This window comes from Alligator mississippiensis, chromosome 3 (assembly GCF_030867095.1).
Source record: "Alligator mississippiensis isolate rAllMis1 chromosome 3, rAllMis1, whole genome shotgun sequence".
Lineage (NCBI taxonomy): Eukaryota > Metazoa > Chordata > Crocodylia > Alligatoridae > Alligator > Alligator mississippiensis.
The window spans coordinates 56290270-56434448 of record NC_081826.1 but is presented as its reverse complement, the minus strand read 5'-3'; the positions used below and the strand labels follow the sequence as shown (position 1 = coordinate 56434448).

General features: G+C 43.3%; 1 protein-coding gene and 1 long non-coding RNA gene across 8 annotated transcripts; one reads left to right on the top strand and one right to left on the bottom strand.

Annotated features, from left to right (window-relative positions):
* Positions 1 to 15666: 15666 nt before the first annotated feature.
* Positions 15667 to 33035, bottom strand: PEX2 (peroxisomal biogenesis factor 2). 3 transcript variants are annotated; one of them, XM_059723962.1, is made up of 3 exons: positions 32720 to 33035; positions 27041 to 27163; positions 15667 to 17854 (listed from the first exon to the last, which is right to left on the bottom strand). In XM_059723962.1, exon 3 carries the CDS (start codon positions 17835 to 17837, stop codon positions 16920 to 16922), a length of 918 nt encoding a protein of 305 aa, XP_059579945.1. In that variant the 5' UTR covers positions 17838 to 17854; positions 27041 to 27163; positions 32720 to 33035; the 3' UTR covers positions 15667 to 16919. The 3 variants fall into 3 exon arrangements, with proteins under 3 accessions (XP_059579945.1, XP_059579944.1, XP_006270878.1); XM_059723961.1 differs by lacking the exon at positions 27041 to 27163 and adding an exon at positions 20522 to 21516; XM_006270816.4 differs by lacking the exon at positions 27041 to 27163 and having other exon boundaries at positions 32720 to 33034.
* A 19406-nt stretch (positions 33036 to 52441) lies between these two features.
* On the top strand, positions 52442 to 143458 carry LOC106738322 (uncharacterized). Of its 5 annotated transcripts, XR_002093884.2 has the most exons (9): positions 52442 to 52533; positions 55825 to 55940; positions 57020 to 57167; positions 78963 to 79011; positions 117245 to 117313; positions 135250 to 135325; positions 137259 to 137392; positions 139117 to 139291; positions 139880 to 143458. It is a non-coding gene; the product is annotated as an uncharacterized LOC106738322 (long non-coding RNA). The 5 variants fall into 5 exon arrangements; XR_009460702.1 differs by lacking the exon at positions 139880 to 143458 and having other exon boundaries at positions 137263 to 137392; positions 139117 to 139735; XR_009460700.1 differs by lacking the exon at positions 139880 to 143458 and having other exon boundaries at positions 139117 to 139735.
* Positions 143459 to 144179: the final 721 nt, after the last annotated feature.

The window sequence follows — 144179 nt, the reverse complement described above, 5'->3', positions numbered from 1 at the left end:
TTTAGACATGCATGTGTTCTTCTAGATATCTTTTGATTGTATGTAAACATAATTGTTTTTAGAAGCATTGCTGTGCTGAATTGATGAAATGAAATTTCTGGCCTCACATCTATTAACGATTTACTGACTCAAAATTAGATTGGGGGTGGGGAATCTTCCTGAAATGCAAGTAGTCATTGGGCATGTCTACACATGTATTTGATCCGGCCTAAGTTTACTTGGGTGTAAGCTACTCTGGAGTAAGTGCTTTCAGGCAGGTGTCTACAAATGTAGGGATTAAGAAGCAGATTTGGTGTTCTTTGTACCAAGTTTCCTGCAGCCCTGCAATGGACCCCTGCTTCCACTGAGGGAAACTCTAGGCTACAGGTGCAGCTGCCAGGGAAGTGGCTGGCCAGAGGGCAGATAGCAGAGCTGGCTTTTAAAGATGGCTATCTGCTCTCTGGCCAGCCACTTCCCTGCCAAGGAGCAGTGTGCCTAGTGCAGAGGCAGCATGCAGCAGCTCTCTCCTTGTCCACTCTGCTTTCCTCTGCTATAGCTGCCCAGGCCCCTGCCCCTGGCAGCTATGACCAGCACCCCATGCTCCTGCTGGCTACCATGTTGGTTCTGCTGGCCCCCCAGCACAGTGACCATCTTCCTGGTTACCAACTGCCATCCCAGGCCCTCCAGCGGCAGTGGGTTCAGCTCCTGCTGGCAGGGACACCAATGAGGTGCCGCCTCTGGGCCTCCTGGGCCAGCCAGGACTGGTGGCAGCATGTCATCCAGCACACCTGGGATGATGAGCAGTGGCTGGAGGCCTTCTGCATGTCCTAGGCAACCTTCTTCAACCTTATGGACTGGCTCTGGCCCCCATCTGGAGTGGCAGGATGCCGGCATGTGGCTACCCCTCCCCACGGACATCTGCCTGGCCCTTGCCCTGCTCAAGCTGGCCACACCTGCCAACCTGTGGTAAGTCAGCCAGCTGTTTGGCCTTGGCAAGGCTACCACTAGGAAGACCATCCTAGAGGTGTGTGGTGCCCTCTGGGGGACACTGTGCTCTGTGTGCATAACCCCCTGGCAGTGGTGGTGGGGTTCTGTGCCTTAGGAAACCCCTCAGTGCACTGGGGCCCTGGATGGCACCCACATTCCTTTCACCTGCCTGCCCCATGAGGATCAGCCCTACTACAGTCACAGGGGCTTTAATTGGGTGGTGATCCAGGCTGTTGTGCACCACCGGGGGCCTTTACACACACGAGCAGCAGCTGGGCAGTCAATGCCCATGATGCCGTCATATTCTGGAACTCCAGACTGCTGGGCCTGGTAGAGTGGCCACTTTGCCCTGGGGGTGCCAGATCTGTAGCTGGGCACCATGGCCATCCTGCCCCTCTTCATCGGGGACCCTGCCTGCCCACTCCTGCCCTGGCTCATGCAGCCCTACACTGGCCACCTGGACCCATGCCAGGCCCACTTCAACCACTGCCTGGGCTGGACCCGCACCCTGGTGGAGTGCTCCCTTGGCCACCTCAAGGGCCACTGGCATGCTCTAATCACCTGCCTTGACCCACCTGGGTTATTGTTGCAGCCTGCATGTTGCAGCCTAACTACTGTGAGGCCTGGGGGGAGCTGTTCTGTGAGGCCTGGCTGGAGGAGGAATGGTGTGCAGAGGAAGCCTAGTAGTGGGAGCTCAGCAGTGGCAGAGGTGGGTCCCCTCTGGTGAGACCCGAGGAGAGCCGCACACCTGCCAGCAGGTGCCCTGGCATGGAGTCAGGGTGAGCAGTGGTGTTGGGCCTGGGCAGGTGGGGGGAGCACTGGTGGTGTGCAGGCTTCTGGGTGGCACTGGACCCAGGGTAGGGGCCAGGCCAGGGGCTTCTGGTGAGTGGTTGTGGTGGAGGACCTTCTCCCAGGCCCAGCCAGGGGCTTGCTGTGGGGTGGCGGGCAGCATGCAGCACAAATGTGACTGCCAAGGCCAGAACACTATCCAACACCTGATGGTTATAGTCTGTGGCCTGTGTTGTTCAGCCCAGGATTGCATTCTGCTCCTACAGCACCTGCAGCTACTTGTGCTCCAAGGCCAGGAGCTTGGCCCAGAACTCCTGGTCTAACAAATCCCATGCCTCCTCATGCCGGTCCCTTGCCTCCTTGTGGGTGTTGTTCTTTGCTGCCAGGCTCGTGAGCCCTCCAGCCAGTCCCACAATGTCACCACCAGGTGCCCCAGGAGGAGGGTCCTGTCCTGGGTCCTCCTCTAGTGGACCTGGTACATCTGTAGGGCTGTGAGTGACTGCTGTGGGTGACAGTGGGTGACAACTGTGGGTGACAGTGAGCCTGAGCCTTCATCCCAGCTACCAGGGGCAGCCTCTCCTCCTCATACCCTGTTTACTGTGTGTTTCAAGATCCATTTTCCACCACTGTGGGTACATACAGAGCCATGAGACAGAAGGTGTTTGTGAGAATTTCTGAGATAAGATACTTGCTACCAGGGGCCCGTGTACTACCCAGTCTTAGTTTGGGGGTTGGGTGTGCATGGGTGCCCAGGGACCATGGTAAGTCAGGCGGGCAGGCCCGGACCCAGGTGGCCACCAGCCAAGCCATTCACCCAAGCTCACTCCTCATGGGCTGGCAGGCCACTGGGTGCTGGCCACAGGCAGCCTGCCTCTCCTGGCCCATTCCCTGGCAGCACCTGCTACTGCAGCTCCAGACCCTTCTCCCTCCCTCTCCTCCTGCAGGCCAGCCACTCCCCTGTGTTGCCACCCATCCCATGGTGCCTGGGCTCAAGAGGCATGGAGCTCCTGGACACCTGGGACAAGGAGATGCCCATGTCCCTTCTCTCTCCACCGGTGGCCTTTCTGGGGAGGCACCCCAGGGCCAGCTCCCTGGCATGCCAATACTGCACCCTGAACATGTCCCTGCTCTGCTTGTCACAGGTGGCATCTGAGGAGTTGTTTGTGTGGGCCAAGGAGTGCCTGTCCCATTACACCCTGCTGCTGCTGATCGCCATGGTGTTCTGGACACACCTGTGCACCTGGTACAGGACCCTGAGCTATGATGGCATGGGGGGCAGGCTTAGACTGCCCCACAACCCACTGCCACCTGTAGGGCTACCTGTGGCTGTGCTACATGTACTTGCCCCTGCAGCCAAGGAGGACATTGTTGTTGGCATTGCTGCATTCCTTGGCATGCGAGAGGCCCATGCCTGCCTAGCTGTTGGGGCACAGGCTGCTCAATAAAGTTTGGCACTGTCTCCTGCCTCCCTGTATACTGGGGGGCAGGACCCAATAATGGGGGAATGTGGGCTGCTGGGTGGGGAGGAGAAGCAAGGGGCAGGGGCAAGGAGGGCCCTTCCCCCAGTGCAGGCCTTACCATGTAGCCAGGGCGGATGTGACTGGTGGCTGTGCTTGGATCTGGCACCCTGCAGTACCTTGCTGGCCTGGACAGTGTTTTCTTTGCAGCTGCACAGCAGTGTGGTGCCAGGCAACAGTGCTGGGGTGCTAGCAGGAAGGCACAGCTGGGCTGTGGCCTGCCCAGCGGGACATGGGCCTGGAGTGCCCTCAGGCTCCCTGTGTGCCCCAGGCCTCAAAATGTCTTCAGGCTTTTGAAGCCTGAAGACAGGAGCTGCCATAGAGGAAGCCCAGCCCTGGGGCAGCAGAAGGTCCTAGCCCGCTGCCCTGCTGGCTGGCCTGAGGCCAGCCCCTTAGTGGGTGGGCAGATGAGTTGCATCTACACGTGTGGTACTGTGCAGTAACTAATCTTGCTTAAGTTTGCTACTTGCATTTGCGAGTAGCAAACTTAAGCGGGGTTAAGTGTTTTTACTGTGTGGTAAGTGTATGCACATGCAGCCACATGTGCTTACTGCACAATAAACTATGCTAATGCACAGTAGCATATCGTGTAAATGCACCCATTGCATACGTAGGTCAAGGCTACTCTTTTAAATTAGGGTACATTTTCTCTGAGAAATAATACATTTAGAAGTTACTAAGTGACTTGGTAATAAGGATATGTTTGTCCTGTTTAACATATGAAGCTAGTATATAGAGCGATTCCCTTGTTCAAATCATGGTGGTTGGTTTATTGAAAATAGAAGATTTAGGTCAATTCAAAGTAGTTTTAATTCCAGGTAGAATTGTAAATATTGTTTTGGTATTTCAGCAGTTACTCTTTAAAAGATTTAGCTAGATCTGTATCTGTGAAAAGTCTGTGGTGTCACCAGTTGGAGGAGTTCTCATTGGCCAGATGTTGGGTTGCTATATCATTTCCTGTCTTGTCCAGGTGTCTTTTAGTTTGTGGGAAGGAATTTTTTTAGAAAACTTCTTTTTATTCAGTAGTGATGGGCAGACTGTTGAACAGTCTCCTTTTCAAAATGCTGATGTGGACCTATAAGAATAAATCCATATCTCTTAAGCAGGGCAGAGGTAGTCAACAGGACGAGTTGTGTTTTATAAATCATCTTTTCATACTACATAACAAATGAAGGAAAATCTCTTGTGGTTTCATATGCATATTTGCCCACCATCCTTGGGCTTTGTTTTCCTGATCCCGAAGTCTATAAATTGCATTATGCAAAATGTCTTGGGGAGCAGGGGATGGGTATCCTACTTATGCTTTCAGGGCAAGATCCTTACCTCATATAAGCTGTTGTAGAACAACTGAAGTCAATGAAGTATAAACATTTCTACCAAGGAGATTCTGGCCCTCAGGATTTCAGTGTTTTAACACAGCTTCCTATGGTCCTCAAGGCAGATCATGTTAGTTAAAACTGAATTTTTTTTAACCACCACGGATTGTAGCTTCTTTTCCAGCAACTTTTTATTTCTGTGCTGCTCTTTATTTCTGTTCCCTTTGAACTGTTGCTTACATAAAATCTTTTCCTAGTACTTAGTGCTTTTACATCAGTCCATTGCATAACAATGCAAAGTCATTTTAGCCATCTGTCAACCAACAGTTTGCAATTGTTTTCAACAACAGAAAAATGAAATATCTGTATCAGGCTTCATCTTCTGTACTCATACCTTTTTTTATTCTTTTTTACTCTTATTTGACTTATGAGCTGGAATCAATTCATTTAAGCTCAGCTGTGTATCTATGAACTCCTAATCAAGCAGTTAACTAGTCTGTGCAACCGTTCAGATTTTACAGTGCATGTGGGTTGGTTTTACCTTGAAGATTTTCAATTCACATTGACTTTTCAACATAAAAATTAAATGTTTCACCTGGACTTTGATAGAACATAGATGCTTTCAATGCCTTTATTCATTATCAGTTAAGTATGTTCATTAATCAACATTTCCTATTTAAAATAAAAATGTATTATTCTGACACTTTTGATTATGGTGTCCTAGCAACTTTCTCAAATTAGCCTTTTTCATTTTAATGGATCTATGTCCAGGAAGCTTTAGGTAGCTTTAATTCTCTGTACAACTTAATCCTTTCCTCCATGTGGTATCACTTTAATTTCTTATTAAAGGATTTAGTATCTGTGATTGCAATAGTTTAAGTATAAAATATAAAAATCCATATATAAATGTAAACTATATCACAAAAAGGAAAAAAAAGTAAGTTATTTTTCAACAAGTTCAACAGGAACCTGCAGTTAACAGGCTGGTTGTTTTTCAGTATAAAAACTCCAGTGAGGCATAAAAAATGCTTCTGTTTGCTGTATCAGAGCTTCAGACTTATAATCCAATGACATATATAACATTATTATTAATTTTAAAATCCATATTTTATGGGGGTTGTTATCACAGTGTCAGCTACTCTTTTTCTACACATCTGGGCCTGATTCTCTCTTCATTTTACACTGGGATAAATTAAGAATGTCTCCACTGGAGTAAATTGAGTTTATGCCAGCATAAAATGAGTGGGAGAAGAGAATCAGACCCAGAAATTGCATAACGTTCAGTATTGATCCTAGCCATATGCTTTATTGCTTGTATTATTTCTGGGGTTGCAGTGGGGGCAGGAAGTATGTCACTGAGATCCTCAGAGAGTAGGTTGAGGTTTAAGCTTGCAATCCAGCTACATTTCCTCTGCATATTTTTCTCACTCAGAGGAGTGCAGTATTTGATAAAAACTGAAGAACTCTTCTGCAGTTTCTTTTAACTTTTCCCTTGTGCCTCAGAAAAACACTGGTTACAATTCTTCTATTCCTTTGCTGCTTTAAATTGTGCTATAGTTGCCCACCAGCTTTGTTACACTGCTAATAACATAGTACTTTACATAATCCAGCCTTTTTTTCAGTTTCTCCATTTATCAGACTCCATAGAGTTAGGATTTTTCTGGACAGTACCCATTTGAGATTTTACTATAACTTCCTTTAAAACATCTCTCTTGAATTATTTCCTTGTTTCTTTTATTCTTAATTATGTACACAATATCCTTCTTCTGTACTACAATTGTTTGTGTTTTGCATTTGCACAGTTTTGATAAAATGAACCAAAGTCTCCGACTCAGAAAACATCCATGGTTCTGACCTTGAACATTCATGGAGATGCATCAATTTCAGTAGTCCAGTAGCACACATTTATGGTGCTATATCAATGTATTTACAAAATAATGACTAATAAAGTGACATTTTATTTCTGTATATTTGTTAGAGTCATGAAAGCTGCAATATAATCAGGCATTCAAATTCTGCCTGATCTTTGCTAGGCAGTGGAGGATATTGTCCCATTAGGTCTGTCCTGGTATGTGCAGAAGGAAAACAATCACAGATGTACACATATTTTCTTTAACTTGTGGAAGCCTATCTCCTTAAGGCTTAGTGTTGGAAGTAGGACCAAGGACCACTTCTTCTCTGAACCATAATTTCTTGCTGACCAAAAAGATTTTGCTTGGAAATTTGGATGAGTCAAATACTGCTTGAAACAATATCAACACTTCTGCCAGGCTTCCTTCTTATTTTTTATGGGAGCAGGTAAAGTGGGAGTTTGACTGGGGAACAGTGTTCCCTCTAACTGTGAGGTGTGTGTGGCTGCGCAGGCGTGCCTTGCAGTGTGGCACAAATGTGCCTGCACGGCCACACACGCCACACAGTTTAGAGGGAACGCTGCTGTGGAAAAGAGGAATTAAAGGAGTAAAGAAACAGAAAATACTTCTAGAGCACTGAGAGATCCTTTCATTACCAAATATAAAGATCAGGGAATTGGGGGTCGAATCCTGTAAAGCCAGTGCCTAACTTTTACTGGGGGAAATACTTGACAGAAGTCCTAGCTCCAGTGAAGTCAATAGCAAACTCATACTGCTTTTAATATACTAGTATTTAACTGGTTTCCTAGGCCCACTGTTATGCTCCCTACCATGGACAGTATAGCCATTAGTAATTAAAGAGTGATTAATGCATGAATAACAACAGTGTGATTCTTGGAAATAACAGAACCTGTCGCACAGATGCATGCTATGACAGGTATCATCTTATTATTACAAACTCTGTTATGAATGTGTTAAGGATTACAAATCTCCTTCAGGATTAACACTTTTTTTCTATAAACCGTATACAATCTTTTTGTTATCAATCAATGTGCAATGTAGCATTAAATAATAAATTAGTATCATAGAAAATTAGGGTTGGAAGGGACCTCAGGAGATCATCTAGTCCAACCCCCTGCTCAAAGCAGGACCATACCCAACTAGATCATCCCAGCCACGGCTTTGTCTAGCTGGGTCTTAAAAACCTCCATGGATGGAGAGTCCACAACCTCTCTGGGTAACCTGTTCCAGTGTCTTACCACCCTCCTAGTGAGAAAGTTCTAATATCCAACCTAAACTTCCCCTGCTGCAACTTGAGACCATTGCTCCTTGCTCTATCATCTGCCACTATGGAGAACAATCTAGCTCCATTCTTTTTGGAACTACCCTTCAGGTAGCTAAAGGTTGCTATTAAATCCCTGCTCAGCCTTCTCCAGACTAAATAAACCTAGTTTCCTTAGCCTAGCCTCATAAGTCACGTGCCCCAGCCCCCTAACTGCCCTCCTCTGAACTTGGTTCAATTTGTCCACCTTCTTTCTGTAGTGGGGGGCTCAAAACTGGACACAGTGCTTAGACCACTCCAGATGTGGTCTCACCAATGCCAAAGAGGGGAAGAATCACTTCCCTCAATCTCCTGGCAATGCTCCCACTAATGCAGCCCAGTATGCTATTAGCCTTCTTCACAACAAGGACATGTTGTTGATTTATATTCAGCTTATTGTCCACTGGAACCCCCAGGTTCTTTTCTGCAGAGCTGCTGCTTAGCCAGTCAGTCCCCAGCCTGTACCAGCGCATGGGATTGTTCTGTCCTCAGTGCAGAACTTTGCATGTCTCCTTATTGAACCTCATGAGATTTCTTTTGGTCCAATCTTTCAATTTATTAAGCTCTCTCTGAATCTTAGCCCTACCCTCCAGCATATCTACTACTCCACCTGGCTTTATGTCATCTGCAGACTTGCTGAGGGTGCATTTATGCCATCTTCCAGGTCATTGATGAAAATATTGAACAAAAACTGGCCCCAGGACAGACCCATGGGGCACTCCACTTGATACTAGCTGCCAAGTAGACAGTGAGCCATTGACTACTACCCTTTGAACCGAATGATCTGGTCAGGGTTTCTATCCACGTTACAGTCAGTTCATCCAACCCATAGTTTCTTAGCTTGCTTGCAAGAATGTTGTGGGACATCATATCAAAAGCCTTGCTAATATGAAAGATACTATATTAAATGGAGCTCCACTATCCTATAAAGTCACGCAAGAGCTTCTTTTCTCAGCTGCATCCAAGTTGTTGCTTACAAAACTTCAGTATCTCAGGATAAATTAGGACAGATTTGTACCTTCTAGACTGGCTTCTGCCTGACTTCAGACTAACACAGCTTGCTCTCTCTAGATCAGGGTTGTCCAGCTTCTAAACATCTGGGGGCCATCCCCTCTAGCAATACTTGCAGGTGCCATATGGCCCTGCAACTGCACTGTGGACTGGCTGAAACTCCTTCCCTCCCTCCACCACACTCTGCAGCCTCCTGTGACCAGGCATCCCTACTGTTGTACCGTGCACCAGGGTGCCCCTCTGCTGCACTGGGCAGCCCTCCCATTGCTGCAGCCTATGCCATACCTTACTGCAGCCTGGATACCCCCCCTGCTGATCCCCATGCCTTCCCATTACACTGTGCTCCAGGGTGCCCCAACTCTATCTCTTAGCTGCACCACGTCCCACTTCTGCTGCCTCCCATGCCTGTCTGCTGCACTGTGCATCCCTTCTGTAGTGGGCAAACTAAGTTATGCTAAGGCTCTTGGCCCTAGTTTAGGCCGTCCCAAAACTAAGCAATTAAATAGTACAGAGTGCTGTATAAGGCAGTGGGAAAAGTCAGTACTGTGATTGGTATGGTGGGTATGGTGGGCTAACCAAGTACAGTAGTTTCCCTAAAAGGAAAGGAAACCAAAATCAGCATTGGAGAACCTTATCTAAAAAGATGAGGTAAGGAACTTGAGGATTGGACAATTTGAGGTGAAAGTGGTGGACAAACAAATGAACAGCTGTGCATTTTGTGTTGCCACTCTGGGCAGAAGGGAGCAACCTTGGAATTCTTGTTCAAATGGAATTCCAGAAACTAACATCCCACACATCCAGCAGAGGATCTGAGGCTGGTATCACCTAAGGTCGCTGTTGTAACATCTGAAGGAACCACTTGCCAGGTTGTATTGCAGGGAGGAAGCTTGTAATAAAGATTAGGGATTACTATTAAAGTTCACTTGATACCAAATTGGATGAGGGGCTGTGTCTATCCTTGGGGGTCTCTGGTAAAAGGAATCCTAGTGGCAACACCTTCCACTGCACTGTGTGCTCTCCCACTACTGTCCCGTTTCTGCTCCTCATACCCCCCCACGCTCCACTGCACTGGATGCTCAGGCACCTTTAGCTTCCCAGCTGTGAGCTCCCCTGCTGTACCATGAATCCTGGACTGCAGGCTCCCTTGGCACTGAAGGCTGCACTATGCTGCACCACCCCAACCTTTGGGGCAAGGGCAGGAAGCCAGAGAGAGGGGGAACCTGGAGCCCCCAGCTGCAGTCACAGTAATGGTGGAAGTAGCAGCGAGTGATAACCCGAAGGACCATAATTTAACCCCTCAGTAGGCTGCATCCAGCCCATGGGCTGCCAATTGGACAGCCCTGCTCTGTATCATATAAGGTAGCTTTGGGTAAGTGACTTTTTTATCCTTCAGTTTTTTCTGTCTTGGAAGCATATTGTATTATGTCAGTAGTATTTGTTTGGTACAAAACTAAATCAAAATTAATTAAAGACTATTATCCTCTGAGAGAATGATAACAAGCAGGTGATAACTATTGGGTAGATTTTTATTTTGACTTTCCCCCCCTACTATTACCACATTGGTTGCATTACAAACTGCCTAATTGTAGGACTATGGAACTATGTGGGACATGTTACTTTTTCTGTAGTTAGTGAATCCTGCTGGACTTTTCTTTCCCGCAAGTTATTCACTGGCATACTTGCTATGTGATTAGCATCATGGGTAAGTTGATAGCCTGTACAGGAAAGGAAAGAATGGCAAGCTGATTACTTTATGGTTATTTCACAAAACTGATGAGACAGCAAATGATATTCAATCCGATTAAAAAGACTAAGCATCACTTTTTTCCTCCCTTAAAAAAAAAATCCTTACATTCCTTGCATTGGGATTGGGTGATATGATTCTACAATTCAGGGAAATTGGAAATTACAGAACATCTGCAACGAAATTGGTTTTCTGTGGAAAACTGATGAATCACTTACTGCCAATGACTGGAAGGAAAAGTACTTGTTTATGCCCTTATGTAATGAATTTTTATGAGGTGAAGTTTGCTGTTTATAAAAAATACACTTTAAGCTGCCTCAGATGTAAAATAATGGAATTCAGATTTCAGAGCAATGTGTTACTGCAAAGACAGTTGCTAGTAGACTATCATCTACTTACAAAATGCCGAAACAGGACTATTACTTCTGTAATGGAATTAAAAAAAATATCCTCCTAGATTCTTATAAGAAATTTGTTATTAACAGGGTCAAAATCCACATTGCCACCTCCACTTACCTATAAGCAGAAACAGGTAATTAACTGTGTTAGTCTGAAGTCAGGCAGAAGTTATGGTAGAGGTGCACCTTATAGATTAACTTAATCAAAGATGCATAAGCTTTCATGAGTCACAGCTCACTTCATTTGATGCTCTGAAAGGATACAAAGAGCAGACTATCAAATGGAATTAGTAATTTAAATACAAAAGAGAAAAGCCAGAGGGCAGTGTTGAGAGAAGTGGAAGAGGCTGGAGAGAACAAGAAGTAATAAACCAATAAATGCTAATCCAGGTATTGGGATAGGAATCCATACACTGTGTTTAGACCATACTTTACACAATCCAGTCTGCAGATGTTTTCTTTTTCTGTAATTTTGCACTCAAGTTGATTAAAAAATCCCCATACTTTAAGAACAGCTACACTTAGGTCAGTGATGGAAAGTCCAGGAAGGTTGAAGTCTTTCCTCACAGACGTTTGTATATTTCTGGGCTTGACATCAGCTTGGTGTCCATTCATTTTGTCATGGAGGGATCACCTGTCTGTCCAATGTACACAGCAGAAGGGCACTGTGAGCAGGTGATAGCATGGATGACACTGGTGAAGGGGCAAGAGAATGAACCTTGGATGTTATAATCAATGTTATTTAGTTCAGTGATGACATGGTTTGTGCTGATGAGGGAGCACAGATGGCATCTGGCTCCATTGCAAGGCCTTGTGTCTTAGTGAGAATAGGAGTTAGGTAGCCCGTTGCTGTTATCTTTCTTCACTTGCCTGTGTTCAAATACAAAAAATATTTTTGTATTGTCTTTCAGAACCCGCCAAATTTTCCTCTGTACTAAAAATGAAGCGGAAATAAATGGTAGAACTAAAATTATACTTGTAAGCAAGTCTTCAGAAACAAACTGAAGGCAATGGTTCTTTGCAATCACAGGTATCCAAGAACATGTTCTTTAGCATGTTCCTGTTACCTCATACCAGTTGGCTACATTTGTGTGCTAGATACGATTGAAATTTAAGACTTTTAGTTTTATTTAGAATTATCTAGCTTGACTACATAAATGACACTGCTGAATACATTATTCCATGGATAGTTAAAGAAAAAATGCATTTGTTTTGAAGGCAACAGTTTATCTTATTGACTGAAGTTAATTGATATTTTGTTTAGTTTTTGCCTGGAGAGAGGCATCATTAAACTGACCTTCTGAATCTGAAAAACTGGTTTGATTATCTTCAAGTCTGCTATGGGGATTAGATTGTGGTTATGGATTACTCAATCTAGTTTTGAGAAGTTATATGAATCTCATGAGAAAGCAATTAAAGAAGTATAAATAGGGGATATGAGGTGGTACTGAGATTCTGTAAGGAAATGAGGGCAGGTGAAAGTGCTACAGATGCACTGTTCTCAAATTCTGGAATTTTCTTTCTGCAGTGTGGATAGCAATTACTAGATAGAAGTGAATCTTTATCACCGAATACTGGAATTTATCATGACAAATGGGACGAAGAAGACAATAGATATTATTAATTTTACTTGAACATTGGCAATAAAGGTTACGTCATTCTTTTAGATTGCTAACTTGACAAAGCCTCCTTTAAATAAAAGTGAACCTTTTTGATAATCAATAATAGGAAATATTTGAGAAAGCAAGTGTTAAATCTATTTCTGTGAAAAGTATTTAAAAATAGATACCGTAGATCCCTCAAACTCTGTCTGACAGGAGGAACCTCTATTCCTCGGTCTCAAATAATAAATTCAGTATGTTTGCTGGGAATCATACTGGGGATAAGATCATCTGGTGCCTTTACCTCAGCTCTGAAGTCTCCAGATTGAGCTGAAACACATGAGGATGTCAAGAGAAATTTGTGCAGATAGCTAAAGGCTAACATTGAAGAGTTGTTTAAGCCTTCATAATTATTCATTCAAAAGGCACAAAACTGACTACTACCCAGGGCAAACACATTTTTCAAATCTGGATTTTAGATACATGGCTTTAGACTACTTTCTGTGGGTCTGGAGACCTACCAGAGACGCTGTTTGATAAGGTGAATTTAGAAGTCTATAGATGAGTTAGTCAATACTTTGGAAAACAAACAAGGTGACCATCTTGCTAAAAGTGACCTATTTACAACTGTAAACTGAATTTCCTATGTAGTGTAATACTAATGGCATTTAAAAAAGAATGACAATATCAGGTATCAAATAATCTTATGGACAAGTTGCTATTGACAGCTTAATATGTGACCTTCAACAGAAAATTTAAATAATAATTGTGTCCTATAGAAAAAATATTCCTCAGAACTTGCTAGTGGTGAGAAGTGTTTTTACTTTGTTCATTTTTATACTTTCACTTTCATACAACTGCTGGAGGAAAAACACTATTAAAAGACCATTCCATCTTTTGAGCCTAGTGGTTAAGGTACTTGCCACTGTGTCTAGGTCACTCTGAATCCTAGCCCTGCTCTCCAGCATATCTAATGATACCCCCAGCTTGGTGTCATCTGCAAACTTGCTGAGGGTGCACGCTATGCCATCTTTCAGGTTATTGATATAGATCTTGAACAAAACCAGCCTCAGGACCAACCCCTGGGGCGCTCTACTTGATATCAGCTGTCAACTAGACACCGAGCCATTATTACTCTCTGAGCCCAATGTTCCATTCGGTTTTCTATCCACCTTACAGTCCGTTCATCCAACCCATAGTTCTTTAGCTTGCTTGCAAGGATGTTGTGGGAGATAATCTCAGAAGTCTTGCTAAAATCAAGGTATACCAAATCCACTGGTCTCCCCACATCCACAGAGTCAGTCATCTTATCGTAGAAGGCAATTAGGTTGGTCAGGGATGACTTGCCTTTGGTGAATCCATGCTGACTGTTCCTAGTCACCTTCTTCTCCTCCAAGTGCTTAGAAATGGATTCCTTCTTGTGCTGGATATCCAGTGGGCCAGCTGCTAGGAGGACAGGAGAGTACTCTGGGCCATGACTTAATGGCTGAACCACTTGGCTTGGAAGTGGGCGATGCATGTTCCAAACCCTCTAGGTGAGAGAACCTGAGGTCCCAAATCGCTCACTTTCTGGGCAAATGCCCTATCCAGCAGGTGGGAGAGCCCTCTTCCGTCATCAAATTATTGCTAGTTGTGATTTTTTCGACAGCTAAAGTTTTGGGACTTGCATGCTTTTATGCATATGCCTGGGCGATCTTTATTCTACACCAAAGCCTAAATAACCAAGGGCAGCTTTCTGGGCATCCTTAGGATGAGAGTACAAGGTGCACGTAGCTATGCAAATAAACAGAATTTTAATTGTGTAAATGCCAAACATTTCATTTGCAAAGCTATGTAGGTGCCACTTAGGTACAAAAATGTAAAATTGGATTTAGCACTTTATGTCCACATTCCTTTAAACTTCTTTAACTCTGCCCAAGCTTCTCTCAGCCATCACTCTCTCAATCATGGGAGTCTCATTTTAGTATTATGGGGCCTTTATACACACCACAAAATTGGCCTTTAAAGCATCTTAAATGCCCTTTTGCACTGCTTTAATGACGCTGCTGTTTACACTGTCAGCAGCGTATTGTGCTTTAAATGACTTTGGGATGTAGCAAAATAAAATGCCTCCAAGGTGTTTTAGTTTGCTACCTAACAAAGTGCAACAGCCATGGAGGGAAGCACTGGGTCCCATGCAAGCCAGGGGATGCGCAGGCAGCCTGGAGGCAGCCCATGCAGGCAGGCTCCACTGAAGGAAAAAGTGGCAAGCCTGTTTTTTTTTTTCTTTCCCCTCCCTCCCCGGAGCCTGCCTGCCTGAGCTGTGTGGGGGCCTGGTGCTTCCCTCCGGAGCTGCAGGGAGGGGGAGGAAGGGGGGGACATGGTGCTTCCCTCCATGGCTGCAGTGCCCCCCGGGACTGCCCGGGCCGGGCGCTTGCAGGCAGGTGCCACCGCTGCTATGGAGGGAAGCACTGGCTCCCCTGCAGCTCAGAGACAACTTGGCCCGCCAGCAGCTTGTCCCTCTCTCCTCCCCCACTGCTGCTGGAGGGGTAGGTAGGGACTGGGCCCGACTCTTGTGTACATACCACGGGGGTTTACTTTGGTTTAATTCTCCCTAAATTGAAATGGTGTTTTTAAAAACCCACAACTTCAATTTAAGGAGAATTAAACCGAAGCAAACCCCCGTGGTGTAGACAAGCAGCTAATGAGAGATAAATAAATTTTGTCCAGGCTATTTGGATATTCCTAACACTACTATCTACTGTTCAGCTCAGATTGGCCCTACTGTCTTTTAATTCTACTATGCTGCTACTCCTAGTCTTTTTTTCCTTTTACCAATGGGATTACATATTGTGGTTACCTAGAAATAGCAAAAATCAGGTCTGTATAATGCAGGAGGTCCCATCTATTCCAAGAAGTTAATCCATTTAGGCCGTGTTTTTATTTTCACATTTGTTGATCCAATGAAGAGATGCAATCATATATCTTATTGCACATTGGTGTGTCTGAAGCAAGCAAAACTGCAATTAGGTAAAAAGGCTGGTAACTCCCAAACATAAGTAAAAAGTCAAGAGTTCTGATTTTGTATCTTTCATAGGTTCTAGGTATTGATCAGTTCCGCAGATACACTGGTTAATTTGGGAAGAAGAACATTCCAATAGTAGTTGAACAACAGAAAACTAAACAAAGCTTTTAATTTATTTAGTCCTCTTTTTATAAGTAACATTGAACAGGGGCTTGAACATTTAGATTATGGTACATGTCATCAGATCTTTTATTTGAGCTTTTAGATGAGAATATAATGCTTAGAGTGGCATTTTACTCAGACTATAAGTAAACCTAAAAAAGCAGCTATCCTTTGGTTATCTCTGAGTCTTTTTATTGGCAAATCTTTCATATCATAATAAATACATTTTTGAATTGTTAATGCTGCAATGCACCAGAACAATTAAGATCCTATTTAAAAAATAATAATGTATATGTATTATCTTAACAATGCGAAGAAGTAGCCAAGTACTGAAGTTTTAGACCTAGAATGTTAATTTAATGACAAATGCTTTCTGGATACTTTGGATGAAATTCTGGCTGTATCAATGGGAGTTTTGACCCCAACAGAGGTGAAATTTCACTTAACTATATAGTTTAAAACAAATCAGTAATTGTGGAGAAAAAAAATTCTGATTAGCTATCATTTTGTTTGATGGTCTTTAAAGCTGCACTAAAACTGATGATATCTATAGTGTTGTGGCACAATGAAGAAAATTAATAAGAGAAACTCATGCTTAGCTCTGTAGTATATGATGCTATACATAAGTACATAAAACCAACAAAAGCACCCCAAAACTTATAACAGGTGAAGTGGCATTCATTTAATATCCTGAAATGGCATATCCAGAGAAATTAAACAGTCATTGGGATAAGATTTACTGCTGTGCATATTTTAAAGTGACTGAACAACACTGGATTAACAGTGCACACTTGCAAAAAAAAAAAAAAAGTCTGAATGACACTGAATGACATACTTGCAAGCTTGGTTACAATAGATTGAATGTGAACAGGTTTTTGCTACTATTTCCTGCTTTACAGCTCTCCATTTTCTTCCGGCGATGTGGTGAATCTGTTGCATGAATTATAACATCTGAAAGTTTTCTATAATGATTATGTAAGGCAGCTGATTAAAATGATTAACTATGTAGATAACTACAAATAATATATTCCCACTGACCTCTGATATTGGAATATTTGTTAAATTACGATTTATCATTTGTACATCTAAATTAATAGCAATAAGGACTTTAATCTATTGTAAATAAAACAGGAAAAGTTCTGCTGTAAACAAACAATTAAAAAAGATCAACTTAACAGTGGTTCTGAGTATTCTGCACTTTAGAATAAAGTGCGCACTTCATGTGCAGTGCAGAAAAACTCTAGAGGGAGTGTACTTCTGTCATTTCAATTTTATATTTCAGTGGCTGAAGATTGTGTACCTCCATACCACACTTGGGACAGGTAAAATACATGTCAAATAAATAGTTGCTTTTAATACAATAGTAGCAGAAAACATGTGGACAGCCTATGGTGTGAGGCATAGTAGGCCATTCTCCACATAGAGAACATTCCTTGCAGTAGTTTACTAAAGTGTTTTCGCTATTGGAAAGGCCTGCAATAGGTAAACACCAAGAAGAAATTCTGACTTTCAGGTTCTGCATGTTAATAAGAGGCAGGAGATAGATTAGAAATTCAGCAAAGCCATGCCATAAAAGTTCTCTGTTCATGTACTCAAATCCTATTTGGCGAACATTCTGAGGCCGACAAAAAACTGATCTAATTTTTAAAATACGTTCTGTCAGTGTTGCAAATTTTCCATTCTGAAGAAAGACCAGAAAGTTTAGTAGTCCACCAATTTTTAGAAGTCCAGCAACAAAATTAATAAAATGTTTGGTTTTGCAGAAAGACTCCAGGTGACGATTGCTGAATAAATCATAGCATCTTTCTTCCAACCACCTTCCACCAACACTGCAAATAAGATACCATAATTTCTGGTGTTTGCTCAATGGCTGGTATTTCTCTGTCTGAGACAAGTCATTTTTATACCGAATATTCAGAATAGTCTGTCCCACAGTTGCATTCTTAGAATAGATGGTGAATCTCCACAGGAAAAGCCATAAAAATGCTTTTACTTCTGGTTCAAAATGTGCCAGCACCCCTGGTTTAAATCCATGAAAACAGTTGGTAAACTGAGACCAAACCAATTGCTCCAGGGCTTTGTTTAGTTCAAGAGCATCCAGCTGACTTACTCTGAGCACAGGATTCACACTCTCAGCATTACTGTCACTAGCAGCCATGTCTTCGCCACTGTTTTCTACGAAGAAATTCAAATAAGTTATTCTGAAATTTAACATTTCCTATTGTTTATACATGTCTTTAATGAAGTTCATACAAAATTGTGAAATACCAACATTAAACAAATAACAGGGCCTTCTCTACAGGCAACATTAGCATGGCATTATGCACTGCAACCAGCACTATTTAAGACATGTTACATTAAAACGTAACTTTCATCTTTAAACTGAGCTATTTTTCCAGATTTAACACATTCATTTGGCCGTACAGAAGGCTTACAGTCTCTTTCAGCTATTTACATTCTCTCTCAAAGACTTAACATTTTACTGTGAAAGTGAACACATTTCCTGACTCTAAAAGATTGACTGAGTATTAAAATTAGGAGGAGTATCAGGAACAGGAATTGTAAAACTATAAAGTATCTTATGGAACGTAATGGGGCAAATGAGTACAGTAAGTAAAATCTTAAGGGAGGGTAGCAAAGAGAAACCTTGATGTACCCACCCATCTCAACCTGATAATGAAAAATATATTTTAGGAGATATGAAAACTACACATATGGAAAAAAAAAAGGCTGAAAACAAATTGGGAATGACAGTGCCTTAAAGACAGTGATATGTTCTGTTTATAAAAGATTCTAAATGAGATCAAATAAATATTCAGTGCTTGAACTTAAGTTATCTTACAATACATCACTGAAGCCTGCATGTATTTTCTAATCTCTTTTGACAGGTGCAGAGTTTTGCTACCAGCTGTATAACAAATTTTCTGGCAAGATGATTAATGTATAATAGTAACATCAACTAATGCATACTCTTCTTGCCTGAGTTTTACAATGAGAGATTTGCTTGGTCAATATAAGATCATGTCATACCACTTGAAAAGGAAAAACAAAAAAAAGTAGTAGTATGCAGTGCAAAATCAAAACAATTCTGCATACAAGCCATGGCATAACTTCTCAGATAATGAACGAGTCCACTGGGGATGCCTGATTACTGTTTTTTTTTAAACATATATTAAATTGGGGTATTAGCCAGCCTTGTTTGTTGTTAAGTGTACAGGCTTTGGATTCTGAGCTGGATTACTGGCAAATCAGACCAACATGAATTTATAGTTTCTGGGCGTAGTATGTTTTACCTACTAAATCAGTCAGGTAGGGAAAGAATAAGACTCTCTAGAGCAGTGCTTCCCAACCTTTTCCTCAGCATGACCTCATTTATGGCCCCATTTCCTCAGCATGATCCCATTTCCTCAGTATGGCCTCTCACTCCCAACCTGCAGCCCTCCCCCACCCCTGCAACCCCATCCACTGATGGTGTGACCCCATGTGAGATGATGACCCACAGTTTGAGAACTGCTGCACTTCCTAGCAAAAGCAAGGAATGAAATTTACCAATACTACGATGTTCTGCTTTAAGTCTGTACTTGTCAGAGGGGAAAGCTAAAATAATACTGGGTCTTTATTAAGTGTACAGGTTCCCCTTTTAGTCAGATGGCCCTGTACAGGAAGAATGGGTGACAGATGAATGCATGGTGAAAAAAAGCCGATAAACCGGTAACACTACCAAAAATTTTAAATCCTATTCATATCTGCAATTAAAGCTCAATGTATAACAATTTCAGAGCAGCATTTGTAACTTACATATCAGAAGAGTTAGTACTATTTGCAATAAACATTTTGCAGAGGCAAGACTTAAGTAGGTGTGATAAATTTTCCATGTATGCTCTAGAGAGAAACCATCTGAAAAGGGAAGGAGACCAGAATAAAAATGTAGGCACTTTACATAAAAGCACCTTCCCTTGAAGTATCCTTTCTTCTCTTTCTAATTGTCCATGACATTATCATATAAGCAAAGCTGAGTGGTGCCTTTGTTTTTGCCAGTGTGAGTATTACAAATTCTTAGATTAAGTTATGGAAATTGTATATTAACTACTTGTACTTGTAAACTACTTTTATATTCTTGTTACTAAGCCTAGTGGAAGCTCACTACAGACCACATCTGCTAACACTGGCCTGGGACCAGCAAGCCTCTTAAGCACATGTATAATTTTTACTTTAACAGGATAATTCACCAGTTTAAAGTTATGCATGTGCTTAGGTGCTCTGCTGGGTTGAGGCCACTGTATTATACACTCTTCCTGTTATTGCTAGAGGTTTTGATGAAGCCTCTACTTATCTAGGGTTTGTGGGATCTTTAATTGATATGTAGATGGCCAGATTCTGCACTTGGATGCAAAGTTTCTATTGAGTCCCATGTTGTCTATTTGTGAAAAGCAAAAGGCAGAATCTGAAAGAGAGATTGGCGTGAAAGTCATTGTGGTCTACGGGAAGCAGCGAGCAACTTTTTAAGGCTTTAGGCTGGAGTGACCCAGTCCAGATGACAAGTGGGTTGGTGGGTACTAGAACCCACCACAGACTGACACTTTTCTCCGCAGTGGCATAGGGAAAGCACCTACAGCAAGTGCTTCTTCCTGAAGTGGCAGAGAAGAGAGACTGCTGCCAGAGCTCCCCACTGCTGAAAGCTGCCGAAGTCCCAATACATGGGCTGAATCAAATAGCTCCAGGACAACATCTGTGTACTGGAACTTGATGATTGAAGTCAGGATGGTCTAGGTTTTGGCTTGAAGAGTCTCACCATGGTGAGATCTCTTTTGGCTTGAAGTTGGCTGATATTTAACAGCTTACCATCCATTCAGTAGTTTAGCTCCACTCCAGCTGGAAGCTTGTTTGTAGTCAGCTGTAGCATCACAGTAAGGAATATTGAGAAGAGTGTTGGAGCCATAACACAGTCCTGCTTAACTCCCATCTTAACCTCAGAGGTTAAGAGGTCAAAGAAGGCCATATAGAGAGGTTTATGTTGTTTCCCGCATTTTTCCTGCAGCTGTGAAGATCATGTCAGTTGTGCCTCTTGATGCCCTAAATCCACATGGAGATTCTAGGAGGAGATATTCAGCAAGTGGAAGGGAGGGTTCTTGCAATGATCTTTCCTGTGGTAGACAGCAAGGCAATCTCTAATTTCCACAGTTGAACTTGTCTCCTGTCTTGGAGACTGTCATAATCATGGCATCCTTGAGGTCATCTGGGATTTCCTCATCATTCCAAATCCTAGAGATGAGGGCAGGAGCTGTGATGTCAGCTCCCCCCGCCTTGAAGATTTCAGCAGGGATTCCAAGAGTTCCAGATGCCTTGTAGTTCTTCATCTGCTTGATGGCTTTCCTCCACTTGTCAAGGGCTGGAGGGATTTAGAGGTAGTCTTTGACTGGGTGTTGTGGGATGGAGTTGCGAACACTCTCGTGAACAACAGTCTCAATTGAGAATGTCTTCAAAATTCTCCTTCCAACAGGCAGAGGTACTCTCATTCCACTTGCAGGGTCTGGCATATAATGGCAGTAGAGTTGAGGCTTGCTGGGGTAAATGCATTCTCAGTTTGTTCCTTGGGGCAAGTTGTAGCACAGTGGGGAGAAATTTGAGTCTCTGAGGGACCATCACAGTTGGGTTTACCACCATGGCTTCTCATTTTACTGTTTGTTTTTTTTAAATCCACTTCTTTCCTTTACTAACAATTTAAGATCTCCTCTGATCACTTTTCCCCATTCAAAATCCTTTCATTGTGTTGTTATACATTATATCATTTGAATCAGTACTGGTTCTACAAATGCAGCAATTATACAATTTGGTATCTGTTCAGAAATAAATAAAAATACAGCCTTTTGGTATCAATATATTCCAGTTTATCTGTTTCATTTCATATTCTTCTGTATGTTTTACAGGTCTTGCAACAAATTTCATCTTACTACATACCTTCTCAGTAAATTCTGTTTATCTTTTCCTTTCCCCCTTACATTGGTTTATTTTAGACAATTTAAAATGAATGAAGAGGCCCAAATTATAGACCAAAATAACAGCTACTGATGATGACGACAATAACGACAACAACAACAACAATGTACTCTTAGTATAAAGGCAAAAACCAGTTTTCAATAAAAGTGCCAACAAGCTAAGGATATGTAAAGGGAATGCTTAAGGCAAAAATCAGGAACAGATAAAAAGTATAGTACATTCTACTAAAGTCAGTGTGATTAACTTACTGCATTAAATTGTGTTTTTAAGATAAATGATTTAGAATGAAATACTATTTAAAAAGCCCCCTGCTGACATGTTAGCACCATGTATGCTATTGTTTTTCTTTCACAGGAACAAAATGGGAAAAAAAAGTTTTCCAACATTACATAATACCCTCTTCTTAAATAATGTTTTAGCCATTTCCCCCCTAAAAATCAAGATTCCCTCTTGTACAGCACATTTAATAACAAAACAAATTATTGCATATCACCAAGGAAATAGAAATTTCTTCTGATATATTTTAGAACTGTTATTGAGTATTGTACAAATTATGAATGAATATATTTTATTTAGAAACATGTTATTGACAGAAATCTATCAATAGTAATGTGGGTATTGTCAACAGCCTGTCAATATTAATGTAATTATGATTAAGGGGATAACATGGATTTTAGCTATAATACCAAGTAACATCTCCTACACTGCTGCTATCAATATAAGCATTATTATTGACCTGTTCTGAGACTCTCAGTACTAGATGTATTACCATTAGGCATATTTGTCAATGCATTCTGCCTACAAAAATTCTACATTTAAATTTACAGGCCTGTAAACTTTGCCAGCAGAAATGCACAAATCCAAGTAATCTCTGGGGTGTCATTTCTCCCTTTGGCTATTTTACTGTGGATCAGTAATAAACTAATTTCCACTGTTCCAATGTCACTACTGTCTTATCCCAGCTTTCAAGCACATTCGACAGAAAATAGACTATGCTTTTCATATATTTATGTGCAGAAACATCAAAGCAATATTTTAAAGGATTTATTTTCCCCCTTGAAATATATTCAAAGAAAATAGGATTGAAGTCTAAAGTATGAATTCTGTTCATTACTATCTTAATTAAAAATCTCATTCAGAATGTGATCCTGTACACTTTAACAGGGGCAATCCCATTGATTCCAATTTAGAAAGGATCAACCTCTTTTAGACTGTCCTTCTCATGCAGCCAAATAAATGTTACAATTTCTATTGCATAAGAAATAGGAGATAAAGCAATGCTATCCTGGTGGAAGTCAGAACACCTGCTGCAGAAGAAATCGTAATAGTGAAATATTCATGAACATTTTGAAACCTTCTATTAATTAACACAAGCAGTCATTACTTCAGCCATTACTTTACTCATTTCTGTAGGTAGGAAATAACTGTCCAAGAAAATAAATTACTATAGAAATGACAACAGTGCTAAAGTTTGAATTTGAATTTTGAGTTTAAATTTTAACTCAACAGTGAATGAATCCTAAAGAAACTGAACTACTAAAGGAACTGTGAACTATTAACTAGCATTGAGATTTAGAGTCCATTGTTGACAAATGGACACCTGCGGAATTGAAGGTAGATGGATGTGATGCTGGCCACATTACTTCCTTGTGTGCAGATGGCAATAGAAATTGGTGTACCTTAATGAGTCTGATAGGCAGCTTTGACTTTTGTAACCTGGAAGAGCTAGTATGATTGTTCCTGTGAGATGGTCTGGGAGGACCATGCCCTCCTCTGGTAGGGCAAGCCTCTCTGCCTGAAGCCCAGGTATGTGAAAAAAGGAAGAAAGTGCACATGACTCTTCAGGGCTCCTATAAACTTGTGTGAAGCCTGATCCAATGCACTGGAAATCCAGCGTGTCAGACCAGATTAATCGATTCTGCTGGAGAATGGAAATTGATGTGCTCTGGCAGCCTTCCACATCATGCGTATCGGCGTCACCGTGCCTCTCTGTGCTGAAAAAATGGTGGTGGTGAGCTTAGAAATAAAACACATTCGATGAGCTTTAGTTTGAAACGCCCCACTGCCATTTTTTCTGAGCAGGGACATGCAGCACGGCAGGAAGTACAACAGTTGGGAGCCCATCGCACCTGTAACTGAACATCTGTCAGCAGCCTAAGAGTTGTTTTGCTGTGGAGACTATAAGTAGTTAGTCTGACGATGAGTGTAACCTGTCGCTTAATGGCCTGTAGCTTAATACTTTTAGTGAAAGTATAACATTGGTGGCATTGTGTGCAAAAGAATGAAGGGCATGTAAAATGTCGTAGATGTGGTGCTCTTTTTGTGAAATAGGCTAAATGCTAGCCTGCAGAGCATGTGTAGGTGGTTCCCATTCAGTACAGTTCAAAGGAAAAGTGCAAGTTCTAGTGTTATGTTTGGAGTGCGGAGTTGCTAACAGGGTGAGCGAGTGAAATCACAGGTATGATCTATGTTCCAAAAGATTGACAATTTTTTTACATGGTGGTTACAAAGATTTTAAATAAGTGAGAGAAGTCTTGAATGTCTCTTTCTTCTCTACTCTCTGCCTGCCATGCAATCCTAACATAACACTACTCAAATGAAGTCAGCTATGCTCAAGACCCAAGTAGTCATCTCCCACTCTATTCCACCCACTTCTTGCCAGTTCAACACCTAGGGGTGGCATGTACTCAAATTTGTATTTCCTGGCTTTTAAAATTTCTGTTACGGCCAATCTAGATTCTGCTTCATATGGGGTGAGGGAGGGCCTCTTTAGATCCCAGTATGTGCACAGAAGATAAGAAAGAAGTTCAAACCCTCCAGAATTAGGGTGACCATATGTCCCAGCTTGGCTGGGACAGTTCCCAGTTTCATAGGCCATCCCAGACAATTCATGAAAACTGAACCAAAAGTTTGCGAAACGGGAGTAGGGGCAGAATTGCAGGGCACAGTCCAGTGGGAATGTGAAGTGGTATGGTGTGCCAGACAAGTGGGAGGGGAGGAACTGCTGCTGCATGGGAGCAAGGCTGGTGGACTGGAGTGCTGCCCTGTCCATCCTTCCCCCTGCTTGCAGCTGCCGCTCAGGTGGAGCTGGGGTGGGCACATGTGGGTGCGGTGGTGCCTGCTTCAGTGGTACTTCCCCCCCTGCCTGCCTGGCACACCATGCCACTCTGCCTCCCTGCTAAACTGTGCTCCGTGCCCCTGCCCACCTGCCTCTAGCAGTGCTGCTGACTTGGGCAGGGGTGGGGAGGCTATGTGCAGTGTCCTAGATTTCCTTAAACATAATATGGTCACCCTATCCAGAATGAGAGGGACTGGGACACATTCAGATGAGCAGGGTTCCCCGTCCCCCAGGTTCCACATAATAGCTTCACATCTATACTTATACTCTTTACTGAACCTTCTTTTTCCCAAACAGCAGTGGCAATATATGCCCTCTTTGAGTTAGAGTAAATAAATGTCAAGAGACTGAGGCGTTTGTAGACCTGAGCAGAACCATGGCTTGATTCCTTAGGTGTGGTTTTTTTTTTTAAGTTGGTAAAATTTATTAACTTAAAAAAATATTACTTTGAGGAAAGCTCTATTTTGTGAATCCTTGATTCAAATGATTAATTAGGAAGACAAATTCTACCTTGAACTCCAGTAAAGGCATATCAAATTTCAGTCATCTGAGGAAGGAGGAAGATTTGATAGTCAGCCCATAAACAGGAGACTTCCAGAAAGATGTAAAAAGGCCCCCTCTACTCAATGTGAAGTGCTCAACTGAACAAGAACAATCCATGGAGATGATTATATCCTGAACTGCTCATTTCATCACACGAGTACTATACTGTTAATGGCATTTTTTGAACCTGTGACACATACAGAAAATGTCTGTTCAAACTCCTCTGCCCAATCCCTATAATTGTGCGCTTTGGGCATGCTTTTAACATGCCTATTCCTACCTTTGCTAAGGGCAGCTAGATTTCCCATTCTCATTCTCAAATTCCAAAAGGACAAAGCCTTGCAGATACTAGCTCGTGGAGGGGAAGGGAGCTTACAACCTGCTGGTTGCTGCAGGTCAGAAGTCTCCCCCTCTCCAGGTGGTGGGTTGTCAGCTTTCCAGTCCCTTTGCAACAAGGGAAAACTTGGATGCTGTGGAGCAGCAGGCTCTGAAACAGACGGCTCATCTCTGTGTAAGAGTGATTCTCCCATGCCAGATCACAACTTTTCCAGCTGGATCAGACCTTGATGCAGGCCAGATCTGGCCTGTGGGCTGTAGTTTGCTGACCTCTGGCTCAGGTGTTCTCTCCAGGAATGGGGACCATCCCAGATCCCAGATTTCATAAGGGAGAGATGGAGAGGGACCTAGACACTCTAAAGGGCGAACATCCCTTATAGCTCATGACTGATGACAGGTGCGATCACCTGCTTCCTTACTTGTTCTGCAACCTCACATCATTTTCCCATGTCCTATCCCTCCTGATTGGAGTCTTCCAACCTCTCCATGTCTGTGGCCTCACACCTCTCTCTTATATTTCCCCTGACCCTTTCACTTTTACCTCCCGTCCCCTGCCTGGAAGCAGCTACATTTAGTTTCTTTTTGAAAACAGCTTGAGAAAATTCTGAAGGCTGCTTTGTGCTCAGCTTACATTCCCCTGAAACAAATTAAAAATCTCTTTGACAGAGGCAGATTTTTTCAAGATGCTTTCCTTGCTTTTTTTCTCCATTCCAAATTTCTGCCAAGGATCAGATTCAAACTGACAATGGCTGAGTGTAGGTCAGGTTCAGTGGGTACTACATGTCCCCTTGAGCTATATAGCTCATGTGAAAACTAGCAGGCTAGAAAGTCTTTCAGCTACTCTGTCCATGCATGCATAGTGTAATATATTTGGCTCATGAGCTAGGCTTAGAGATATCCAAGAGACTTGGTTTAAATATCATCTTTAATTTTGTTTCCACAAAAGAATAATAGGTGCTAGGCACTAACTGGAGTAAATGTGGAATGAATTACACCATTTTAAGCGTGATGATTAGAGGTATAGTTTGACCTCCCACTTCTCTGTAAAAAATAATTTATCTTTTCAGAGGGAGCTTTGCTTGGGAATCCCTTATTCAAATATCTCCAGTTTGGAACCAAGACCACCCCACCTCCTTATAGGGAATACCAAATTTTAGGGTTATTTGCATAAACATGTAGATTTTGAGTCTCTGGGGACAAGAACCTTTAAACAGAGAGGCTCTCACCCTAAAGTCTACAGTGGTTTCCATTCTAATCTACCATTTTAGCCACTTGCAACTTTTATTTTTCAGGCTGAATTTTTTAAAGAACATTCTAAAAATGACAGAGACACAAAATTTGGCCAAGATTGAAAGCATGCACTTAACTTTTTAAGATTATAGATGGTTTTAATTATTTCATTTCGAGTCAGCATAAGAGGAAAGAGAGAGTTTTTTTTCCCCCCTCATTCTAAGGAAATCTTCTAATCTCCACTTGAACAGCTCTTCATCCTGAATGGTTCAAAAGTTAAAATTTGTTATGAAAATATCCCTTATAATGGAGAAGTACATTACTGTATTCCAGTAAAAGACAGATTTAGGTTGAGCATGTCACTGTCCTTTAAACTGGCAGGTTGCACATACACATGCAGACTACACTGTTTTTTTTTCTTCTAAAGGCTTGATGTATGCAACTGAAGTGTATGCTGTTGATGTGTGCAAAGCTAACTTAACTGTGTGGCGATCACAGGGCTGATGAACATTTTACAAGGTTTGTGGAAGCAAATCTTAGGAAATGTTCCTTTCCTAAGATTTGCTAAAGAGGATCTGTCTTCTGCAGGCTTGCTATAACTGCTTAACTGATTCCCCCCACCCCAAATCTGGTAAGAGGAGTATGACTGGGTACCAGAAGTACTAATTGTGAATCCAGAAGAATTTTGAATTTCTAGAGCATGAATTATTATTATTACTATTGCCACGGGATAATCGGGCCAGGTGGAGTTGAAATGTTGGATTTTTTATAAATCTTTTTACAATGAGGTCCAACAAACCTAATGCTGAAACTGGACTCTCATAAAAAGCCAACTGTAATATTAGTGATGCACAGAGTAAGAAGTAATGGATATTGTTCAAAACTAGCAGGCAAGCAGGAAGAAGAAAATCATCAGGCAAAACACCACTGATTTTAAGCTAGTAAATATCTACAAGGCCTTTAGATATTAGATGCTGAAGTTACTACACTATAATCCATCTCCAATTTAGAGTTAACATTTGTGCAGATCCTGGGCCAGATTCTGCTTAAATCAATAAAAATTATGTCTATTGCAGAGTAGATTAGAAAGCACATTGCTTTATTTTAATATAACTTAGCTGTCTGCTTTATCTTTTCCATTACTGAACAGATTATATTTATTGGGCTATATTAATAAATCCGCATGTGGGCCTGTTTTTACATGGAAATAACTAGTCAATTTAACTGAATGTGTTTGGGTGCAAATTAGATGCACAAAGGTGAGTGTGCCTGTTCGTGTCCACATATGTGTAGGGGGGGGCTGTCTTTGGAATTACTTCAATAAGGATGATAGAATTTAGTGAAAGTAAAGGCTCTTGCTCTTCCCCACATTTTGTAATTAGAAATTGTTGTTGCAGTACATCGTGCACTTAAGTTTGTGTGCCAAGACACGTTAAATGAGACCCAGATTTCAGTGCATTTTTCCGATTCTGAATCTTAAAAAAGTATTTCACGTAATACCCATTTTGTTTAACTTTGTGGCACTGACAGAACACTGCACATTACCTTGTTTCACTTCCACCCCTAACCCCAAGATTCCCTCAAAGTGCGGATGTTGTGTAATGTGTCTTTTACAGATGACAGCTTTTTAAAGACAGGGGAAGATCAAGTGCATCTCTTGACTTGCCACCATTACAGTTAGTGTCACCAGCGCAAATGGAGGTCTAAGGATTAGCGGCAGTGCCAACAGTATCAGAATACAGAAAAGTATCCCTCTCATCCTATGATAGGAAGTCTCCAAGGAAGTCCTAAACATTTATTGATAAGTTTTAATTCAGCTTTTTTAATAGGTCTGTAAGCATATTTGTTTCGTCTGAATCTTGGATTGCAATAAGTATCAGAAACATCACTCTGTTTGAATCGCTACACTTCTATCATTTAAAGGAGTCAGGCACATTAAAAAAAAAAAATCAGTGTCCAAAGAACATTAAAAGTCTCCAGAAAATTATGAGACTTTAAAATGAAATTACTTTTTTGTGTTTTGTAGTCTAATCAAACTGGTTTATCTTGCAGCACTTAGTTTTTGTTCAAAAAATGTTATGCTTCTCTCTCAAGTAAACAGTTTCTAAATGCAACAGAGAAGCTTTCTTTCTAGAATCATAGAGAATTAAAGTTTAAATAATCAGTTCTGAAATAGAATTATCTGCACCTGAACATGAAATATCTATATTATAGGCCAGGTAGTTTTACCCATACATAGTGCAGAATGCACTATTTCAACTGTAAAATATGAACTCTTCATATTTGGGGGTTTCATACTTTTATACATAAAGCCACAAATCTACAACCATCTCCTGCAAATAATTCTTATAGAAAGTTGTAAATTATATGCTGAAACAGTTTTGCACTGTTTTTTAATTCCACAATTCATGTTGGTCAGACTCAGTTTTTAATCTTCTATAAGCCACTAGCATGAACCATTCATGACATCACATCTACCAGTGGGCCTTTTAAACTGAAAATAGATTTATAATGTATTCTAAGACCCATTGCTTGAGAGAAGATATTTCTCAAACTAGGGATAACAATATCTATGAGTGTCTGGGTGTAGTTTACCATATTAAAATAACAATGATCACTTTCAGAAGCTCTTGCTTGTTTTAGTTTTTCGGATATCAGATGCCATTTACCATCAACGATCTAGGTATGTGTGTCATATTTGGTAAAAGTGAGGTGCCCCCTGCCCATCCGGCAGCAGTGGGGGGCACAACTCCACACTGCGCCTCACCTCAGTGGCCATGGCGGCGCAGTGCTCCCTCCTGTGCTGGGTCTTGCCTGCTGGGCCATGGAAGTGGCTCCTGCCCGATGCTGGTTCAGTTTGGCTGCAGCCCCGCACCCCACGCCCCACTGTGAATGGAGAAATCTCGGAGAGTATGCAACCCACCTGTCCTACTCCCCGCCATGTCCTGTGTGCTCCCCTTCCCTCCCACCTCATTGCCTAACCCCCACATACACTTACCTGGAGGGACCTGCAGGAACTGCTTTCTACCACACTGCCTGCTTGCCATGTGCATGTGTTTGTGTGCACATGCATGTGGCACCCCCTGTGTCCCGCTCCCCCCAGCCCCTTGCAGGTTGGAACTCTGCTAGCCGGCAAGGGGAAACACATGGTTTCCTGCATTTTTACCCATTAAAGGAGGAAATCTGCATTTTTCCCCAGTAAAGGAGAAAACCTAGATCCCTGATAATAATAAATCAGACACAATTCCTTAAAACTGGCTACTTCAGCTGTCAGCTAAGTTGTAGACTTATATTAGCAAGAACCACATTGTTTGCATGGAATTATACTAGGCAGAATTATTTCTAATCAACGTTGTGTTGCCATATTCAGTACCAGCTGAAGAACAATGGGACTTTGTTCCCAAAGTGGGCAAGTGAAGGGGTCTTACTCAGAGCTTTTAATTGGTTAATATTTCTTCTTGATATGTCCTGGGGAGGGAGAGGGTCAGGTTCAGTGATGTACCTAGAATAGCAGAATTTAAAAACAATATTGCTTAAGTTGGGAAGAATGGAAGTGGATGCAAGATGTTTACAAAGTTAATATAATCCTTTTATGTAACATTTTCCCAAAATATATTTTTTCTTCCCAACTGCCTGCAAGTCTGTCAATAGCCCAGCACTTATGGAGAATACTACAATAACAAATGTGAGTGCAAATTCATGAGGGATTAACATACTTAGTAATGGGGAAAAGTTTCAAAATAGTTTTACAAGATTACTGTGAAAATTTGCCAACCAGTCTAAGCAAAAAATCTAGCCTCCTGCTATTTACAAGAGTGATGGTAATAAAAAGCTACTAACAGTATTTAATTCATCCATAGGAAAAGACAGAAAACATTATTCATCCCCAATGAACAGGGCAGCAGAATTTTGGAAGGATGATAAAAATAGTGAGTAAGAAACTTTTTTGGAAAAAGTTATGACATTATTGTTGATATTTGAAATGTTTTGTACACATGAAAGACATCATGTGCTTAAAATATAATAAATTTCTTCGCTAAAAAATATGGATTATACAGAAGGACATGTTTTGTACTGTTTAGACCAGGCATGCCAGAGTCCTTTGCCTCCTCCCCTACTTCTCTCCCTGGCCAGATCCATACCACTGGGTTCCTCACAGGCTGAATCCAGACCCACTGCTGGTAGCAAGGTGAGCAAGTAGCATTTGGGAGCGGTTAACACAGCCATTGCTTGCCCCTCCGTTATCAACATGTATCCCTAAGGTGGATACTGGGACTTGACAGTGGGCCTTAGCCCCATCCTGAATTCCTGGTCCCTCCAGGAGCCCCAGGGGCCAGATAACACTGGATCTGGCCTGTGGGCCATATCCTTGATACGCTTGTTTCAGAACATTCAGCAATAACAATCACAACACAAATGAGAGGGACCACAGGCTTTTTACATGAAGATGAACATACTTGTGAAAGTTGCCCTAATTCATTTTCATTATAACAATTCACTTGAAATAGGATGGACCAATGTGCACTGGTTATTATTCTTGAATCTGCTAAAGTGCAAGAGTCGAATACTTGACCTATGGATACATTTAGGATATTTAATCCAACCTACACAACCTAGTGGCCTATTTGGATTGCACACAAAAGAATGCTTTCATTAAAATGTACATTTATAACCCTCCCAGTTGGGAAGTTACTCCTCAAATTGAATTGAGTAGTTGATAAACTGATGTGCATATGAGTCTGAGGCAGTTTGGAATAAGTTGTCTATAGCAGGAACTCCTTTACCAGCTAATATTCTCACTGCAATATTGATCCCAGGCCCTGAGAATAACTACTACACTATTTCACTACAAATCACTCCACCAGAAAAGATAAAGTGGTGATGAAATCCACAAAAGAGGGGAAACTGGATAAGAGAATGGAAAAGAGGGTGGAAAAAGAAATAGAAACCAAGAAAGTACATTACTAAAAACAAGGTCTGAATGTGACAGAAATAAAGATGATCTTAATCTGAACACATCTGCTCGCTGATTGAGAAGTGCAAAATATTGACACCTGAATATACAGACCCAGATTCATAAAAGTATTTAGGTAGCTAACAGCATGCATTTCAACTGTACTCAGATTTTGGACTGGGCCTTAGTTACTACAGACAAGTTATTTGTCCTTTGTGCAAAGCTCCTTCCCATTGATACTGGCAGGTGGGGAAGAGGCATGAGAGCTGCTCTGGATTGCAGGGAACACAGTCCTAGATTTTAAACCTTGGACAACCACTGAAGATGGTCTTTGGTGGTCTCCAAAGGTAAGTCTGGCCCTGGAATAACGTGGCTTCACTTTGCAGTCCTTTCACATTATCCAGTTTGTCTCCAGGAGCCCTGAGTGCTGAAGATCACACTCACTGCCCCTACCTGCCCCACTACAGAGGAGCCCTGTATAGGGAGGGCATTTGATGTGCTCCTACAATCCCGCAGGCCTGAGGCCAAAGGGAACAAGGCTGGGATCGCAGGCTGAGCACCGCGCCGTCCCCACCTTGGGCAGGGGGTGAAAGCAGGTGCCTGGGCTGTAGGCGCTGAGGGCTGCCAATATGAGGAACGGGCAGGCTCTGTGGCTGCTTTACACTGGCGGTGGGGGGCAGAACAAGCCTCAAGGGTACTAGTGCGAACGGCCCACAGCTCGGGCCCCCATAGCTCCCCTCCCCTACTCAGGCTCTGCCCCCACCCCCAGCACCCCTCCCCCACTCAGGCACCTCCCCCAGCACCCCTTCCCCACGCAGGCTCCGCCCCCTCAAGCAGGCTCCGCCCCCCGCTCCGCACTGACCTCTGCTGCGGGCCTGGCCCCCGCCCAGGGCCGGAGCGCGTAACGGCAGGCGCTGCTATTCTCCGGCAGGCTGCGTCCCAACGGGGAGCTCCCACTAGGTTGGGCCGGGGCCGGGGGAAGCTGACGCGGGAGCCGGTTTGCAGCCCGGATCATAGAGAGCGCGCCCGGTGCCTAGCGCGGCGCGTGCCAAGGGCGGGGCGGGTCGCTCCCCAAGCAGGAAATACCATGGAGGGGCCGCCCGGCGCTGTCCTAGAGCGGCCCCGAGCGCTACAGCATCCCGCAACGCGCATCGCCGGGCTGCTTGATTGGCAAGTGTGGGGACAAATCAGAGGAGGAGGCGGCTGGCCAACGGGGGAGGCGGGGTGGGACTGCGAGTTGTTGTGTCGGGGGTGGTGGGGGCCGCTTGGCTGAGTCCCGCCGCTCTCGCGGGGGCGGTGGCGAGCGGGACTGTCGGGGCGGAGCAGGCTGGAGCGCGGCCGCGGGCAGCGAGGCGCTTCCCTGGCCGCGGCGAGAGCGGTGTCGCGGAGCGCGGCCGCCCTGAGGCGGGGGGAGCCTCGCTGCTGCCGCCGCCGCTGCCCGGTCCGAGGGAGACGCTGTCAGAGACGCTTTCCCGGTCCCGCAGGCAGGTTTCCTGGGGGTCCAGGACGCCGGCTGCTCCCTTGGCAACAGGCGCTGCTCTTCCGCTTTTCCGGCACGCCGGTGGGGGCCCCCTTGCCCCTGCCTTCCCACGTGTGACGCAGATAAAACGCATCAAGCCAAGGACATGGCGGTTTTGGGGTGCCCCCTCCCCCGCCACCAATCAAGGCCATTTCCTCTTCCAGAGTTCACAGCAACACACGGGGGATTTTAAAGCCCTGTGACTGGCTGCCCCAGCCAGAGGCACTCAGGAGTGTGGCTGGGAGCAGGGCGGCGTCCAGGAGGCGCCCGGTGGGGTCATCAATTAGTTTTTTTGGAATCGGTTGCAATATGTAACCCCGTGGGGCACTGGCATCGGGACCCCCCGCGCAGGAAAGACAGGATGACTGCTGTATGTGTTACCTCTGTGCTGATAGTGAAGGAGATGCCCTGGTGAGCTTCCAGGTGCCTTTTTTACACAGGAAAGCTCTGGTCCTTTACAAATGTGTAAGTGTTTTTAGACAGAATAGACTAGGAGTAGTTCGTTTTTAACTGAGGAGCTCCATTTAACTGCGTAATTCTCTAGCTGGGCTTCTAATGCAGCTTTGACCTGACTAGGCTCTGTCAATTCAGGATTACTTGGAGGCATAAGGGACTCTGAAACAAGGTAACCAGCCTTAATGAGGTGCTAAAAGCTTTGTTCAGTGCTCTTCCTGTAGTCCGCTGACATTGTTTACATTGAGTTCTGAAGTGCCTGGCACTTTTTCAATCCTGAGGCTAAATACTTAAATGGAGCTAACTGTACTGATGCCCCTTCTCCCCCAGCCCCAACTCTTTTGCCCCAAAACAAAGAGCTCTGTGTGTTTTGCTTTCGCTTGCACACACAATTGATCTGCCATGCTTCCTTACGTGTTCATTTTTTGGTTTGTGTGGTGTGGGGTTTTTTTTTGGTTTTTGAGAGAACCCTGTAACTCCATTCCAGGATGGGGTGTGAATGAAGATACACATTTAACAACCAGGCTGGTGTTACAGATTAAATAACAGATTAACGTAGTGCATTTACAGCATCTAAAGAAGTAAATTGTCACCAAGAAAGCTCAGGGCTCTCTCAACCAGTTAATCTGTAATGTGCCACCCTGTCCTACCAGTAGCCAGACTGAATAGCAGGAAATGGATGGTTTTAGTTTCTTCTAAAACAGAAGAGCAGAGTGTCATTTTTAGGTGTGCAGAATGAGATGGGAGATGTGATTAAGAGAACTTCCATTTCCTGTTTGAAACCTAGTTTTTTACCCAGGGCAAATGTAAACTGCATGATTAATTAAATGATTTCTTTTTCTTAGTTCAGAGATGGCCAGTTTTCAGCTGGAGGGCCACTTACTGAGTTTTAGCAAGCTGTTGAGGGCCACATGGGTAGCCCTGCCCCTTGACATGTGCTTCACCCGCTGGTCATGGTGTTGGGACCGAAAGTCCCGTCCCTAATTTCTGGCCTTTCCCCCTTGACTCTGGAAGTACTCCTTTGGGCAAACCCTCTTCCCATCTTAGAATTGGAAAAAAACCCCAATGAATTATATATGAAAAATCAAACACCCATAATAATGTATTTTAATTAAAAAATGTGTTTCCTGATTTATGTGTGTGTTTGTGCTTTATATGTAGAAGTGATTGCATAATAGCTCAAAATGCAGTCAAAATGCGGGGTCCTGCCATGACTTCCCCTGGGTTCTACTGCTGCTGGCTCCTCTCATCTTTGACAGGCAGACAGGAGCAGATGAATATTAAATTTTCCAGATTATTTAGGGGCCCCGTGGTCTGGATAGAATGGCCTGGTGGGCCGGATGCGGCCCACTGGCCGTATTTTGCCCACCTGTCTTAGGCAATCCCTCCCAGTTGAGGACGATTGTTTTCCATGATTGTCTTATCTGTGTGTCCAAAGATTGCTCCTGAGGCGTATTCAGGATCGACAAAGTCTACTGCAGCTTGGAAATGTGTTTCCATGTGGGGTGGATGACACTGGATTCTTGATTTGGTCTGTGATACTCTGTTTCTTCAATTCCTGCTTTTCCATCTGTTGTTGTGAAGTTTCAAATACTGAGATCCCTGCAGAAGACTCTTCCTCCATTTAGGGTCATTCTGGGTGATAGTCACACACGTGTTGACATCAATGTTGCATTTTTTAACGTTGGCTTTGAAGACATCTGTGGAGCGCTTTCTCTGCCCTCATCTTGAGTGTATGTTGTGATTGAGCTGGGAGAATAAACCTTGCTGGAGTTGGACATCCAGCTGACATGGTGGCCCAAAAAAGTTGTTGTCAGGTCACCATCACCTCAATACTTCTGTTTGTTTGCGGGAGGACACTAACATTGGTGCATCTATCTTCCCACTGTATTCGGAGTATCTTCCACAAGCAGCATTGATGGTTCTTTTCCAACAACTTTAGATGTGTCCTGTACGTTGTCTATCTCAGCTCCGTACAGCAAGGAGGGGTTCATGACCGCTTGGTAAAAATGGGGTTGGTTTCAGATCTGATGTCATGATCTTTGAGCGCCTGTTTCTTCAGTCATCCAAAGGCTGCACTTGCATATATGAGGCAATGTTGTATTTCTTCATTGATGTCAGCCTTCTTCAAGAGATGGCTTTACCGGAGCTGGGGACTGTTTCATAGATTTCATAGACATTAGGGCTAGAAGGGACCTCGGAAGATTGAGTCCAGTCCCCTGCCCCAGGGGCAGGAAGTCAGCTGGGGACATAGGATCCCAGCAAGATAAGTATCCGATTTTTCTCTTGAAGGCGTTCAAAATAGGTGCTTAAACCACCTCCTATGGCAGGCTATTCCATACCTTGGGGGCTCAGACAGTAAAGCAATTCTTCCTTATGTCCAGCCTGAAATGGTCTTGCAGGAGTTTCTGACTGTTAGATCTTGTCGTCCCTTGGGGTGTTCTGGTGAACAAATGTTCCTCCAGATCCTGGTGGACACCCCTGATAAACTTATAGGTGGCTGCTAGATTGCCCCTGAGCCTGCGCTTTTCCAGGCTGAAGAGTCCCATGGCTCTCAGCCTCTCATCATAAGGTCTGTTTTCCTGACCTCTGATCATGTGCGTGGCTCTCCTCTGCACTCTCTCAAGCTTCTCCTCATCCTTTTTGAATTGTGGAGCCCAAAACTGGATGCAGTACTCCAGAGCTGTGGCCTCACCAAGGCCGAGTACAATGGGAGAATGATGTCCTGGGATTTGCTTGAGAAGCATCTATGGATGCAAGCCAGCGTTTGGCTTGCTTTACTAGCTGCAGCATCACATTGAAGGCTCATGTTTATCTTGGGGTCATGATTGACCACCAAGTCCCTTTCATCCGTAGTGCTAGCTGGCATAGCACTGCCAGGCCTATAAGGATGCTGCAGGTTTTTCTTCCCAAGGTGGAGAACCTTGCATTTTTCGGTGTTAAACACCATCAGGTTCTCATCCACCCATTTCCTGAGCCTGTCAAGGTGAGCCTGGATCGTTCTCCTCTCCTCAGGTGTGGATGCTTTACCACAAAGTTTGGTATCATTGATGAACTTGGCCAGTCCGCTTCTGACTCCAATGTCCACATCATTAATGAAGATGTTGAACAATATAGGCCCTAGGACGGAGCTTTCAGGGACCCCGCTAGTGGCAGGTCACCATGATGACTGACTTTCATCAAGCACCACCCTCTGGGTCCGACCACGGAGCCAATTCCCCAGCCAGTGGATCGTGGTGAGGTTGAGGCTGTAGTTAGCCAGTTTTGCCAAGAGGTGATCATGAGATACCAAATTGAAGGCTTTTTTAAAGTCAAGATATACAACATCAATCTTCTCTCCCTTGTCCAGGTGATAGGTCACCTGGTCATAAAAGGAAATAAGATTGGTCAAGCAAGACCTACCTGCAACAAACCCGTGCTGGCTATCCATCAGGATGTTGCCATCGGCCAGTCTGTGAAGAATGGCCTCTTTGATAATCTTTTCTAAGACCTTCCCCGGGATAGAGGTCATGTAGTTTGTCGGATCCACTTTCCTCCCTTTCTTGAAGATAGGTACCACAGTGGCCTTCTTCCAATCTTCGGGCACTTCACCAGAGCACCAGGAGTTCTCAAAGATCCATGCCGGGGGCTGAGCTATGATACTAGCCAGCTCCTTGAGTACCCTGGGGTGTAGGTTGTCAGAGCTGGTAGTTTCCACAGTTGGATTTGTCTCTTTTCTTGAAGCTTGTGACAATCATGACATCCCTGAGAGAGTCTGGGATTTCCTCACCATTCCAGATCCTTAAAATGAGGGTATGAAGCTGTGATGTGAGCTCCTCTCCTTCTTGTTTGAAGATTTCAGCTCTCAATGTCTTGTTCTTCATCTGCTTAATGTCTGTTCTCACCTCATCTAGGGCTGGAGGGCTTCTGAGAACATCTGACTGTCTGTTGTGGGATGGAGTTGAGAACACTATTGTCAACTGCACAATCTCAATTGAGAGGGTCTTCAAAATGCTCCTCCCAATAGACATTGATGGCTCCCCTTTCTTTGATTAGGTCTCCTCCATCCTTAGGTTTCAGGGGGGTTGGTTCCTGAGTGCTCAGAATGTAGATGGCTTTGATGGCACTGAAGAAACCTTACATATCATGAATATCTTAACCTTGTCTTCCCACCATTTGTTTGTCATATTGTGGGTCCTACTTTGGACCTCTTCCTTGGCTTGTTGGAGATTCAGTTTTTTTTTGCTTGGAGTTGGTGTTTTGTTGTCAGGCACGAAAGGTCCTGCACTTGCAATCAATCATCTCTTGGATCTCCTGGTCATTCTTATCAAACCAGTCTTGATGTTTCCTGGTAGAGAGTCCAAGTGTCTCTTCACAGGCACTGATGACAGTGGCCTTGAAGGCACCCCACATGCTACTGACATCCTTCTACTGTTGTTGAATTCACCAGTTTTTCAGTGAGATAATGGTGGAAGACGTCTCTCTTGCTTGGGTCCCTGAGTCCTTCAGCTTTGATCTCCCATTATCATAGCTTCTGCTGCAGCTGTTGTTTGGGAGTCAGTCTGAGTGTTATAACCAAGCGGATGAGTTCGTGATCAGTCCAGCAATCATCAGCTCCTAGCATAGCTTGGGTGATATGGACACATTTGTGATCCCAAGTATGGATGATGCTGTAGTCCATCATGTGTCAATACTTAGACCGTGGGTGTTGTGATGAGGTCTTGTGCCTGTTTTTCTGGTGGAACATGATGTTGGTGATGGGAGTCCATGTTCTGTTCTGTTCTGTTCCATGTCAAGGGGAGGATATCAGTGAGGTTGACCTTTCCTACTCCTTCCTTCCCAATGGTTTAATTCCAGAGGTTAGAGTCTCTTCTGACTCTGTTGAAATCACCCAGAAGAAAAAATCTGTTTTCCTCTGGAATGTCAGGAAGCAATGGGATCCACCTGATGAAGAAAGGGAAGAGCCTCTCCGCAGACAGGCTCACTAACCTAGTAAGGAGGGCTTTAAACTAGGTTTGCCAGGGGATGAAGACCACAGCTGTGAGGTAAGTGGGGAATTGGGTAACATGGTGGAAGTAGGAATGGGCAACGGGAGGTGTTCCCATTCCTCTTCAGACATCAGGGCAATTGGCTAGTGACCTTAGGTGCCTGTACATGAATGCACAGAACCTAGGGAAAAAAGCAGGAAGAATTGGAAGTCCTTGCACAGACATGGATCAATGACCCAATTGGGATAACAGAGACTTGGTGGAATAGCTCGTATGACTGGAGCAATATCATGGATGAGTTAAACTGTTTAGGGTGGACAGGCAAGAGAGAAGAGGAGTAGGGAGTTGCACTTTATGAAGCACATGATGTGTCAGAGCTCCAGTATGAAACTGGAGATAGGCCTGTTGAAAGTCTTTGGGTTAGGCTCAGAGCGGAGAGCAACAAGGGTGGTGTGGTGGGTCTCTGCTATAGACCACCAGACCAGGAGGATGTGAATGAGGCTTTCTTCAAATAGCTGGCGGTTTTCCAATCACAACCTCTGGTTCTCATGGGGGACTTCAGTTACCCTGACATATGCTGAGAGGGCAATATAGCAGTGCACAGGCAATCGAGGAAGCTTTTGGAGCATGTTGGGGACAACTTCCTGGTGCAAGTGCTGGAGTGGCCAACAAGGGGCTGTGCTTTTCTTGACCTGCTGCTCAAACAGGGAAGAATTGGGGAATTCAGTAGTGGATGGCATCTTGAGCCACTGACCACGAGATAATTGAGTTCAATATCCTGAGGAAAGCAGCAGAGTAAGGACCCTGGACTTCAGAAAAGCAGGCTTTGACTTGCTCAGGGAACTCACGGGCAGGATGCCTGGGAAGCCAGTTTGAATGGGAGACGAGTCCAGGAGATCTGGCTGTACTTTAAAGAAATCTTAGTGAGTGTGAAGGAACAAACCATCCTGATATGAAGGAAGACTAGCAAGTATGGCAGAAGTCCAGCTTGGCTTAGCAGGGAACTCTTCAGTAAGCTAAATCACAAAAAGGAAGCTTATAAATGGAAGCTTGGATAAACAACTAGGGAGAAGTATGAGTATTGCTTGGGCATGCAGGGATGAAGTCAGGAAGGTCAAAGCGCCATTGGCGTTGCAGATAGTAGAGGATGTGAAGGATAACAAGGGTTCCTACGAATGTCAGCAACAGGGTCAGGGAAAGTGTGGGTCTTTTACTAAATGGGGATGTCATTACAACTTAGTGACAGAGGATGCAGAAAAAGTTGAAGTGTACTCAATTTCTTTTTCACCTCTATCTTCACAGGCAAGGTCAGCTCTCAGACTACTGCACCTGGCAGCAAGTTTGGTGGGGAGGTGAGCAGCTAACAGTGGCAAAAGAACAAGTTAGGGATTATTTAGAGAAGCTGGATGTGTACAGGTTCATGGGGTCAAATGGGATGCACACGAGGGTGCTGAGGGAACTGGCCAATGTGATTGCAGAGCCACTGGCCATCATCTTTGAATACTCATGGCAATTGGGAGAGGTCCTGGATGATTGGAGAAGGACAAATATAATGCCCATATTTAAGAAAGGGAAGAAGGAAGAACTAGGGAACTACAGACTGGTCAGCTTCACTTCGGTCCGTGGAAAAATCATGGAGCAGGTCTTCAAGGAATCCATTTCTAAGCACTTGGAGGAGAAAAAGGTGATTAGGAACAGTCAGCATGGATTCCCCAAGGGCAAGTCATGCCTGACCAACCTGATTGCCTCCTGTGATAAGATACTTGGCTCTGTGGATGCAGGGAGACCAGTGGATGTAGTATATATCCTGACTTTAGCAAGGGTTTTGATATCCTATAGCATTCTTGCACACAAGCTAAGGAAGTATGGGTTGGATGAATGGACTGTAAGGTGGATGGAAAAAGCTGGCTGGATCATCAGGCTCAGAGGGTAGTTGTCAGTGGCTCAGTGTCTAATTGGCAGCTGGTATCAAGTGGAGTGCCCAAGGGGTTGGTCCTCGGGTGGGTTTTGTTCAGTATTTTCATCTGTGACTTGGAAGATGGACTAGAGTCTCAGCAGGTTTGCAGATGACACCAAGCTGGGGGTAGTAGAAACACTGGAGGGTGTGTTAGGATTCAGAGAGACCTCTACAGATTGGAGGATTGGGCCAAAAGAAATCTCATGAGGCTCAACAAGGGCAAGTGCAAAGTCCTGCGCTCTAGGATGGAACAATCCCATGTAGTGATACAGCCTGGGGACTGACTGGCTAAGCAGCAGCTCTGCAGAAATGGACCTGTGGGTAACAGAGTGCAATAAGCTGAATATGAGCCAACGGTGTGCCCTTGTGAAGAAGGCTAACAACATACTGGGCTGCAGTGATAGGATTGTTGCCAGCAGATCCAGGGAAGTTATTATTCCCCTCTATTCAGCACTGGTGAGGCCGTATCTGGAGTACTGTGTCCAGTTTTGGGCCGCCCCCCACCCCCCTCCCCCTACTACAGAGAGTATGTGGATAAATTGGAGAGAGTCCAGCAGAGGGCAGTGAAAATGGTTAGGGGGCTGGGGCACATGACTCCTGAGGAGAGGCTGAGGGAACTGGGCTTATTTAGTCTCCAGAAGAGAAGACTGAGAAGAGATTTAATAGTAGCCTTCAGCTATCTGAAGGATAGATCCAAAGAGGATGGAACTAAACTGTTCTCAGTGTACCGAATAGGAAAACAAGGATCAATGGTCTCATGTCACAGCAAGGGAAATTTAGGTTGGGTATTAGGAAAAACTCAATAGGAGCGTGGTGGAGCCCTGGAATAGGTTAGCCAGAGTGGTTGTTGCAATCTCCATCCTTAAAGGTTTTTAAGACCTGGCTGGACAAAGCCATGGCTGGGATGATCTAGTTAGGGATGGTCCTGCTTTGAGCAAGGGGTTGGACGAGATGAGTTCCTGAGGTCCCTTTCAACCCTAATTTTCTATGATTATATGAAAGGACTGGTCAGGATTGGCTGATAATTCCTCCTTGGCTTCCTGGTGGTGCTGCCAATACTTGGTCCCTGCTGCTTATTTGTCAGAGTTACCCCTGCTTATTTCACAGCTAACTTTCCCTGAAGGTCATTCATTCCATGGTCTGACACATGTGGAGGCACTGGGGAGCAGTACATCTCTGCCCCACAGAGCTAAAAGATTAAGAACTAAATGATTAAATATCCCACAACTACTTGCCTACCCTGCTTAGGGTTTTGTTTCTCCTAACTCTACCACAATTTTAATACTTTCTTGAACTGTGGCCATCAGCTGCTGTTCTGTATGCTTACAAAAACTGAAATAACTAAAATCTTGGTCTGCACTGTGTCCTTGTAGCCTATATCACAGATCAGGTCAGTCACTTTGCTGTTATTACTCTTCACAGGACAGAGAAGTATGTTTAAGGAACTAGAATATGAAGAGAGAATGGAGGACGGGAGAAGAAATTAAAAAAAAAGGAAAAGAAAAAAGTATTGGGCAAAGTCATTGTTCATGCTTAGCCTTTCTTTCTAGCTATCTTGTCACTTCTCCCCTGACCATCCTTAGACTCTTAAAGACATGATAGGAAAATGTTCCCACAAAAAAATCTTCCCATTTGTCTACTACTTTAGGTGCTCAGTGATGGTTTAAAAAGGCAAACAGTTTCCATGGCTTTAATAGCCTGTGTGTCTGTCCCAAAGCCCAAGTTGCCACAGTGCTTTCCTAGACAGTACTTTTCATAAACAATTTTAGAATATTTGACCTTAAACATGACCTGATGATTAATGGATAGGTTGTACCAGTTTTAATGGGCCTCTTCTCCCCTCCCTGTGCACATGTGACTCCTACTAAGGCTAATGAGACTTACATATGTGCCTAAAGGTTGGATGAGACCTTGCAAGGTTCTGTAATATTCTGTTGTATAAATGATCTCACAGTTGCTGAGGTGCAGCACCTTTGCATAGAAGCAATGAAAGCAAACTAATTAAATCAACCTAGTGTATCTTGGGATTGCAGAGTACCGTGCGTATATAATATGCATTTTTGTTGGACTTGGATATACCTAGATGCATAGAGCTAAATTAAAGGTGGAGGTTGGGCCCTAACTCTGAACTTACTTGCTTTTGACATGTTCTGTTATCTGTTTTTCACTTAATACTTATCAGGTCCTTCTTCATAGACTTCATAGACTTCATAGACATTAGGGCTGGAAGGGACCTTCGAAGATCATCGAGTCCAGCCCCCCGCCCAAAGGGCAGGAAGTCAGCTGGGGTCATAGGATCCCAGCAAGATAAGCATCCAGTTTCATCTTGAAGGTGTTCAGTGAAGGCGCTTGAACGACCTCCGGCGGCAGGCTGTTCCAGACCTTGGGGGCTCGGACAGTAAAGAAATTCTTCCTTATGTCCAGCCTGAAACGGTCTTGTAGTAGTTTGTGACCATTCGACCTCGTCATCCCTTGGGGCGCTCTGGTGAACAAACGTTCCCCCAGATACTGGTGGTCACCCCTGATAAACTTGTAGGTGGCCATCAGATCACCCCTGAGCCTGCGCTTTTCCAGGCTAAAGAGCCCCAGGGCTCTCAGCCTGTCATCGTAGGGTCTGCTTCCCTGACCTCTGATCATGCGCGTGGCTCTTCTCTGGACTCTCTCAAGCTTCTAGTTAAGGTGGTGGTTGTTCTTTGAAAATATAAAATAAATCGTTGGAAATGAACTTAAATGTAAAAAGTCAAGTTTGCACAGAACCAAAAATATTTAGTGGATTTGAATCCTAAGGAAGGGGTTGGCTACTGTCTGTACAGTTATATAAAACTTAAGGGAAAAACAGCTTTTTCTGCATGCAGATAATGTGATTTCTCTTGTTAAAGTACATGCATTGAATACAAACTGAGTACTAGTCCTAAGTATATTTGGTTCTCTCCATATAATGTTTGTTCTTTATGTATACGACTTTACAAAATACATCTTGTACTTTCAAAGAAGCTGGTCTGGTCTGTAGGTATTAGAATATATTTTGGTGTTAAGAGGATCTGCATTCTAACCTCAATTTCTCTCAATTTGCTGTATAGCTTTAGACTAGACATTTGACCTTTCTCTACCTCCTTATCTTTATACCTATTCACCTAATAGTGGTATTGTGGAGTCATATTAATATCTTTGTAGTATTTGAAAGCATAATTGCCTCCTAAATGCCAAGAATTATTATCTTAGTTATTACTTAAGCACTATTGAAATTTTTCCCAGCATCTTTCATGGCTTGATTTCCATACTTTTCCTCCATGTTAGAAATAATCAGTTATAAAACCTTCTTTGCCAAGATGATTTTAGGGTAAATATTGGGTGCATCTACACGTGCAGTTAACACATAGGAATAAACTCTGGTGCAGTTTGTGCCAGAGTTAATTTCTCCCAGGTGCAGTATCTACACGGATTTCTGGGACCATAGCACATTAAGCCAGGGCAGGACAGCCCCGGGCTGGCAGGGGACACCAGGAGTCAACCTGCCAGCCTAGGGCTGATCTACCCTGGTTCAGTGGGCTGCAGAGGGGCTGGCTGGGGCACAAGGGTGCTACTGTGTGGGTCTGACCGGTAGTCAACCCTTGCACTGTAGCTACCTTCTGGCACATCCAGCCCTGGTCACTGTCTACATGTGTGTTTTGTTGCATGTAATTACTTTGTTGTAGGATAGCACTTGTCCTGGACAGTACTGTCCTATAGTGGAGTTAATTTACTGTGTGTAGATAGTGACTCCACTATGGAGCTAATTATGGGTGTATATGTAGGTACAGCCATCTAGATCTTAAAATTTAAATCCTAAAAAGGAATAGACCTGAGGTTCAGTTTTGAAATCTTCCATATTTCAGCTTTCCTTCCTGTGCAGGCCTCAGCTTTTAGTTTTTTAGGAACTGGTTATTCTTGGAAAGATCTCATAGTTTTTTCTGACTTTGTTTTTGACTGTGCTTTTGTATGGTTCTAGTTTTTTTTGTTCTTAATGAGATAGTCAGATACCCAATAAGACTGTGATAATAGTTCCTTCAGTTTGTATTCCGTCAAATGCATGGAAAGTGTTTTTATAAATTTATTGAATCACTTGTGTGGAATATATGTTATTTTGATAAAAGTTTTCATCACATAAATGTATCTGTTTAATTGTCTGCTACTGTAGTTTGAATAATTTAGAACTTTTTCTTCTTCTGTTCTTCTGTTAGGAAAAAAAAAGTAGTTATTCCTCTCACATTATAGGGGTAAGTGATTTTATTGTAAACACGTTGTGACAGGGAGCCAAGTTAAGGCGGGTCCCAACATCAACCCACCTACCTGTCTTACTGGGGCAGTCTGCCAAATTTTTCCTGCCATGACTTGCTGTTTGATAACTAGTGGAAAATGTGGGAGGCTGCCCAATTTAATGCCTTGATGCCAGGGGGCATTATACATTGCTCCATACCATCCCTACACCATGTCCCATGCCTTGCAGATGGCATCATAAGCAGATCATAACTCTGGCCCAAGGCCAGGCTAGCTCTGCCCCTGCTTGGGTCTCTTCCATTCTACTCATGCACTCTACCCCTTCTCACAGGGCCTCTTACATACTGCTCCTCACTGGGCCATTTTCAATCCATCCTGCTGCTCTTGAGTGACCCCCTGGGCCATCAGGCTTGCCTGCTCTCATGCTGGTCGGTGCACAGACAGCACCATTGGGTCGCTCAAGCTTCCCTACTCTGAGGTACTGACCTTTATGCCCTGCCCTGGGTGGAGCTCAACCTCTAACCCCTCACTGGGCAAATTGTTCCTGTTTTCACTCACCTGGGGGTTGGCCCAGGTGCTGCCCTTCAGGCCGCCCCTGCAATCCTACTCAGCACACCCCTGGTACAGCCCTTCAGGTCACCCCATGCAACCCTACCATCTATCCACCAATACCCAGTCCTTCAGGTGCCATTGTGCACCCTACTCTGGGCAGGCCACACACAATTTCTGCCCCACTCGCTGGGGCCATTCTCTTCTACTGCCCCCTCTTTGGGGCCTCTAGGGTCTTACACCCCTGTGAGGCTCAGGTGCCTTTCTAGGTGTGCCTGTCCCACCCCACATCTGTTCTTACTCCTAATTACCCACTGGGTAGTGGGAAATGGGGTTATAAGACACCCCTCCCTGCCTTTCACTGGAGAGGCAACTGGCCTGGCATTTCTGGAGAACTACCTCACCATAGGCAGCCCCATCAGGCCATCTTTCCACAGCAGGGTGCGGTTTCAAGTCAAACCCAGGACCAAGAGCCTCCGACCATTTCCATAGCTCCTGCCCTTACCTTCAAGATGTTCTGAGCAGCAGCTCAGCCATGTGTTGTTATTCTGGCTGCCAACAGCAGACGCCTGCCTCAGTCCTGAGAGTCTGGATCTAAAATGGAGGCAGCTCAGCCCCCTCCTAACCCAGGGCTCTCCTGCAGTCATGTGACTGCCTCATTAGGGCTAGCCCACACCTGCAGGCTGCCACATCAAAGGTGCCCTGCCACACACACATTAATCTTTCTTTAAGAAAGTTCAAATTTACTTCAAATGAGAAGTAAATTTAGCTCACGTGAGACTAGTTTCTGAATAGCTGCTCATCCATTAAAATAAAAAGGAACCTGTTCATTGTGTAACCTTGACATATAGTGTACTTTAAATTTCCATATTTTGTAGTTGATTATAGGGGTACTTACAAGTACTTATGCACTTGTCTTCTGCATAGAAAGATATGAATGCGTGTATTTCAACCTTGCAAAATTATTATGAAGCTCTGTCAAGTTAAACACTGTTTTTGTGTAAAATTATTAATACCTTGGTACTGAAGTTAGACTCAGAGAATCTGGGTTTAATTCCTAATTTTCCTGCACATATTGGTAAAGGGACTTTTTCATTACTCTAACAATTTCTGAAGTAGAAAATTGTGCCTATGTTGGGTCCCATTTCCTCCCTAACCACAGTACAGCTACAGCAAGGTTGGCATAGCTTTCATTTATCTTAAGTTTTCATCTTCGATTAAGATCAGTCTTATAGCCTTAAAATTATGGTAATAGAAAAGCTGTATTTTTCATGATAGTCTTAAAAACTGACTTCAGTATTAACTGAAGGTGATTTTGGCAAATAGAATTTTACAAGGGAATTGGTACAAAATACATACAATATACTATGTCTCATAAGTTACACAGGTTTCTGTGGGCTAGAAAAAATATTCAGAAATGTGGCTATTGTACCCCTCCTTTATCTATGGAAAGTTAGGATGCTATATCTCTCTTGTTGTGTGACAGGGTTGGTTGTAGGTAGGTATAAGTGTTACATTTAGGTCTATGGTACAAGGTCACCTCAGGAGGTGAAATAACTTCAGATCGATGAAGAGTTAATCTGATTTAGCAAACACCTGCATGCATTCACAGCATAGCCTGGGCTGGAAGACCCCTGATCAAGTTATTTTTTCCCCCTATTTCCCTCTCATTGGACCTACCACCATTGCTTCCCTCCTAACAAGTTACTTACCTTGGGTTGTCCCAGCAGCTGCTAATGCCTGCATGCACTGTTCCTAGTTCAGGTTTAGTTAGCTTAAAGCAGGGGCAGGCAAAATACAGACCACGGGCTGGAGCTGGCCCATGAAGCCATTCTGTCCGGCCTGCGAGGTCCCTAAAAACTTAGAAAATTAATATTTATCTGCTCCTGGCTGCCTGTCAAAGATGACAGGAGCCAGTGGCAGGGCCCAGCAGCAGCAGCAGCAAGGCCACCCCCCTCCTTCCCCTCCTCCCCCTCTGCTGGAAGCCTCTGCCTAGCAGAGGCTTGGGACCCTGGGGCTGTTATTGCCTCCCTGTGCTAGAGAGGGAAATTCAGATAAGAATGGGTGGGGGTTGGGTAGGGAAGGACCATGGGCGATCGCCTTAGTCCTCAGGGCTGGGCTAGCTCCTGTGGTCCTGGCGCTGCAGCTGGCAACCACGTGGTGCTGGAGTGGCAGGCGGGGAGGGGGGTGGTAGAGGTGAGTAGTAGTAGCGGCGTGCAGAATATTGGGGAAATGTCTAGCAGGTAGCGGGGGAGTGGCAGTGAGTGGGCATGTAGAGTGCAGCTACAGTTGGGTGGGAGTGCAGGGCCCATGCCAGTGCACCATGGGCAGCATTGGCAGGGCCCAGAGTGGGTTGGCAGGACTGTGGGGCCAGGCCAGCAGGGGCTTTATGGAGCCAGCCCCATGCTCCCACTGCCCTGCTTGGGGCCCCGCTGGTGCTGGCCCCAGGACACTGGCACAGGCCCCGTGCTGCTACTCATCTGTCCCTGTGCTTTGCACGCCTGCTTGCTGCCATTCCCCTGCCGCAGCCATTTCCTAACTTTCCTGCATGCTCCAACACCATGTGATTCCCAGCTATAGCACTGGGCCACAGGATTCAGCAGGACCCAGCCTGGGCCCCGTGATTCTTGGCTAGCTCTGTGCAGTGCCGGCTGGGCTGGTCTAGCTCCTGTTGGGTCCTGCGGTCCAGACGTGCAACTGGGATGTGGTGCCAGAGTGGCGAGGAGAGGGGATGGGGAAGCAGGATGAGAAGGGCAGCGGTGACAGATGGGAGGTGGAAGTGGTGAGCGGGAGAAACGTGGAGCCTGGGCTTGGAGTGCTGGCGGGGGCTCTGCCTGCCATGGGGAGGGGGGAGGGCTGTGGGCAAACCCTCCCCTTCCACACGTACCACAATCCTCCCCAGCCACCCTCCTTCCACACACTCATAAGCCCCAGCAAACCCCATTTCCATCCACATACATACCCACATGCTCCCCCACCCCACTTACACATACACCTACCCCTTCCCCCACCCCACACACCCACAGCCCCCAAAAAACCTATACCCCCCACAATATACAAGAATGAAACAATTTTAAGCTGTTATAATATCACCTTTGTGTACACTACACAAACACATGTAAGTCAGGACAAATATTTTTTGAAAGGAAATGTAATGGATGTTGTAGTAGATCTTTGATTTTTAGAATATATTGTATTTTTCTGGTTCCAAGATGGCAAACCCCCTTGCTGAAAGAAGTACTTCAGGGGAGCAAGAGGAGGAGCTTCTGGTGGCAAAGGTCAAGGTTGGGGGGTGGTGACCAAGGGGTGGAGCATCTGCCAAGTGGCGGGGCTACTCTTGTGGCTCTCGATGGCTTGCCAAAACTCAGTAAGCATCCTTCCACGTGAAATAATTCCCTGTCCCTGGCTTAAAGTAAGCCGCCTAAACCTAAATTGGATGGAATGAACATTTGTTTGCAGCCTTTGTAGTTTTAGTAATAGGCTAGACAAGGGTTTATATGGGATGGTTTGCATAGGGTTGATCCTGCTTTACATGGGGTTGGATTAAATGACTTGCACGTAAACTGGTTTAAACCTGTAACAGAACATAGATTCAATGCACATAAAGCAGTTTCAAAATGGCTGAAACTGATTTAAGATAAAGCTGGTTGAATGTAGTATCAGACCTAACTGATTTGGGTCAAACCAGTTTATGCAACATCTGTCATAGACATAGACATTCAGGCTGGAAGGAACCCCAAAGAATCATCGAGTCCAGCCCCCTGCCCCAGGGGCAGGAAGTCAGCAGGGATCATAGGATCCCAGCAAGATAAACATCCAAAAGTGTCTTGAAGATGTTCAAAGTGGGTGCTTGAACCACCTCCGGCGGCAGTCTATTGGGCTCGGACAGTAAGGAAGTTCTTCCTTATGTCCAGCCTGTATCGGTCGCAGATGAGTTTGTGACCATTTGATCTTGTCATCCTTTGGGGCGCTCTGGTGAACAGACGTTCCCCCAGATCCTGGTGAACACCCCTGATAAACTTATAGGTGGCCACTAGATCACCCCTGAGCCTACGCTTTTCTAAGCTGAAGAGTCCCATGGCTCTCAGCCTCTCATCATAAGGTCTGTTTTCCTGACCTCTGATCATGCACGTGGCTCTCCTCTGCACTCTCTCAAGCTTCTCCACATCCTTTTTGAATTGTGGAGCCCAAAACTGGACGTAGTACTCCAGCTGCAGCCTCATCAAGGCCGAATACAATGGGAGAATGACGTCCTGGGATTTGCTTGAGAAGCATCTGTGGATGCAAGCCAGCATTTTGCTCACTTTACTAGCTGCAGCATCACATTGAAGGCTCATGTTCATCTTGTGGTCAGTCATGACCCCCCAAGTCCCTTTCATCTGTAGTGCTAACCAGCATAGCAGTGCTGAGCCTATAAGCATGCTGCAGGTTTTTCCTCCCAAGGTGGAGAACCTTGCATTTTTTAAACACCATCAGGTTCTCATCTGCCCATTGCATGAGCCTGTCAAGATCTGCCTGGATCACCATCCTGTCCCCAGATGTGGATGCTTTACCCCAGAGTTTGGTGTCGTCATCAAACTTGGCCAGCCCTCTTCTGACACCAGTGTCTACATCAGTGATGAAGATGTTAAAAAATATAGGCCCTAGGACAGAGCCTTGAGGGACCCCACTGGTCACAGCACACCACAACAATTGACTTCCATCAACCACCACCCTCTGGGTCCTACTGCGGAGCCAATTCCCCTGTCAGCAGATCGTGGTGTGGTCAAGGCTGCAGTTAGCCAGTTTTGTCAAGAGGTGATCAGGAGATACCAGAATGAAGGCTTTTTTAAAGTCAAGATATATGACATCAATCTCTTCCCCCTTGTCCAGGTGATAGGTCACTTGGTCATAGAAGGAAATGAGATTGGTCAAGCAAGACCTACCTGCAGCCAACCCATGCTGGGTATCCCTCAGCATATTGCTGTCAGCTAGTCTGTTAAGGATGGACTCTTTGATAATCTTTTCCAAGACCTTCCCTAGGATAGAGGTCAGGTTGATGGGCCTGTAGTTTGCTGGATCTACTTTCCTCCCTTTCTTGAAGATAGGTACCACATTGTCCTTCTTCCAATCTTTGGGCACTTCACCAGGGTGCCAGGAGTTCTCAAAGATCTGTGCCAGGGGCTGAGCTACAATGCTTGCCATTTCCTTGAGTACCCTTGTGTGTAAAATGCCAGGGCCGGCTGACTTGAAGGTATCTAGCCTGTTCAGGTGTTCCTTCACGAGGTCAGCTTTGATGGAGGGTAAGGAGTCTTCCTCCCCTGGGCCTCCCTGACCCACAGTGGGTAGGGGTGGGGTCCCATGAGACTGGTGAAAAACTGATGCAAAGTACCCATTATGAGAATTTGCTTTTTCATGGGCATCAGTTGTCAGTTGTCCCATCTGGTTTAGCAGGGGTCCAATGTTGCCTTTGCTTTTTCTTCGGCTCCCCACATATCTAAAATAGGACTTTTTATTGTCTTTGATATTTGTAGCTAGCTGGAGTTCCATCGCAGCCTTGGCTTTCCTGGTTTGCTCTCTGCAGGTCTGCTGTCTCAGACTCCTTCCTTGTTTAAGTTAAACCAGCATCCCCCAGCATCCCACATGCTTTTCAGCCCTGGGCTGTGCTGTCTGCTCCAGAGAACAGAGCTGGCCTTACCCTTCTCTTCCCTAGTCAGAGCTCTAAAGGAGACTGCAGGTAAAGCAGGGTCTACTTGGATCCCTTTGACTTCTCCTCCCCTTCCTTATGCTGCTTGCTTGCTAGGGGGTGGCCATGCTCCCCCTCAGCTCAGCACTCTGAAAGGGAAGGGAGGGCTGGTCTAGCACCCCCTGGCTTATAGCCTGAGTCACTGCAGGCATGTGCCTGCATTTCCTCAGTCCAGAGGCAATATCTTTACAGTTGCAAACTGGTTCAACCTAGGCAGGTTAGACTAACCTGCAAAGATTGAATCAATTCAGGCTCAGGCTTTTTGAATGCTTGTCCTTAGCCCAGTGGTCCCTTCCAGTCTTACTTTTTTGTGATTCCATGATTCTATGAAATACTTGTATGCTAGCCTCCAATCAAAGTGTTTGTCTTTTAGCTATCAGTTGCAGATTACTTAGTTGAATTTTATAAAATTAAAGTTATCTAATGTTGCATCTATTTTATCTTTATTAGTTGATTCTTGATTGCCTTCAAAAAGGCTGTCATCTACATTGCTTTTATTTTTTTTGGCAAGTGTTAGTTAATCAAACTTCAGAGTTTGGTCAGTACAGTAGGTCTATTTTACAGATATTGAGTCACTGAAAGATTATGAGACTTTACCTAAGGTCATATGGTAAATTGTTGGAGGGGGAAACAAATGTTGGGCATTGATTCCCTTTTTTTCTGATTAATAGCCTGATTCTGCAACTGTTATTTTACCATTTTTATATGTTATTGAAGGTTGCACAGTCATATCCTGAATTTCTAGGTAATATTTAACAATTGTGATAAGCACATTGTGGTTGTTAAGTGTCCCTGGAAAGGGGTTTTACTAGATCAGATTTTTGTTAATTCACCTGTAGAGATGTATGGAGATTCATGTCATCCTTTATTGTGGATTCATTTTTTGTAAATATTTGATTAATATATTTTAATTAGTTTGTAAAATAAATTAAACAGATAAAGTTATATGGCATAGTAATGTTTTCAGTCTGATCTCATTTTTGGTAATCAGCACTGCACCTCAGAAAGGAAAAGTCAAAAGTAGTATGGCAGTTAAGTGGGCCATGAAAAGATTAATTTGGAGAGTGCTTATCCTAATTGGTTTTGGCCTAAAAATCCTTATTTATAGTAATTTCATCTGATATTGTTATTGTTTCTTTTTTTCTTTCTTTGCAGGTGCTTTGAGAAAGCAGTGCTATCTAAGTTTCTTTTTTATAAGCCAGTGTTGTTCACAGCTGTGAGAAGGGGACTAATCTGGTTCTGAATCAAGGTATGTGATGGATAAAAAAGAAATTCAGAAGTTATTCCATGCTGAAAGAATAGTGAATAATTTTCCAGTTAGAAGAATTAATGTATACAAAATTACTACAACCATAAGAAAATTACCAGTTTGTTATGATGTTCACATCCCAGTAAAGGAAGAGTTTGTATTTGACTGTTGATGCACTTATATGCTCAGAATTATGTACAATGATTAGGGATCTCCAGATTTGCTCTGGAAATGCATGGCATGGTGGCTTCTTTAATTTTGGAGTTTCCTCTGTGCACTCCCTGGTGCTAATTGATGGAGGGGCTCTGTTGCTTGCTGCCTGTGTCTGATGCTTGGGAGGCAAAAACCATGGTTTTAAATACGCTGTAGTTTTTGTCTCCTGGCCATCAGGTGCAGGTGGTGAGCAGCAAGTGACGGGGCGTCTCCACCTCTCAGTGGCAGAGGGGCACCTGGGGGAAACTCCAGAATTAAAGAAGCCGCCCAACTGCGCACTTCCAGATTGATTTCTGGAGATCCTTAACAATCATCCACCAATAATGGTGGATGCCAGTGAGGGTAGTGAATAAGGGATAAATTAGTTTAGATATTTCTAGTTCAGTGCTCTCGCTCTAAATCACGCTCCCCTGCCATTGTTGGAAGCAGGATACTAGGCTAAATGGATCATTGATCTGAGCAAGTATAGCACTTCTTATGTTCTACATATCCAAAAACATGTATATACTTCAGAGCAATGGGTGGGTTGAATTTAGGGAAAGCTCTGTTGTATTCTAATCTCAAGAGTAACTTGGATCACATTGATATTGCATCAGAACAATGTTTTATAGTCTCTGCCAATTTAAAAATCAAATTGCTGTTAGACCTTATAGAACAACACATTTGACTGACAGGAATGGTTGTTATAGATGGATGTGATGTTCTCTCTCTGTATAACAAGGTTTTTGACTGACAGTTTAACAATGGTACAATTTCTATCCCATATTCTAAATGATTATTATTGCAGTACAAAACATTTTGCACTAGCTGTGTATAGATAACATGTATACTTTTTGTGTAGTAACATTCAAGAAGATGGGTTTTTGAAATCTTAGAGATGGTAACAATTAATGAACGCTCTATCTCTCACTTATAACCAATGTCAAGCATTGCTATTGTGGTACATGGTGATGTGGAAAATATTCAGTACTTATCTCCCAATGGAGGATCAGCACAACTCCTTGACACATGCTACACACAGGATGAAATAAATCTCTTTTAAGAAATATTTCTATCGCTCTCCAACCAAAGGGTACTTTTGCCTCCTTGTAATCCCTTTCTCAATGATGCATTTCTCTGTATCACTTTAAATTCAATTTTAATTTGAAAAGTGACTATGTAAAAGTGGTTCCCCTTTTATGTAACAGAAGTGCTCCCTATGTTGCATCCCAAGGTGTAAGGTTTTTCATTTGGAGCATAGCTGGAGAAGTGGAAAATAATCTTTTGTTCTTTTTCATTTCTTATTCCTTTCCCTAATAGGCATCTCTTCCCTAGATTATTCACTATGGCCTCTGGCAGATGTTCAGGTAAAGGCCTGATGAGATCTGATGCACATTCCCAACAATTGCTCTTCCTGTCATGCTACTTGTGCACAGCAGGAAGCATGACTGTGGGATCAGGGATCAGATCACAGTCACTCCCTATTGCCAGCGCAGCAGAAAGTATACATGTACATCAATAAGAACCCTGTCTGTATTTAAGGTTATTAGGCTCTTCTAATTAGAAGATCCCTCCCATTACATGGGCCTATGCCATAAAGACTGCTGCACCACAGAGACAGCCTGTGCACAGATGTGCCATGCGCCCCGTCCCTTCACCTCCCATCCTGTCCCCACTGCTGTGCACATGCTGCCGGGGTTCCCATGTCTGCCCCCTCCCAGCCCGGTGTGGAAGCTGGAGAAAGGACGGAGAGCCTAGTGGCAGCAACAGAAAGCAAAGGAGAGCGCTGCCCAGACCAGGAGACCAGGGGCCTCAGCTTAAATCCTCAGTTCAGGCTTAAATGTTTCAGATGAGCAGTTTTTGCTGTTTAATTCCCCTTGATTATGTGCAAAAAAAAAAAAAAAAAAAGCTGGTTGTTACATAGTCTTTTAGGTAGGAATCCAGCCAACTCTTCCCTGAGGTTTTTTGCTCACCTATAGCCTTTATTCTAAATAAAAAGATGTTGCAGAGAACTCTCCTCATCACTGAATAGACTAACATCTTGATAGTTCTTACCATTTCTTAGGTCACTTTTTCTGGCATTTTGATTCTTAATGCCATTTTCCTGTTCTGGAGGATTTGCCTGGCCTTAGAAGAGTTCAGTGATTTTTTTTTTTTTTTAAATAATAATCTCATCACTGCAAGCTTTCAACATGTCCTCAGTGACTGTCTTCAACTGTAGATTTACCATTTTTCTTGGTGATATGAGCTATTTAATACCGGGGGTTTTATTTCTCTATCATATTCAGTAAAGTCTTGTGGCATCGGCCTATTTAACACTTCTTGACAGTTTCTACCTATTTCTCTCTCTCTACTTTTTCTGTTATTAGTCTCTTTTATCTTTGGATGTCTACACTGCAGGGCTGTTGCCAGCACTATGGCTGTTGGGCTTATCCTAGTGATGTTGCAGCACTGTTGGCTGAGGGAGTTTTTCTCTAGTAAGAGCAAAATACCTCAATTCTCTTGAACAACAGAAGCTGTCTTCTGCTGGTGAAAGCAGGTCCATGCTGGCATATTTACCTGCTGAACTTCATTGATTATAGGGTACAATATTTTAAACCCATTGTTGATGTAACTTTGCTAGACCTTTATAGGTAGGGATATACCAGAATGGTAATTTCACAATTTTCACGGAAAATGCAAAATCAGACATTTTCCATGATAATCGGAGAAATCTGGAAAAAGCCCTGCAAAAAAGCTCCCTGGGCAGTAGCCAAGATGGTTCCTCCCTCACCCCCCAGCTGCTGATTGCATGAGCGCAGGCCCCTTGCCCAATCTCTCAGCCCTGCAGCCCAGGCAGACAAGGACAGGCTCAGCCCTGCTTTTTTAAAATTTGCCATTTTAAAATTGCGACCCTTCACATGGGGCTTGGCCTGGCTGGAAATTTTAAAAGACCGTGGCCTGGCTGGAAATCAGTTTTTGGAAATCAAGGCCACACTTGCATTCTCCATTCTATTTTCTGTGAAATTTTTTGAAACTAAGCGGATGTCATACTTCACTTTTTTATTAATCAGAATATGTAGTCAGTAGAAGACTTTATTTTTAATCTCATTACTTTAGTTAATGCTGCAAGGACACATTGAAAGCATACCTCAAGAAAACAGATGTTGAAATCAAGAGCTGTCGACTGACCCCAGTGGTGCTGCAACCTCAGCAAAATGGCACCCCATTTCAAGGTAAAGCATCTTGTGCTTGAAGCAGAGAAGAGAGAATGGAGGAAGGAAAACGAGAGAAATCCTTGCGTACAACCTACTTTCCCCTGGGGAAAAACTGCAACTTCTGTGGACGGGTCTGTGGCTTAATGACTGGATTCTTAAGTCACCTCAAGACCCATCAGTGAGCTGTGGTAGAGATAATACTTGAATCAAGGGATTCTGTTGACTTTAGTTGTCTTGTAAATATCATCGTATAATTGTCTTTTTTCATTTTAGCTTCAATTAGAAGGATAGCATTGCTTTATTTGTATAGTAAGCTTCTGAGTATAGTCTTTGGTGTAAGGTGTGTGGTTTATTAAATGTTAAACAATAGAATGATTATTCTATAATTTATTAAAAAGCTTGTTTGCGCTTTGGAAAAAAGACAAGATAAACTCTAGATTGTAAGTTCTTTATTTTCCCCATCATTCATTTGGGGTAGCATGGAGTCATAAATGGCATTATAGTTACTTCATGGATTTTGATCTTGCACATGTGGACTAAAAGATTCTTGAGGTCCTTTACCCTATGATTCTCTTGCTCTGTAATACTGAGTAAACAAAATATCCACTTCTAGGCTAGAAATCAGTTTATGGAAGGATTTGAATAACAAAAGATAGTTGTTTGGCAAACAAGCTTTAAATAGTACAAGGACCTGGAATTTTTCTTGGTCAGTGTCCAAAATCTATATCCATAGGAAACTGGGTTGTTAATCCATTACAGACCCTTAACCTTTTAATTACATCTAAACCTCTATTAAAAGTAAGAAATCTCTTTTGTTTTCCAACAGTTGGTTGGGGCTACTCTTTCAAAAGGTTTGACTCTGTTCTGTTTAGTAACTTTTATTTTAATAACTGAAGTTAATAAATATTAACTTATATTGTCATATGCATTTGTTATGACTGTTTAGAAAAAAATAAAATTTTAAAATGTGTGGCAAATTGATCTACTGAGAGGGGAAATGGTGATTTTGACAAGAAGTAAATACTGATGTTTTGAAATAGATTATTCTGTGCTCACCTTTTAAAGCCTTAATTTTATGCACATTAATCTCATTGCAGGTAAAAATATGAATTCTTAAATCCTACATAAATGATCTACGTGACAAGAATAGAATATTTATTCAAACAATTGAAGATTCTGAAAGAGAAGCCAATGACAATTTTTCATTTGAAGGTTAGACTACTGGGAGCTGACCAGATAATTAATGTAAGAGCATTAATTGTATATAAACTCATCTGCAAAATTTTTATTGTGGCTAAAGCTTGTTCAGTTTTACAGTTTTGTATTTGACAGGGAGGTATTTTTGTATGTTTTTGTTGAAATGTATATATGAATATAGTTTTTTTGCTTTAAAAGTGCACTGACAATACTGATCTGAAAAATATTCACTGAATTGAATTAAATTAACCACAATTCTTCCTAATATTTCTCAACCCTCTTCTTGGCATTTCAAGAACATTGGTTGCATTATATTTTAAAATGAATTAAAAGGCCTTAGAAACCTACCATATAGTGAGGGACTAAAAAAGTTAATTGTATTTAGTATAACAAGGAACACAGAGGTGACTTAATTGAAGTCTAAAATATATCTAGTTTGGAAGAAAATTTTGGGTAATAGTTTTTTAATCTCTCAGGTTGCATCCACATGTGCATGGATGTTTGGTTCCACAGGGACAACTAGCAGCAGTGCACCTTGTGTCGCTGCTAGTTGTTCCCAGGGAACCGCTGTGCCACATGCCCTGTGGCATGTGGCAAGTTACCCAGGGTAGGGTAGGGAAGGCTGGGGTGAGCACTGGGCTGGCCCCAGCAGCCTTACCTGGGGACCTACGGGCCTCCTGGGGTTGCAGCAGTCATGATCCTGCTGTGTGGAGCTTGGGCGGCAGTGGAGTGTGGCTCTGGCTGGCCAGGCTCCAGTTCTGAACAGTGTGCACTGCCCCTGTATGCTTTGTTCCACTTTTTTTGTTTATCTAAGTTTTTTTGACCCCTGGCTATGCGGTATGTGGTGCCGCAGACGTGTCTGTGGCATCACATACTGCACAGCTGCACTTGTCTGGATGTGGCCTCAAAGGCATAAAAAGTCCAGTAGCAGGAACATGTAGTAGGAACTTTAAACCAATTCAATCTAGAAGTAAGTGTAAATATTTTACTGGGGGGAAGGAGGTGGCAAAAATTATCCCTTGTAACAGATTGTGTAGGGGTATGGTAAATTTTTCTTCTCCATGGACTGAGACCTTGTAATTGCGGAGATGCTTGTCTGTGCCAATGATCCTCAGAGCTGTGTTGCCCAGAATCTCACACTTCTGGCAGGGTCATCCATAGTGAACAAACCTGAGACAAACCATGGTATGAACCTGAAGTCCTCAATGATGAATTAGGTGGAAGAAGATGTCAGAATTTCCATGGCTGTAAAGATGGAAGAAAGCTGCATCAGGATGGAGGTCTCCTGTTGTCTAGGGTTCTCTTTTGCCACTAGGCTTACATTTCCAACTTGTCAAGGGCATGTAGTTGTTGTTTCTATATACCAGCTTCTTCATGTTATAGTCACGGAAAAGCCTCTACCACTGGAAACACATGGTCTCCTGTACCAAGCTCCAAAATGGATGAGTGGTGACAGAGCCAGGACTAGTGAATCCAGGAGTCTCCAGCCACAAATCTGCATGCAGACAGTGGTAGCCTGATGGTCATCTTGCACCTGGGTTAAGACAGGGTGTTATTTGGCAGCTGCTGCCATGACTGAGCAGTCCTATTCAGGATCCCCTCTGCTCACTCCACATGGCAAAGAGGCTAGAAAAAGTGCCCTAAACCTAGGCTGTTTTACCTGCTTCTGACTGGATAACTGTGTCCAGTCGGATTACTCTTCTCTGCAGTCAAAAAAATCAGAAGACATTGATTTTCACAACTTGGAAAGAGTAACAGCATGACTCATAAGGAGATGCTTAGGGAACTGGGCTTATTTAGTCTGCAGAACAGAAAATTGAGAAAGGATTTGATAGCAGCCTTTAACTACCTGAAGGGTAGTCACAAAGAGGATGGATCTAGAATGTTCTCGGTGGCAGCAGATGACAGAAGCAAGGAGTAATGATTTCAAGTTGCAGCAAAGGAAGGTTAGGTTGGATATTAGGAAAAACTTTATCACTAGGAAGGTGGTGAAGCACTGGAATGAGTTACCCAGAGAGATGGTAGAATCTCCATTCTTGGAACTTCTTAAGGCCCAGCTCAACAAAGCCCTGCCTGGAATGATCTAGTTGGAAATGGCCCAGCAGGGTGTGGACTAGATGACCTCCTGAAGTCCCTTCTAACCCTAATTTTCTATGATTCAATGAATCATTGCACCTTGGTGGATGTCCAAGACAACAAATGACCAGAAAGAAGAGCTTCCATTATCTCCAGTGTACTAGCAAGATGCAACTTTGAAATTGCAGCTTGGAGGATCAGCTGAGGGAAGAGGGTGGAGGCTGCACCTTTTTCTGGAAGGGAAAACTGGTGCAGGGCAGATACATTCATGGTGTCAGCTTTGCCATCAAGAATTCATAGATTCATAGACATTCGGGCTGGAAGGGACCTTGAAGATCATGAAGTCCAGTCCCCTGCCCCAGGGGCAGGAAGTTAGCTCTGGTCATGGGACCCCAGCAAGATAAGCATCCAGATGTTTTTTGAATGAGTACCTGCACCACTTCTGGAGGGAGTCTATTCCAGGCCTTGGGGGCTTGGACAGTAAAGATAATTTTCCTTATGTCCAGCCTAAAACAGTCTTGGAAGAGTTTATGACCATTGGTCCTTGTTAACCCTCGGGGAGCTCTGGTGAACAGACATTCCCCCCAGATCCTTATGCACACCCTATATGTACTTACAGGCAACCACCAGGTCCCCCGTGACTCTGCGCTTTTCCATGCTGAAGAGTCCCATGATTCTCAGCCTCTTTTCCTAAGGCCTATTCTCCTGCCCTCTGATCATGTGTGTGGCTCTCCTCTGGACTTGTCAAGCTTCTTGACACCCTTCTTGAATTGTGGAGCCCAGAATTGGATGCAGTACTCTAGCTGTGGCCTCACCAAGGCTGAGTACAGTGTGAGGATGACATCCTGAGATTTACTTGAGAAGCATCTGCAGATGGAGTTCCCTGGAAGCATTAACAAACATCTTATGACCCTCTGTTTTAAGCTCAGTAACAACTAGTACCTGGTCTTCATGAGTGTGTATGCCCTAATGCTTGAGACTGACAATGATTTCAAAGAGCAGTTCTACTCCAACCTTGATCACATGCTGACTAGCACTCAAGGAGGACAAAATCATTCTTTTGTTAACTTCAATGCCAGAGTTGGATGTGACCTGTGGCTCTGGAGTGGCACCACTGGGAAGGAAGGATTAGGGAAAGCCTACTCCAATGGCATCTTTCTTCAGAGAAAATGCATGGAGCATGGGCTTTTCATCATGAACACCATCTTCAGACAGAGACAGATAAAAGAAACATCCTTGCTCTAAACATTAGCACCTCCTCGAATACGTTATTGTTACAGCCTGTGATCAAATTGATATCTGTATCATATGATCCATGCAAGAAGCTGATGGTTGTTGGACAGATCGCTTACTTGTCGGATCCATCATGAACATCTGGCTTGCTCCAAAACTCCAAAAACAGCCAAAAGCAATGCAGAGGACTCTCAACACCAAATCACATCAAGATCCAAAGGTCTGAATTAAGCTCCAACAGTGTCTTTGCCCTGTTCACAAGCAAAGGCAACATTGGGGAACTTTGGAAGAGGTTTGAAGCTGCCATCCACGTGGCCTGTGCTAAATCCATTGGCTATATCACCCATTGACACCAAGACAAGTTTGATGAGAGCAACACCAATATCTAAGCCCTGCTGCACTGGAAGAGAAGGGCTCATTCTGCTTGTCAAGATGACACCTTGGCCAGGTACAGATGTTTAAAAAGCCCACGGTGAGAGCATTCTAAGTTACGTGCTTTACTCTGAGTGCTCTAGGTTAGTTCAGGAGCGAACAGAACACATGTTCGTCATTTGGTGGGAAGGGTACACAGGATGCCTGTACCAGCTGAGGTTTGGGGCACTCTTGCATGCCTGCCAGCATGCCCCGCTGGCTCCCTGGGCTGCTGGAGACTCCTGAGTGCAATTGAATGGGAATGCCACCCCTGATTAGTTGTCTCCACACCCCTGCTGCTCTGTCAGCCACAGGAATTGGTCAGCCTCAGCCAGGCAGGGAAGGGGGGAAAGCTGGTGTCTGCATCCCTGCGTCTGTCTGTGCATGACAGAGCAACAGGAGGAGGGGAGACTGCTCACCAGCATTTCCACCCCACCCCTGCCTCCCGCCTGGCTGTGGCTGCATCTGTGTCCTGGTGTCTGTGTCCTTGCACAACAGAGCAGCAGGGGAAGGTGTGACTGCCTCCCTGAATGCATGGGTATCAGCATTCCCCCTGTCATGCCTGGCTGCACTTGACAGCTGGGTGGAGGCAGAAGGTGGGGCTAGGGATAAGCAAAGATGCAGCATTGCCCCAACTCTGTTCTCCATATTTTTGACAGTCGTATTAGTTCTTATTAAGGATCGTCTTCTGTAATTGACACTGAATACTGAATGGATGGAGGGCTCTTCAGTCTGGGATGTTTTTGCTCAAAGACCAAAGTATTCAAAACAACTAGCCTTGACCTTCAATATGCTGGTGACTGTGCCATCTTTGTGCACACTGAGAAAAAGCTCCAGACTACACTGGATCTTTTTGGAGAAGGCCCAAACTTTGGGCCTTCCTCTCAACATTGAGATGACTGAATGCTCTATCAACCTGCCCCAACCCATGAGTGTGATCCCTTTCCCCAAATTACCATTGAGGGAAAGATTCTGGTAGTCAATCACTTTTCCTACCTCAGTAGCCACCTCTCTCAGAGAGTGAAAATTGATGAGGAAATCCAGTACAAGATCCAGTGTGGAAGTGCCTCCTTTGGGGAGTTGCTTTGGTGAGTCTTTATTCATCACAATCTCCAGAAAGACACCAAGATCCAAGTCTACACTTCAGTCATTATCCCCACTCTCCTCTAAGGATGTGAAATCTGGGTCACCTACCATTGTCATCTCAAGAGCCTGGAGAGGTATGACCAATGATGCCTCTGGAAAATTTGCCACATCACATGGGAAGATTGCCGCCCAAATGTTGGCATCCTTGTTGAAGCCAGCATTACCAGCATTAAGTCAGTGATCCATAAGCACCAACTTTGCTGGACTGGCCATTGTATGTCATTGCCTGACTCTTGATGTTCAGCTTGTAGGGAGAGCACTTAAGTAGGGACATGATAACAGTTTTCAGATATCTAAAGGGTTGCCATAAAGAAGACAGAGAATGCCTTTTCTCTCTTCCTACAGAGAGCAAGATATGCTCCAGTGCCTTGACATTGAAGCAATGTATTTTTAGATTGGATATCAGGAAAACGTCTTCACTGTTAGAGCACTGAGGCAGTGGAATAGACTGCCTAGGGATGTTGCAGAATCTTCATCATTGAAGGTGATCAAGAAGAAGCTGGGTAAGCATTCATCAGGGATGATCTAGGAGTGACCTTGCCTATGCTCTGCTGTTGGTATTTCCCATGCTTCTGGGCTTTGGTGGTCACTGCATGGGGCTGGGAAGCAATTTTTTTTTCTTTCTTCTGTTGCTAAACAGAGGGTCAGGAGTGAGCTGTCCCCGGATCATACGGGTGGCCCTCCTTTGCACCCTGTCAATGTTGTCCACATCCCTCTTGAAGTGGGGTGCCCAGAACTGGACACAGTACTTCAGCTGTGGCCTGACCAGCGTTGTGTAGAGGGGGAGGATCACCTCCTTGGACCTACTTGAGATGCACCTGTGGATGCACGATAGGATCCGGTTAGCCCTGCCAACCGTGACCTCGCATTGTCGGCCCACGTTCATCTTGGAGTCAATAATGACTCCAAGATCCCTTTCTGCCTCCATGCTCTCAAGAAGGGAGTTTCCCATCTTATAAGTGTGCTGCTGGTTACTACTGCCCAAGTGCAGCACCCTGCACTTGTCAGTATTGAAACGCATCCTGTTTTTGTTAGCCCACCCCTGCAACCTATCCAGGTCTTGCTGCAGTCTTTCCCTCCCTGCTAACGTGCCCGCCTCATCCCAAATTTTCTATCATCAGCAAATTTGAACAAGTTGCTTTTCACCTCATCATCCAAACCGCTGATAAAGAAATTGAACAGTGTAGGCCCAAGGACCGAGCCCTGGGGGACTTCGCTGCCCACTTCCCCCCAGGTCGAATATGACCCGTCCACCACCACCCTCCGAGTACGACCCTTCAGCCAATTTGCAATCCATCTGACTGTAGGCATCAATGCCACAGTCGCCTAGTTTTTTAATGAGGATGGGGTGGGAGACAGTGTCAAAGGCCTTGCTGAAGTCCAGAAAGACTACATCCACGGCGACACCTGCATCCAATGCTTTTGTGACCTGATCATAAAAGGCAATCAGGTTGGTCTGACATGACCTGCCCCTAATGAAACCATCCTGGTTGCCCTTGAGCATCATCCCCGATGCCGGCCCATCACAGATGTGCTCCTTGATGATCTTCTCAAAGAGTTTCCCCAGGATTGAGGTAAGACTGACGGGCCTATAGTTTCCCAGGTCCTGCCTCCTCCCTTTCTTAAAGATGGGGACCACATTGACTATCTTCCAATCATCTGGCACCTGGCCTGAGCACCACAAGCGCTCGTAAAGCCGTACCAAGGGCCCTGCAATAACCCCTGCTAGCTCCCTCAACACTCTGGTGTGGAGAGCATCTGGGCCTGCTGATTTGAACATGTCCAGCCCCTCCAGAAGTACTCTAACCCGGTCCTCCTCAACCTTAGGTCTTGAGACATTCCCCTCGAGTCCTTCTTGAATCATGGTGGGGGAGTCCCGGTCCCTGCACAAGAAAACGGAGGTGAAGAATTTGTTAAAGAGGTCTGCCTTTTCTGGCACAACTACCAGATTGCCCAGCGTATCTTGCAGGGGCCCCACGTTTTCCGGCGCCTTCTTCATCCTCCCTATATATTTGAAAGAGGACTTTTTATTATCTTTGATCTTGGATGCTAGTCCTAGCTCTATGTCCTCCTTAGCTTTCCTAACAGCCCCCCTACAGACCTGAGCAGTGGAGGTATACTCTTCTTTGGAGAGAGCCCCTGCTTCCACCAGTTGTATGCCGCCTTTTTGGCAACCTGGCATTCCCAGATGTCCTTGGTGAGCCAGGGAGGCTTTTGGGCACTCTTGCCCCACTTGCTTCTTGTTGGGATCGTCACCCTTTGGGCCCTGAGTATTGTCTCCTTAAGGAATGACCACTCATCTTGGGCACTGAGTTTCCCTGCCCTCGAGAACCCCAGCGCCTCTCCCACCAATCTCCTCAACTCGTTGAAGTTGGCCCTCTTGAAGTCTAGGGCTACCGCCTTGCTGCAGGCCCTTGTCACCCTGCGCTGGATGATGAATTCCAGCAAGCAATGATCGTTATCACCCCAGGTGGTCAAGGACCTGGAGCCCCCTTACCAGATCATCGCCTGTGGCCAGGACCAGGTCCAACAGGGCATTTCCTCTGGTGGGACTGTGCATATCCTGGGTTAAGTGGAGGTCCTGTATCTCGGCCAGAAGCCTCCTGGAATGGTCCAACGTGGCTGATTGCTTCTCCCAGCAGATGTCCGGGTAATTTAGATCACCCATGACAACTATGTCCCTTGCCTTAAGTGCCTCTGCAAGCTGGCCCGAAAATTCCCAGTCCAGCTCCTCCCCTTGGTTGGGGGTGTCTGTAGTAGACCACCACCGTTAAATCCCTCTCCCCATGACCCCCTTGTATCTTGACCCAGAGCACTTCAGCTTGCCCCTCCTCTGACTCCATTTTGCTGGCAGAGGATGTGTATTGCTCTTTGACATAGAGCGCCACACCCCCTCCCTTCCTTCCTTCTCTATCCTGGCTGTAGAGCCTATAGCCCCTAATGCTAACTGCCCAGTCGTGGGATGGATCCCACCATGTTTCTGTAATCCCTACTATGTCTGGGTTTGAACTGGCTACTCTGAGGGTGAGTTCCTCCTGTTTGTTCCCCATACTACGAGCATTGGTATACAGGCATTTAAGGCCTTGCATAGATGCACGTGCCACCCCCGATTAGGAAGACTATCTGGATCTGTGTTTCTTACCTGGGCACTCCTTGCATGTGTCACCTGTCTTGCTCGGGTGGTGTCTCCACGTCTTCCTGTGGCCCCCTCCCCCAGTGGGGATGATGATGATGTCCCAAGCTTTCTTACAGCCTTATTTTCCTGTAATTCTATCATCCAAGAGATTTTTTTTTCTCTCTTCTGGAAAACTAACTATCTGAATTGCATAGTGGGAATGTGTCAAGATTATTTTACAAGATTTCAGTGATACTGCTGTTGCTATACTTACCTTATGCTAACAGAGATTTCTTTCTTATGAAGTCACTGGGGATAATTGTTCCTGTCTCATTTAAAAACAGCAGTTTCTGAATGATTTCTTTTTCTCCAACAGAACTAGTTACTTAAGCTTTCATAAATTGAGTTCAAAGTAGAAGTTAGAAAACTTCTCTTCAATACTCACTGATATCAACTCCTGTTATGATCATCTAAAAATAATCTTAATCCTTATGTATAGATCAAGATCCTTTGTGGTTCTTGTGACTAAAACATAAAATTCCTTAGAGAGAGGTTTGACTCACCAAACATTCATACAAGGACCATGTCACAATGTAGTTATTTCAGGTACTTCCTAAATCTGGACTCTAGGGCAGTATTATTCTCCCAAAAGAAGGCATTTTAAATGAAGTTAGAAAAGACGACTGAAATGTAACAGAAACCAGTTGCACTCCTTCATGTGAAGCAACTTTCAACATACTTAGAATTTTTACCATGTTTGTAAAATGCATTAGGATTCTTGGATTGAGTGTGTTAGATGAGTGCCAACATACTATTTATTATAGTTTTCTTTGCCTCAAGGTCTCTTTCTCTTCTATAAATCCAAGCCCAGAGACTATGTAGAATAACTACTGATCAAGCTATTAAGGAAATTCCAGGGGATAAAAAAGCATGGAAAGATTTATTCTTTTTGCCGTTCCTTCAAAGATTCAAAATTACTTTAGAAACTTTTAAATAATGACAACTGACAGGTGTTAGGCCATTTTATGCTGCTGAATCCAGAAAATACTTCCCTACCTGTTCCTTTTAGACTTGTTTCATAGATTCATAGTTTGGGTCAGAAGGGACCTCAGCAGATCACGGAGTCCAATCCCCTGCCCTGGGCAGGAAAGAGCGCTGGGGTCAGATGCATGTCTAGCCTCCTCTTAAAGACCCTTCAAGGTAGGGGAGAGCCCCACCTCCCTTGGAAGCCCATTCCAGATTCTGGCAACCCTTACTGTAAAGAAGTTTTTCCTGATGTCTAACCTAAACCTGCTCTCTGTCAGTTTGTGGCCGTTGTTCTTAGTTACTCCAAGGGGTGGCCTGATAAACAGCACCTCCTACTCCTTGCTGTCCCCACCGCCCATGAATTCGTAGGCAGACACAAGATCCCCTCTCAGCCTTCTCTTGTGGAGGATGAAGAGATCCAGGCCTGTCAATCTCTCCGCATAGGGCTTTGCCTGAAGGCCCTCGTCTGAACCATCTTGAGGTTGTCCACATCCCTTTTGAAGTGCAGTGCCCAAAACTGGATGCAGTATTCCAACTGCGGCCTGACTAATGCCGCATAGAGGGGAAGTATCATATCCCTGGACCTGTTTGTCATGCATCTGCTAATGCATGATAAAATGCAGTTAGCTTTACTGATCTCTTTGTCACATTGATAACTAACATTTATCTTGGTGTCAGCAATGACTCCAAGATCCCTTTCCACTGCTGTGCTGCTGAGAAGGTCCTCCCCTAGCCTGTAAGCATGCTGGTGTGATGCCTTCTCCCTAGGTGCAGTACCTTGCACTTGTCCTTGTTGAACTGCATCCTGTTCTGTTCCTCCCACTTTTCCAACCTGTCCAGATCTTCCTGCATTTGTTCCCTACCCTCTAGTGTGTTAACTTTACTCCCTAATTTGGTATCATCAGTGAATTTGGACAGAGTGCTTTCCACGCCCTCATCCAAGTCACTGATGAAGACGTGGAATAGCACACGTCCAAGGACCAAGCCCTGTGGGACTCCACTGCTCATATCTTTCCAGGTCGATACTGACCCATCTGCTACCACTCTCTGGTTGAGACTCCTAAGCCAATTTGCCACCTACCTGACTGTGTAATCATCTGTGTCACAGCTGCTCAGTTTATCTGTGAGAATAGGATAAGATATAATATCAAAGACTTTCTTAAAATCCAAGTAGATGACATCTACCTCGATTCTTGCATCTAAACATTTTGTGACCTGGTCATAAAAAGAAACATAGTTAGGCAGGATCTACCTGCTATGAATCCGTACTAGTTGCCCTTCAGCATTGTTTTTTCCTGCTGGACTCCCACAAATGTGATCCTTAATAATTTTTTCAAAGGTTTTCCTGAGGATAGAGGTGAGACTAACCCATCTGTAGTTACCTAGATCCTCCTTCCTCCCCTTCTTGAAAATAGGGACCACATTGGCCCTTTTCCAGTCCTCTGGGACCTGACTTGAGCATGAAGAATGCTCAAACAGCCATGCCAGTGGTTTTGCTATGACACTTCAGCGCCCGTGGATGAAGATCATCCGGGCCTGCTGACTTAAATACATCCAGCCCTTCCAAGTGCCCTTCACTAAGTTGGTGCTAACGGTTGGTGGGCTGGTTTCCCTTTTGTACCTGTCTGTGATCCAATTGGGAGATTTGTCCTGATCCGTGTTCAGTAATACAGAAGCAAAAAACTCATTGAAGAGCTCAGCCTTGTTCCTCCTATCTGTCCCTAATTGCTCTAGTTTATCCTATGGGGGCCCTATGCTACCCTGTGCCTTTTTTTTTACTCCCTATATACCTGAAGAAGGCCTTTTTGTTGCCAGCCTAAGTTCCATTTCTGCTTTGGCCTTTCTGACTACCTCCCTGCAAGTGCGGGGCAACTTAGGTATACTCCACTTTGGTAGCTACCCCCTGCTTCCACAGCCTATATACTTTGTTTTTGCCCCTGGATTTCCCTGTTCAACCAAGAGGGTTTTTTGGCTTCTTTGCCCCCTTTCCTGTACAATGGAATTGTCTCCTTCTCTGCTTGTAGGATTGCTCCCTTTCTTGGCTCTTCTTTTTGCAAATACTTGATAATAATGCTTAACTAACTATACAGTGTATTACTGAAATTATGATGTAAAGATTAAATTTGTAAATCACAACTGTGAAGTAAGTGTTTATTTCCCTTTTTATATATGAAGATGCTAAAAGAACTGGGGATCATATTCTTTAAAAGTACATGTGCACAAGTATGCTTGTTTTTAAGGCTCTGGAAAAAAAGAAGAAAAGAATCCCCACCCAAACCTGATTTGTTGAAGCTGAGATTTCATGTATGTAATGAAATAGTTTTGAGGTTCCAGTTGCTGCAGGTTAACCTATGAATTAATGGTTATTCCTCTAGAATGTTGACATTCTAGAGGAAGGCAGGTCTGCTTCTATATGATAGATGAATGGACGTAGATAGGGATATTTAGTGATATCTGGCTCCACTATTTATATTACTATCCATAAAGGTGAAATTGCATGTTACATTTAGACCATACTATATGGTCTAAATGTGGAAAGGGATCTAAATGCGTAAGTGGAAAGGGATCTTGGAGTCCTAGTGGACTCCAAGATGAACATGAGTTGGCAGTGTGACGAAGCCATCAAAAAAGCCAATGGCACTTTATTGTGCATCAGCAGATGCATGACGAATAGGTCCAAGGAGGTGATACTTCCCCTCTATCGGGCGGTGGTCAGACCGCAGTTGGAGTACTGTGTGCAATTCTGGGCGCCGCAATTCAAGAAGGATGCGGATAACCTGGAGAGGGTCCAGAGAAGGGCCACTCGTATGGTTAAGGGCCTACAGACCAAGCTCTATGAGGAGAGACTAGAGAAACTGGACCTTTTCAGCCTCTGCAAGAGAAGGTTGAGAGGCGACCTTGTGGCTGCCTATAAGTTCATCGCGGGGGCACAGAAGGGAATTGGTGAGTTTTTATTCACCAAGGCGCCCCCGGGGGTTACAAGAAATAATGGCCACAAGCTAGCAGAGAGCAGATTTAGATTGGACATTAGGAAGAACTTCTTCACAGTTCGAGTGGCCAAGGTCTGGAACGGGCTCCCAAGGGAGGTGGTGCTCTCCCCTACCCTGGGGGTCTTCAAGAGGAGGTTAGATGAGTATCTAGCTGGGGTCATCTAGACCCAGCACTCTTTCCTGCTTATGCAGGGGGTCGGACTCGATGATCTATTGAGGTCCCTTCCGGTCCTAACATCTATGAATCTATATCTGTGGAATGCTAAGTGGTGTTAAACTTAGAATGTGCTGTTAGCAGTTATGCCTTAAGGGTTAATACCATTTCTTGCCTGCACAGCTCTGCCTTGCCACTAGAAGGCTGGTGGTACACATGGGCTGGTGATCCTAATTAGGAGCCAGGATATGTGAACCCTGTCCCTGGTCTGGATGGGGAAGAAGGGCTGGAAGCAGTGCATCCTGAGATGCTGTAGGATTGCAAATTGATCATTTTGTCTCCATGAAGCAGACTGAAGTTACCTAACACAAGCTGGGTAGCATGGCCCAGCATTAACCCTCACCTGAAGTGATGTAACTTCGAGATCAGAGAGCACTTAGCCTGAGCTAATAAGCTTTAACATACAGATGCTCACATTGTAAGTGCCCTTAGTATGATCTAAGTGTGATGTATAATTTTACCCTTAAACAAGCTGATTGTTGGAAGTAAGTTTCACAACAGGGGTGTGTGGCTGTTTTGTCTTGGATTTTTTTTAAGGATGATACCATGGTAACTCAGGCCAGGTTCATGTGGGGAAAAAAATGATAAAACCATGTATGAAAAGAGGCATGGTTTTGTTTTGTTTTTGTTTTTATGCTCAAGCTGACATAGCTGTGTTGAGAAGACCTCTGATGTATCTGGAGCACCAATGACAGAAAACTACATTTTGCAGCTAGCATAGCTATGCTTGAAGAAATACTTCCTCAGTTGTAATATGTCACATTTATGCTAAGTGGTGACATAGTTTCAGTGGTAAAGTCTCTAATGTAGACAGGTCCTCAGCATTTGCTCTTAGGGCAGATATGGACTTTCTATTTGTTTTTAACACAGCTTCTCTAGGATTAAATATCCTGCTGGCTAGGTCACAAAGAGTGGTAATCTTAATTTTTAGCTGTGCTGTGTGAAGTATGTCAGTTCCCAAGTATTGGTGATGCACAGTATGAGTTCCATTTATGGAGTAATCTTCTCCCCATGATGGATGCTCTGCTTGACTCTTCCAGGCTAAGAAAGCTGACAATCATGAGAGCTATTCATTGGCTAGGCATACATTATGACTAGTTTCTCATGTTTGTAGTACAGCGGCTAACTTATTTCAGCATCAAGGTGCATTCTCAGAGCTTTGGAGCTGTCCAAGTAGATCCAGGAAAGGTGCTGGGCTTGTACTTTATATTGTCTCTATTTTGTGAGGTTGAAGGAAACCAGAGTACTAGTTTAATCAATGGAATGTTTCTGGTCTGCATTTACAGAAATGTCTCCTTTCACGTACTTGTGGCAATTTTATTGGGAATGAATTTGAGGTAATGCTTAGAACAAAGGTCAGTTAACAGGCAATGACAGCCCTGTTGTAGCACAGGTAGTAAGTGGACCTTGTATCTCATTCTGCAATTTAGATGTCAGTGACAAGTTAAGTGCTAATTTCCTTTGACTTCTCTTCTTTTTGGAGGATCTGGACATCCTACTTTTCTGCTCATGCATATCTTCATGGGTAGGTGGAATTTAGAGGGTTACAAAAAGCAGGAGGTCATCCAGCATAATTTCATGTATTGTGCCCTATTCATATCCCCATGCAAAGAATTTCCTCATAAGAAATTGTTGAAATGAAATTATTGCTGTTGCATATTTAGAGGTAGTGGAACGTATGTCACTGCCTTGCTTGCTTAACACGTTTTAAGAAGAGTAAAGCTTTGCTTCATGCTCCAGGTCACCATCATCCTCTCTTTTAGTTTTCAAGTTTGGGTTAGGTCTTTTGACCTTTGTGATGTTTTTATTGCCATGCCTTGATAAAGCAGACTTACGATAAAGGCATTTTTAGTTTGTGTTAGGAGTTTACCATTACTAGTGTAAGGTGTTCTCTTTTTGCATTCAGTTTTCAGTAGTGTCTGGCAGTAATAGTAGCCATATACTTTATTTGGTAGAGGTTACAGGTTGTTTTCACCTCTTACCTTGATTATTGATTACTCATAGTGGATTCTCCTTAGGGTGTGATTTATGCTCTGCAACTATCTTGCTCTTTTTTTACAGCCTAGGTCTAAGGGTTAACTAAGAAATCTATTTTACAACCAACAGTGGTTTTAATGTATACAGGACCAACTTTGAATTCAAGGCTAATAGCTGTGTTTCTATCTGGGGACTATTTTCTAGAGCTTCCTTTCAGACAGAAATGCCAACAGGGACAGTCAGAGCTTTCCTTAGGTTAATGGTCTGATGTACCAGAGTGACTCTTTAGTAAGTTTAAAAATGAGATCTCTGGTGATGGAGAGAATTTTAATATGTCCAGAAATATTCCTGTCCATAATGATTACCCAGCTTACTCACTTCTTAGCAGTATCATGTACCTCAGGGCTGTCAAACTGTTCTGCAGCCTGCTGGCTCCCACCTGGATGCCACTCCCCCCATTGCTCCTGGTTTTGCAATGGTGACCAGGGTGTCTGGGAAAGGGCAGCATGGATGGAGGGGGCTGGATGAACTCCTGTGCCTTGCTGCATAGGAGTATCATAGGGTGAGGGGGAGAAGCCTTGGTCAAGGGGCTTGCGCAGCAGCAGCATGAGGTTGGCTCACACTGCTCACATGGCTGTGGGGGTGGAGAAGGGAGAAGGTGGCGCAGGTCCTGGGAGCCTGTGTATGTGTAGTCCTTGCATATGTGACTGGTGCAGCCCTTGGCTGCTTTGAAGTTGGACAGGCCTGTTGTAAATACTTAGGTGTCCAATGTACCAGAAACACATTAGTTTTTCTGCTTATTTGTTTTTCCTCAACATTCTTGTACCAGTCCAGAAGAATTTATCTTTATAAATAAATGAGACAGAATTGTCAACCCCTCGATTGCTGAGAATTTATAAATATTTTCCTGTTTGTGTTTTTTCATGATTCTATGACGTACTGGAGGCAGTGTGGTTTAATGTTTAAGGTGCATGTAACAGGGTGGTAACAGGGCACCCCCCAAAAATAAAATTCTATACTGCTATTTTAGGGGCAATCCACCCTGCGCTTGCCTGTCATGCCTTGCTGTTAATAGAAATATGTAGATTGCGGGAGGCTGCCCTGATGTTACTAAAATGACCCCTGACTTATGGCCCTGGGCTTCTGTGCCAATTGTACTCTGTGCCTCCCCTACACCCATGCCTCACAGATGGCATCCTACTCCTCATTTCTGGTTGCACCCTAACTCAAGCCCAGACCCTAACATACTGCACCGTACTCTGGTTCAAGACCCTCCCTGGGCTCAGACCTCTCCACTTGGCTGAGGCCTATGGACCCCTGTAATCCACCCGATTTTTCCCTGCCCAGTGCATTTCTGTCAGTGTGCTCCCCTAGCCTTCCCCCTACACAGGGTAACTTGCAAGGCAGTGGGGGCTGAGGCTTTTCAGCACCCAATCCCTTGGAGTGCCCCTGTGTAGCCTTTCCTGGAGGCTGCCCCACCACCGGCAGCCCTACCACACCAAATGATTTCAGCAGGGTGCAGTTTTTGGTCTTACCCAGGACCAGCATCAGGCCTACCTGTTTTCCCCATCTTCTTTGCTGGGCCTCCCTTATCAGTTCTGCACCTCCCCTGGGTTGGTGGCTGCTGGGCCCTCTGACTCTAGCTCCATCTCATATCACCTTTACCTTTGGCCCCTACTTGCACTAAGGCCCCTTGTCCTTGAGCCCTCCTCCTCAGATGGCTCAAGTAGCCATTGTCATCTGACCCTTAACTCACCCTGACCCTTAACTCTCAGCTGTGGTCTCTCTCTGCAGAGACCTTCAGCCTCCCTGAGGCCCTGGCCCCACTATCAGACCAGTAGAGACACCAGGCATTCCAGCTCTGGCTGCCTCTTGCAGTAGGTTCACACCCTTTGGCTCCTCCTGGGCCCTGGCCCCAGGATAGGCCAGCTAAGGTCATTGAAGTTAGTATACTATTGGCTAGTATTGTTCATGGGTCCACCCTCTTGGGCTCCCTCACATATCTCTCCGTCTCTCTACCAGGTTCAAAGTCCTACCAAGGTCGTGCCAGCCCCACTGTCTGGGTTCACCCAGGTCTTGAGCTTGATCTCAATTGCTCAGGCCCATCTCTGTGCACACCTGGTCACTCCCTCGACCTAATGACTCTCAGACCTTCTCCCAAGACTGGCTTGGCCTCTCTCTAGGCTCCTTATGCACGCCACTCCTTTCTCTGGACAGACCAGGCCCCTCACTAGACCTCTTGTATGTGCTGCTCCTTCTGGGCACATCTGGCCCCTCTCTGGGACCCGATCGTTCAGTCCCCTTCTCATCTTGGCCCTTGCTCTCCCAGAGCTGGCCTGGCCTCCTCCTAGGCTTCTGCACTTAGCCCTCTTTCTCCCAGGCTGGTCTGGTCTCTCTATACTTGGCCTCTTTTCAGGATTGTGGATGCCACACTGGGTCCCCAGGACCCTCCTCCATCCCCATACCATAAACCTCTGGTATCCAGGTGGTATACAGGAGCTACAGTCTTCTGGCTGGATGGTGTTGCTCCTCTAGCTCCTCAGATACTACTACCATCTTGCTCCCAGGGTCTTGGTTTATGTCCTGTGTCAGCCCAGCCCTCCTCCAGTCAAGCACTCTCCCTGCAGTCATATGGTACTCCTGATCAGCCTCACCTGTCAGCCCCTGGGTCTGCTGATTAGGCCTGACCCCACTTGCCCATGGCTCCTCAGACTGCCTGACTTATAGTGGCAGGCACATTAGGTGCCCTGCCAGAGTGCGTAAGAGGTTTCTGTTCCTGACTGCACAATTCGCTGTATGGCTTCAGCCGATTATTAATGTGTTTTATAACCAAGTTTTCCTGTATGATAAATGAAACTTGGAATAATATATTTGACCTCCTTTTTTATACTACTTTGAGATCTATGTATAGAAGTTCCTAAGTAGAACACAATGCATTTATGTTGCACTTTCATTCACTTTTGAATTGTGTTTTTAAGACGTTGCAACTTTGACTTCTAGCCTTCTACATGGGTTATTAGTAACATCATCATCTTCAGTAATGCCTTCCTGATTTGAAGGGGTTTGGGTTGTGGCCGTGTTGGTCTAAGGACATAGGCAGACAAGGTTCCTCGGGTGAATTTGATATCTTTTATTAGACCAACCCAAATGGTTGGAGAATAGTTATTAAGCAAGCTTTCGGGTTCAAAAACCCTTCGTCAGGCAGGTAGAAATACCCAATTACCGGTGGGGGCACATTTCTCACAGGAGGGCCACTCTCTCTCCAATCTCTCAGTCCTGATCCTCAAGGGAAACTTAAACAACACTTCCCAGAGATGAGCCTATGAGCTCCATTTCATCAACCTGCTGGATACTAGAGATCAGGGACTAAACATAGACATTGGATTTTTGATACATTACAATCTGCCTGGCAACTGACTTCCCAGCCCAGCCCAGCCACTGGCTTCTTTACTTTTCATTCCATCCAGGAAGAGCACACACCAACTGCTGAAGCTTCCTTAGCCTGACGAAGGGTTTTTGAACCCGAAAGCTTGCTTAATAACTATTCTCCAGCCATTTGGGTTGGTCTAATAAAAGATATCAAATTCACCCAAGGAACCTTGTCTTCCTGATTTGAAGAACTTCTTGCAAGTTTTGTTACTGGAGGAAAAAATTACATGCGTATCAATATTCCATCTACATATTATTTGCAATTTGTTGACCTTTTAAACAAGTAGCCTAAGAATTTTCATTTAGCGGTTAGTAACTGGAGTTACTTAATATTATTAGCCTTTTATTAATACAGTATTCTGTATTATGTTATATAGTCACTATTTTTCTAAAGAATAATTGTGTGTTTGTCATCACTTTGGCATTAGCTAATAATAAAACACATAAACATCAATTTTTATAAACCTATATTACAGACTTCTGCGCATTCTATTTACATTTCATCATTAATAATTGCAAGTTCTCATAGTTTAATATTTCAAAAAAAATGTTTGTACATCATGATAGCAGCATTAAGAATACATCAGGATTTTTTTCATTTTTTTTTTTAAGTTTGTTACATGTTTTGAGTAGTTTCTTAATAGTCAATTATTCCTTCAGCAGTTTCCTGAATAATACCCTTGCAAGAAGCACAGGGTGGGGAAGATGTTAGGATTTGTACCATACAGAGTTCTTGGCCATGGGTTCTATTTTTCTTATCATTCTTTGGCTAATAAGTACATGATGCTCTACTCTTGGAAACAGCTGTTTAAAATTTTTTCTCTCCCAATCCTTTGAGGTCCTTTTCTGCTGACAGGAAAAGGCAGGATGTGCCCTGTTCTATCTTTCCTTCAAAATACACTTGTTTATGGTGTTCTCCCTAGCAAATAACTCAAGTGCTCTTCTCTCCGCTGTTGGTCATACCCTGGCCAAGGTAGGTGACTTTCCAAAAAATAAGTTGTTACTTGGCATAGCTGTGAATTATAGCAGAAGCTTTGAGCATCTTATTGGAGAATTGGGAAGATAATTTGATAAAACATGGCAAAAATCTAGTTTTGCTTAAATGAAAACTTCCATTTTGTTACACACTGATGTTGCAGGGCCCCTGGTTTATTAGGACAAGTAGTGGGGTAGTTTTTTTCATGGCTGAAATAAAATGTTTCATTTCTAGTTATCAAAGAGCATCTTTATACATGCTTCAGGAGTAGTCATGTAAAGCGCACTTTAATTAGAGTGGCTCCAAGAGCTGCTCTAATTAAAGCACCTGCAGCATCTTGTGTATTCAGTGGCCCATGCTTCAAAATGAGCTTTAGTTAAAGCACCTCTGCTGCCATTTTGAAGCATGAAACACGGAGGCCACTGAAGTGTGCTCCAGCAGACTCTATTAATTAAGTCTGCTTTGAGGCACTCTAATTACAGCACGTCAGAGCAGTGTCCCTGCACACTTACAGGCACCCTTGTTTTCATTTTTTAATGTACAAGTTGATTTATTTTTTGTAATACTTAGTATTGCATTGAAGTAAGTGGACATAAGTTGATAAGAAGGTACTCTTACAAGCTGACTTTGTTCTTGTGGAGCAAATTAATAAATGCAGTTAGTTGCATTTCGGGGGTGTTGGTTGTAGCTGTGTTGGTCTGGGGCAGGCAATTATTTCAGGCGGAGGGCTGCTTACCCCATTTTGGCAGGCTGTCGAGGGCCGTGTGGGTAGCCCCAACCCTTCACAGGTGCCCCATCCCTTGACAGGTGCCCTGCCCCATAGTTACCACCTTGGGACCAATGTCCCAATGCCTTTGGTCCCAAGACATTGGGACATTGGTCCCATGTCCCAGGGCCAGCACCAGTGGGGCCCCAAAGCAGGGCACAAGCTGGCAGGGGTCTGTGGAGCCGGACTGGGCTAAACCAGCCGGGGGAGTGGGGAGCTGGCCCGGTTCCATAGAGCTCCTGCCAGCTGGGACCCCATGCTCCTGCCACCCTGCTCTGGGCACTGCTGGCACTAGCCCTGGGACACCAGTGCGGGCCCCATGCTCCCGCTGGCTCCCTGCCCACTCACTCCCAGTGTCCTCCAGCCCCATGGTACAGGCAGGGGGCAGCACAGCCCCAGCCCCCTGCTTGCTGGCAGGGAAGTAGCTGGTACAGAGTGCAGGGAAAAGCGGCCCCTTGCCCACCCTGTGCCTGGTGCTCCCTACTGCAGGTGCTTGCAGCCCACACGGGGGTTATCCTGAGCAGGCACAGGCAGCCCCACGCAGGCTGCAAGTGGCTGCAGCATAGGGTGCTGGCCACGGGATGAGTGAGGGGCTGATTTTCCCCCGTGCTCAGCACCAGCTTGCAACCCAGCCCTGCTGCCAGCCTGGGTTCTGTGCTGGCTCTGGGCTCACCTGTCAGGGCTGTGCACGGTGGCAGCTGCCACGTCGGGCATTGTTGGCTGCTGCTGTCCACCTGGAGCTTGTGCACTGGGCAGCACAGAGGCGGTGGTGGCAAACACTGGCTGGTATGACAAACGGGGGCGCCGCAGCTGCTGTTGCCACACGCAGACCCGACAGGTGAGCCCAGAGCTGCGCGGGGCCCAGGTTGACAGTGGGGCTGGGTTACAAGGTGGTGCTGAGCATGGGGGGGTGGGGGGGAGAAGCTGCCCCTCACTTGCCCGGTGCCCCATGCTGCAGCCACTCGCAGCCTGCGTGGGGCTGCCTGTGCGTGCTCCGGACAGCCCCGCGCAGGCTGCGAGTGGCTGCAGCAGGGAAGGGCCGCTTTCCTTTGTGCTGGGAAGGAGCAGGGAAGGAGCCCAGGGAAAAGCTGAGCGCGGGGGTGGGGGAAGCAACCCGCCTCTTGGCCGGTGCTCCCTGCTGCAGCTGCTTTCAGCCTGTGCAGGGCTATCTGGAGCTGGCACAGGCAACTCCAGGCAGGCTGCAAGGGGGTGCAGCTCAGGGCACCAGGTACAGGGCGGGGGAGGGGCTGCTTTCCTGCCCCCCCCGCTCAACTTTTCCCCAGGCCACTTTTCATTGGGCTTCTTCCCTGCCCGGGGTCTTTTCCTGCCCTTCCCCCCATTTCCCACCCCCCTTCCCCCTTACCTGAGGTTCCAGTGCAGTGCAGTCACACGGTCCCACGCCAGAAGCCCCGGCTGGGGGGGTGGGGCCAGATGGGCCCTGCTTTTGTGGGAGCTCGCTGGGGCTTCCGCTGGGTCCTACTGCCTTTGGTTCCTGTCATTTTTTATAAGAACCAAGGGCAGAGAAATAATTTTCTAAACTTTTTAGGGGCCCTGTGGGCCGGATAGAATGGCCTCGCAGGCCGTATTTTGCCCACCCCTGGTCTAAGAATATAGGTAGACAAGGTTGTTTAGGTAAATATGATATGTTTTATTAAAGCAACCATTAGTTAGTTTAATAAAAGATATCACATTAGTCACATTTATGATTAGTACTAAAGAGGAAAAGGGAAGAATTCAGTACTTGCTCTTTCACTCTTTAGTACTAATCACAAATATGACCAATTACCTTTTGTTTATTTTTAAGTTGCAGTCTTCTTTAGCCCTCATTTGAAAATAAGAAAAACAAAGTATTTTCAGGTGGTATTTATTTCTACGTTCAAGTAGGTGGACTCTCTTATACAGTGGTATCTTGTCAGTCAGTTTTATTTAAATAATCATTCTTGATCTCACTCATCATTCCTAAACCATCATTACTTCCTTGCAGGGAGCTGATTTTCAAAATAACTGCTGGAGCACCAAATAAGAGTATGCAGTAATTGGGAATAAGTAATTTTAAAAGCAATATAAAATCCCAGGTCTTTTGCTTTCCTCTACCCTTCACAAGTGGTAATATAGGAAAGGTATATTAAGTCAAATCTATTGGGATATACATTGTATTCAATGGGTAGTTTATTTGATGTTTGAAAAAAATGTTTGCTGCTGCGTGGCTTAGTGGATTATGGTTTTCTAGCATATTATGAAAGTTTTTATATATTTGCTGTTTTGCATTTTGTTTGACACAAGATTCACTTTTAACAGATTATTATTTGTGGTGTTGCTTTTTCCATTATTTAAAAAGAAAGAGAGAGTGTCTTGGGAGCTGTCTTGCCTGCCTTTGGGTTTTCACAGTTTTAATATTAACTAGAATTCTAGAATTAAAGATAAGTAGTTTCTTTTTTTCCCTGAGATTTTTTTCAGTTGGCAATTCTTTCTTCATATTTTTAGGAATGAGAAAATCTTCCCTCCTGCAAGCATTTTAAAAAAATTTCTAGAGGTAAGACATCTCATTTGAGCTCTATAATTTCTCAGATTAATTACTTTAATGATAAAAAGGGAAATTTTTGCAATCCATTTGTAATTTTTAAATTTACATTTTGGGATTTTCTTAAAAATGAAATGCTAAACTTGTACTTTGTTTACAAAATGAAATATTTCTTTTATTTATTAATTTAGTTTGGTTTTTTGGGCACATGGCACTCTGATTTGGGTAGTCACATAATTTAAGTCTTACTGCAATAACACTATGACACAGGGAGGTATTAGCTTCATGTTAAAGACATGGAACTCAGCCATAACAAAATTTAAGGGCTTGTTTATACTAGGAAACTTACTTGCATAATTATACCAATAATGTTATGCTATTATAAGTGTGCTTTTAGTCTAGAATAAGTGGGTTTACAAGAAGAATTACAGTGCTATAATTATAGCAGTATAATTATGTTGGTAAATTTCCCTGTGCAGACAAGCCATAAGCGACTGGTTTACACAAAATAACTGTTTCAGAGCTTGGAAGAGAATCCAGATCTTTAGGAAGACCCTAGTTCAGTGGTTTAATATTACATATGATTTTCAAAAGAACTTCTTAGAAATCCATGTAAAATATATTATAAAATTGTTATACATTTGTGATTAAAAACATACAATTGTTCTGTATAATCTGCATTAGATAGTTTTTATAAGTTGATTTGATAGTGCATCGTTTTTAAAAAGTTTAGTATTTAAAGAATTTTCAAGTGGAATTTCTATTCAGGAAGCTGAAACCAATCACTCCCTTTACAGAATGCTGCCTTGCATTTAAAAGACCTCTCTGTATTTTAGAATTTTAATCAGATTAAATGTATTTTAAAATTTAAAATTCGGTGCTTACTTAATCTGATATGCTTTCCTTTCTTATATGCTTTGATGAGCAATGCAGTACTTCTGCAAGTTAAATGTTGACATTTAAACTACCATTACTAATACTTTAATGGGGAAATTCCACTCCCAAGAGTGACTCCATGCTCTCCAAAAGGTTTGACAGATATCATGTAATCCATTATACTGAGTCACTTTTCGGAAGCTTTCATTGCAATTGAAATAGCTGATAATTAGACTTTAATCTGTTTTCCATAAGTTAGGCTACTATGGCAAAGTCCTTCAGACAGAGCACTGGCAAAAGGATTTTTTCTACTTGTCCTGTTAGTTACCTTTACCAAAGATTTTTTTTTGGTCTCTGTAAGGTTTTTTGACATGAAGGTTTTGCTGTGATGTGTGTATTATATTTTAATATATGTATGGCAATTTATTCTGATTTGTTGAACAAAAGCTATCCCCGTGTTATAAGGTATACACGTGTTTGTGAATATAATGCTATTCATAAAATTGGAATCAATGATTGTCAAAAACACTTACAAGGAGAGTTATAATTGTGTAACTATAATAGTATAATTATGCTGGTAATATTCTGCATCTGGGCAAATTCTAAGTAACTGGCACGCACAAAATCTTCTGCCAGCATAACAGTGTATACATTAGGAGGGCTTGTCAGTGTAGCTATATCACCAATAATAAAAATGGATTAGACCTACATTTTTAAAAACTATGGACACCTATACACATGCAGCGAGGTTGCTCCAATGCACTGTAATGAATCAAGTCTGCTGGATTCTGGTAATTACTGTGCTTCAGCAGACTCCAGCATCATGTGCGGGGGCACTTTAACACTTGTTCAACAAGCTTTAGTTAAAGCACCCCTGCTGCCATTTTTCAGTGCAGGGACGCTGATATACATGATTCTCCGGGAACTTTAATTAGCTGAGAGCCGCTTTAATTAAAGTGCCCCCCCCCCCCCCCCACGCCAAACATGTATATAAATGCCCCATGAAATGAAACTCAAGACGATCAGAAATTAGCTATGGCCTTCTGCCTTTGTTCATGGCTAGTCCTTTACATATTTTCTGAACCTGCGTCTCCTTTGAAAACATTAATTCTGTTAATGAGAAATTTTGATTAAGTGCATTGGGTTAACCTATAGCCAGCATATACTTGTGTATTGGAATAGGGAAAAATTTGCAAGGATCTATTTAACTTTCTCCTTCTCCTCAGTGTCCTGTCTTTTTAGTTTCTAGCACTCCAGAAGTATGTGAGTAGAGTAATACAGACTTGCATTATTGCTAATTTCAAATTTCCAAAAACCATAAATCAGGATCCTTAAAAAAAAAAAAAAAAAAAAGACTTTTCTTAAAAAATCTTGACATTGTTAAATTAATAGTTTGTGACATCTTATGGCTTCTAGGTATAGTTGGTTTATATTTCCAAGCTCTCCTTCACAACTGCTTATTCTAGAAAACTTCTTGGGGAGCTTGATCTTAAAGAAGATAAATGCTTTGCAGCTACATCAAGAATTGCTAACACCCATTGTAGTAGTTGAGCAAGTATGTGGCCATTGTTCCACATCATTCCTTATTTGCTCAAAGTTGCAAGTCATTTTCTGTGTGTATTCGTATGGGATGAGCATATGTGGAAAAGTTGCAGAAAGTCTTTGCATCTGATGCTTCAAAATGTATTTACCAAACCAATCTCATTTCCGTTTATGACCAGGTGACTTATCACCTGGACAAGGGAGAAGAGATCGACATTGTATATCTTGACTTCAAAAAAGCCTTTGATCTGGTATCCCATGATCACCTCTTGGCTAAACTGGCTAACTGCGGCCTTGACCCCACCACGATCCGCTGGCTGGGGAATTGGCTCTGCGGTAGGACCCAGAGGGTGGTGGTTGATGGGAGCCAATCATCGTGGTGCACTGTGACCAGTGGGGTCCCTCAAGGCTCTGTCTTGGGGCCTTTACTATTTAACATCTTCATCAATGATGTAGACATTGGTGTCAGAAGTGGACTGACCAAGTTTGCTGATGACACCAAACTCTGGGGTAAAGCATCCACACCTGAGGACAGGAGGGTGATCCAGGCAGATCTTGACAGGCTCATGAAATGGATAGACAAGAATCTGATGGTGTTCAACACTGAAAAATGCAAGGTTCTCCACTGTGGGAGGAAAAACCTGCAGCATGCTTATAGGCTTGGCAGTGCTATGCTGGTTAGCACTACAGATGAAAGGGAAGTCATGGTTGACCACCAGATAAAAGGGGGTCATGGTTGACCACAAGATGAACATGAGCCTTCAGTGTGATGCTGCAGCTAGTAAAGTGAGCAAAATGCTGGCTTGCATCCATAGATACTTCTCAAGCAAATCCCGGGATGTCATTCTTCAATAGGGTTTCATTAGGGGCAAGTCCTGCCAGACCAACCTGATTGCCTTCTGCGATCAGGTCACAAAAGAATTGGATGCAGGTGTCACAGTGGATGTAGTTTTTCTGGACTTCAGCAAGGTCTTTGACACTGTCTCCCACCCCATTCTCATCAAAAAACTAGGTGACTATGGCATTAATGCCTACACAGTCAGATGGATTGCAAATTGGCTGAAGGGTGGTACTCAGAGAGTAGTGGTGGATGGTCTTTTTTGACCTGTAGGGAAGTGGGCAGTGGAGTCCCCCAGGGCTTGGTCCTTGGGCCCGCACTGTTCAATTTCTTTATTACTGACTTGGATGATGGGGTAAAAAGCAGCCTGTGTAAATTTGCTGATGATACCAAGATTTGGGGCGAGGTGAGCACGCTAGTAGGGAAGGACAGATTACAGCAGGACCTGTACAGGTTACAGGGGTGGGCTAACAAAAATAGGATGGGTTTCAATACTGACAAGTGCAGGGTGCTGCACTTGGGCAGTGGGAACCAGCAGCACACTTATAAGCTGGGAAACTTCCTTCTTGAGAGCACGGTGGCAGAAAGAGATCTTGGAGTCATTATTGACTCCAAGATGAACATGGGCTGACAATGCGAGGTCACGATCAGTAGGGCTAACCATACCTTGTCGTGCATCCACAGATGCATGTCAAGCAGGGCCAGGAGGTGATCCTCCCCCTCTATGCGACAGTGGTCAGGCCGCAGCTGGAGTGCTGTGTTTAGTTCTGGGTGCCGCACTTCAGGAGGGATGTGGACAGAATTGAGAGGGTCCAGAGGAGGGCCACCTGCATGATCTGGGGACATCAGGGCAGACCCTATGAAGAGAGGCTACGGGACCTTAACCTGTTCAGCCTTCACAAGAGAAGGCTGAGGGGGGACCTGGTGGTTGTCTATAAACTCACCGGGGGGACCAGCAGGGTTTTGGAAAGACCCTGTTACCCAGGTGGGCACTAGGGGGAACAAGGAATAACGGCCACAAATTGTTAGAGAGTAGGTTTAGACTAAACATCCGAAGGCACTATTTCATAGTCAGGGTGGCTAGGATCTGGAACTAACTTCCAAGGGAAGTGGTGATGGCTCCTACCCTGGGGGTCTTTAAGCGGAGGCTTGATGTCTACCTGGCTGGGGTCATTTGAGCCCGGTTTTCTCTCCTGCCCAGGCAGGGTGTCAGACTTGATGATCTACAAGGTCCCTTCCGACACTACTTCTATGAATCTATGAATTCTCCCATTGTACTCGGCCTTGGTGAGGCTGCAGCTGGAGTACTGCATCCAGTTTTGGGCTCCACAATTCAAAAAGGATGTGGAGAAGCTCGAGAGGGTGCAGTGGAGAGCCGCATGCATGATCAGAGATCAGGAAAACAGGCCTTATGATGAGAGGCTGAGAGCCATGGGGTTCTTCAGCCTGGAAAAGTGCAGGCTCAGGGGTGATCTGGTGGCCACCTATAAGTTTATCAGGGGTGCTCATCAGGATCTGGGGGAACGTCTGTTTACCAGAGCGCCCCAAGGGATGACAAGATCGAACGGTCACAAACTCCTCTGTGACCGATTCAGGCTGGACATAAGAAAGAACTTCTTCACTGTCCGAGCCCCCAAGGTTTGGAATAGACTGCCGTCGGAGGTGGTTCGAGCACCCACTTTGAATGCCTTCAAGACACATTTGGATGCTTACCTTGCTGGGATCCTATGGTCCCTGCTGACTTCCTGCCCCTGGGGCAGAGGGCTGGACTCGATGATCCTCTGGGGTCCCTTCCAGCCCAAATGTCTATGAAATCTATGAAACATGGAAGCATCATGCTACTTCTTTCACTGGACAGACTTGAGACTTAACCATTATTTGGGAAATGCTCTCTTTTTCTGACTTCTTCAAATTGCAGTAATAGTCTGGCTCACAAAATGATTAAGAACTTTATGCCTTTAAAGGGGAAGAAAAAAGGTGAATGTTGTCAATTTGTAACTAGACCTTTTACTCACTACCATGTATTGAATTTTAGTAATTCTCTAATTAGTTGCTGTTTGGGTACTACCATGTCAAAGATTAATGCATTGATTGTTCTAAGGAAAGGACTGTAAGTGAGAAACATTGGACAAATCTTCATATCACAACTGTATTTGTGGTAAATGAGCGATTCTCAACCAGGGTGTTTTGGCCTCCTGGACCTGCAGCGGCGGCGTTCCTGCTATTTAGAGCCTGGTCAGTAGCTGGAGTGTGGCTCTGGCCAGCCAGGCTCCAGTTTTGGATGGCACATACTGCCCCTATGTGTGCTGCTCCCCTTTTTTTGTACAGGTTTTTTTGACTCCAGAATCTGCTGAGGTCAAAACCCCACTCCATGTTGCTACCTTGCAGCATGGAGAAAAGCTGAACATGCATTATATGTGCCACAGACGTGTCATAGTTTCATAGTTGGTAGGGTCGGAAGGGACCTGAGCAGATCATCAAGTCCGACCCCATGTCATGGGAAGGAAAAAATGCTGGGGTCAAATGACCCCAACTAGGTGATTATCTAGCCTCCTTTTGAAGACCCGCAGGGTAGGAGCAAGCACCACTTCCCTTGGAAGTTGGTTCCAGATCCTAGCTGTCCTGACTGTGAAGTAGTGCTTCCTGAGGTCTAACCTGAACCTACTCTCAGTCAACTTGTGGCCATTATTCCTAGTTACTCTTGGTAGTGCTCAGGGGAACAGGGACTCTCCCATTCCCTGCTGGTCCCCCTTTTAAGTTTATAGACGGCCACCAGATCCCCTCTCAGCCTTCTCTTGTGGAGGCTGAACAGGTTCAGGTCCCCTAGTCCCTCCTTGTAGGGCCTACCCTGCTGCCCCCTGACCATGCGAGTGGCCCTCCTCTGGACCCTGTCAATGCTGTCCACATCCCTCCTGAAGTGTGGTGCCCAGAACTGGATGCCGTACTCCAACTGTGGCCTGACCAATGTCTCATAGAGGGGGAGGATCACCTCCTTGGACCTGCTTGTGATGCATCTGTGGATATATGACAAGGTGCGGTTAGCCTTCCTGACTGCATCCCCCACATTGGCGGACTATTTTCATCTTGGAATCAATAATGACTCCAAGATCCTTTTCTGCCTCTGTGCTGACGAGAAGGGAGTTCCCCAGCCTATATGTGTGCTGCTGGTTCTTTCTCCCTAGGTGCAGTACCTTGCACTTGTCAGTATTGAATCCCATCCTATTCTCACCTGCCCACCCCTGTAACCTGTCCAGATCTAATTGCAGGCTGTCCCTCTCTTCTAGTGTGCCCACTTCTCCACACATCTTAGTGTCATCTGCGAATTTGAACAAGATGCTTTTCACCCCCTTGTCTAAGTCGCTGATGAAGATGTTAAACAGTGCGGGCCTCAGGACTGAGCCCCTGGGGGGCCCCGCTGCCCATGTCCCTTCAGGTCGAAAATGACCCGTCCACCACCACTCTCTGGGTGCGACTCTCCAGCCAATTTGTGACCCATCTGACTGTGTAGGCATCGACATCAGAGTCGCCTACTTTTTTTTAATGAGAATGGGGTGAGAGACGGTGTCGAAGGCCTTGCTAAAGTCCAGAAAGACTGTCTGCCACGACACCTGTGTTTAAGGACTTTGTGACCTGGTTGTAGAAGGCAACCAGGTTGGTCTGACAGGACCTGCCCCTAATGAACCTATGTTGGTTGCCCCTAAGCATAATCTCCATTGCTGGTGCCTCACAGATGTGCTCCTGAATAATTTTCTCAAAGAGCTTCCCCAGGACTGAGGTAAGACTAATGGGCCTATAGTTTCCTGGATCCTCCTTCCTCCCCTTTTTGAAAATGGGGACCACGTTGGCCCTTTTCCAGTCCTTTGGCACCTGGCCAGAGCACCATGAATGCTCGTTAAGCTGTGCCAGGGATCCCGCAATGACCTCTGACAATTCCCTCAGCACCCTGGGGTGGAGAGCATCTGGACCTGCTTATTTGAACACGTCCAGCCCCACTAGAAGTTCCCTAACTAGGTCCTCTCTGACCCTTGGCCTGGGTGTGCCTCTTCTGAGTCTGTCTGGAATCCCGGTGGCGGGGATGTCCCGGTCCCTGCTGAGAAAAATGGAGGCAAAGATTTGTTAAAGAGGTAAGCTTTACCGTCTGGTGCAACCACCAAATTGCCAAGCGTATCCTGGAGGGGTCCCAAGTTACCTGGTCCCTTCTTTTTACTCTCTATTTATTTAAAAAAGGACTTCTTGTTTTCTTTGATGCTGGTCACTAGTCCTAGTTCTGTCTCCCTCCACCTTAGCCTTCCTAACAGCCCCCCCCCTACAGTCTTGAGCAATGGAGGTATAATCCTCTTTGGTGATGACCCCTCCCTTCCATCGGGTGTATGCCTCCTTTTTAGCTTTCAGACATTCCTGAATGCCTTTGGTGAGCTGTAGGGGCTTTTGAGCACTCTTGCCACCTTTGATTTGCTTTGAGACTGTCACCCTTTGGGCTCCAAGGATCATCTCCTTAAGGAACAACCACTCGTTTTGGACTCCCAACTCCCCCACCCTCCGGGACCTCAGTGCCTCCCTAATCTCCCTAACTCATTGAAATTGGCCCTCCTGAGGTCAAGGGCTGCTGCCTTGCTGCAGGCCTTTGACACCCTGCGCTGGATGGTGAATTCCATTAGGCGATGATCGCTGTTGCCCAGGTGGTTGACAACCCGCAGTCCCGTCACCAGGTCGTTGCTTGTGGCCAGGACCAGGTCCAGCAAGGCATTTCTTCTGGTGGGACTGCACTTTGTGGGTTAGGTGGAGGTCCTGTATCTCAGCTAGGAACCTACGTGAGCGGTCAGACTTGGCTGACTCCTCCTCCCAGCAGATGTCCGGGTAGTTTAAGTCACCCATGATGACTGCGTCCCTTGCCTTAACTGCCTCCACAAGCTGACCTGAGACTTCCCGGGCCAGCTCTTCTCCCTGGTTGCGTGGCCAATAGTACCCACCATTGAATCCCTTTCCCCCCGACCTCCTTGTATTCTAAACCAGAGCACTTCACTCTGTCCCTCCTCTGACCCCATGCTGTTTGTTGAGGACATGTATTGCTCTTTGACCTAGAGTGTCACACCCCTACCCTTCCTCCCTGTTCTGTCCTGCCTAAACAGTCTGTAGCCCTTGATGTTTACCGCCCAATCATGGGTTGAATCCCACCAGGTTTCAGTGATCCCCACTATGTCTGGGTTTGTGTTAGCTGAGAGTTGCAGGAGGGCAAATTCCTCCTGTTGTTCCCCATACTATGAGCATTAGTGTAGAGGCATTTAAGGCCTCCTTTGGGTGCATGCACCCCCCTCCCCTGATTCCAGGACTATCGGGACACCTATCACTTACCTGGGTACTTCTTGTGCTCGTCACCTGTCTTGGCTGGGATGTATCCTCATGTCCCCCTGTGGTCCCATCCCCTGGCAAAGCTAGTTTAAAGCATACTGTACAAGATCAGCCAACCTGCAAGAGAAGACACTCTTGCCTTTAGGGGATAGGTGAAGCCTATCCCACCTGAGCATGCCCCCTGTGCAAAAATGTGGGTCGTTGTCAAGGAACCCAAGGCCTGCCTGGTAGCACCAACTCCGAAGCTGCTGGTTGACCACTCTGATGCAGGGCTCGTGGCACAGTCTGAGTCTACTTACCTGGAGAATAGAGAATGCCACCTGCACCCCTGTCTCCTTGAACTTGGCCCCTAGGGCGTTGTAGTCCTTCATGATGTGGTCTGGACTGCTCCCCGCTGTGTCATTTATTCCCGTGTGGATTGGGACCATGGGGTACTGGTTTGAGGGTCGAATGAGGTCTGGGTTCATGCCTGTAACATCCTGAATCTGAGCCCCAGGCAGGCAGCAGACCTCACATGCCATGGGGTCAGGTTGGAGATAGGATCTTCTGCTTCCCACAGGATGGAGTCTCCAATGATGAGGACTCGGCATTTCTTCCTCATGGTGTTCTGTCCTTGCTCAGACCATGCCGTGCATAGAGTGGCCCATCCCCTCCGGAGGCATCCACTTTGACCTTCTCCTCCAAGGCTGCCAAGGCCTTGAATCTGTTCTCCAGTTGTACCTGGGGAGCCGCCACGATGCTAGCCCAAGCAACCCTGGTTCTGGTGGTCACCTTCTGCCATTCCTCTGCTGTGTGTCCTTCCCAGGAGGTCTGTCTCCTGGAAGACTGATCCTGCAGAGAATGGAAATTCACATCAATTTTGTCTTCCGCAGCCCTGATCCCCCCGCAGCTTGCTCACCTCAGCCTGAAGTTCCCTCACCTTCTCCAGGGGCCAAAGTCAGGCACAAGAGGGACAGGCAAGAGAGCCTCCAGACCTGTCCCCCACCCTTGGCCTCTGGGTCCCCACCAGGCAGCCTCCACAGACGGGGGGGCAGGGGACTGCCCACCCCACCATGGGCTTCATCTGGGTGGAGGCCTCAGAGAAGTGCAGGGTAGGTGGCACTACTGGGGTGGGGTCCCCAGCGACCACCCTCCACGTCCTTACCACCGGGGCACGGTTCTTAGCAGCTGCTCCCTGTGTTCTTACCATGTCCGTGGAGCTGTGAGTCTTCCTCTCTCTCTTGCTGGAGACTCCTTCCTGGCTCCTGCTGCATGCCCGCCTTGCGCGAATGCTGGTGCAAACGCTGGCGTGCCCTTACAGAGCGTGCCTATTTGCAAGCTCCGTTTGTGCGTGGCTCCCTGCCAGCTCAGTTAAGAGGGGTCCGGGGGGCTCCCCCTCCAGATCCTCTACAGCTGTGCCGGCTTCCCTGCCCCACTTACCTTTAGAGGATCCGCTGCCACTGCCTCTGCCTCTGCTGCCACTGGTAAGTACAGGGGGCACATGTGTGCTAGAGGCACACATGCGCCCACTCTGGACTCAAGCCCCACCTGCTGGAGGCTTGATCAAACCGTGGCTTTTAAGGGCTGCAGTTTGAATTACTTGCACCGGCCCAGCAGCCAATCAGGCAGCTCTGGCCTGGCTCAGCCAATCAGGCCGCTCCGGGCTTCCCGAACTCTTCCAAAATGTTCTGACCTGTTGTCTTTCTGAGTTCTTTGCAACAGAAGATTTGCTCTATTATCATTCTGTAGTCAAAAATTGAGGAAAACTAAGCTGACATTTTCTAGGGGGTACCTCAAATCTGTCAAGGAATGTTTTGAGCTTTAAAAGGTTGAAAACCACTGTGCTAAATTATCATAACCTGAATTTCTAAAGCAGCTTCTCTTTCATTTCTGGTAAATACATGAAAAAATGTGCTTTATTTTCAGAATCAGCCACATTTCTTCATAAAATCATTTTTCAGTTGCTTAATGATTTGGCAGCCTTGTTGTTTTTGTTCCATCATTCTTGACCAGGTGCATCACTTTTGCAGATATAGTGGCAGCTTGGTTTCTTTTGGTAAGGAAATTCTGGACTAAGAACCCTTTACAAATTTTTCCTAGCAATCACAGGAATTTGTATATTCCTAGTTGGGGCCTCAAGAGCTTTATTTCTCCTTTTATTTATTTATTTTTTGTCTGCCTGTGAATTGGCCTTTTCATTCTTTAGGACAATTTATTCTGGTCTTAAGGTCTTAAATGACTAGAGAAAATGGAAGCCCTGGAACCAAACCATTTGGCACTGTAGCTGAAGCAAGGACTCCTTAACATGGATTGAAGACACAAGGCTGTTACAGAATAATAGCAATTACAGATGGAAAAGCCCCATTAGGTCATCCAGTTCATCTCCTTGTAAATTCAGGACTGTTCCTTTCCATGTATTTTCTAATGTTTTGTCCAGTTGAGTTTTAAATTCTCCAAGTAATGGAGATCCCACCTTCTCCTTTGGGATGCTTTTGTACTGCTTCAAAGTGATCCTTTTCAAGTTTTCCATAATATACAGCCTAAGTTTTCCCTTCCTTTTTCATTTTGCTACTTCCATGCATTTAGCCTTACATTATAAATAGCTCTAGTATTCTTTGGATATTTACATAATATACATAAATTATTACATACACATTATATTTATATTGCTTCTATTGCAGCATGTCTCCCCATCATGGCCTTTTAATCATACCTTGTCCAGGTGACACATTTTTCTCCATAATCAGTGTCTCCAGGTCTTGGATCATTTTTGTTGCTCTTCTCTGAGCTTCCTTCATTCTCTTACAAGCTTTATGCACATGTCTGGCTTTTCAGAACACCTTACTAATTTGTCATTGTCATTCTGTAAAGAATAGTATTCCATATGGATCACTTTCCTTGGGAGATAACAGAGCAATGAAAAAGGTTTAATTTTTCAAGGTTCTCCAATAGGGGTGTGTGTGTGTGTGTGTGTGTGTGTGTGTGTGTGTGTATTTTAGTTGTATTCTTTTGTGAGGAGGACGGGGAGGTATACAAATGACTTTTTTTGCAAAAAAAAAATAAATTCAGAATCAATTATATGCTAAATAAGTAAAGTTTCACATTTGAGCAATTTGAATCTGCTGAAATGGCTGTGATTATTTTGGGAAACAATACAGTGACTACAGTAATGGCTGACTGTTCTACATGTAGTTTTGAAATGGTATCAGAAAGTGTAGTAACTGCATTTCTCAACTGATAGTTTTTCATTGGTAATATTACTACTGATTATTAACTTTCTTATTTGACTTGAGCAGTTTAACCAAGGAATGACTGCTGCATTGTTCTTCAGAAACCTTGTCAGCAGTCGCATAGATTGATTAAAAAAAAAAAAAAAAATTGTGTAGGTATTACAGTCTGAAGTACCACTAAGAAGCGTTATGTCACCAGAATACTTGTGGGAAAATTTTTAATAACTTTGTTTTAGATCCTTGAGCAGTTGGCAACCCCTCTTTTGTTCTGCATTAAAGTGAGACCGCATATAAAAGGTTAGCACCTTTGTTACCAGCTTCCAGACCTTTTTTAGTTTTCTAGTATTTATTCTCAAGGAATACACATTAGTTTGCTTACTAAATTGCTTGAGCTGATATTCTGAAGAACAGCAACCCATGTTTTGCTGTTTTTCAAAAGGAATCAACCCTTTTTTGATTTCTCAGTGTCTGTTCACATGCTAAATTAAGGAATTCCTTCATAATTTGTTTTTGGGTTTTTTTAACCTGTTCAATTAAGATATTGTGGTTTTTCATAGTTTGATTTTGGTTTTAGTTAGATTTGAATTAATTTTGTAAAGAATTCCAGTACAGATACACTTTTTTATATGTTTTCTATGTAGAATGGAGACCTCTTCCACAATGTCACGATTGGTATTATTATACTAAGAAACCAATCACCATGTAGCTATCCCAAGCAGTGTTCTAAAATAACAGTATGATTCTGTACTGCTCACTAGTCTAGTGATCTAAGTAAATGCTATGTTGTTTGAAATCCCTTTTTCCATAGCTCAGTAGAGGTTTTCCTTGCTTTATGTGTGTTATATATGTGCGAATTTGCTCTCATGCGATGAACCTTTTTATAACAAAAATGTGTTGTGTGTGAGGTAATTTCACTCTTATGCTATCTGTGGTAGAAATTTGCAGTCAGCTGCTTTGTGAGGTGCATTGTGGGAGTGACGTGCACCAAAATATAGTCTGCTGTGTAGATCTGTGCTCCTTGCTTGTCTGCGACATGCGTTTCTGTAGGTGCCATATGCTTTATGATAGTGCCCTGTGCTTGTGTGTACTGTCTGCTGTTGGCGAGTATCAAAATTGTTTTGTAGAAGTGGTAGAAATGGGTCTGGGGGTCAGTACAGTCGAGGTCTTGAAATGTATCCCTATTGGTTACATTGTAAAGTGGGATCCCTTTATGCAAATTCGAGTTATGCGCCATCTTCCAGGCATGCATGTACAGCATAAAGCAAGGGAAACCCGTACTGATTTACATTCGGATAGTTTCCAGCATTTGTAAGCACAAAAAATGAATTGAACCTTGCTTCATATTCCTTTAAAAAAGTGTTTTTCCTAACTATTGAGCCTCACTTCTTTTACCTGTTTTTTTTCTTTTTTTTCTTTCTCTTCTTGATCTGGGAGAAAGTTTCACCAGATATTCTCATACCTGTATTGTGGTACCAGATAATTCATGGATGACTAAACATCACAAAATTGTAGAGTTTAATTCTGGCATATTAAGTGTGGTAGGTCTGGTTTTCAGTGGGTGAAGAAAATGATTGTTATTGATTCAAAATCTGGTGGAATTTCAGTGTCATAATGACTTGAATTGTGTGTATGGTATTAATATATGGCATATTGACTAGTTGTTTTGTGTTTTTTTTTACAATTACAGAAGCTATAAATGTACTGCTGAAAAAGCTAAAAATATTCATTTTTAATATATTCTGGATTAGGAATCTATCAATAGTGAACCTACACAAGTTTCAATTTCTTTGCTAAAGCTTTTTATAAAATACATATTCTTTCCAAATATACTTTAATATTGAAAGGTGAAAAGCAAAAATAATAGTTTGACCCCTAACTATTGAAATCATAAACATTTATAATAATTTTCAAACATATTTACTGGATTTGAAAAGGATTGAATTAATAGTAATTTGGAATATAAATAGCATGCAGCTTTATGACCTATGCTAAAATGTAACTATTTTCTTTTGTTAAGCGTCTTCCACAAACTTTCTTCCTTGTAGGGACGACCAAAAACAAGATTGGTTTATGTCAAACCTGAGTCTAAGCACACTGTGACCTGCACCCTAGTTACATATAGAGAGGTGTCACCTACCCATCAGCAAAAGGGATACTTCCCTCCCATAAAGAGGGGGGGGACCCCTCTTTCCTCATTCCCAGTAGGCTATCATTATTGTTGTTGTTTGTTTATTTATTTAATGAAATTGGAATAGCATGGTGGATCCCTGACCATGGCCCTGAAGTACTAGATTTAATATAGTTCATAGATTCATGGTAGGATTGGAAGGGACCTGAGCAGATCATCAAGTCTGACCCCCTGCCATGGCAGGAAAGAGTACTGGGGTCAAATGACCTAGGCAAGGTGTTCATCCAGCCTCCTTTTAAAGACCCCCAGGGTAGGAGCCAGCACAACTTTTCCTGGAAGTTGATTCCAGATCCTAGCTCCCCTGACTGTGAAGTAGCGCCTCCTGATGTCTAGTCTGAATCTACCCTCTGCCAGCTTGTGACCATTATTTCTAGTCACTCCTAGTAGAGCTCGGGGGAACAGGAACTCTTCCAATGCCTGCTGGTCCCCCCTGACTAGTTTGTAAACGGCCACTAGATCCCCCCTCAGCCTTCTCTTGTGGAGGCTGAACAGGTTCAGGTCCCGTAGCCTCTCCTCTTAGGGCCTGCCCTGCTGACCCCTGACCATGTGAGTGGCCCTCCTCTGGACCCTCTCGATGTTGTCGACATCCCTCCTGAAGTGCAGCTCCCTAAACTGGACGCAGTACTCCAACTGCGGCCTGACCAGTGTCGCATAGAGGGGGAGGATCACCTCCTTGGACCTGCTTGAGATGCATCTGTGGATATGTGACAAGGTACGGTTGTCCTTCCTGACCGCGTCCCCATACTGTCGGCCCATGTTCATTTTGGCATCAATAATGACTCCAAGATCCGTTTTTGCCTCTGTGCTGACGAGAAGGGAGTTCCCCAGCCTATAGGTATGCTGCTGGTCCTTCCCCCCCAGGTGCAGCACCTTGCACTTGTCAGTGTTGAAACCCATCCTGTTCTCATCCGCCCACCCCTGTAACCTGTCTAGGTCTGATTGCAGCCTATTCCTCCCTTCTAGCATGCCCACTTCCCCCTCCACAACTTAGTGTTGTCTGTGAATTTGAACAGGGTGTTTTTTACCCCCTTGTCCAAGTTGCTGATGAAGATGTTGAACTGTGTGGGCCCAAGGACCAAGCCCTGGGGGACCCCACTGCCTACATCCCTCCAGGTCGAATAAGACCTGTCTACCACCACTCTCTGGGTGCGGCCCTCCAGCCAGTTAGTGACCCATTTGACTGTGTAGGTGTTGACGCCACAGTCCCCTAGTTTTTTAATGAGAATGGAGTGAGAGACAACGTTGAAGGCCTTCCTAAAGTCCAGAAAGACTACATCCTCTGCTACCTCTGCAGCTAAGGATTTTGTAACCTGGTCATAGAAGGCCACCAGGTTGGTCTGACAGGACCTGCCTCTAATGAACCTGTGCTGGTTGCCCCTAAGCATAATCTCCCCTGCTGGCTCCTTGTGGGTATAAGCTTATAGCAGATAGTTCTTTACTCAAAAAACTTGTAAGGAACAATAGATGATGATAAAAAGAAAGGAGATACAATGAGATGGTGGTCAGCATGTTAGACACTGTTTTCTCTGTGCAAGCATCCAGGATGTTTCTGCCTTTCTGAATGATGATCTGAGTTCCTACATGCCAGATCCTACTCTGAAGTAGCAGCAGTGGATCCTGGTTTTGGCATCTGATTGAGATGCAAGAGACATAGTTCTCATTTCTTTAAGCCAGGGCTGTCCAACTTCTAAGTGGATGGACTCCCAGGGGATGCTGAGATGGCTGCTCTCACCTCGGCTCCCTTGCTGTACCATGCCACAGGCTCCCCTGCCACTGTGGACTATGCTGCCTACCCTCTGGCATCAGAGCAAGAGGCAAAAGGTGAAGGAGTGGAGGGGAGCCTAGAGATCTCAGCTGTAGCAGCAGCCAGAGTAATATTGGGTGTGACGGCTGCGTAGGAGCCCAGCGGCTGTCCATAAACCACTTATCAACTGTATGTGGCCCATGTACCACTATTTGGACAGCCCTGCCTTATGTTATTGTTTCAAGTTCTTTGAAGTTTTGAGTAAGTGTCACTATAATTGTTACTTTGAGGGGACATTTTCAAACATATTTACAGATGTGAGGGTAAGGAATTTTTTGTTTTGTTTTGTTTTTTAGTGAAAGATGTGATTCTTATTTAATAAAATGATTCCAGGAAGTAGGACAATTAAAATTCATCACACAACTGTTGTATTTATGCCTTTATCCAGTTTGTTAAACTTCAAAGGATACTGAAAATTTTAATGTAGTATAATTGACTAACTAGAGCCCCACTATATTCTAAGTTATTCATAAGAAAAATGGAGTCTCTTTTAGCATGAATTTATACATAAGTATTTGTGAGGCCCTGGTGATTTTCAGAAAGGTTAATTAGCCATAACTCCGAAAAGTTTGGGGTCCCCCACAATTCTCACTTGTCTACTGTTTGTGGGTGGGGGTTTTTTTGTTTTTGTTTTTTGTTTTTTTAGGAACTGTTTTGACTGTTGTCTTGGTTCTTACCCTTTTTTCCTTTTTGGTGGGTCACAGAGACATTAATATTTATCTACCTTGCCATAATTCTAGGATTAATTACAGTCTTATACAGTAGTTTGAAAATATGAATCTTTTATAAAAGTAATTATAATCTGCCTAGGAATCATAGAGGACCAGAGAAAAAGCAAATATTGTTTTTCTTCTGTTCTAGGCCTCATGTCTACCCAGAGGGAGTGAAGAAGCCTTATGATAAACAAGGGGAAAAAAGAAATCGGGCTGGGGAAATATTTCCATAGATGTATTTTCTTCAGAGAAAAAAAGATAATTAAACATTATAGAAGATAAAAAATATTTTAAAGATAATTAAATAAAAGCAAAGGTTCCTTAGCAGCAATGGATATTAGAGGCTTCACTGCAAAGCTTGGCTTGTGGACTATACATCGTGGTAAAAATATTTCTGCAGGCTTTTTTTCCTGAAACCGATTTATGAAATCCAAACAAGATAATAACTTGTCTTCATTCTAAACTTCTGTACAGTTATGTTTGAGGGATTTTCAGATTTGGTATTGAAAAAACTAAAATAACGGTACCCCTTGTGGAAAGAGTGGTTAGGCAATATTCAGGGGTCATGTGGATTGTTTGTGTTAAATGGAGAAATTCATGATAGTGCTGTAATCATATTTATTTACAAAGAATATACAGAAAATCCAGTTTCTCAAAACATATTAAAAATCAAACAACAAAGGAGATTTTTTTCCCCTTGCAGTTGCAAGCCTCTTTCCAGCAAGGACTTCACCCAGAAAACTTTCAGCTTTTTCTGCAGACTTAGAATATAAGTGCATTTCCCAGCTGTTTGGAAAGCTGCTTTGCTTTTCTTTTGTGGTTTTTCTGCCGCTTCTTTTTACACATGCAATATGTAGCCCTCGTGTTTGGGTATACACAGACACTCTCAAGAGAACTAGATTATCTCTGGCTGGATGTGTCCCACCACAGCTGATCTGCTTCATTGGGTGAAACGTATTGTCCCACATCTAGCAGGGGCCTGATCCTGCTGGACAATGAGTGATGTGTTTTTTGCTTACAGAGGCACAACTTGGAGATTCCCCTGGGCACATCTCTGTAAGTGAGGAAAGCAAGGATTTTACGCTTGCAGAAACCTGCCCTGCGTAATCTCCAGTGTGCATCTGTACATGGGAGAGAGCCAGGGTTTCTTGCTTGCAGCGATGTACCCAGGACAGTCTCTGGGACGCATCTTTGTAAGCAAGGAACCGTGGCTTACAAAGACATTCCTTGGAGATTCCCCAGAATGCATCCCTGTAAAAGGAGAAAGCCAGGCAGGCTCTCCTGGCACTTGAAGGGCCTGATCCTGCACGGGAATTTCTGGGACATGCAGTATTAGGCCCCTCAAGCCCCAGAAGTGCATGTCTGAGGCCGCTGGAGAGTGGGGACAGCTCTGGGTTGTACCATAAAGCACATAGATGTCTGTCTCAGTAAAGCAGCCAAAAACTATTACCACCTTTCTTGTGGTCACAAATTTTTAGGGCATTTGTGGTGTGGCAAGTGGTATAGACATCTGTTAGCTTGGTTTTTGTCTCACCAAAAAGAAAATAAAAATTATGGCAGCGCATAGGGGATGTCTGTTTCTACCATTTGTGTTTAGCCTCCAGTGAAACCTTGCCTTCCATCCTGATTCCCAATCAATATTTCATGTGGTTTATGTTATGGGTGCTAGCTCTTATTTGTTTCAAGTCCCTTATAAAGGAACTTAATGGCTTTCCACAATCATCCTGAATGAAGGGAAGATATTGCTCACCAGTGCAATGAGTTTGCACCCAACTTCCCACTTCTGCCGAACAGCTTTAATAAAATTTGCTTCAATTCAATGTACCAGATACCTATGTTTTCTTCTGTATTACAGCATAATATGCAGTCATTGGTTGTTGCTCTTCTCCCTTAAGCCCACTGCAGTGTTACCATGCTCTATTTATGAAATGTTTTAAAACTTTTAATGGAAAGGCTTTATATAAATTTAAAATATGATTACAAGTTTTCATATGGCTGCAGCATATTGGAACAGTTGTGCTGTTTAGCATACTGGCAAGGAAATTGATTTAGTTTAATGATAGCAAATGAAAATTGTAACTTCTTAATTGGGACGGCATTAGCATAAATTTAGCTAGTGCAAACTAGTTTAAAGGCAAGTAACCAGTTACTAATTAGGCATGGCATTCTCATATTTGACCTGTGCCTTATACAACTGGATTCGGGTATGTTCAATCAGGGTTGACAGAACTCTATTGGTCTTGATCAAAGGATGGCAGCAGTCCACTGGTATCTAGCCAAATAGTTAATCATTATGGAATTTACATACTCTATTTTCAGAGCCTTGCAAGCCAACAAAGCTTTAAATTCATGGTGATAGTAACCCTTTACATTGATTCTCTACCCACTGAATACCATTAGCACCAAAGGAAATTGGATTTATAAAAGCAAAAATAAATTTCTATTTTAAGACGGGATTAAAGCTGTAAACACTCAAAAGATACGTTAGGTTTGTCTAAGAGGTGTGAATCCATTATGGTATTTGACATTGTGTAAATATTTTATAACCTAAAATGTTTCTCATTGCTAAAAGCAGTTGAACAGAATCTCAATACCTTATATCTTTTAAATAATAGGAAATATTTGAACTTGATTATGTGAAGAATAGAAATAATTTTACTTCCAAACTAGATACATAGAAAAGTAAAAGTATACACTATAGTTTAGTTCTGTCTATGACTTTTCTCTGACAAACTGAAATGGTAACATGAGGCTCTGTAATGAGATGCCTTCATGTGATTAAAACAGCTAACCAGTTTTCCCAGCCCAGGAAGGTGTCTTTTGCTTTATCCAAGACTCTGGGTGATATATTATTCTTCAACAAACTGAGAAAAACTTAGCTTTAAACAAGAGTTCCCCTGTGTGCTGTAGACTGCTGCCCTCAGTGGCTCCTTTTTTTTTCAAATCCCCTGATTTGGGGTTTGCTGCAAAAGTCTGTTTCAGCCTTGTAGTCTCTGCCTACCTCCAATACACCTGTGACAAACATTGCATTTATTGAGCAGTTTATATGTTAATTGCATGATAAATTGTAACAAGCCACATGTGCAAGCAATTCATGGCAGAATAAACTAGCAAGCCAGCCACAAAGATATTTCACATTTAATATGGAACTTTTTTGCGCTGGTTTGTATTCTATTTTAAATTGAACATGTAGCATGTACATGGGCAACTGATGCCTTTTGAGTCAGCAATCGGGGGGCCCTGGCAGCTGATATCACTGACTGGAGGATGGGGGAGTCCCCCAGCAGCCGAACTCACTGCCAATCTCGCTCACTTCCAGAAGTGGCACAGCCACTCTTGCTGGTGGACCCACTCCCCAGCTGGTGCTTACAGTGGGAACACTGGTGCTCCTGCCTGCCCCGCTCCCCACTGACTAAACAGGGAGTGTGGCTTGACAGAGGGTGCACCAGTGCTCTCAGGGGGTGCACATGCACCCCCTACATGTTGCCACTGAGCATATATATTCCAAACTGTAGTGGTTCTCTGCCTAAACCTGATGATCAACTGATTGTCAGGATCAGGCGGGGGGCAGCTACCTCATTTGGAATGCAGCTGTTCCTGCCTGATCCCACTGATTGGGCAGAGGGGACAGTCCTGGGGTCGGGGACATAGGCATTCCCTGCCTGGTCTCCAGGGTCTATTTGGGCATCTTGTTTGAGGCCTGGATCATCAAGATCAGGTAGAGAGCAGCCACAGCTTCCCAGACCCCATCCCCAATGCCACACTCCCCTCTATACACTTTGAAAGTCTAGCAGTGGGAAGCCCAGCATTGGGAACCTGATCCCTGATGCCAGGCTCACCACATGCTGGCAGTCGCATCATTTGCATCTAAGGAACTGTATTTTCCATCCCCAAAGTTTTGCCTCCTGCCTGCATGGCAGGACATGTGATTTTTGGGTTCAGGGATAAATTTCCTCAGATCATAGTCAGACAATTATATTAATATCCGACAGGGGCCATAGGAACATCTGAGTATGTCCCATCTGTCTGTGTTACAGGCCTATTGATCTTAAAGAGAAAAGACACTTTGTTACAGCTTGATCTTGTAGTCTTAACGAATGCCAAGTAGCGTTTAGGCACTGTAGTGCTGAACTCAGTATAGGAACCCACAGTGAATATATTTTATGCCAGTAGTCCCTGTAAGGGACTTGTTAATCTGTGCATAATTTCTTATTTGATATAGGGTAAAAATGATATAACAGACAATGACTACTACATCAGGACATTGAACATGAGAAAGGGAGATTTAATTAGCATTGCCAAAGGACTTCTTTCAGATAACAGACTTAGAGGAGGAGGGGATGAATTACAGAATTAGATCTCATATCTGGGGTGATAAAGATGGAACAAAATACAATCCTAAATTACTTTGGAGCACCGTACCTATATGCAAGAGTGGTCCTGTTTTACCTTGAACAGTATTTAGAAAATGCTTTCAGCTAAGAACTAGGAATAAGGTTTGGTTCTTTTTGGAAAGATATTGTTATAATAGGAAAGTTAACCTGTGTAAGGTCAAAAGGGCAACAGTTCATAATTGGAGGAAGGTACTTAGAAGTAGGGCTGCGCGAAGCTTTGGGTGGTGATTTGATTCAGCCGGATTTGGTGGCTGTATCTCTGAATCCGAATTGAATCAGGGGACCAATTTAAAGGTCTGAATTGGTTCAGAGCTCTCCAAATCTTTGGAAAAGATTTGGAGAGCTTTGATTTGGACAGTTCCCAGTGGCTGCAGCAGGGAGCTGCAGCCCACTCCAAGCTGGTAAGTGCTGGGGGAGTACAGAGGGAACCATGCAGGGAACCCTGCCAGTCCCCCTAAGCCCCCCTGCTCCCCCAGCCCCCCCCCCATGGCTGCCCCCGCCCACCCCAACTTAGTACTTCAATAAAAAAAAGCTTGGGTACTTACCGGGTGCTGCCAGGCAGAGGGGTGATCCCTGCTGCCCCCTACTGCCCCATGCTGTGTGGGGGGGCTCTGCACAAGCCCCCTGACCTCCCCCTCATCATTCCCCCAGCCCGCCCATGGGTGCCCTGCCTGGGCTAGATCCATCCCTTTAAGAGAAAACAAACAAGAAAAGCCCTGGGACTCACCGCTCTTGTGGCGGCCTCTGGGCTTCAGGGGCTCATGCAGAGCCCCCCACATGGCGCGGGGCACTGCAGGGCAGTGGGGATCGCCCCACCCCGATGGCAGGAGTGGTGAGTCTGGTGTTTGTTGGTTTGCAATTTTTTTCTTAAAGGGCTGGAGCTGGCCCGGGCGGGGCAGCCAAGGGAGGGCTGGGGGAGTGGGGGGGGGGTTGAGGGGCTCATGCAGAGCCCCCCATGCAGCATGAGGCAGTGGGGACTGCTTCTCGCCTGGCAGCACTCGCTGAGCTGGGGCTTTTTTTTTTTTTTTTTAACCAGTGCCAGGAGCTGGGGCAGCCAGTGCCAGGCTGGGGGAGGGGTGGGGGATGGGCCTGGCCTGGCTGATTCAGGGATTTGACAGGAGCCGAATCAGATTCAGCTGAATTGAATTGGGACAGTGATTTGAATTACTGAATTGAATCACTGTTCCCCGAATCGGAGTCAATGGTCTAGGAGTCGATACAACCTACACTAGGAGGAAGAAAAAGCAAAGCCTTCTAGTTATAAGAAGAGATAGTAAAAAGAGGGGCATGGGAGCCAAACTTTACCCTTAGTTCTTAATTGAAAAGCATTTCCCCATGTAAGTTGGTCTTTGCCTAATCTGTGCTGCAAAAGATGGATGTAAAATGCTTTAGACCCATAGACAATATTCAGATAGGGAAGATGGAACGGTATTAGTTGGGAAGAACTATTTGGTGGGGAAGGAAGTGATTAAATAGAAGATAGCCTCTCTGACTGAATTCCTCATGGAGTGGTTGTAGGACCAATCTTATTTCAAATTTTCACTAATGATTTTGGTATGAAAAGTAAAAGAGTCCTAATGAAGTGGTTTATGGTATAAATTTGGAAGGAATCATCAAGGCAGCAGAGGATCAGAAGATCCAATGAAAAGGATTGGGATGATCTTGAGTACTGAAATACTAGAAATGGGCTGAGTTTTCAAAAGTACAGTATGCAAGTGCACTTAAAGACCAACAAGAATTTTTCTGTAATTTGGGAGCCTATCAGCAGGAAACAACAGAGAATGATAGAAAAGTGAGTTTGACTAGTCCAATCATAGGATGATTATGAGTAATGAATGTGACAGCTGTGAAAAAGATAATTTCTGAGTATATGAATACAGCTGTTTTAGTTTGAAGTCAAGCACCTAAGGTACCACCCTGTCCTGTCTTCTGTCAGGATGTTGAGGAGGCAAAGTATTTCCAATAGAGATAGGGAACAATTTGTGTCATTGTAGAAAGCCCTAATGAGATATCTAGAATACTGTGTTCTGTTCTAGTTATCCATGTGCAACAAAAATGAATTCTAACAGAAACAATTTAGAGAAGGATTGTCAGGCATATAGAGAACCAATCAATTGAGAGGAATGTAGAATATTTTCACTTTATTTTTGTTTCCTAGCAAAGCAAAGTTTGAGGGTGGGCATGATTGCTCATAAAGAAGGGAAGGAGAAGAGCTAGTTAAGTTAAAGGACAGAGGTGTCATCAGAACAAATGGATGTTAGATACCCATGTACAGTTTAGGAATTAGATAGAGGTTTCTAATAATCAGAGAAACACAAGTTTAGTATAATTGTTTGACAGGACAACAACGGATCAATACCCCTAACTAGTTTTGAGATGAGGTTTGATAGGCATGAATGGGATTTTTTTTGTTACAATGCCTTTGACAGCAGGGGATTGGACTTCATGATGCAGGGGCTCCAATTGATGCTTTCAAGTCTTAATCTATTTAGAAGTATCTACACAGGTAAATTCTACTCAAAATTAGGAGTTGGAGAATTAGGTGCAGAATAAGTAATCTTCAAAAATGTAGCTGTTCCTCAAGTGTAGTTAAGGATGCTAAGAATGTTATTAAAATACACACACCATGGAGAGAAAATAATTTATCATGAAAAAGCATCAGACTCAAAACCCGAGATTCTGGAACATGCCTGGCTCTTTCTCAACTCAGTGGGAGTTGAGTGCTCAATAATTTACCAATTGATTTGAAGCCAGTAAAGATATAGTAGACTGTTAACACAATTGAATTAGTATAAAATTAAAACAATGTTTAAAGTTTTTAAGTGCTTACAATTATCAATGTGTTCTAAGGTTCTAGAAAAAATTCTTAACAATCAAACATACGTGGTTTTTCAAATAGTTCAAATATTTTCATATAAAGATGGCATCATATACAAACACCTCTGAGGCTTACTTGAGTTCTGAGTATGCAACCTTGATTTGCATTTCAGGATTTATATTCTTATACATTGACCTTTAATGTTCCTTTAATATTTTGTATGGAATTATTGCAAATTTATATTACGTAGAAATGACAACAGATGGTATTTTCAGTTCTTGTATGAATTTCATGCAACAAAATGCTGCTTTTATGGTACCATTAGTGCATATTCCTGGATGAAGTTTTCTGCATCACAAATGTTATTAACTGCCACTGTAAAATTCTGGCACGTACCAAATAAAGGGGTGGGAATAAAAATAAGTACTTAATCCAAGAATTAAAAATACTTGATAGTCTTCAGGCATTGCAGTAGTCGCAAATAATCCCTCCAGTCTCAGATTTAGAGAGGCAATGACTTCAGAAATGCTAAGTGGCAGGTAGACAGTCTCCTTTTGGTTATATACCTTCTATTGTTCTGGTATGAACAATTACCATGTCAAAGGACTTCGCCAACTGCTTTAAAATGTCATTAGTTTTCTTAAATGAAATGTATCACAGAAAATAGCTCAAGTGCTTAATTTCAGAAGCCTGAATAATATACGATGGACCTACCTTGGGACACGCAGTCCTTTAACATTTTGTTTGCCCTTGAGATTTAGAAGAAACTATATCTACAGTATTCATAATAAGTAGCAATTTAACCAAGTTCAAATTAGATGTGAACAAATGGATTAACAAGCACCTCATTAAAATTTTAATTTCCATTTCATTTATCACATTTAATAGAATCAACTCTGTTTCAGTGTGGGGGCGGATTAATTTCCAAGTGTAACATTAATTTCTCTTGTTTTTATCAATAGATTGAATTTTATTGCAAAATGTACCTTGTCTAGTTTTGGGAATGTCTGATACAAAACTGATACAAGTTTTGTACATAAGATAAAAAAGTATTAAATATTGACAAAATAAGTAAAAATTAAGTTTTCTGTAGATTTTTTAAAAGTGTGCTTGATTTGAAAATACCTGGTAGCACTGAATATTTTTAATTTTACTGTTATGGTAGTATATGCTCTGCTTCTCATGTGTTAAAAAAATATTTAGAAAATTCAAATCAATTACATATCGGGAGAAGAGAAAATATACTTCAAGAAAAGAACAGTAGTAAATATTTCGGGTAAAAAAATTAACTGCTAAATGAAGACTCCTTTAAAGAAAAGTTAGAAAGCATTTGAATTCCTTGGATGAAAAGTATAATAAACATCTGTAAACCATTATTATTTAATGAAACTATTGCCTAATTTCAAAAGGAATTACCTCTATGACTGAGAGAGAGTGTATTACTTTCTCAGAATCACACAAACAAAAGTGTAACAACAGCAATGCAATTTTTGCAAAACACTCATTTTCAAGAAGAGAGATTCAGAATGATAATTACAGGAATCACACAATTGCAGAAATGTTCGCATCCCTTGGGTGGTACATTAAATCCCATTTCTTTAGGTAGAAACTTTTTCTGTAGCCAAGTTAATCCATTTGCCCATTGCAGGGTTTTTTTATACCTTTCTTAAACATCCGGTATAATCACGAGCAGAAACAAGATAGGTTTAATTGACCAAGGCCATTGATCAGTTTGTTCATTTGTGTGCTCAATGCTATATCCCTTTACCAATAACTAGATAAATAAAAAGAGAAATCATTTAAAAGCTTTTCAGAATGTGCTTTCAAGCATGAGTATTTTTCATTTTGGTGGTAGGCTTTTTCATTTTTCTGAAAGCTACTGGAAACTGTTGAGAGATCCACCCCAAAAAACAGGAACATAGGCCTGGAAAGAGCTTCCCAGGGAAATGGAGTCCAGTCCCTCTTGTTGGCAGTCTATTGTTAACCAAATGAACCATCACCTACAGGCACAAGGAACATGTCCTGGAAAAGGCACGAAGCAGAAGCTGGAGAAGGAAGGGGGAGCCTGAAGACTCCAGTAGCAGCAACTATTTGGAGCAGCAGAGGGAACAATTCCTAGCCTGGGGCCTGCAGGTTAACCCTTTGGGGACCTCCAGTTGGATAGCCCTGTTTTCAACCATCCAGTTTCATAAATTCAGTGCCTTTCAAAAATAGAACCATAGGTGAAATAATTTAAATAGGTTTTCAGCCTACATTATTCAATACATTAACAATAAAATTGTAGTAAATGTAGTGAAGAGGCCAAGTTTGAATTAGGAAAATTGTTAAATATATAATTATAGAACTTCTTTTCTAATACCTGGCTTGGGCAAAAGAGAAAAAAAAAAATGGTTTCCAAATCAATTTGTGAGCTACCATCAAAATATATGAAGATTAATTAAAAATAAAGCTTACATTTTTAAAACTGGACTCCTTTATCACTACAAAATGGGAAATGGAGCATTTAAAATACTACAGCATACTCAAATCCTGTCTGCATGTAATAATAGCAATAGTATTATAATAGTAATATTAATATAAACAGTTAAACTGTTTACTTGCATTGTATAGATCAACTGGAGCTGGGAAATGTACACCTAATATTAGAAACTATTTAAGATATGATTTGCACTTAGTGAAGACTGTAGGGAATGTTTATCAGGGAATTATTTAAAATAATTGTTTAGGGAAATACTCAGTGAACATTTATATGTCTAATGCATCTTCTAGTTCTAGTCACTGTTTTTTTTCTCCTTTACTCTTTTATGTCATTGTTCCAACCTGGAAGGAACTATAAACAAAATGTGTGTATCAGTCTACTGATACAGAAGCAAAAAGGACTATAAAGGTCGGTATCTAGTGAAATTTTACAGCCTTTTATGTGCGACTAGTTTGCATGCAAGACATGAGGATGAGGATGTCTTGTCTCTTAAAGGCCCTTGTTTCCAGGATCCAGTCATGGATTGTAGCAGAGTTGATATGCTGCTTTGCATAAATTTCAAGGGAAAACCTCTCCAATAAAGTATTGAATGCCTTAGGAGAAAGAAGGCACCTCAAGAGGATAGATTCAAATAATTTGTCTAGATCTGGTTAATCTCTTAAATGGAATATTTTCTCAGGTCCATAATAGTCTTGGTAAAAGACTGAATTCTGATGAGGAGAGGTCTAAAAGCTGCCTCATAAAAGAGTCTTCATTTAACGCACTCTTATTTGGAGGTACATAGGCCTATGGTGATGGCAAAAGTTTTTCTCTGTGCCTTCTTTTACTATGGTGATAATCTTGTTGTGGTAGTGTTGGGGTGACATAGCCATAATGATCCAGGAAAAATATGAGAGGCCAAGATTTTTTATGGGTTTGGAAGGACATAGACAAGCCTTTGTGTACTACAGTGCTCTTCCCTGGCTCTCTGGGTGAGAAGCAGACCCAGCAGAGCTAAATAGCAGATGGAACAAAGGTTCACGTAAAACTCCATAGATAAATAAAACCAGAATATAAGAGAAATTATCAGGTAGCCAACATATAAGACAGGTAAGTGGAAAAGCAAGACTGTTCAGGAGGGTTGTTTACCATCTGTGAAGTGGATTGTAATGAGCCGTGAAGTCAGAGTGTGTGTGTGTGTGTGTTAAGTCCATGGTCCTTATAGTCCAATAGCTGAATGCATTTTTATTCCCAGGCTTGTCTTCTGAAGGCCCTTGGGTACCAGCCCTCAATTTTGTACATTTTCTTTGGGCATGAGAACTTTGAGGTCATACAGGAAGTGTTTTTATCTTTAAAAAAAAATTGTGTTCTAGTGTATCTGTCCTTTATCTTTTTCCTGTGGTCATTCTGCTGCGTAGTTTTTGTCTGATTTCATCCATGTAGTTTCCATGAGGATATTTGATGCACTGGATGAAGTATAACCCATTCTGGGATAGACATGTAAGATTAATGGATTTTGATGGTTTGATTTTTTGGGAGGAAGGGGTGAAGTGCTGATGTGGCAGTAGAGATGAGTTCATAGGTTTCACATTTATTGTTAAGGCACAACATAGCCCTATTGATCAGCAGGGAGTTTGCTTCCAATGCTAAGCTGAGCAAGGTTACAGGGCTGGCTAGAGGCCAGAAGTGGGGAGGTGGGGTCAGGGAAGGGGAATATTTTTCTCAAGGTCTGGCCCTTCTTTGAGTGTAGACTGTAATTGTTTGATGATTCTTCTTGTTGGTTCAAGTGTGGGATGGGGAGGTGATAACCAAAGGTATGTAGTTGGTGGAAGTTTTTTTTTTTGGAATTCTAGAAGGTTGCTGCTGGGTATTTGGGGGACTCTTTCAAAGATATGATCTATTTCTCTGGTGGGGTGTCCTTGCTGCGTAAAGGGGAGTCTTAGATCAGCAGAGACTCCCTATGCCAGATGAAGGGCGACTGTACCCGAAAGCTTACTAAGAACTTTTTCCAACTATTCAGTTGGTCTAAGAAAAGATATTGCATATGCCCAAAGAACCTTGCCTGCCTTGCTGGGTAAAGCCAGTTTTCAGTTTAGTGAGATGAGTGTTGTGAGTATTGTCATCAGAACAGATGGTTGGAATCATTTCTGGCTTTATGGATGTAAGTATGGTGGTCTGTAGGGAGTTTGTTTGGTATATAATGGTTCATTGAGTGCCATGCCTTATGTAGATCATGGTATCTAGAAATTGGAAGTCAGCATAGACATTCCAGACAGAATTAGTTTAAAGGATGGTAATTGTTAAACCTGTGGTGGAAGTCACTAAGTGAGTTCAGGTGTTCTGTCCAAATAATAAAATGTCATCTATGTAATGCATGTATAGTTCAGGTTTGGTGGTACACTTCTCTAACTTCCAGGTGGCACACACAGAGGTTTGCATATTGGGGAACCATTGCTGTACCCATAGTTTGGAGGGAAGTATTTGTTGTTGAAAGTGAGTTTTTTTTGTGGGTGAGCACAAAATGAATGATCTGTGCAATATGTTGTAAATTTGTGTGTGGTCTCTTTTCTTGTATGTATTTCAGGCAGGCATCTTTGCCTTTATGGGATATTAGTATACAGGCTATTGATATCCATATTTACATGTATGGTCTTCTTGGGGAGGTGGTTGGTATTCTGGATCTTGTTGAGAAAGTTTGTTGCATCTTGTAGTAACAATTGTTCTTTACACAGCAAGTGGTTTCAAAATGGTTTCTAGAAATGTTGATCTTCAGTGAGAGTACTGCAGTTGGATATGATGGGTCTGCCAGAGTTACTTTATTTGTGAGTTTTTAGGAGCATATAAACTGTTCCTGGGGTGAGAGGATAAAGGATTAGTTCAAGCAGTTTTTCCTTGAAGCTGGCATGGAAAAGCTGGCATGAAAAGACATTTGATAATGTTTTCTAGTTCAAGAGTAAATACTGGTGTGGGATTTTTCCCCAAGTTCTTTATAGTAGTTAGTGTCAAAGAGTTGTCCATTAGCTTAACTGATATAGTCTTGACAGTTAAGGATGACTGTAGCTCCTTCTTTGTCTGTTAGTTTGATTACTATTTTATTGTTGGATCTTAGGGGCTTAATTAATCTTCCATGGAAGAGGATAAAGGACTTTCTCTTAAAACTCTGTTGTTGTGGTAGTATTCTTATGTTTCAATGAGATTGGAAATTGCAATTTCTAACACCAAATGTAAATTACTTTGGAATATGAGGACAGAATATGAAGAAGTGAAATTTGCTTGATGTAAATTTGTCAAGAGGAAACTGATATTTCTGGGTTTCAATAGAGATCAGTTGGTCACTTTGGCTCATGGAGACCTAAAGAAGAGCAAAAAGTTGTCTGGAATGCAAGTGAACTGAGTGATCAGTCTAACATGTTATAGACCCGTACAATGCAGTTGTTCCAGCCAAATTGTCCCAGCTGTTTGAAAAAAGAACAAACAGGTCTGAGTCTCTCTAATCCTGGTTCTGCTGTGCTCTTGGGTTTGTACCACTCCTCAGAAATCTCCATTTTCTCTCATTATTTTTGACTTCAGCATATTTATTTTCTCTCTGCACTTGGTTCTCTCAGCTCGTTACCCACAGTCCAGAACTCTAGTTATATTATACAGCTGGAGAACTGTTATGATGGATACCATTTTGTGACGCATACTATACTGTTCTAGTTTCAGAAATATTGCTTTGACAGCTTCTAATTAAACTTCTTTCTCCATCTTGTTAGAGACAAAGGGATGTGTCAAGTCATTAAAGGGTGCCTTAGAGTTTTAGTAATTGAGTTGCAGGTGGAAGATGGAACAGTGGATAAGGCCAATAAAGACAATTAAGACTTTTTAGTGATAAATGTGCTTCACTTCCGTTGGTTTCTCTGACATCCCAGAATGCCTGTTCCCCATGGCCTTTAGCTGATAGAACATATATAATGGGGACCAGGGCACAATTAGGTGAGGCTGGACAAGTAATGCACAGCCTATGGGAAAGATAAAGTCAGAAAGAGGTATGATCCCAGGTTACTAGACTAGACTCTGATCAACATTTTATTTAGTTAGTTAGTTATTAGATTTATATGCTGTCCTTTCCAAGAAAAGTTAATGGTGGCTTACAGTAAGAGAACAAAATAACTTAGAACACAGAACAAATAAGGGAAAAAAACAAGAAAACAAAACACATTATAAAAGCAAGTAATGTATCAAAAAAAAAAAAAAATCCAGAACCTCCCTAACCGATATCCTTGTCTACCTTTGCTTGTTAAATACCCTAGTCCAAATAAGGTCTTAAAGTACTTCCAAAAGAGGCCCAGAATCAGGCTGTCATGGATCTTAAGGGAGAGGAAGTTCCTGAGCTGAGGAATGACTGCTGAGAATCTCCTACATTTTCACCAAGCAAATCTGGTGCATTTGCAGGAGACTGCTCTTAGCTGATCTTTAGGGATTGCATTGGGGTAGTGCTGGGACTTCTGTTGAAAGAGGTTTTGTCAGTCAAGGATGGGTTTAGCTCTCTAGAATGTGCTACTCTCCTGAGCACTGCTCTGTTTTCAGAAACTGGACTTTCTCAGAAACTGAACAGAAAACCTCAAGAGACAAAAAGGTTAAACGGTCACAAACTCCTCCAAGACCATTTCAGGCTGGACGTAAGGAAAAACTTCTATATTGTCTGAGCCCCCAAGGCCTGGAATAGACTCCCCCCAGAGGTGGTGCAAGCACCTACTCTGGACTCATTTAAGAAACATTTGGATGTCTATGTTGCTGGGATCCTTTGACCCTAACTGACTTCCTGCCTCTGAGGCAGGGGGTTGGACTCGATCTTCCGAGATCCCTTCCAGCCCTAATGTCTATGAAATCTATGAAGCTTTTCTTCTGTTTAGCCAAACCATCTCTGAAAGGAGCATGTCCTAAATATGAAAAGCAAGCAAAGTCATAGTTTCATAGTTGGTAGGGTTGGAAGGGACCTGAGCTGACCCCCTGCCCCCCTGCCGTGGCAGGAAAGAGTGTTGGGCTTAAACGACCTTGGCAAGCTGTTCATCTAGCCTCCTTTTAAAGACCCCCAGGGTAGGAGCCAGTACCACTTCTCCTGGAAGTTGGTTCCAGATCCTAGCCGCCCTGACAGTGAAGTAGTGTCTCCTGACATCTAGCCTGAATCTACCCTCTGCCAGCTTGTGACCATTATTTCTTGTCACTCCTGGTAGTGCTCGGGGGAACAGGGACTCTTCCAATGCCTGCTGGTCCCCCCTGACTAGTTTGTAAACGGCCACTAGATCCCCGCTCAGCCTTCTCTTGTGGAGGCTGAACAGGTTCAGGTCCCGTAGCCTCTCCTCATAGGTCCTGCCCTGCTGACCCCTGATCATGCGGGTGGCCCTCCTCTGGACCCTCTCAATGTTGTCCACATCCCTCCTGAAGTGCGGCACCCAGAACTGGACACAGTACTCCAACTGCGGCCTGACCAGTGTTGCATAGAGGGGGAGGATCGCCTCCTTGGACCTGCTTGAGATGCGTCCGTGGATGCATGACAAGGTACAGTTGTCCTTCCTGACTGCGTCCCCACACTGTCGGCCCATGTTCATTTTGGCATCAATAATGACTCCAAGATCCTTTTCTGCCTCTGTGCTGACGAGAAGGGAGGAGTTCCCCAGCCTGTAGGTATGCTGCTGGTTCTTCCCCCCCAGGTGCAGTACCTTGCATTTGTCAGTGTTGAAATCCATCCTGTTCTCATCCGTCCACCTCTGTAACTTGTGCAGGTCTGATTGCAGCCTATTCCTCCCTTCTAGCATGCCCACTTCTCCCCACATCTTAGTGTCATCTGTGAATTTGAACAGGGTGCTTTTTACACCCTTGTCCAAGTCACTGATGAAGATGTTGAACAGTGAGGGTCTGAGGACCAAGCCCTGGGGGACCCCACTGCCCACATCCCTCCAGGTTGAATAAGACCTGTCCACCACCACTCTCTGGGTGCAGCCCTCCAGCCAATGAGTGACCCATCTGACTGTGTAGGTATCGACGCCACAGTCCACTAGTTTTTTAATGAGAACGGGGTGAGAGACAGTGTCGAATGTGTTGCTAAAGTCCAGAAAGACTGCGTCCCCTGCTACCCCTGTGTCTAAGGATTTTGTGACCTGGTCATAGAAGGCCACCAGGTTGGTCTGACAGGACCTGCCTCTAATGAACCCATGCTGGTTGCCCCTAAGCATAATCTCCCCTGCTGGCCCCTCGTGGACATGTGCCAGGATAATTCTCTCAAAAAGCTTACGCAGGACTGAGGTAAGACTAACTGGCCTATAGTTTCCTGGGTCCTCCTTCCTCCTTAGTTTGGCCACTAAGATGGAAACAGGGCTGTTCTTAAGGCTTCAAGTTTCTATCTTCTATAGTCAAAGACAATGTGGAAGAGCCTGACCTCTCCTTGCAAAAAAGACCAGTGTCCAATTTGGGGTAGAGAAAAGCCAGATAATATAATCATGACACTTGCTGATGATGAAGCATTTTAATTTCAAAAGTAACTCAAGAACATGTTGAGTGCCATCCCAGATGTACATCATGGTATCTAAAAACCTACTAATATCTGACATATTTTGAATCAGTGGTTTCAGGTAACTGAGTTTTGAAAAAAGCTGGCAGAAAATCTCTTTATTTTTACTAACTGTTGGGACACAGGAAGTTGCAGAATGCTGCCAGAGAACTAATGTTGACCCAGTATTTAAAAAAGCTTTAAAAAGATGGTCTAGGGAACTATAGGCCTTCTAGTTTGACATCAGTATAGGTCAAAATAATGGTATGGCTAAAATAGGGCCTAATTAAGAGAGGGTAATATAATTAATGCTAGTATTCATGTGTTTATAAAACAAAATCTTGTCGATCTTTAATTTTTTTGGGGTGAGATTACAGGTTTGATTGATAAGAATAATAGTCTTGATGTAATACAGTGAGATTTTATAAGGCTTCATACTCTGACATTTCAATAAAGAAACTAGAATGATATAAAATTAACATGGCACGTGTTAAATGGATTAAAAATTGGGTAACTGACAAGCATAAAAATGAACTTGTTAATAGGGAATCATCACCATTGAGCAAAGTGTGTTTCTAGTGAGGTCATACAACGATCAGTTCTTATCCCTATGGCTTTTTAACATTTTAATTGGTAACCTGGGAGAAGATATAAAACACTGATACAGTTTTCAGATGATAGCTTGTCCATATTAAAAGGTCTCTCATGCCATATTGCATTAAAATGGTTCTTTAGATATTGAAGAATTTTCCTTTTTAGCCTACTATTTGTGAATTCAAGTTTCTTGCATGGAAAACTTTGGGTGTTTCTAGCTTTGCTCTGGGTGGTGGGTGAGGGAAGTGCTTTAATTAGCACCTGGAGAGTCATATGTATCCGTGTCCCCACGCTGAAATTGGTGGTGGGGGTGCTTCAACTAAAGCTCGTTGAATTAGCTTTAGTTAACATGCCCCTGCTGCCATTTTTCAGCACGGGATGCTGATACGTGTGATGTTGGAGTCTGCTGGAGCGTGGTGATTACCATGCTCCAGCAGACCCAATTAATGCCTCCCTGCACAAGTATAGAAGCCCTTTATTTCTGGCGCTTAGTTGAAAAGATCTTGAACTTTTTCCTAAGGTGTCTTCAGTTAAAGGTGTGATTAAGAAAACTATCCTTAAATCAGTTTTAGTCCAGGTGATCTGTGGGAGAGTTGTATATGGTTTTCTACATTTTGCTATGTACCACTGCTTATACTTGCTGATTATGCAATCAACCAAGATATGACATAAGATCTAAGGGCTGGAAATGGAAGCTGAATGAATTCCAACTAGATTTGAGGCGTATATGAACTCTTTTTTAAAAGTTATTAAGGGATATTGTAGATTTTTAATACCTTGATGCAATTAAATAATATTTTGTTGTCTTTTTGAAAGAGAAACTCTAGTTCAGAAGTGTCTTAGGCCCCCTCTACACATGCAACTAAATGCGTGATGGGATCTAACACGCCATTCACACAATTGTGCCTCCTGCCATGCCACATGTGAATGGCAGGAGGCATGATTATGGGATCATGCACTATATCTTATTGCACTATATTATTGGTGCAGGGGGAGCTTGATCCCGAGCTCCCCCTGCACTGGCAAGAAGTAGTTTCCTGCATCTGGGAGCCCTATGCACCCCAATTGAGTGGGGAAACTCCCGGGGGCCAGAGCATTGTTGCAAGGGCAGTACCCCCCTACTCTGAGGGTGTGGGAAACCCCTAGGGCCAGACCTGAAGCCCCTGGACCCTGGGGATTGAAGCTGCCATGATCCATAGAGCTCAGGGGTGTGTGAAACCCCAAGACCATGGAGATCAGCTGCTGTGATCCCTAGGGCTCCGGGTGAGTGAAGCCTCTGGACCTGGGGGATTGTGGCTGCCATGATCCTTAGGGCTCAGAGATTTTATGCTGGGTGTGGGACACACCTGCAGTTGGGAGTTTTGTTAGCTGACGGGGCTCACATCTGCAGGGGAGACCCTGCTATACATGCAAGTTGAAGCTCCAGAGCAACCAGCTATAAGGTCAGTACATATTTTCAGATTCTAACTTCGTAGCTGGTCGGAGCTTTTTATTATGTGATAGCTAATTTGCATGTGTAGCTGGTCTCCTAGTAATTGCATAATTAGCCAGTTAAATGAACAATACCTGTAACATATATAGGGGTCCAGAGACGCAGTTCATGGAGCCATTTTATTCAGCTCACAGGTCTCTCATAAAGGCTGGGAATATGGGGGGTTAGGTGAGCAGGCATGTGGCTTGTCAATAAATTCTCAGGTACTGTTGAGGCATGTTGATATTGAGGAGGCTGAGCAGTCCAGATTCAGGCAGGAGAGTTTGACACCCTTGCTCTAATTCAGTCATCATCCATTGGGCTGGATGCTGGAATTAAATGGGTGAAAGTGTATGGTCTATGGACTTAAAGTGTGGGACAGAGAAAACAGTTATACCAATTAAAGTGCCAGGGACGTTTTTGCATTTCAAGTTGATAAACATTAACTGTTTTATTTTCTTGCTCTATCCTTCTGTAAGAGAAAGTGAAAATGTGTTTATGTAGTAATTTCATTCCAGGGTAAACTGCCTTGGTTTAGCTTCTACTTTCACCAGGATAGGAACAAATATATTAAACAGTTAAATATATTAGCTGATACACGCTCTTAAGAAGTAAGACTCCCTGACATTTTTAATTTGGTTGTTTAGTCTACCCACAGCCCAAAATGATCATGATGGTCCTGTAACTGGCACCGAGCCCCAGGGGCAGCCATGACACCCCCTGATGGCCATGTAGCTCCTTGCCCTGCTCAGGTTCCTAAGGTAGCTTCCTTCTCCTGTCTGCCACACCTTAATGTTGTTTCTGAAAAGGGAAGCTGCCCCAGGATCTGAGAGGGAGTCCTGCGGGGCCGCAGCCTTCCTGGCCTCCACGACTTTAGCTGCACTGGCTTCTGGGTCCCAGCCCTAGTCTCACCTTCTGGGGCTGTTTTCTGCCCTCTTGGGCCCCTAGCTCTGGTTCTTGCTCAGCTTCAGGCTGCCTCAGTTGCGTTTCTGTCCCAGATTTTGGCCCTCTTGACCGCGGCTTGCCCGAGTCATTGGCCCCAAGCCTCTGGCCACGCTTAAAACACTCTCGTGCTCATAAGGTACCCCTGCAACTCCTCCTTCCCTTGTAGTAACTTTTGGTCCACTGGTGTAAACTATAACAAAAAGTAAGCTCACTGGCTGCAACAAAAATTGTGCCCACACTGGGCTTAAACGTACATCTCAGTTAACTGGCTGTACCACAACACTTTCCCCTACCCTGGGTCATATTCCCCTGTAAGCCTTCAGCACCTTACTGATAGTTCCCTGGGCAGTTTAGGTCTCAGCCAGTCACTCTCCTGTAGCCCTCTTTTTCAGGAGCCCTTCTCCCTGTTGTCTGTGCAGCCTGATCCCCCTGCACCAGTAATATAGTGCAATAAGGGTTATTTAGCTCCCTTTAAGTAACAGGAGCTTCTGGCCTTTTTGTCCTAAGAGAGAATGGACTAACTTGTAATGTTTCTGATGAGTTAATTTTTATGATTTGGGGAAGACGGACAGTTAGGGGTGGCTATAGGAGAACATAGGAAGAACCAATATATTTTGGAAATAAATTATTTGTGTAAAATATATAATTTGAAATTTCCAGTTAGTTTGCTGAGGAGGTAAACTTTTTTTTCCTCCTTAGGAAAGAAAGTATACCATTTGAATCTTTTTGAGGTATGTATTGTAAATTCAATTGTGCTAATTTTTAATATAGCATAGATGCAGTTTTTTTCCCTGATGTGACAACTCTTAGGACTTATACAACATTTATTGAAAAATGTTTCAGATTATTTTTTAAAACAGTAAAATGTCCTTTATCTTCTGATTTTGAAGGTTTATTTTATGGAATCAAAACTCAACCATTTATATTTGTATTAGAACTGGGAATTGTTTTACTATAATAATAATAATAATACTTAGCACTCTATGTAGCATATTAAATTTTTCAAGTGTTTTCCAAATATTAATCAATCTAATACATAATTTATTTTACTGTTATCTGTTCTTGGTTATATTTGCACTAAATTGGTCAAAAAAGAACTGCTGATTCATAGCAATGACATCTACTATTTCTCGTTGAGAAATAGAAATGCTATCTATATCTGAAACAATAAAATGCTTTTTAAAAATTAAAATGCTATGGATTACTTTTGGCTATTGTGAACTAAAATCTTAAGACTAAGGCATAAACATATTGGAAACTATACATTTCAGGGATAATAATTACAGGCTTTTTTCTTTTCCAAATTATGGGAAAAGTTTAAGAATTTATACTTTGAATAGCAATAATAACACTTCCTTAAATTTCTAAAATACTTTTCCACCAACAAATTATCCCAGGATGTTTTATAAAAAACATTCCTGACATGTAGCTGCCCGTATAATAGAACATAGCTGTTTAACAGTGTCAAACACACTATAGTAGTCTTGGACAGGAAACAGACTGAGAAAGCCGAGGAAAATTAGATAGGAAAGTAATTGTCTAAACTAAAGGTTGGTCTAGATACTAAGACTGAAGAAATACTACCAAAATGCCAGTTCTCTTCAGAAATGTAATGTACTTCATCCAGTGCACCAAATGCCCTGATGGAAAATATGTAGGAGAGACCAAACAACAACTGCGCACCAGAATGAACGCACACCGGAAATCCATCAGACAGAAATACCCAATTACCGGTGGGGGCACATTTCTCACAGGAGGGCCACTCTCTCTCCAATCTCTCAGTCCTGATCCTCAAGGGAAACTTACACAACACTTCCCAGAGACGAGCCTATGAACTCCATTTCATCAACCTTCTGGATACTAGAGATCATGGACTAAACATAGACATTGGATTTTTGACACATTATAATCTGCCTGGCAACTGACTCCCCAGCCCAGCCCTTGGCTTCTTTACTTTTCATTCCATCCAGGAAGAGCACATACCAACTGCTGAAACTTCCTTAGCCTGACGAAGGATTTTTGAACCCGAAAGCTTGCTTAATCACTATTCTCCAACCATTTGGGTTGGTCTAATAAAAGATATCAAATTCATTCAAGGAACCTTGTCAGTTCTCTTCATTGTAATTTGTACAATCATAGGGAAATGAAGGGACATTAGGCAGTCATTTAGTTCAACCTCCTCCTCAAGGCAGGATCACAACTATGTAAACAAGCTTATCCAACTGTTTATCTAATGTTCTCTAAAAACTTCCAAGGATGAGGATTTTACCACCCATGTAGGGAATCTGTGCCAGTGCCTAATCATGCTCATAGAAAGTTTTTCCTAATATTCAACCAAAATTTTCCTTGTTGAAATTTATGATCATTGTCCAATGATTTGTCCTGTCCAGTGCAGCCAAAAGAATAGTCTTCCATCATCTTCTTTGTATTTGAAGGTGGTTACACTCTCAATCTTTTCTTCTCCAGACCAAATAATGCCAGTTCTTCTAAACGTTCCTTGTATGCCTTGTTTCCTAGACCCGTAATCATTTTTGTTGTTATGAAGAAGATTTGATCCTAGAGGAGTCCCCAATGGATTTGAAGCTGGTAAGATGGTCACCCTTTTTATTACACCTTGTCTTGAAGTGAGGCTGTTTCAATACAGGAAACCCTTGCTATTCGTGGGTTTGGCATTGGTGGTTTCAAATATTCATGAACTCTGAACCTGCATTTTAAATGCACTTTATACACATACAGGAGCTCCTTGGGAGCTCCGTGCTTGCTGCTGCCAGGCTGCCGCCATTGCCACCACACTGCTGCCGGAGCCGTGCACCCCCCCAGCCACCGGGGGCATTGCGTTCATGAACACAGTGCCTTATTCATGGATTTCATCATTTGCGGGGGATACGAGAACGTATCCCCCATGAATGGCGAGGGTCGCCTATATAGTGTTCCATTACCAGAAATAATCTAATTTAGAGGGTTTACCAATTAAACTCTTAAGCAGAGAAAACTGTAACTATGAAAGAATGTAAGCGCATAAAACTTAAAATGCCAAAGAACTTACCTGGCTTATCTGAATGCCAGTTAGAATCTACTGATTTAAAAATCATGAAGCTGAAAAGCATGAGTGCCTGCTTTATTGGAGAACTATTCAGATCCCTATGGTCCCTGGACTACGTACTACTCCCTTTTAGGTTTTCTGGTTTCTCATGTTTCCTAACTCTGAGATGCAGGAGAACCCATTGAACTGATTTTCTTTAAAAAATTGAGCAGAAGGGATGCATAACCACATAATTACATTGTTGAAATTGTGCGGGAGCTATGAGGAGAAACCTAGTGGCTTTGTGCAGCTAGGGGTCATTTATGCAGTGTACTTGGTGAGCACATTTGGGAACTACTGCTGTGTGTTCTCAACTGCTGTTGAAGACTGAGGCCGCAATTAGGATGCAAGTCAGAGAATTTTACATCTGGAAAAGCCTGAGTAACAATATTAGGTTATGAGAGATTTTCTACATTTAATGTGCTTAATGGTCTAAATGGGTGTACTTGGTAGCCGTGTTGGTTTGAGACCAAAAGACATACAAAAAACTAGAACTCTTGGTTCCAAAATGATACGTTTTATTAGACCAACTGGATGGTAGCCCCTTTAGAGGGCATGAAGTCTGCCAAGTTTCAGGGAGATAGGTGCAGGGGTTTCTGGGAAACTGCACCTCAACAGGCTGATGAGCAGAACTCATGACATGTGACTGTGTGTGTGTGTTAAGGTGCAGCAGGTGAAAACTGCAAGGCCCCTGTTCTTACCCTCACAACTCCACTGTAAACCTCAGGCCTCTCAAAGATCTACAGGTCTGGGCTTTCCCCAGCCAGGACTGTGCAATGGCTGGAGGTTATCAGGTGCCTCCTGCTCCTACCCGCCTTTCACCAGGGAGGTTTGAGGTCCTGGTATTTCCTGGGGTTGCTGCACCACTGGCAGTCCCACCCAGACCTCCCTACCCTGGCAGGGTGCAGTTTTAAGTTATTCTCAGGGTTATGTGGGGCCTCCTCTTCCCCATATAGCCCAAGCCCTTATACCTCCAAGTTGTTCCTAGCGCAGGAGCTCAGCAGGAAGATGGTCTTCCCCTGCTGGCTGGTGAGAAGCTAAATTGCTGCCTCCAGCTCTGACAGCGGGGCATTAAATGGCTGCCCTCATTAGCACCTGTCCTGCCACATACATAGCCCCTTGTGCGGGCATGAGGAAGGCCTGGCCGGTTTCAGGCAGAGTGGTGCAGGGGTTTCTGTGAAACTGCACCTCAAACTGCTGGAAGCAAAACTCGTGTCACTTGTGTGTGTTAAGGGGTGTAGGTTGTAGCCGTGTTGGTCTAAGGACATAGCCCAGACAATGTTCTCAGGGTCAATCTGATATTTTTTATTAGACCAACTGAATAGTTGGAAAAATTCTTCTTTGCAAGCTTTTGGGTTTAAAAAACGCTCGTCAGGTTGAGGAAGCATCTAGTTGGTGTGTGTGTGTGTGCTCTTCCTGGATGGAAGGAGTAGTAAAGAAGCCAGATGCTGACATGCAATGCAGGCAAGAAAGCCGGTCAGTGAAAATGGAAATAGAGGCATCAGGGGGTGAGAGACAGGTTGGGGTTAGGGGCAGGGAGGAAGAAGGATGTAGTAGGTAAAAGTGGAGAAGTACCTGTTGCTATCTGGGGAGTCAAATGTCAGGCAGGTTGTAGTGTGTCATAAATCCAATGTCTATATTGAGTCCATGAGTTTCTGTATCTAGGAGCTTGATGAAATGAAGTTCATAAGCCTGTCTGTGAAAAGTGGCTTGTGAATTCAAATTGAGCCTTGCTAACCTCATCACCAGAAGCCAACTTCCTACTGCCCAAAGCACACCTAATAGATCCAGATCATGTCATGAAAAGAAATGCAAAACTTGCCAACATATTTCCAGTACCCCCATAAACTGTGCACCAGAATCTATTACAGACAAGAATACCCAACAACCTGTAGGGGCTCATTTCTCACAAGAAAACCACTCAGTCTCCAGTCTCTTAGTCCTGATCCTCAAAGGGAATTTACAAACCGCTTTTCACAGATGGGCCTATGAACCTCACTTCATCAACCTCCTAGATGCAGAAACTCATAGACTCAATATAGACATTGCACTTATGATACACTACAACCTGCTGGACATCTGACTCCCCAGGTACCTCTCCACTTTTACCTGCTACATCCTCTCCAAGCCTACTCTAGCCTGTCTCTCACCCCCTGATGCCTCCATTTCCATTTTCACTGACTGGCTTTCTTGCCTGCATTGCATACCAGTCTCTGGCTTCTTTCCTATTCCTTCCATTCAGGAAGAGTGCACACGCACGCACACACGCACGCAACTAGATGCTTCCTCAGCCTGATGAAGGGTTTTAAACTTGAAAGCCCATGCCTCACAGATGGCATCTCAAGCAGCTAAGCTGAGCTCACCTGGAGTCTTACAACTCCACTGCAGCCAGCAAGCCTCAGGCCTCTCAAAGATCTTAGGTTTCTGCATTTTTCTCAGCCAGGACTGTGCGGGCATATGGTGGCTGGAGGTTATCAGGTGCCTCCTACCTGCCTTTCACCAGGGAGATCCCCGGTCCTGGCATTTCGTGGGGCTGCCGTGCCGCCACAGTCCCAACCAGCATCCCGACCCTGGCAGGGTGCAGTTTTAGTGGTCATACCTAGGACCTGAGGCCGCTTCCTTCCCCATAGCCCCAGCCCATACCTCTAAGACCTGCTCATGATGCACCTACTAATGCAGGAAAGAGTGCAGTTAGCCTTACTTATTACCTTGTCACATTGGCGACTCATGTTCATTTTTGCTTTGATTATAACTCCGAGATCCCTTTCCACTGTTGTGCTACATAGAATGGTACTTCCCAGTCTATAGGTGTATTGGTGATTCTTTATCCCCAGGTGTAGCACTTTGCACTTATCTTTGTTAAATTGCATCCTATTCTAATCCGCCCACTTTCCCAGCCTATCTAAATCCACCTGAATTCACTCCCTACCTCTAGTGTGTTTTCTATACCCCATAGTTTGGTATCATCTGAGAATTTGAACAGAGTGCTTTTTTACACCCTCATCCAAATAATATGAAGATATTGAACAGTACTAGTCCAAGGATGAGCCTTGGAGGACACCACTGCCCACATCTCCCCGGGTAGAAACTGACCCATCCACCACCACTCTTTGGGTGCATCCCATCAGCCAGTTTTCCACCTACCTGACTGTAAAAAAATCCACATCACAGCTACTTAGTTTACTTGTAAGAATTGGGTGTGACACTGTGTCGAACACCTTAAAATCCAAGTAAATAACATCTACCTCTACTCCTGCATCTAAGCACTTTGTGACCTGGTCATAAAAAGAGATCAGGTTAGTCAGGCTGGATCTGCCTGCTATAAATCCATGCTGGTTACCCCTTAACATTGTATTACCTGCTGGCCCCCCACAAATGTGATCCTTTATGATTTTTTTCTAAGGTCTTGCCAAGAATAGAGGTGAGGCTAACTGGCCTATAATTACCTGAGTCCTCCTTCTTTCCCTTCTTGAAAGGACCACATTGTCCCTTTTCCAGTCTTCTGGGACCTGTCCTGAGTGCCATGAGTGCTGAAACAGTTGCACCAGTGATTTTGCTTTGACGTTGGCCAATTCCTTTAGTACCCTTGGGTGAAGATGATTGGGGCCTGCCAATTTACATATATCCAACCCCTCCAAGTCCCCTTCACTAGGTCAGCGCTAACCACTGGTGGATTGGTAGCAATGCTGAGCAATCACTCTCTTGCTGATACCCAGCATTGTTGAACACCCTCTCACTTGGAACTGGTGGACAGGACAGGTATTCCTGGGCAACTGTGGCCCGATCCTGCCACACCTGGCTGCAGATAGCTCAATAGGCCAAAGGGTCACAGTCCAGTGGCTCCACATTCTCAGCGAGCTAGGTAGTCACCGCAGCCTTGGTGCTACCTGCCCAAGGCAGGGGTCTGGTGCATCTGGACCCCAACATTGAAGCTATGCCCTTGGCCCACATTGGCATTGGCTGGCATGGAGGAGACTGTTTGGTGTTGGGAATGCTGGCACGAGAAAGTGGATCGCTCTCTTCCATGTCCCCTTGCCTGTGCCCTTCTGCCTCCCTGACTTTGTTCACCAGCACCTCTGTTCAGTGATCGAGGATTTGGTCTGCAGATGCTCCCCTTCATCCTCGGGTCATGCACGCCTGCCAGCATGTGGACTATACTGGACGGCAAGGGATCCAGCCATTTTTTGATGCCTTCCTTCAGCCACTTCCCCAGTGCCTGCACCTCTGGTGACAGCGGCTTGCCCTGGCCAGGAACATTGACCCCCTGGAACGTTTCCATTTGGTTCTCAAGCTCACTATGGGGATCACTTGGCTAAGGAGGCCATCGCCAGTGTTGAGGGTCTTGGTGACTTCAAGGAACAGCTTGAGGACAACCAAGATCTGGGAGATGGTATCCCACTCTGCTTTGTTAATGGGGCTGCTGATTCCATTCTCCCCAAGCAAGGCCATCTCATGGATGGCCTTCTGTTGCTCCACCAGTCTTTCCAGCATCAGGTAGGTGGAGTTTCACCGAATCTCCACATCCTGCATGATTTTGTGCTGCGCGATGCTCAGCTCTGCCTATTTGTCCTGCAGCATCTTGCCCCCCTTGATGCTGTGGTGGAAGTAGCCTGCCACCTTCCTGCATTTTGAAATCAGCTGGGTGGTAGTGATGGTGCCATCACCAGCAGCCCTGTTCCTCTCCAGGGCGTCCCTGACTATGAGGTGCATCTTGTGTGCCACACAGCAGATGCCAACAAAGTTGGAATCACGGACTGCCTTGACCATATTGGTCCTGTTTTCAGTGACAATGAACCTGCAGGTGAGCTCACCCTGGCCAATGAGCCACCCCTGCACCATGCGGTTCATGGCCCCCATGATCTCCCTTGCTGTGTGGGACTCGTCCATCATCTTGGCTTGAAGGAGTGCCCATCAATGGCTTCACTGATCACACCAGTGTCTTGTGAGGGAGAGGTAGGTGTGATCTCCACCCCAGCTGCTCCAGATGTTGGAGGTGAAGTGCAATCCTACCTGCGACCCTGCCTTGCATGGCTTCTCCCTCAAGTACTCCCTGCATGCCTCATACAGGGAGGGCACCATTGTCCTGCTAAAGGTGGTGTGTGTGGGCACTTGGTAGGATGAGGCCACGAGCTCCAAGAGCCGCTTGAACCCTGGCCTCTTAACTAAGGAGAAGCGGTGGCCATCCAAAGCAAGCATCTTCCCAATGCTCTGAGTGACCTCGCTCGCTCTTGCAATGCGCTTCCCTTTGTCTGTGGCTGTCCCTCACCTATCCAGGGTGTCCTGCCTTTGCTTCGTAGGGTCAGTAGCTTTGGAGCGAGAGGGGGACTTCCCTTTGGGCATGCTCCCACTGGTGCCAGGCTGAGTAGGAACAAGAGCAAGAGAGTGCTGCCTCCTGAGATGCAGCAACATTGCCGTGGTGGTGAAGTGTTTCACCTCCTTGCCCCAGCTGATCTGTCTTTGGCAGTGCAGGCAGATAGCATATTTGGGATTATTTGCCACTTCAGAATGATCCCACATTACACTGCCCCTCTTCTTCTGGGTTGAGGGTTGGGATCTTGCTTTACCCCCTCCTCAGTAGGCTGAGGCACAACAACAGGAGGAGCTGACTCAGCTGAGCCACTTGTCTCCACAACCTCAACCTCCTCCAAGGTGCTTTCTGGAGAAGGAGACCTGGCTCTAGGGGAACTTTGAGGGGCGTGGAGCACAAACTCAGATTCTCCCTCATTCCCTAGAATTTCTTTTGCTAGGGTGCTCAGGTCCCCTGCTTCCAGATCCAGCTCCTCCTCTAGCAGTGGGAAGCTCATGCTAGGAGATGAAATTGGGGTGGAGTAGACTGTCATTCTGGTGCTGGTGGCTATTTCTGGTGTTAGGGGATGTGGTGCAGGTGCAGGGACAGGTACTGCTCCCACGTCCTTGCTCCCACTGGCAGCAGAAGACTCATCATTGCCAGGAAAGAGGATGCGTCTATGTTTGGGGCGGGGGGAGCTTGCAGCTTTCCCCTACCCCCTCTAGTCCCTCTTCTTCCCCAGCCAGAAGACCTGGCACCTGCCTTTGCAACACGCTTCATGTTAATCTTTCCTATACTGGAAAATGTGTCTCTGTGTGCATGCAGCTGTAATATATCTTCTTCTGTGTGTGTGTGTGTGTGTGTGTGTGTGTATATGTGTAACTACCTAATAATATTTCTTCATCTTCTCTCATTACTGTATGTATCTGACTATTATCTCCTCTTCTTTTCTGTTGTGTTTACTGTATGTGCGCATAATTAATAATATTAATATCTCCTCTTCTTCTCTGTGTATGTCTGTGAGTGTGTGTAATCTATGTGCTTTCCTGCACAGTGATGGATCACACTGCCAGGGAAAACAGAGTTTTCTTTTACAGTACGGAGGGGAAAAAAAATAACAAGAACAAATAAGAGGTTTTTGGGGGAAGAATAAGTTGGAAGAAATGGATTGGATTGGGATCAGTAGAGGGATTCTAGGCAAGAGTAATTAGCTATATAGATCCAACCCTTTCCAAGAACAGAAACTAGCAGAAGACTGACTAGAAAGCCAAGCCAGTCCAGTAGTACCTTTCAGATGCTGTTGCTCAGGCAGAAACAGCTTACGAAAGGGACAGAAAGGCTGCATACAGAGGCTTATATGCTGTTTCTTGGTCTCTCCCCCAGAGCACTGTGATTGGAAGGGGACTTGGGGAAAGATCACTCACCAGCTGTACATGCTAGTCTTTCCCTCTTTGCTCCCCCTCCATGTTCTCAGTTTCTGTTCCCCTAAAAGACTGCCTTCCAAATCTCCAAATCTTTTTTTAATCGATTTAGAGGCTCCAAATTGATTTTGAGTTTTTTTTTGTCTCCCAATTTGATTCAGATTTGGTGATTCAGCCTCTGAATTGGGCCAAATCTTTTCTGAATCAAATTGGCAACTGAAGTTTTGCACACCCCTACTCAGCATCATATCATGCAAATTCTTTCTACCTATGAATTACTAGTTATATCTTTAATATTTGTACCCAGCTGTTGATAATGTGCCAATTGAAAATATTCCTGAATATGTGGTACTCTCTTCCACCCCCGCCATGCTCTCAGAAGTTGACGGGGAGCCTGCACCACACACAGTGCTGCTCCAACTCTGTGTGACTGCACTCTGAACCCCTGTATTTCTGAGATGCCCATATAATTCTCAGCAGCTCTGAAATCTGGTACTGCCCCACCTACAATGGGACATGTGGTCACACTATGAAGTGGGCACTATGAATTTGATTGCATGTAGGGTGCTACTACAGGAGAAAAATAAGAAATTATTCTAGAAACCTTGAAAAAAATCTTTTAACATAGAATTAAATTTGCTTCTGAAATTACTAGCTAGACAATTTTAAAGAACAGTAAAATTATGACCACATGGGTTGTTTTAAATCTTAGGTTATTGGTTTTTAATTTTAATATTGTTATTTTCCAGTTTGTAGAATAAATTTAAGAGCATGCTCATGGATTTTATTCCTCTGCTACACTATGCCAAGGAGTGACATTTACTTCTGACTTGATTTTTGCCTGTGAAATCCCAAACCAAACGGAAAGTAATTTTATTTTTTCCCCCAACAGAGAAATATCCCTAGGTCCATGTTTAGTACAATCAGAAGTCTCACTTCAGCCATGTAAAATTCCAGACTGTTTTCTAAGAATGTTGAAAGATATTGCATGGGTTCCTTGAAGCTTGATTTTAATACTTCCTAGAGTCTAAGGAATATGCAATGAAAATTTGCATTACTTAAAGCCAAGAATCAACAGTGTCATACAACAGGAAGCTTTAGAAAAGGGTGTTTGAGTATTAAGTAGAAGGTAGATTATGAAATAAAATTAGTATGCCTATGCAAATGACCTAGCTATGACTTCATAATTTGTAATGGTATTCAGCTTGGCAGTGTTTACACTTGTTAATGACTTCTTTTATGAGTGATAATTGATCTGCCTCATTATCATATTAAATCCTTGATCATATGTCATTAGTTTGGAATGTAATAAATGGTCTGTTTGATTTTTAGTGTAATGAACTAATTAGACTAATTAAAATCAATATGTGTGCCAATATTAGACTTTGAATCCAAATGCTGCTGCTGTCTCTGTTGGCTAAAAATCAGCAACTCAGTAAAAAGTGTTCTAATGTTGATTTATGAGCACTTGGTGAACGTGAGGTAGAATAAATTGCTTGTAGTGGTAGAGGCAGCATTAGTGAAGTACAAGATACTAAGTGCATTGTCAGGTCAGCAATAAGGGCATACTTACATGTGTAGTTATGTGCCCCCTTAAACCTTTCCTAATATATTAGGTCACACTACAGAAATTATTTAGTTTAACTGTTGTAAAGTATAGGTAGCTATATCTATTTGTGTACAGAGACAAACACTACAAACTGCACAGTGTTTAAGCATATATATTCGTACATTCATATATACATACATATATATATATATATATTTATATGTTTTAAACAATTTGTATATTTCAATAGATAATCACAAATGCAAGTGGTATAAAAATGTTAACTAAACAAGTAGCATTTTCCAACTTAGTAAACTACTATTATAATAACGTGCTATTCACTATCAGCATCCTTTGGTTTTTATGCCTCTATGGACTGGATTCATTGGCTCCTCACCTCTGGTTTAATCTGGCAGTTCACATAGCTTTTGAATCAGCAGCACTTCCATTGATTTCACTGGAAACTTTAGATTCTTAGCCTATCTGAATGTCAGGCCTGTGTAGAATAATTTTTTTATGATCTGACCTGACTATTTAAAATACTGGTAATTCATTAATGAGGATTTCAGAAATGCACGATTTAAAATTACAGAGGTGTAGGTTGTAGTCATGCTGATCTAAGAACATAGCGCAGACAAGGTTCTTTTTCCAGCTATTTGAGTTGGTCTAATAAAAGATACCAGATTTACCCAAAGAACCTTGTCTGGTTTGAAATTACGTGTTCAGCTAATTTAAGAAGGCCTTAAATAGAATTCATACTGTTAACTTTGCACTTAAATAAATGGCAGCATCATTTTAGTTTTGTCTTCAACTGTATAACCAGAACAAAACAATTTTTCATACCTCTTTTATGTACTATACAATGGTAATCATATATGTTAAACCAATTTATCTTTCTTATGGTTGTTATTAAGTTCAAATAGGACACTGGGTTAAAGTTTTAATGCAATTAATTAAATACTTACTAAAAATAATGAATAATTTGTCAGATAAAGTAAAATCAGTGATTTCTAATGTGACTTGCTTTACTAATCCTCATTGCACTGTGCATTTTACCTCTTTATATTAGATTTGAACAGTATTTTCCATATTTTAGGTTGTAATCTATCTTCATGTTGCAAAGTATATGTCTTGATCAGCAACTTTATGGTAAGAACCATGTGCACTGTCTCAGTTGTAGTGAACATGCATTGCAACAACAGACTATACTTCAGGGAGTATATGCAGATTGAATACTATCCCAGAGACAATACTTTGTTTTATGCCTGAAGCAGCATACCCTGACAACATAAATGAGATTCTTTTTGTCTGAGATGTATTCAGTATGCATATAATCAGCTCTGTGATCCAAGGCACATAACCAATGTCCTTGATTCATATAAATATGTTGAGTGCCTTGAGGATTAGTATGGGCTTGAAACATCTAGAATTGTTTCTGAGGTGGCACAAGTTCAGGCATTTTTGTACATAACAAGGAAGAAACAATTTTTTTCTGTCCTTCAGCTAGTAAAAGTGAGAAGGAAAGTTATTAAATAAAATATTTTTTCCCTCTTTATTTTGGTATACTACAGCCCCTGCCTTTTAGAGGCTAAGGTCTAAAATATAATTCTAACCTACATCATACAGGCAGGTGGGACACCCTTATACCAGCTGATGACAACCAGGTTTTGGGGGAGAAATCTAGACTCCACAGAAATCATGGCATTTTTTATCTTTGAGTTCAATTGGGCTAGATTTTTATCCCACGATTTGCCAGTGCATGTCTTATTACCATTGTTGATGGTAAAGTTTCATGCCCAGGACAGAACTCATGGTTTTTGAAATTGCTTCTCTGGTTATGAAATTACTGTCTGTGAAGACTTTCCTTGATATTGCTTTCTTTGATGATGGAAATAAGCAGTGGCTTTGAAAAATGAATTGAAAATTTGAGTTATTTCAATTCCTTTTAACTTGTAACAGTATTTTCTCTCATGTCTGAAATAATATTTCACTGATCTATACTTGAACTTTCTGTTGGAAATATGAAATTTGATAAGGTAAATAGAATTTACTCGTATAGTACTGTGGGTGAGGTTTTACTATATACTTATTTAATGGCTTTTTAAATATTTTCAGTGTTATTTTCTATTGTATTTCATATGTATCCTAGCATTTTGCTTGCTTTTTTCGTTCTACTGCATAAGCAACAGAAGTTTTCAGTGAGTAGTCTGCTATATAGCCCTAATCTTTTTCCTGAGTGATTAGTTAATTTGGAGCCCACAGAACTCCATGATCACTGCAAATTATTCCTTCCAGTGTGTATAACTTTGCATTTATCAATTTTCTCTACCATCATGCTACCCATTAATGTAGTTTTATTACATCCCTGTAAAATGTCTCAGAATGTTTGTTAGTGTTGCATAATCTAATCTCAGATCTGGATGTCATGAGTACTTGAATCTTCTAGCTGACATTCATCCAGTTGTTGAGTTCAGCAAAGCTGTTGCTAAATGGTTCTTTTCTGGTCTGACAATAAATGTAGTTGCGAGTATCATTAGTGTGTGCTGTCATTTTATTCTAGTAGTTTTAAGAGGATGGAAAAAAAGATAGATTCCTGCTGGAATCTGCAATTGGAAGAAGCAGGTACCAGAGATGACTTTTAGGATGAACTATGAAAGGACTGATTTGATTGTTCATAGCTCAGGTCCACTAACTGTTTCACATGTTATAGTTGACTGTAAAATGCTATGGAGCCTTTCAGCATTATAAATATAGATTGTGGCCTCCCTGGTCAAGATGAGGTCACTCATCAGTATCATCAGGTCCATCTTTTGAAATAAAAAATTATGGAAATATATTAGGTTAACCGTAAACTGAAGTTTTTTGTCTATAAAATTATATATAGTATGGGTAGCTAAAGTGGAGTTTTCTTCAGTTTGTGTTACCATCGTGTTGCATATCTGTTTTTGAGGGACTTATGACAAAGAGCAAAAAGATAGCTCAGTTTACAGTCTTTGGCTTCTTTACCGAGACATCTAACAAGCATGTAATTTTGTGTCAGTTGGGTAAAACACCAAATAATTGTTAAATGATGTGATAGACAGATATGTCTAGCATACATTATTTTTTATATTTGTATGCATATATTTATTGCTATGTATCCTGGTTTTGGTATGATGGCTCTCAAAGAGGAAGGGTAGAAAAAGCAAGTTTTGACATAACAGTAGTTATAAAGGAACACACCTAGTAACATTACAGAATAGCATGTACAGGAAAACTGAAGGGCTAGTCTTCATGTTATTAAAGTAACTTTTTGGAAAGGAAAGTATCACATAGACTTCTGAGGAGAACAGTGCTTGATTTTATTTAGTTTTTTGTCTTTGGGAGGTTGCCATGATCATCTGTAAGCTTAATTCATGCTACTCCTTTTTCCTGTTAGAAAGCAGGTTTGTGCAGTCTTAACCTATCCAAATCAAATAGATAATTGTCTTTATTTTTTGACTTTTTTCCCTTAAAGAAACAATTTCTTTTTAAAAAATAACAAGAATTTAACTTTGATTGCCTGTTCCAGCTAATATAAAGGTTCACACTGAATTCCAGAACATGAGAGAAACTGTACTTTAAGCACGTGTGTAGAGTCATGGTCTGTGTTTGACGTTGTCCTGAACTATCCTGAACCCATTAGGTGCTATTTGCTGTGGAGATTATCACTTGTAGTCTGCACCAAAGCAGTCCACATTTATGCAGGAGTGGAACTGGATGCTTGCTCCTTGAGTCAGGGCCACAGAGAACTAGGGAAGGTTAGAGATTGAAAGTCCAGGGTCTTACTGGACTCCCTGCACTTGGAGCTTGCTGCGGGTATCTAGGCCATTGTCTGGGAATACCAGGCTGGGTTAGGCCTGGGTACAGGCGTAATTTTGTGCCTTGGGCACAACCCCCTTGTGCCTTGAGGTGTGTGAAGGGAGGATCTTACCTGTCCTGAGGAGGCAAATGTCTGAGAGGTACTGCTTCTGTGTCCTTCTCTCCCCTACTCATGGTGGCACTGGCTCTTTTCTTCTTTCTGGCAGCATGGGCTCTTCCTCCCTGCTCTTACTTCCTTCTGGGTGGCATAAGCTTTTCCCCTCTCCCCGCTTCCTCCCAGCAACACAGGCCCTTCTCCTCCTTCCCAGCAGCAGGACTCATCCTCCCCACCCCTCTGACTGGGCAGTGGAGCTCTTCCCCAGCACACCTGCTTGTTGACAAAGGACTCTCCTGCCTGGCCCCTCCCATTGGGTCAATTTCACCACAGAACCTGTGAACACATGATTAGGATGCAGGAGACAGGCTGGCCTCTGCTCTTCTGGACTCCCAGCTGGCACAAGTTACTGAAGATGCTACATTTTGAAAGGTCTTTATCTGATACCTCATGCAATGAAGGGTCAGATTTTCACCCAGCCGAACATTTTTGAAGCTGTCTGCAGTTGTTCACTTGTGTTTGGTCATGGCTGTAGGCTGCTTATGGTGGCCAGATCGGGGGAAAATTGTCACTTCTGTCTGTATGCATAGTGACTGGGCATTCCTCCATGCCTTGTGTTGTCATGGCTCTTTCATATGTCCTATTATCACAGGGGCAATTATTTCAGCTGGGGGGCTGCTTAATGAGTTTTTGATGAGCTGTTGAGGGCCACAAAGGTAGTCCCACGCCTTGACATGTGCCCCACCACCAGAAGTCCTGCCCCTAACCCCTGACCTTTGCTGCCGAAGTTCCCCTGTCCCATCCCCCCCCCCTCCCGGAAGTACTCCGGGGGGGGGGGGGGGGAGATTGCTATCTGAACAAGAAAAAAACCAACAAATCATATACTAGAAGTTAAACATCTACTATAATATATTTTAATTTCATTAAAAATTGTCATGACTTGTGTTTTTGTAGTGTATATAGAGACGACTGCGTAATAAGTAAATAATAGATCTTACTCTTGTATTTTGTGTGTGGGGTGTGCTTGAGGGTGGGGTGTGTGTATAATGGGGTGTGGTTTGTGAAGGCATGTGGCTGTATGTGTGGCGGGGTCATAGGATATGTTGCAGAGTGTGTATATATGTAGGGGGTTGTGGGGGCAGGGTGTGGGGTTTGTCAGGTGTGAGGGAGGATTGGGGGCTGTGGGGAGTCCCCACACACTCCCCCCCCCATGGCGCACAGCCCCCACTGCCAGCAGCAGCAGTGGCAGGGGGCACTTGGGGAACTGCTGCCTGGTTGCGCATGGCTCTGGCTAGAGCTGCACATGGTGGCAATGAGCCCAGTCTGTCTGGCCCTCCTTTATCGTGCAGGGCTCCCCGCAGCACACATGCAGCCGCCAGCATGTGTACACCACCAGGGAAGCTCCACACAATGGAGCTGGCTGCTGCCATGGAAGCAGAGGGTGAGGCTCCCTGTCACTTCTGGCAGAGTCCTGGCAGCTGCACATGGTAGGAAAGGCAGCCAGCTCCATCATGTGGGTCTTCCCACCCCCCCTCGCCAGGCCAGTGGTGTGTGAATGCTGGGAGCTGCATGTGTGCTGTGGGGAGCCGAATTCAATAGGGGCAGGCTGACCTGGCTAAACTCCTTGTCACCATGTACAAGGAGCCGTGTGCTGGGAGGAGCCGTGTACTGTCAGGTAGCCATGCCATGAGTACCCTGAGGGCCCCTGACAGCAGTGGGGGCTGTGCGTCATAGGGGGCAATGTGTGTGTGGGGGGGGCTCCCCACACCCCCCTCCCCTCCCCACACATGCACCCTGCCCACCCGAGTTCCACACTCCTGCCACCCCCTGGGAGCGGGCTCTGTGCTTCCGCCAGCCCCAACCCCATGGTCCCCCATGCACCCAGCTGCAACTCCTCCATCTGCCCCCGCTGCAGCTTCTCCCTGCCCCTGCCGCTTCCCTACCTGATGCCCAGAGTGAGCACTGCAGCAGGGAGACAAGGAGGAGCTGCTGGAGCCGATGAAGCTGAGCAGCTCCCCCAGCAGCTGCAGCAGTGGCAGGAGCAGCCCTGCCTGGAAGCTGTGTGTGCTGGCTAGGCTGGGCCCTTCTGTGCCCCAGGGTGGGAGTGAAGCATTAGGGCTGAATGAGGTACAATTAATTGGGCACCCGCAGGCCAGGTGGAATTGATTTGTGGGCCGGATGCAGACCACTGGCCATATTTTTTCTGCTCCTGTATTACCAGCATGGAAAAGGGAACTAACTTGAGACTGGCATTCAGTCAAGGTCCTTTGGAAGTCTGAGGTGTTGTAGGGCCTAGCTTTGCCACTCATATTCATGTTTAAAATGTATCAGGACCACAAAAGCTGGCTATGGATGCTATGGATCAAACTTATTAGGTAGTTGTTGTCACAGCTAGGTTTTAGTTGTTTATAAAGTTGTGGCCTTTATATTAACCAAATTATAATATTTAAATCACATTATTTTTATTCATATCAAAGATAGCTTTTTCATTGATATCAGGTCTCACATCTGCTGAAAACCACGGCATATATTTAACATTTTAACTAAAAGTTTGGTATACCTTGTAAAAAATTGTAGGTACTTTTGGATTAAAATAGAAGTATAAATGACTACTTTCTATACTAAGTTCCCAAAATGGTACAGACACCTTTTGGGTAAACTGGTAATGGTTATACATGATGCACCCTGTGAAACTTTTCTGGATTGTCACTCCACAAAACCTCTAGGAGATTATGATGTAGTCATATATAATGTTTCTTTCTTAATATGTTAAAAAACAAACAAAAGTTTTTATAACATGGACAAACAGGTAGAGTGTAACTAAAATTAAATCTGCAAGCAATTATGCTGTCTTCATTAACCCAGTAACCTAGCAGGGCTACATATACATTCAAACAATCTTAGAACATTTTATATTGAGGCAGTGTGGTGATGAAAAGAATCACAAAGATGGCTAAAGAACTTTAAAATGTCTACCTTTCCTATGCACATGAATTGATAGAAGGAAGCTTGAACCGTTAACAGTCATTCAAAAGTAGAAATATATGCAATACAGTATATTTATCTTCAGGAAAAAAGAAATTGGTGTAGGTGGACACATTTCACTAAATTTGGTTGATCATTCAATTTAGTATAGTTCAACTTTGATCGTTTTTGTATTTTATTTTTATAGTGCTTTTATGTCTTAACTGTTTTTATACGGTTCCCTTTTAACACCTAGTGCGCACAACTGGAACTGTATTTTTAGTTAAAGGATAACCACATAATGCTTTTTATAAAAAATGTTTTCACACTGGAAAATATGACTATGGTTCATGGCAACTGTTGGAAGCCAGATTAAATGATTACAGTCCAAATATGTCTGATTGCATACAGTATTGCTTTTTTTTCTATCGCCAGGCTTTCCATGTTCTTTTCAGAGAAGCAGTAAAGACAATGCATTGTATGTAGAGACGTTCTCTCATATGCATGAATGTGCCATATAGCAAAAAGTTATGCCCATTGAGTAAGGTGTTGAATAAAAATTTCTGTTCTTTTAACTTGGCACTTTTCCTGGAAGAAAAGGCTTTCAAAGCAAAACTATTTTAAGAGGTCTCTAATGAAAGGACAGTCTCTTTTTTTAATTTTTTTTTTGCTTACATAGCACTTAGATTCTTGATTGGGGCATCAGACACTTGTAACATAAATGAATAAATGTTATAGAATTATGTTAATGTAGTGGTATTGTATAGATAGATGTATTTGCAATTTCTTGTAATATTAGCATTTGTATTCCACAGTAGTCTTTCTTTAATTTAATAGCTCCTCCTCATATTGCTTGAATCAGTGGATTATAACTCGAATATGTAAGTATATCTAAAGTTAAGGTTCATGTTTTCTGTACTGCACATCACCAGAACTACTAAGAAATCAGTAGTTTTCTTTTGAATGGGATACCTATGTTATAGAATCTTTGTTTGGAGGTACGAGAGAGCTATGTCTTCTGAAATATAGTCACAGCAGGAATATGTAGTTGTGAGATAAGTGATGGGTAGAGATCCCTTTTCTGAACACACAAATACATCTGTCACCTGAAGTTCAAATAAAAAAAGTTCTTTTGAAGTTGAAAGCCAAGGGTTGGAAGACAGGAAGAATACAGTCATGCTCTAAAACTGCAGGAGAATTGGGACAAGGTAAACATAACTATTGGAATTTGGATGAGAAATCAGGACTAAACTACTCGGCCTCTTCAAAGTATCCTAGGGTAATTATCATGTTTTGTCAGAACCTTGGTTTTAAGTGGCCTATATGATGTGCAGTATGCACAGTCACCAGATAGATAGTCTATGTAACAGAAATCCAAGCACTGAGAAGAGCTGCGGTTAAATCCTGACTTTTGTAATTTTAAATTAGATGGTGTATCCAGTAAAATTAAAAGATCAGTACCATTAATGTAAATGGGATTAATTGAATATAATAAATTAAAACTATATAATTTATAAATTATAAGTTAGTTACTATTAAGATTTTCAGGATTGGGCTCAAAGTTTGTCAAAACTTCTATGCAGTTCTTCATACCATAGCATATGGAACTATCAAAGGGAAAAATGTGATATTTTCATATAAAATAATTCAAATATAGTGTGACATAACTAGATTTAGAAATGATTTAAAGGAATAGATTCACAACTTTTTTATTGCATGCCTTCTTTGGACTTGTACAGTGTTATGTATTCATAATGTGTTTACAATTATTATGACTGTTCATATCATTATTTTTAATTTGCATCTCTGCTACTTGATGACTCTGCTTGATTGATACAGTATGACAACAGGTAATGGATACAATAGCAGTAAAACAGTCATCATCACTGCTGGGACTAGAACCCCTCCCCCCCCCCCTTCGCTTTTTTTAGCTTTCCTCAGCTGGAAAGTTTTGACATCTGCTGATTTGGGACATGGCTGAACAGCTGTCAGCAGTGGGGTAGCTGCTTTCAGCAGCAGTTGGCGGGATGGCAGGGTGCCAGCTTGTACCATCTGTGCGCCTGACATTTCATTCTAATTAACAGTAGGGTTAATTGTTCTGGCAGGCTCAAATGTAGTGTCTAACATTACCCAAGGGAAACATGTACAAGTGCAGGAGTGGCAGGGAGCTGGGGACAGCATTGCTAACAAACCTATTGAGGGAGAATGGTTAACAACTACTGATGATTTTACTAGCTGGCCACATGCAATAAGGCTGAGCTATTTTTTTTTTTTTTTTTATTCAGATGAATTATGCCAAGCCTGTAATGATGTAGAAGAAATCAAGCTTCGCAAGGCTGAGACTGCTGCCTTGGGGCAATTGTGAGGGAACAATTTGCATGTTATTACTGCATATTCATACCTAATTGTGTTAGGCTTTGCTAATAGAGCAGAATGACAGTATGAAAAATCGAGCAACTGCTTTATAGCCAACAAAGCTAGTGTTTTTTCCCTACACTATGAGTGCTGAATGATCATTTAGACATTTAGTTGTTCAATATGACAAGTCTACCATTTGTTAGCTTGACATATAGTAATTTATAAAGAAGTATTCTAATTTTACTTTTAGTTTATTCTCATTTTATACAATATTCATGATAGCAATTTGAATGGGGATATTCATAGCTATTGTGAGTAGTTGTGATTCACATAAAACTACTTTGCATGAAGCATTACTATTGTTTTATGATGTATTAATTTTAATGTTTAAATAGCTTTTTCATATGTTAATATAACATAAACCAGGAGTTGATGAGAAATCCTTATTATACTGAGGCTGATACACACTGCTAATGTCTTTATATTTCCATTATGAACCCCTATTTTTAGACTACAAGGATTATTATTTGGACTAAGAAGCTGTCAAGTAGTACCATGTGTGTGATATGCTCTAAGTAACAGAAGTCCAAGCACTGATATATACTCAATATACCCAAGGATCTGCTAGTATTTATCTAATAAATTATGTATCTTAAATTCCAAATACAACACTATATTTGCCTTTGTGTGTGTGTGTGTATGCATATATGTATGTGTATGTATATATGTGTATGCATACATATATGCATATGTATGTGTGTGTGTGTGCGTGCATGCATGTATGTGTATATGTATGTGTGTATGTGTGCGTATGTATGTATATATGTGTACATACCCACACCCACTCAAGCTCATTATTTCCCCACATTTGTTCATATGTAAAAATATAAAACTACTTGTATACAATAGTTCAATATCTTCCCAATTTTCCATTTGGAAAACTGACCCAACTTGGCATGAAAATTGTGCCTCTGCTACAGTGCCACCATTCTTAATGTATTTGTCTTTCATGTTTTCCTCCTTACCTTCATAGTCTCCAAGAAGGATATGATTTACACTCTGGAAAATATTTCAGTCAATCATTTACAATTAAAAAATTTAAATTTTAATCCCACATGAAGAAGTTAAAAAAAAAAAAAAAATATATATATATATATATATATATATATATTTAGCATCAGCTTTTCTGACAAGGATTTAAATATATATAATATTTTTTTTTATTTATTTAAATCCTTGTCAGAAAAGCTGATGCTAAATGTCATTACTAAATATTTGGAGAAGAAGGCCAACAAGTAAATTTTCCAAAGGCATTTGGGAAGCTAAATTCCATCTTCAAACATGAGTTGAAATATTTGAAATCTCACTGTAAAAATAATAAAGTATATGTGAATATTTTAAACCAAGGCCTGTATTGTGTTAAAAAAAAGAAGAGAAAACTAACTTTAGATATATGATTGAAATGTGAACCTCTGAGAGCCCCTCATTTTACTTGGATGATGGTACTTGACTGACATATAGATCTGCTTATCCAAACACAATGGTTTTTTCATGAAGGAACACTGTATTATAGACATTTTATAATTACTTCTGTATGAAGTCAATAGAAGAAAAAACATTTTTTTCTTCATCTATTTAGTTCATATATAAATTATTTCCAAAATAATGTGGTTAGTAAAATAATATGTATTTTAAGTTTTTTTTCTAACTAGTACTTAGATGTTCTGTCCCTGATATTATTTAAATCTTACAATCTATGCAACTTACTTAATTATGTAGTAAAATATCAGAAGAATATATTCAAAATGAATTTGATATGGCTATTCTGCTCAGCTAATTTATGAGCTTTCTAAAATTGTGGTTATTTGTTGGTAATTTTATGACTTCAGACACAGAACTTTAGTGCCAACCAAAAGTTTTCTTTTTTTGTGGGTAGTCAGAAATTGGATGAAATCATGAAGATTTGTGCTAAACAGCTAAAATTGCAGCTTCCAGCCAAGGATAATGTGGTTCACTGCATTAAGGATGATCTTAATAAAACCATGTGTGGCAGACATGTTAGTAGATAAGGTATGTAATTTTTATTTTTTTAATATATTGACTAGCATAACTGTAGTCTTTTCAAAAGCAAAGCAGCAAAATGTACCCAGTACAATTTACCTGAATATACTATAAGGAATGTCACTGAATATTTGAACATCTTTAACAAATCAACATTTAAAAAATGCCTAGAGTTAATATAATTTATTATGCATGGAAAAGATGCTAAATATATTGGCCTTCAGCAGAAAATAATATAATGGTTTGATTAGTTTTAATTTAATTATTGTTGTAAGTGAAAGCTCCCTCTTTTACCACTTCCTCCATCCTTCAGTAACATTCCTTCTAGAAAGAAGTATTATTTAGCCACTTAGTAGGCTGTGAAAGAGGCAAAGCCATTAGAAGTTCCTGTTCATTCTCTTCCTTTTTTTTTTTCTTTTTGAACTTGAGCATAGGCTGCATGGTTCAAGTCCTCTGCCTCATGCCCCTTATATTTTATCTTTCCATTTTCCCAGCATCTCTTTAGGGTTTTGGCTGAAAAAGAAGTGGGGAAAATGCAAATGAATTAAACATAATTAGAAAAAGAGAGATTGTTAAAGCCCGTGACACACATTACATTTAAGATGGATTAACAGGTTAACTAGTAACTCGACCACACTTTAAATCTATTTAAGGTATGATAATATAGTAAATGAGCCACAAAGTTATTGAACATATAACGTGTAACAACTTTGTGGTTGTCTATAATATCATGCTTTAGATTGAACACATGGCTGGTTGGGCCATCCCATGGCAAATCCCAACACTCAGTTGAGTATCAGGATCCAGAATGGGGCAGCCCCAGAGTCCAGGACACAGCTGTCCTAGTAGCCCAATCCTGGGGTCCCTCTGTACAGGGACTTCAAAATCCCATATGCCACCCGACTGAGCAGCACATAGGGTTTGAACTCTTCCCTGGGCACAGGAACCCCAGGACTTGGTTGCCACAGCCAAATACTGGCATCACTGTATTCTGGGACCTTTAAAAACCCCAGCTACAGTTTTGGCAATCAGTTGATTGTCAGCTGGAGCCCTGGACTTGACAGGCTGGTTTCAGGTCCCAATTCAGTCTCTGGCCCCAACTGACAATCAGCTGGTTGTCAGCACTTAAATTTCAACTTACAGGTGCAGGGGGAGCCCAGGATCATGGTCACAGGCTCCTTATTTACTGAAAAGTAAGGCACAATAGAGATCTAATCCCTAATTCCAAAATTGTGCATCCTGCTTATGCATATGTGCCATGGCAGGAGGTACGATTGTTGAGATGCCTGCTTAGATTTCATTACACCTTAATCTGAATGTCTGTCAGAGGCCTACAGAATCTCTTGGTCTTGTGATTGTACCTTTCAAAGAGATGGGCTACCAGACTATTTTAAAGTGTAGCCTCTTTGACTTTAGAAATTAGGTATAGTTCTGATTTATTCTCATCCCTTGCCACAGGTGATCAAATAAAACTCAAAGTATTTCCTTTTCTCTTTCCTTTCCATTGGATTATTTCTGCTGTCTTAGTTACAAAACAAGTGATCTTTCAGATTCCCTGTAGGGCAGCTGTATTTTCTACCAGCAAAAACTTGTTTTCTCTCAAGATTTTCATTTTGCACATGGGGTATTGTGGTCAAGCACAACATTTTTCTGGCTAAGGTGTTAGCTTGTATGTTTTGAGATGGCAAGAACATATGCTTCTTGATAATTTTATTTTGTTTTCTTTACTATAGGTTTTATTCATGTCTTGCTTCCCCACTTACTCCATTGAGATCAGTTGGTTTAGGTGAAGGGAAACTAACTTCACCAACTTCCTATCCTGATCCTTCTTTCCTGTTGAAAAGAGGATGTTCCCTTAGGATGGAAAGCATATGATGAACCAGAGTTGAACTATACAGACCATTTCAGGTCAGCATATGATGAACCAGAGGTGAACCATACAGACCGTTTCAGGTCAAATTCTTGTTTCTTTTCATTGACATAGAAAAAACAGGTTTGAACCATCAAACCTTAAGCTTTACTACTGAATTAATGTAGATTATTCAAAGCCTGTTTGATTGGTAGTGGGAAACAGTAAAAATATCAGGCTAAGTCAAGTCAATAGGGCTGAGTAATTTGTGTCTGTGATTTTGATTTAATATCATCCTTTAATCAGAAATTATAAACTGAATCTTGATTTCTTCTTAAAACTGGTATTTGGGCGGAGGGGGAACACTCCAAGCAACTTTGTAAAGTTTATTCTTCTACTTATGTATGTTTCTGCTTGTTACCTCTGCTATATGTAAGGGATTTTGTTACTGATCAGAGAGCAAGGAAGGGAAATGTACATTAAAAAAACCCATTGTTTATAAATAGTGTTCATTTATTCATTTATAAATAGTGTCCCTTTTTCCCCCTCAGTCTGCTTGCCGTCTTCCTGCATGTATGGTGGTTTGGAGTAAAAATGTTACTGTGTTTTCCTATCTTATTTTCATATGCTTCTTTATTTTATCCTAGAAACATCTAGACTGAGGGAAGTGGTAAGCTGCTGTCTTTATACTTGCCTTGATTGTCAAGGTATTTTAGGTATTTTTTTTAAACTTTGTTTCCTGGTAGTTGTGGCAATAAGAGTTTAGAGTGTCTCCTGTAGGATGGTGGTGGAGGAGAAATATAACAAATACAATTAGTGGTAATTTTCCTATCTTAAAATTTTCTTCATGCTGAAAGGCAAATAAATCTTTTCACACTGCCACATCAACAATGTTTAAGTAGGGGTAAAAAGCTTTCTACTTTGTGGGTGAGGCTGATATGGTTTTGACAGATGTGAATGCTTGGCATACTCATCTTTAATTACCACATAGAATTCTTTCATACTCTTCTTAAAACAAGACTCAGTAAAAAACAGTCTTTAAGAAATAGTAAAACTTTGTTTTGGATTAAGCTTACTGTAAAAGATGATTAAGTTGATTTTGGCCATTTTTATACCATATGTCTGGTCTGTCTGAACATAATCATTGCTATTTAATTTCAATAATTTTTCTCTATTATAGTTGGATGAAATCTTTTAAAATTAACATTTCTTATCCCAGTGGATCTGTGGATTTGCTATGAATTGAAAGAACATTTAAATATACCACTAACTTGTTGCCAACATGCATTTTTGTTAATATTCATGTTAAGTAAGTTAAGCATTAGCATACTACAAAGTATATGACATTGAGAGACCAACTTAAATCTTGTTGCTACTTTTTAGTGTCTTTTCATTTTGCTTCAATTCGAAAGAAGTAAAAAACGAGGAGTATCTGTTTGGTGTTCACTCTCTGAATTCAAGAAAACTGGTTAAATTGCCATCAGAGACATCCTTATAATGAACCTTCATGCAGCTATAGAATTAGCATAGAAACATGCAGAAATTGTAGTCTGAGGTATTGTGAATTCTTTATATTTGGTCTGTGTAAAATCCTAATCTATTTACATGATACACATGAATGAGACATGAAGAAAAATCCAAGTCTGCTTCTCTTAACTTCGTGCATCTGACTTTCCTGATTGGCAATGTTTGAGAGTGCTGTAAGGAATTCTTCATTCAACACTTGAGCTTGTATTCTGACCTTGCTGGCATTAAATGTGTAAGAGAACATTGTTGTCTTGGGAAGATTCACGTGTTTAGCAGTCAGATTCTTTGGAAGTCTTGTCTTTATTTCAGCCAGAGATTTTAGAGGTTTTCTATTTATTCAATTATCATCAACCCAATGATGTCTTTCTAAATTGACATTTTAGTGTGCTTTTCTTGATCATGATTGCAAGCTTATTAGTTGATGCAAAATTAGTCTCTAGAGCGGGGGTGTCATAACACAGTTCAGGGGCTGAATTTAGCCTGTGGTGCTGCTTGCTCCAGCCCACTGGTCTACTGAGAAACGAAGAAAGTTGGCAGGGGTGGCCTACCACAGAATTCAGAGCCCATCAGTGGCAGGACACCATCTCCCTGTACTCTGGGCTGAATCAGCTGCTGATACTGCATGCCTTGAGCCAGATCTGTCCCAGGGAATGGAGTGAACTTGACCCCCTTGCTCTAGAGAACCAGTGAGTTGTCCACATAGCACTTTGGATTTATAGTGAGAGTCTACAATGATAAAGCATAGAGGGAGAGGAGATGTAAACCAACAACAGATTCTTTGGGACATGAACAGAAATCTTGAGGAAGGATGGAGAAAGGGACATGTTAAAGAAAGAGGTAGGTGGAGAACCAGGATTGGATGAGATCAGATGCTGGAAGTTCAAGTTGTCATTCTTCCTGCAATACAGATAATAATGCCTAAAATCCCCAAATGTGAACTCATCTCTGTTTTGCTAGATACTATACAAATGAGACAAACAAGTGCTTATCACGTTAAGCATAAAGCAAAGGTTGGAGAGCTGGGAATGATTGCCCTGCGCCATTCCTCATGTGCAGTTCCTGGGACTCTGGCTGGCCCAGTCCTGGTCGGTGCTACCGCTTGCAACTCCCAGGACTCTGGCCAGAAGCCATGGGGAGCTGCACACCATCAGGCTGGTCTGGGCCAGCTCTGCCTCCAACTCCATGGGGCACCTGGCACAGAGCTGGCCCAACCCAATGGTGCACGGCTCCCCATGTCTCCTGGCACTCAAGTGGGGAGCTGCGTGTAATTGGCTTGGGTTGGGCCGGGTTGGGCCAGCTTCATACTACCACATGCAGCTCCCGGTACTGTAGCTGGGATCCACACAACATTGGGCCAAGTTGACTCTGTGCCTCCATCTGCAGCTTCCTGCTAGAGTAGAGGCCCAGCCTGATGGCGTGTGGCTTCCCACAACTTGCAGCACTCTATTAGGGAGCCCCATGCTATTGGGCTGGGCTGACTTCATGTCACCACATGTGACTTCCGGCACTCCAGCCAGCAGCCACAGGAGCTGCATGCCATCAGGCTAAGTTGGGCCAAGCCAGCTATGTGCTGCCACATGCAACTTCTGGCATTCCAGCCGGGAGTCGCCCACCATTGGGCTAGGTCAGGCTGGCTCTGTGCTGCCGTGTGCAGCTCCTGGGACTTGGATGGAGCCATGTGCTGCCAGGCGGGCGGGGCTGTGCATAGTGGGGGTATGTGGAGGGGGCTACCAAGCACCCCCCACCATACCCACACATCTATACCTGCCCCACCAAAACCTCACACCTACACTTACTTGATAGTGGATTATATGACATTGAGCCAGAATTTCTGTATTCTGTCCCTAGGTTTATGAGAATTGCGATTCCTAAATGAAAGGAAGGAAGATCATTGTTATTGTTCCAGAGAGAACTGGAATGTCATGATGGCACTCTAGACTGCTCTCATCTGCTTCAATTCATTTCTTAAGTTTCCTTTAAGGACTGTCACTCTCAAATTTCAAAACTGTTTTAAAGTCTGTGTTAGTCCCAAAGGAAGTGTATTGCATCTCTCTTGGATCTGGATCCATATTTACTCACATGTACCCTTTCCCCCAAAATCAGTCCTCTAAAATTGGGGTGCGTATATTAAGCAGGGAACCTTATTTTTCTTTCCTGGAATAGAAACAGGGAGAGACTGTGCTCTAATGACTTGCAAAATGGCTGCCCCTTTTTTATGGCTTAACAAGCAGCAGTGGTAGAGTCTAGTGTTAACCCTCTCAGAGCCACTTTTGGCTGAGCACGTAGCATATGCCTGATGCATTAACTGGGTTGGTGTAAGGCAAGTGAGCTGCTGTATGCACCTGTAGAATCATGATGAGGGATCTGAGTTTTCTGTTTCCCATGGAAAAACAGAAAAAAATGTGAATTTTCCCTTTTAACAGAGAAAAACAAATTTTTCATTTTAACAGAGATACCCGTGGATTTTCCACTTTTGCAAAGAGCTCTTTGCAGGCTGGCAGAGTTCTATCCTGCAAGAGCTTCTTGTAAAAAAGGTGGCAAGCCCTAAGCCCTGTCCCAAGGGGGTGGAGGAGGTGAAAGAGCTGGGGCCTAAGACTGTCAGCTAGGGCTTGGCTTAGACTCACTTTCTCTCCTGGTGCCTTTGAGGTAAGTGGGGCTTGCAGTGGCCTGGGGGCCAGCTGGGGGCCCCCTTTGGTGGGGTTGGGGGTCTGCAGGTCAGGGATGGAGGGGGCAGCAGAAGGGCTGCAGGGTGCCCTGTGGTGTGGGTGTGGGTGCAGGTGACTGCCAGGGCTTGGGAGGGTTGAGAGCTTGGAGAAGAGCCTTACCTGTATCCTTGGGAAAATACTGGAAAAAATCATCAAAGAGCACATTTTTTGAAGGCCCAGTAGGGGAAATGATGCTGAAAGGAAACCGGCACGGGTTCGTCACAGGTCGAATCTGCCTGACAAACCTTATAGCCTTTTATGACCAGGTCACACACTGCCTTGACACAGAAACTGAGGCTGATGTCATCTACCTGAATTTTAAGAAGACCTTTGACACAATTTCTCATCCTATTCTCATAGGGAAGCTAGCAGGCTGTGGAGTGGATGCTTACACAGTCAGGTGTGCGCACATTTGGGTGGCCAACTGGCTTGGAGACTGTACCCAGAGAGTGGTGGTGGACGGGTCATTCTCGGCCTGGAAGGAGGTGGGCAGTAGGGTCCCACAGGGTTCAGTCTTTGGAATGGTGTTATTTAATATCTTCATCAAAGATTTGGATGAGGGTGTGGAGAGCACCCTCTCCAAGTTTGCAGATGATACCAAGTTATGGGGCAGAGTTAACACAGCGGTGGGCAGGGAGCAGATATGGGCCGATCTGGACTGGTTGGATCAATGAGCAGAATGAAATAGGATGCAGTTCAACAAAGATAAATGCAA